The 124,279-nt window shown below is 48.5% G+C and overlaps 2 protein-coding genes across 7 annotated transcripts; one reads left to right on the forward strand and one right to left on the reverse strand.

Moving 5' to 3' along the window:
- Nucleotides 1-2,541: 2,541 nt before the first annotated feature.
- On the forward strand, nucleotides 2,542-103,321 carry LOC133354169 (uncharacterized). Of its 5 annotated transcripts, none has more exons than XM_061570798.1 (14): nucleotides 2,542-2,646; nucleotides 36,172-40,049; nucleotides 73,116-73,962; nucleotides 75,475-75,646; nucleotides 77,007-77,110; nucleotides 78,655-79,006; nucleotides 79,637-79,723; nucleotides 80,812-80,902; nucleotides 81,684-81,810; nucleotides 84,562-84,734; nucleotides 91,573-91,739; nucleotides 93,521-93,560; nucleotides 94,925-95,287; nucleotides 96,074-103,321. In XM_061570798.1, exons 2-14 carry the CDS (start codon nucleotides 36,548-36,550, stop codon nucleotides 96,145-96,147), a joined length of 6,099 nt encoding a protein of 2,032 aa, XP_061426782.1. In that variant the 5' UTR covers nucleotides 2,542-2,646; nucleotides 36,172-36,547; the 3' UTR covers nucleotides 96,148-103,321. The 5 variants fall into 5 exon arrangements, with proteins under 5 accessions (XP_061426782.1, XP_061426785.1, XP_061426781.1 ...); XM_061570801.1 differs by lacking the exon at nucleotides 2,542-2,646 and adding an exon at nucleotides 5,580-6,186 and having other exon boundaries at nucleotides 93,521-93,561; nucleotides 94,938-95,287; XM_061570797.1 differs by lacking the exon at nucleotides 2,542-2,646 and adding an exon at nucleotides 5,581-6,186.
- Nucleotides 103,322-103,500: 179 nt separating this feature from the next.
- LOC133354170 (uncharacterized) lies at nucleotides 103,501-118,745 on the reverse strand. Of its 2 annotated transcripts, XM_061570803.1 has the most exons (8): nucleotides 118,514-118,745; nucleotides 116,047-116,414; nucleotides 114,115-114,182; nucleotides 112,222-112,370; nucleotides 109,330-109,421; nucleotides 108,032-108,184; nucleotides 106,124-106,203; nucleotides 103,501-104,313 (listed from the first exon to the last, which is right to left on the reverse strand). In XM_061570803.1, exons 1-7 carry the CDS (start codon nucleotides 118,590-118,592, stop codon nucleotides 106,156-106,158), a joined length of 957 nt encoding a protein of 318 aa, XP_061426787.1. In that variant the 5' UTR covers nucleotides 118,593-118,745; the 3' UTR covers nucleotides 103,501-104,313; nucleotides 106,124-106,155. The 2 variants fall into 2 exon arrangements, with proteins under 2 accessions (XP_061426787.1, XP_061426786.1); XM_061570802.1 differs by having other exon boundaries at nucleotides 103,501-106,203.
- Nucleotides 118,746-124,279: the final 5,534 nt, after the last annotated feature.

Raw genomic sequence — 124,279 nt, forward strand, 5'->3', positions numbered from 1 at the left:
CAATCACAGTCAGTCTCCCCACCACCACCACCACCCAACTGAAGTACAATCACAGTCAGTCTCCCCACCACCACCATCACCCCACTAAAGTACAATCACAGTCAGTCTCACCACCACCACCCAACTAAAGTTCAATCACAGTCAGTCTCCCCACCACCACCATCACCCAACTAAAGTTCAATCACAGTCAGTCTCTCCCCACCACCACCACCCCACTGAAGTTCAATCACAGTCAGTCTCCCCACCACCACCACCACCCAACTGATGTACAATCACAGTCTCCCCACCACCACCCCAGAGTTTGTAAGCCTTGGTCCAGCAGTGGATCGACCATGGCTGATGCTTGCGGGCCACTGCAACGCCGGGTGGACCCCTAGACCACCCCGAAAACACCACGACGCGCAATTCCGTCGGCCCGAATTTCGAGACGGAACCCGCCCTGACTCCGCCTCGCCCTACCCAGTGCGGTGTGCTGTGTGTGTGTGTGCTGTGTGTGTGTGCTGTGTGTGTGCTGTGTGTGTGTGCTGTGTGTGTGTGTTCTGTGTTTGTGCTGTGTTTGTGCTGTGTGTGTGCTGTGTGTGTGTGCTGTGTGTGTGTGCTGTGTTTGTGCTGTGTGTGTGTGATGTGTGTGTGATTGTGTGTGTGCTGTGTGTGTGCTGTGTGTGTGTGCTGTGTGTACGCTGTGTGTGCGCTGTGTGTGTGTGCTGTGTGTGTGCTGTGTGTGTGCGGTGTGTGTGTGCTGTGTGTGCTGTGTGTGTGTGCTGTGTGTGTGTGCTGTGTTTGTGCTGTGCGTGTGCTGTGTGTGTGTACGCTGTGTGTGTGCTGTGTGTGTGCTGTGTTTGTGCTGTGTGTGTGCTGTGTGTGTGCTGTGTTTGTGCTGTGTGTGTGTGATGTGTGTGCTGTGTGTGTGTGCTGTGTGTGTGTGCGCTGTGTGCGCTGTGTGTGCTGGGTGTGTGCGTGTGCTGTGTGTGTGTGCGCTGTGTGCGCTGTGTTTGTGCTGTGTGTGTGTTCTATGTGTGTGTGCTGTGTGTGTGCTGTGTGTGGGCTGTGTGTGTGTGCTGTGTTTGTGCTGTGTGTGCTGTGTGTGTGCTGTGTGTGCTGTGTGTGTGCTGTGTCTGCTGTGTGTGTGTGCTGTGTGTGCGCTGTGTGTATGCTGTGTGTGTGCGTGTGCTGTGTGTGTGTGCGCTGTGTGCGCTGTGTGTGCGCTGTGTGTGTGTGTGCTGTGTGTGTGTGCTGTGTGTGTGCGCTGTGTGTGCTGTGTGTGTGTGTGCTGTGTGTGTGCTGTGTGTGTGTGTGCTGTGTGTGTGTGCTGTGTGTGTGCTGTGTGTGTGTGCTGTGTGTGTGTGCGCGTGCTGTGTGTGTGTGCTGTGTGTGCGCTGTGTGTGTGTGCTGTGTGTGTGCTGTGTGTACGATGTGTGTGTGCTGTGTGTGTGTGCTGTGTGTGTGCGCTGTGTGTGCTGTGTGTGTGTGCTGTGTGTGTGCTGTGTGTGCTGTGTGTGTGCGCTGTGTGTGTGCTGTGTGTGTGCTGTGTGTGCTGTGTGTGCGCGCGTGCTGTGTGTGTGCGCTGTGTGTGTGCTGTGTGTGTGCTGTGTGTGTGTTTGTGTGTGTGTGCTGTGTGTGTGCGCTGTGTGTGCTATGTGTGTGTGCGCTGTGTGTGCTGTGTGTGTGCGCGCGCTGTGTTTGCTGTGTGTGTGTTTGTGTGTGTGTGCTGTATGTGTGCTGTGTGTGTGCGCTGTGTGTGTGTGCGTCTGTGTGTGTGCGCGCTGTGTGTGCGTGTGACGATGATGTTGTTGTGTGTGCTGCGTGTCTAACAGCCTCCCACCACCACCACTGTCCTCTACAAGCCGGCGGTGTGATCCGAATGGCTGGCGAGACACAACAGAGACGACGACGCCGCGCACGGTCGAAGCCCAACAACAACAAGCAGCAGCAGCCGCTTACTGCTGCCGAGAGCAGCGAGAGAGGAGGCGGCGCCATCCCGCCTCGCCTCCTCCATCGACACGCGAACAGCAGCAGCAGCATCATCATCATCAGCAGCAGCATCATCATCAGCAGCAGCATCATCATCATCAGCAGCATCATCATCATCAGCAGCAGCAGCATCATCATCATCAGCGTCAGCAGCAGCATCATCATCAGCAGCAGCAGCAGCAGCATCATCAGCAGCATCATCATCAGCAGCATCATCATCATCAGCAGCAGCAGCAGCATCATCATCATCATCAGCAGCAGCAGCAACATCATCATCAGCAGCAGCAGCATCATCAGCAGCAGCATTATCATCATCAGCAGCAGCAGCATCATCATCAGCAGCAGCATCATCATCAGCAGCAGCATCATCAGCAGCATCATCATCAGCAGCAGCATCATCAGCAGCAGCAGCAGCATCATCATCATCAGCAGCAGCAGCATCATCAGCAGCAGCATCATCAGCAGCAGCAGCATCATCATCATCATCATCAGCAGCAGCAGCATCATCATCATCAGCAGCAGCATCATCAGCAGCATCAGCAGCAGCATCATCATCAGCAGCAGCAGCAGCAGCATCAGCAGCAGCAGCATCATCATCATCATCAGCAGCAGCATCATCAGCAGCAGCAGCATCATCATCAGCAGCAGAGCGCGCGTTGTCCACCGTCTGTGGGGGTGAGAGATGCAACACACGCACACACGTATATATAGACACATGCACACGTACGGACACGCACAACGTATAAACACACACGTATAGACACACGCACACGTATAGACACGTGTAAACATTAACACGTATAGGCACACCTATAAACACACGTATAGACACGTGTACACATTTCATCACACGTAGAGACACACACGTATAGGCACACACGTATAGACACACACGTATAGACACGTGTAAACATTCACACGTATGGACACACACACGTGTATCGATACATACGTGTGTAGCTGCACCGGTATTGACACGCATGCACAGCAAAGATAACAACTGTATAGACACAACATACACTAAGGGATAGACACATGCACACGTCCACGACACACACATATGCCGATTTTTAGACATACACGCAGGCACATGCACATTGTAGACACATTTAAATTCAATTGTATATTCTCATACACAGTGATGGTGTCGGCATGTATATAGACACATACGGTACACATTGATGCATGTCAACATTTACAGTACACGCACAGACACATGTTAGCATGCTAACACACTAATAGAGCTAGGCATGCATTGTATGCGCGCACGCATACACAGATGTAAACACATGCTAAGTGACACACACACAGTGACACACACACACAGAGGTAAACACACACACAGTGCCAGTGACACACACATAGAGGTAAACACACAGTGACACACACAGTGACACACAGAGAGAGAGAGGTAAACACACACAGTGACATTGACACACACATAGAGAGAGAGGTAAACACACACAGTGACATTGACACACACATAGAGGTAAACACACACACAGTGACACACACACAGAGGTAAACACACACACAGTGACACACACACACACAGTGACACACAGAGAGGTAAACACACACAGTGACACACACACACATTGACAGTGACACACACAGTGATACACACGTAGAGGTAAACACACACACAGAGGTAAACACACACAGTGACACACACACACAGAGGTAAACACACATACACAGTGACACACACAGTGACACACAGAGAGGTAAACACACACACAGTGACAGTGACACACACATAGTGACACACACACAGAGGTAAACACACACACAGTGACAGTGACACACACACAGTGACACACACAGTGACACACAAAGATCAAAGATCCCCCGTATAGCCTGAACAGACTGTAGGGGCAAGTGCTGTTAGCGAGCACCTATGAAGGCCGGAACGGTACACGAGGGGGTGGGTGGCCAGCACCACGCCCGACCGCCTTTGTCTCCCTAGTGGCGATGTTTACACACCGCACCAGGTACTCATTTAAGGCTGAGTCGACCTAGGGGAGGCCCAGGACCGGTTCAGATAATCGTCACTGGTGTTGGCCGTGAGCGGGAATCGAACCCGTGTCGCCAGGTTCATAGCGCAGCGCGCTAACCGCTACACTACCGCTCCCCACAGTGACACACACACACAGTGACACACACAGTGACACACACACAGAGGTAAACACACACACAGTGACAGTGACACACACACACAGTGACACACACACAGTGACAGTGACACACACACAGTGACACACACACAGAGGTAAACACACACACAGTGACAGTGACACACACACACAGTGACACACACACAAAGAGGTAAACACACACACACAGTGACACACAGAGAGGTAAACACACACACAGTGACAGTGACACACAGAGAGGTAAACACACACACACAGTGACAGTGACACACAGAGAGGTAAACACACACACACAGTGACAGTGACACACACACAGTGACACACAGAGAGGTAAACACACACACACAGTGACAGTGACACACACACAGTGACACACACACACAGTGACACACACACAGAGGTAAACACACACACACAGTGACACACACACAGAGGTAAACACACACACAGTGACAGTGACACACACACAGTGACAGTGTAACACACACAGTGACACACAGAGGTAAACACACACAGTGACACACACACAGAGGTAAACACACACACACAGTGACACACACACAGAGGTAAACACACGCACAGTGACAGTGACACACACACAGTGACACACACAGTGACACACACAGAGGTAAACACACACAGTGACAGTGACACACACACAGTGACACACACAGTGACACAAAGACAAAGATCCCCCGTATAGCCTGAACAGACTGTAGGGGCAAGTGCTGTTAGCGAGCACCTATGAAGGCCGGAATGGTACACGAGGGGGTGGGTGGCCAGCACCACGCCCGACCGCCTTTGTCTCCCCAGTGGCAATGTTTACACACCGCACCAGGTACTCATTTAAGGCTGAGTCGACCTAGGGGAGGCCCAGGACCGGTTCAGATAATCGTCACTGGTGTTAGCCGTGAGCGGGAATCGAACCCGGGTCGCCAGGTTCATAGCGCAGCGCGCTAACCGCTACACCACCGCTCCCCACAGTGACACACACACAGTGACACACACACACAGTGACACACAGAGAGGTAAACACACACACACAGTGACAGTGACACACAGTGACACACAGAGAGGTAAACACATACACACAGTGACACACACACAGAGGTAAACACACACACACAGTGACAGTGACACACACACACAGTGACACACACAGTGACACACACACACAGTGACAGTGACACAGAGAGGTAAACCCACACACACAGTGACAGTGACACACACACACAGTGACACACACAGTGACACACACACAGAGGTAAACACACACACACAGTGACAGTGACACACACATACACAGTGACACACACAGTGACACACACAGAAAGGTAAACACACACACACAGTGACAGTGACACACACATACACAGTGACACACACACAGTGACACACACACAGAGGTAAACACACACACACAGTGACACACACACAGTGACAGTGACACACACATACACAGTGACACACACACACAGTGACACACACACAGAGGTAAACACACACACACAGTGACACACACACACAGTGACACACACACAGTGACACACACAGAGAGGTAAACACACACAGTGACACATACACACAGTGACACACACACAGTGACACACACACACAGTGACACACAGTGACACAGAGAGGTAAACACACACACACACAGTGACACACACACACAGTGACACACAGTGACACACACACAGTGACAGTGACACACAGTGACACACACACACAGTGACACACACACACAGAGGTAAACACACACACAGTGACACACACACACAGAGGTAAACCCACGTGTGTGCTGGTGTGTAGACCCCCCCACCCCCCACCACCACCGCCCTCGTCACGGGCTCGAGGCGCCGGGGCGAGCGGCCTCAGTAGCAGCTCTGCCAGGCCACGGGGGGTGGGGGGGGAGACGCCGATCTTCGCTGGGAATCATTCCTGACAATCGACTCTTCTTATTCTTCATCATCATCATCATCCTCTTCTTCTTCGTCTCAAATCATGGGAGCCATCGTCATCATCTTCTTCTTCCCACCGGCTCTACATTCTGCATGGGGTACGTGCCAGTTGACAGCCTCCTACCCCATCAACTCAACGACTACTCATCTCTCAATCTGTTTCTCTTTCTCATCTTACATACGATTGTCTAATGCACTATCACTATAGTGTAGTAACGTGGGTTGTTTTTAACATCGTGTTATACGGCGTGTTGTTTTCGGTGCTAGAACGCGTTGATACATCTTCGAATGCCACAGTGTATGACGGTGCTTGTTTTACATTGCAAGTACACGCGATGTTGTAGGCTCTGCAATATAAAGGCAGTATAACTTGTACAATACATGCGGTATATAATTTGCAATGTATTTAGATGCGAAGCAAAATGCATAGCATTGTAATATAATTAATAAAAAAATTAAAAATTGTGCCATGTGTGTTTGTGTGGTACCGTAGCGATTTCTGAAGCGTTACTACAATTTCTATGTATTGTTTCTCGTTTATGGAAATGTATTTTAAATGTATTTATCTGGTTACAATGTATTTATATTGCAGTTGTAGTGTATATTTAATCACTATTGCTCTAGTTTATATAGTATTTACATGTGCAGCGGTGTGTGTGTGTTGACCAATCATTGTGAATTTGTGTGTATTCTTTACCCATCTCTTATTGTTACAAATGTTTAATTCGTTTAGGTGGTGCAATGTTTATTTATAGCTGCCGTGTTATTTTCATATTTATATTTTAAAGTCTCTATCGGTGGCTCATCGGTTGCTATGTTCAAAAGAATACAATCCGGTGTTTATCACTTACCCCAAAATAATATCTATCTTTTAATTATATCCGACACTGTATCTGTATTTACATTGTGTATTGAATTGTCATAGGATTATAACTAATTTGCTCATAATATGGCTGTATTTTGGTAGTACGTCACAGTAAGATTACTTACTATAACGGAATGGAATAGGTAGCTTAATTTATCTTCAATCTTTAAACATTATACAGGCAAGTTGCTTTTATTAGCTAATGCGATCATATATATATTTGATACATGTGTTCAGTTTTCCATCATTGTAAGTGTGTTGTCTTTTGCTATTTTTGCTCCTTACGTATGTACACATTGTATTTTATTCTATAATTATACAATATTTAGAGATATACCTCGTAATTGTACTCATAGTGTTTCATATTGCATCACGTCAAAGATTAGCGTTGTCATTTTATTTTTGCAGATGTTACAAATACATACCGAGGTGCAGTTTGATCTTGTTCCAAATATCTAACTACTTTATGTTTACTGTATTACAGTACAGTATTGTACTGATAATTGCAGTATTCCTGCACTTTATGACTTTATTCCATATTAAATAATTGCATGTTAATATATGTCCGAAGTACGCGTGTGTCTAAATAAGACTGCAATCTGTGTGATGTGCTGTCATGTACACCGTGGTCGAGGTGTCTTCTGACACCCAATTAATTGAGCCCTAACATTGTTGTTCCTTTGGTTTAAATCAATATTATATTTTAAAAAATACGTTTTAGAAAATTAAATGGGGGGGGGGGGGGGTCACAATACATCTGGACCATCCTGTCGACTCATTTGTAAATCCACTGCTGGATTAGAGCCTCTCCCACGTGATGTACTGTGTACATTAGTTCCATGATAATTAACATCCAGTTTACCCGAAGCGTTGTGCTCGCATTAACGTCGTAACAATGTAGCACAGAGTGGTGACATTCAAGTACACAGCAATGCATATCACGCTACAGCATTCGCCCCATTGGATTTAATCTGCAGTTAATATTTAATCTGGAAAACTCGGTCCGCTCCCAACAACTCTGGCGGGGGACGTGTCATTGAAAGAGGAGAGGCACACATTTCGTTTGCCCGAACCCGTGTAAGTAACCTCTTTTTCGGGGCACTTCCAGCATTTTGGGAAGGCAGCAAGGTAGAATGAGAGCAAAACTCCACTCCACTCCTTGTGCTGCTTGCTTGCTGCTGCTGCTGCTCATGATGACCAGTCACATGTGCTGGCCGTGGCAATGCAGGGCTGACGTCATTGGATAAGAATGAGCTCTTGTGTGTGTGTGTGGTGTGTTGTGTGTCTATGTGTACACATCTGCAGTTGAACCGTGCCAGTTGGGTTTCAATTTGTGGGACAAACACAATGTGCCGGCTTTGTGTATTGAGACAGAAAGTCTCCTTTGCAAGTGGAGATCTGTGGGAAGTAAGCAGTTGATGCAAGACCCTTGTTTATAATCAGGTGAGAGGGCCCCCTTGAGATGGTTTTATTTTGTAAAGGAGATCTGGGAAGCATCAACATTACATAGTATGGACTTTATAACCGTTTGAGAGCCCGTGGAGATGGGGAATCTTTTGTAATGTAGATCTGGCTCTTGTGCATCGTTGCCCTGGGCACACAGCGACGAGGTTAAAAGGTGCAGCCCTGCAATATCTCGCTCACGCCGCTGCTGCTGGAAGGGCATCAACTAGAGGGAGCTCTTTAGTGCACCTCTAGAGAGTACATCGAGAGAGCATTGTTCACTAATTTTCAGAGGGGGGCCATTGGGGTTTGACACCATGATGGGATGTCGCCACATTTGTGTATTGTCGGGGGGCCTCGCTAAAGGCCACTAGGGCCCGCAAGTTGCCCGTGGGCCTTGCAGTGAAGACCACTACTCTAGAGTCTAGAGGGTATTTTTGGACTACTCTTCCACACTGGCCCGAAGTCTTGCAAGAGGTGGGTATCCCCACAGTTTACCCCACCACACCCACCCTGATTATCCACTCACTGTGCCCCCCCCCCCCCCACCATTTACAAAACACAGTCCACACATATCTGCTCCTGTGTATATCATCATTATCAACATGAGCTGGATGAAGGCCTCCCCACACCGTCGCCGTCCCTCGAGAGTCCTGTGATGCCACAATTCGTCGTACTCTCTCTGTCTCGGCGATGGTCCCATTCCCATGCTCTCTTCTCACTCGCTCTTCATTTTAGCTGCCGCTCGGGTCAACGCAGCGCCGGCCGTCACGTCGTGACCTGTCGACGTTGCCGGGCCCATGAACCGCGGTCGCAGCCGTCGGTGTTGATGATGCACACGCGGATTCGTGTTTGTTCACCTCATCACAACACACGAATAGTAATTATAATTGGCCAAATGCAGCACCTGAAATAGTATTGAGACTCAGTGAGGTTATCGTACTACTGTATTATTTTTCGATTTAAAGCTTTCGTGACTGCAGGGATTCATCTTCTTGGTTCTTTCGGTAAAGTCACGTAGAATGGAAATAATAAAATAATAAAATATAAATAAAACATAATAAAATAATTCTCACGACGTTTCGGCCACAACGCAAGCAGCCGTCCTTTTCTCGACAGACCTGTTCTCCACCTGAGGACGGCGGCTTGCATTGTGGCCGAAACGTCGTGAGAATTATTTTATTATGTTTTATTTTTATTATTTTACTGTATTATTGTCACATGAGCTAATTCACTTATAGTATACAATACATTACTTATGGATTAGGTCATTGGCAATGCCTATCGTGTATTGCATTCGTTTGTGAATAAAGTATGCTTTCCTTATCAATAATAATTAATAGGCCTTTGGCAATCCACTGCTAGATGAATGCAGGGTAGGATAAGCAACGTGGAGGTTCAGCAGATAATTGTGGCAGAGAAGAGTTGTAGATGTGATCAGAAAGCGGAGGTTTGCGATGGGTCGAGACGCATGTGCAGGATGGAGGAGGGCAGGTTACCGAGACGGGCATTGGAATGGACACCCACAGGTCGCTGACGATCAAGAAGGGGAAGACCAAAAGCCTGGTGGTGTGGTGGTGATTATGATGAGACAGATCCACCCTTGACGGACTTTGTCAGTGTGTCACAAGGGACACGTCAATTGTTGAACACGACTCAAAGCCTGCTGATGGCGACACTGAAATAGGACCTTAAAGGATACATCGACTGTGTAAATATCTAAAGCCAGATAGTTGTTAGGATGAGACTAAGAGCAATCCGTTGGAGACTTGATGTTGATTGGCAGCTGACCTGGCAGAAGGGAGGAAGACAAGGCGAGGTGTGTTGGTTACTTGTTCATAATATAATGGCGGGATGAAGTACAGTAACATGATGTTGCTATGTAATGTACCTATGTTATGAATTGCAGCATGCTGTACAGTGCAAAGTAAATATTTTCCAGTAGAACACATGCTGGATCCTTAATGCCACGATATTTAAAAGGGAAGCGAAAGCAATTGCAGGAAGTTGCAGGAAAACATCAAGTGCGTAATGTGCCTGATTGATGGGATGGCTGGGTGATTGGGTGGGCCTATTGAAACATCACTCATTCCGTGGAGCCAGGGGCCAGGGGAGATTGTGGTGGTGGCGATGATGGTGGTGGTGGTAGTAGGAAGCTTTGGGATGTGACACAGGTTTTCCACAGCCCCGCATGGCATGCACAAGACGGGCGCAGCAATAATAACAACTTGGCAGGGTCTGCAGCCACAAAGGCCTCGTGCTGATAACGCCATTGCAGCACTGTAGCACACAAATACTATTACGGAACATACAAACAATAGACTGTTGGGGCAAGTGTTGTTAGTGAGCACCTAGTAAGGTCAATCGGGAGCAGGAGGGCGAGGCACGATCAGCAACCACGCCTTTCCACCTCGTCTCGCTCTCTCGGTGCCGATGTTTATCCAGCACACCAGGTACACATTTAAAACTCCCGTCGACCTGAGGGAGGCCCATAACCTGTTCATGATCACTTGCCACTGATGTGAGCTGTCACTGGGAATTGAATTCAGGTTTCGTAGCCTAGTGCACAAACCACTTTGTCTCTGTTGCTCTGTATCATGTGCGATCTCGGTTAAAACGTGTGTAGTTAATGAGGCACGACCTGGTTACTCATGTGCAATATTTTTTTTAACTCGAGATTTTGCCACTAGATGGCATATATATTCTGTAATCAAAGATGGCAGCACCCTTGCACATTTGCAAATAAGAAAAGCAGTGGCCTCCTGCATAGATATTGCAGCTGTGTTTTATAGCTCTCTCCGATGTGTTTTCAGGTCGTTCCCTTCCCAGGACATTAAGCCAAACTTCAGACACCATTATAGCACCTCCGATTAGCACGGTTGGCTACATACGGTGCGAAAGATGTTCAACGCACACACCTCAACAGCATGTACAACCCGGAAACTCATCGGTGTGCCAGAGCGCAATAGGCTCTTGTGACATATATAGTTGTTGTTTTTTTAACAGTGAAATGAAACAATGAAATGGCAATATGGTGGCAAATGTATGGATCGTGGCAACATTTTATAAGTGGGTGGAACAGCTGCAAACAGGATGTGAACAAGTTTGTGACAACAGATGGGTTTGGCCAGTTGATGTTTCAACCTCAGCCAGTGGTGGCTCTTGTTGATTTAAGATGGCAGGCAAGTAGGAATTAAGGACTTATCATCAGTCATATGGATATGTGTGGGAACAGTTCCTTCGGTAATCCACGTAAAGTGGAGTTTCTGTCGAGAACGTGACCGTGGCACGCCAACATTTTAAACTCGAGGCCATTAAGCAAACAGGAGTGCGTTTGTTGTAATCTGCTGGCCAGAGTCTTACACAGCAAAGACAAGGCTTTTTTTGTGTCAATCCACCCATTCCACCCATTTTTTTTATTTTGCCACTATTCATACAGCTGTCACCATATTGCAGCTGCAATTTTTTCTACATTTCGTTGTGTTTACACCATCCAAAGACGATTTTTTTTCAAACGTTTAGTAGCTTTTCTAATGTACAATTCATGATATTTTACGTATGCCATCTAGCAGCCATATGCGAGGAGAAATCTATTGTGTGCGAGTACCAAGATTATGATCCAATGATTACAACATTTTTATTGAAATTCCACGGCCATAGGTTACAGAACCACTCCACAGAATTAAATGTTAGTTTACTTACTGAAAACAGTGTCATGCAATGCACAATGCAGTATTTATAACTGTTGTACATGCGTACAAGAATGTTTACTCCAGAACATTAATGCGTGCAAAACATGCGGTGCTTCAAGCGTAAACGTACAAAAGACAAATTACAGTGCCGTACTACATTATTGTGATGAATACAGCAGTACAGAAGCATTCTTACGACAGTCTTCTGCAATGTATACAGCACATACACAATTACAGCACGTAACGTTTGGACAAGCGTATGCAAAATAATGAAGACCAACTTTCCTCGTTTTACTTTTGCAGGCTTTTGGGGCAAAGTGTTAATTCCAGATTTGAAGCTTTCGTGACTGCAAGGATTCATACTCTTAGTTTTTTCGGTAAAGTCACGTAGGTAAAAAATGAAATTAAAATTAATAAAAGTAATAATAGAAATAAAATAATAATACATCACGTTTCGGAGGCAACACAAGTCTCCGTCATCAGTTGGGACCGTCACAGCTAGATTTTCTGTATCAAGTGAGGCAGGGATTCCAAGATGCAAATTCTTAAATACAAGTTAAGGGGGAGGTGGGGGGGGGCTTATGATACAGCAAATCTAGCTGTGACGGTCCCACCTGATGACGGATACTTGTGTTGCCTCCGAAACGTGATTTTTATTTTTTTTATTTCTATTATTACTTTTATTAATTTTAATTTCATTTTTTACCTACGTGACTTTACCGAAAACACTAAGAATATGGGCAAAGTGTTGTCAGTGAGCAGCTATTAAGGCCAGGACCGCGCACTACAGGGTGGTGTGGCCAACAGCATGCCTTGCGAGCCACCTTTACCTCTGCAAGTCCTTGTGTTTAACTACGTAAAGCGACCAGGTAATCATTTAAGGCTGAGTCAACTTAGGGGGAGGTCCAGTACCGGTTCAGATACCACAACTACAGTACAGTACTACAGCAGAAATCCAAAAATCTGTGTTGATATGGGGGTAAGTTTTGATCGAATAATCGGCAACAACATATTAATATTCTTAGGTTTTTTCGGTAAAGTCACGGAGGTAAAACATTACAATTAATAAAAGTAAAATAAAATAAACAACATGTTGGTGCTGATGCGTTCCGGATAATGGGAGGAAAGAGCCGGGCAATTCCATTAAGCCACAACAACAAAAACAAATCTGCAGATTACAGGGTCAGTTCTAGTACGTGACGAGCGGTGCAATGAATAATCCGTGATACATTTGCGTATTGTAAGGTTATGATTTTTGCAACAACAAAAAACGACTTTATTCCATGAATATAGGCCCATGTTCAAGGATTTTGTTGCATTTTTTAGAAGACTTAATATCCAAGTCTTAAAAAAAAGCTACATAATTTTCTACAAAACAAGTCGCATCAACGCAGTGAGCTCATCTGTGCTAGTGTGATATACAAACACAGTTCTATAGAATAAAATCTTAACTCTGAGCTTCCCTTTCAGCTCTGCTTGCCGCAGCTCCGTGTTAGTTCCGCCCGCTTCTACGAATCGCGGTCCGCGATTGAAACCGCATTTCGCGAATTTGGGTAAAGATAGATTAGCTGTATATATACACACACGCGAAATGGCACTAACCGAGCCCACATAAAGCCAGGGAAAACCCATACAGCCACTGCTGCATGAAGACAATGTCAAGCTGTGCACAATTTCACGCACACCACTGCATGAATATTCAGTATATTGCATTCGGTAGATATGTCGTACGCATATACACGCACGCGTACGCAGTACTTCGACGTACTATTCTAACGCACGGTTTATATAGATACATGTGTACATACACATGTGTATACACATTAACACAGACAGGCAATAAATCTAGCTAATGCACACAGAGAGGCCATTGACTTAATCGTATTTTGCCCCTTTAACAGTGCAGCCTGGAGCGTTACTGTATGCAGCTTTGCACGCCACGCATGATGTCTTTACTGCCACATCCCGTGTACTATATATACACGCGTTTACAGTGGCTACATTCAACATAGCTAATCTCAGAGCCAGTCTCTTGTACATGCTGTTACACGCGTCGATAGGCAATGCCTCAACTTGGCTTTCGGTTGCAAAATTCGTTATTATTAAGGCTGTGATTCTTTTTAATTAAATATTTTTCGGGGTTATTTCCCCAGATTCATTCCCATTGTGCTATTGTGTCATGTCATGGGACCAACAATGAATTGTGAACTCTTGTAGAGCACAGCAGTGCATGTGTGTGTGTGTGTTCCAGAGCAGTCCGCAGAAGGAGATTTCATAGAACTGCTTCTGATAAAAGGGGCGGCTTTTCCCATGTTGAGGAAGTGGCAGAGACGCATTGACAATGTGTTAGCCGAAAATGGGATGGAAATGAAAATTTAACCAGTGCGTGATTTGGGCCGTAACTCACAAGATTGCGTGATTATGCAGTACAGAAAAGAGGAGCACATGGGTCGCGGAACAAACTCAAATCAGAGACATCACCTTGGCAAAATAAATTGAATTGGGTTTGAGCAGGACACACCGCTGGCAGGGATGATGACTGATGGATAAGTCTGGCGTTGGAATGGCTGCCAAAGGAGAGAACAACGCATCTGTGAGGACGACTGCTGTGGAGGTGAAGCGATGATAATGCGTTCATGTGTAGCAATGAGTAGGATGCAGGAGGTTGGTGTAGCACAGATGTGGGACCATAGACGTGCAGTATAACAATGGAATTATTCTGCACTGTCTGCAACGTATTCCCGCTGCCCTATGTTAGAATGCGTGTTTTTTATGGTGTTCATGCATAAAACACTGTCCAGGCTCAAACCGGCTTAGCTTACAATCTGATGGGATCAGGTGCATTCTGGGGAATTGGTTGTAGGCCATTCTTGAAATAAGTACATCTCCATATATATAAAAGGCAAAGTTGTGATTATGTGTCTGTTCAAAATGTTTAGGGTACTTCCCGACATGCAACAAACTTGAAATTTGCCATGTGGGTACTTTCCAGACGGTACACCATGCAAAAATTATAAAAATACACTTTTTTGGGGGGGGGGGGGGGGGGGTTCAATAATGCATTTATTATTTGCATGCCAAGTGAGCTGTGACGTCAAATCTGTCACGTGACCCGCTCACGTGGAAGCGTAACGCATTGTAGTGTAGCGGGTAGCGCGCTGCGCTACGAACCCGGCGACCCGAGTTCGATTCCCGTTCACGACCACCACCGGTGACGATTATTTCAACCAGTCCTGGGCCTCCCCTAGGTCGACTCAGCCTCAAACGAATAACTGGTGTGGTGTGTGAACATCGCCACTGGGGAGACAAAGGCGGTCGGGCGTGGTGAATCCAAGTCCCGGGCGAAGCCGGGTAGTAAAGCTAGTTTTTATATAATAGTGACTTTAATCGATGAGTGAATAGATTTAGTTTTATTGCGCCAGGTGGGATGACTTTGTCATATGGTTTGGTCCCTTTGCAAACAGACCTTGACACAGCAGATTACATTGGAACACTGTCAATTAAACAGGAGCAGATGGCGGTGATGAGGCTGTTACAGCAGGTCTTGGAGGGCAGTGTCAACCGTGCAGTTGCTGCGGGATTTTGCAGAAGGTAGGGAGCAGTGGACAGATGTAGTGACATCAGTGGCATTGGCTCTGATCAACTCTTTGAGTATAGTCCTAACAAAGGCCAAAGAAACCAATCAATTGTAATGTATTTACATTTGAATAATTATCTTCTTTGCAATGCTGCCATAGTGTAATGGTTAACGCACGGGACAGCGTTGACATTGTCTAGGATGGTTTGCACTACAATTCACACATTCGATGACCATTAGTTTAAGGGAGTAATGGTTATCACGCTGGACTTGCCATCCAGAGGTCTTTGATTCGATCTCCCTGGCACAGCAGTAGAAAGGGAAGGCAAGTTTCTTTAGTACAAATAGAAAGATCCCCCATATAGCCTGAACAGAATGTTGGGGCAAATGCTGTTAGCGAGCACCTGTGAAGGCCGGGCACGGCACTCGAAGGGGTGGGTGGCCAACACCACCTCTGGAGGGCCCAGGACCGGTTCATATAATCGTCACTGGTGTTGGCCGTGAGCGGGAATCGAACTCGGGTCGCCGCTGCACCACCCCCCACCACACACCTATTTCCACCTGGCAGGATAAAGGGGTTCCCCAACGAGTCGATCGGCAAGTTCCACATGTGGTCGGTCAGCGGTGGGTACTGGCACCTCTTCCAAGGCGTCTGGCCTGCATGGAAACTGTGGACCAAAACTACCTTATGGAGGGGGGTTTTCTAGAGATCACTCTGGCTGAGGTCATTTCAACAGCGTGTATGTTGTCTGTATGTTGAACTTCTTTCGCACCATACGTATCCAACCGTGCTGAAAAGCAGCGGCTTGAACAAATTGCAAGGCCCGAAGATTTTTGTTATAGCTTACATTTTTGTATATATCTTACGCGTTTGTCAATTTAAATTCTTATTTCCCCCTCAATTCGGTCGTGCACTACAGTAGTTTAAATCATAGGACTACATGCATACATTGTATACATTGAATCTTGATTTTCTCTCGGTTGCCATCGGAATGTCTGTGGGACATCAACTGAGAGGCCATTCTCTGATGGGGGCTTTGTGCAACAGATTGAAAGACTCCGCGGAGTTTGGTCGAGGTCATTATGCACTAGACTGACCATTTACTAATCATGTCCTTTATACAATATACAGTACTGTACTGACAGGCCGGTCTTTCTATACAATGGCTTTATACAGACCAGTGTCTGATGTCAACTGACAGTTCAGTTTCTGATTGGGTCTTTATGCAATGCGGTAGATTGGCAGGCAGACTGCTCTCTGATGAGGTCTTAAGACTGACTGACAAGACCGGTCTCTCCTCAACCTGTGTGTGTGTGTACCCGTAGGGTCACGGTAACAATGCGTTAAATGGCTAAAATCTTGCTTGCGCGTCAGTCAGCCGATCGTCGTTGGCAATTTTTTAAATCCTTTATATTAAGTTCGCATGCTTGCGTGCTTGCTTACGACCGTGCAAATCTTTCGGTCGTTTTTTAACCCACTTCCCGTGATCCAATCGAGCTGACATTTTCCACACAGACTCGTTGTGCCAGACAATTAATGTTCGTGAAAAAAAATTCCCAAAATTTTACACTTTTTAGACAAAAAAAAATATTTTACATATATTCAAATAGAACGCATTCATGGCTTTGGCTGAACGTCACAGTGTAAGAGCCCAGAGCGTAACCCCTCCGCAGGCCGTGGCGGAGTAGCGCAGTTGGTAGCGCCCTCGCTTCCCATGCCAAAGGTCGCGGGATCGATCCCCGCGTCCTCCACAGGCGAATATATTTTTAAATCCTTTATATTAAGTTCGCTGCCACGCATATAAAGGATTTATAGTGAAAAACTTTGTTTTTACGGGTTATACTTATTACAAATTTTCACCGGTTGCACGAGACAGTCCGCCGCCATTGCAAGCCGCTTTCACGCGTTGCCACAAAGGGTCGTTCATTACGAGCTGACGGGAGAGAAAACGCCGCGGTTCTAGGAATTGCACCTTAACTATCCGAACACCCGTGAACATTTCACGAGAAAATGGTTCAATGAAGGCAGCTTGGCCCAATTACTCCTCCAGCAACCCTCACGTCACCCTCCTCCATTCTTCCTCGACAAGCATGCCGTCTGTATCTTTGCTCACTCGCTCACCCACCACCTCCTTCCCTCCCCACTTCCCTGGCAAATCTCGTCCTCCTCCCACGCCACCGCCGCCACATTACACTACTGTATTATACAGTGTCCGTTCTTCGTCCTTATCCTTGCATATCGGATCTTCCTGTCATTGCGAATAAGTGGAGTCATCTCGCAGTGATTGCAAATTCATCATAGTATTCGTGATCAGCAGCAGACATGATCGATCATCTGCTGGATGAAGGGCACTCCAAGCCATCCGTACCCATCTCTCACGATACAGCGATGTACCCCAATCCATCATGCATCTGCACGCGAGCTGATTTCATCACTTAATCTTTGCTGTCGACATAATCTTGGGTGGGGATTTGTTTGACCATACCTCACCACGCCGGTCAGTGTGGTGATTTTTGCGACGTTGAGCCAATGTTAGCAAGTGGTTTGGAACTGTTGGACCAATGTTGGCCAAAAACTGTCCCATAATGTCCTCATGTGTACTGGGGAGAATGCCCAGGGCTGGTTGAGACACTACTCCCCAACGATGTAATTCATGGCTGGGAATCAAATTCGAGGTGGCTGGGTTAATAGTGCAGGGTGGAAACCGCAGCATCACTGCTTCCCCCCAGATAAAAGGGGTTAGTTCTGCAGAAAAAAAACACCACGGATAATTGGATCTGTTCACAGTGCCCCTCGAGTTACAGGTAAAGGGACTTCTCTACTTACGAACATTCGACTCACACATTTTCAGAGATACGAACAAACCTGTCCATATGTCCAGTTGCCTGTTTGGACCGAGAGTGGTGGTGGTATCTACATATGCAGAACATGAAGAACTAGTGGTATCTACATATACAGGAGATTACACAACTTTTAAAATCATTTCACGTGTTTAGTGTACATGCCATACGACATGTTTGTAATCGACACGAGTAAAGTTGGACTTGCGAACGAATCGACTTACGAACAGACCTGGATCCCAACTTGTTCGTAAGTAAATGAGCCCCTGTATACTGCCATAGCGCCCTCTAGTGACTACATATTTATACAGGGGGGGTGGGGGTCATAGGGGCTGCTGCTTGAGTACATTACGGGAGCTGCTCCATGCTTGTTCATGAAGCCCAGCACACGCAGAGAGATTTCAAACATACAATGGGCCAACCTTGGCGTAACGTGTTGGCCCAACGTTTGCGCGTTTTTCCTGGGGTATGTGCTGACATTTACAGATGTGGTTTTTAATTGCCCCTTTGCCGTGGATAAATATTGTTTGGGTAATACAAGAATAAAAAGCACCCATATCTAATGCTTGCTTGCGTTTCGTCTTCCGTGAATAATGGATGCCTGTCATTAATGTCCCGTACCATGCACATTCATTGGGCATTCCTACCCGTTCACAGCAACTTCCACTGGTCAGTGTGGTGAAGTATGGTCAAAAACAATCAATGTGATTGATGCGGCGACATGCCTTTATCCAGCGGTGGATTGACAAAGAGCTACAGTTTATATTATTGTTACTGTTATAGTGAAAAATAATGTGCATTTCTGACCTATACGTGGTATTCGTAAAGGTGTTGCCCATTATTAAATAATGAAAAGCAAACAACGGTTTTAGCTAGGTTGATAAAATAGCAAACGCATTAAACAGCGTGAAGATTTTAATCATGAATGTAATTCCTCTAAATCTGCACGTGTTATGCGTTTGACTGCAGTGTGATGTTCATGCGCGTACTGCCTTGGCTGTCCTGTACATGTTCTTGACGCTGTATGAATGTGTTTGACATTGTAGAATTGTATGCTACTAGCTTTACTACCCGGCTTTGCCCGGGACTTGGATTCTTGTCTTGGATTAATTGAATATTCCCTTATATTTCAGTGGAAAACCCTGAAAAAAAATGATGATTGCAAGTAAGAAAAAATCCTAAACAAATCAATTTAACTAAATCGGTTGTTTTTCACTCAAGGAAATTGAACCTTAAGCTTGCAACTCGGTAAGGGAATGACGTGGCGAGCTGAAAACAGTCGCGTTCCCTTAGAAATTCCAGACAGCAGCATAAGATGTGCAAATTTCATGACTTCAGAGCTCAGCGTTCGAGAGTTTTTGCTGCTTCACACAAACAGATGTATCTTCTGCTTTATATTGAAGAGCGAGCTGAAATCAGTCGCGTTGACTTAGAAAATCGAGACAGCACATTTGTGCGGGATACACGGCCTACGCGGAGGGTTGGGGGGTGGGGGTGCGTGACGTCAGCAGGCACACTGCGTGACGTTTCCGCATGCGGGTGACATCACAGCTGTGACGTCACCGCTCACTTGCCGTGCAAAATATATTCATTATTGTGCCCTCCCCACCCCCCAAAATACAAAAGTAATTTTTTTATACTTTTTGCATTGTGTACAGTCTGGAAACTACCCACATGCCAAATTGCATGTTGCATGTCGGGAAGTATGCTAAACATTTCGAACAGACACACATTTACAAATTTTCCTTTTTTATATATATAGATAACTCATAGATTTTAATATGTGTGGATATGTCTCTCGTCACGTGTTTGCTTCGTACCTGCAACTTGACACGCTGGGCATCCTTGTAAACTAGATGTTCCATCTCGAGGGATAATCCAGTATAAGATATATAAATAAACAGAATCCAGTCAATTAAAAACACGTCCGTCATGGTAACCACATCATATTGAGATTTAAGAGAGTTCCCAGGTGTCTGCCGACATATCTGGTTTGGTGGTTTTGGCAAACACTTGATTTTTTCTTACATAATCCCAACATTTCAACTATGCAGCTCAAACCGTACTCTTCAATTACAATACAAAATATCAGATGGCACCTTTTTATGGGCACGGTGTATTCTGCAAACTCATTCATATATATACGTGCTCAAGAAGAACAGCATTGCTTGTGATTAAAACTGGGTCGATTGGTCAATGAATCGACTGAAAATCGTAATCCAATTTTCTTGTGGCCCAAAAAGTTGGGCCCCTTTTTAAAACTGTGACCGCCCCGACATCCCTGTACACGAGAAGTGTGATGCATCTGATGAGGCCGATGATGTCACCAAACCCTACCCGTTCACCTCCTGTCCAGCGGCACACCTGGGAACAGAAGCGGGACTTTTTATCCAACTGTTTTGCGTTTTCCTGACGTGTTGAGTGATTCGAACCGATACTCGGTAGAGTAATCGATTACTGTGAAGTATTCATAATCAAATAGCCAAACTCTGCTTATGAATCATCATCAGCCACTGCCTCTCCGTTGTTGGACGAAGGCCTACCTCAATGATGCCACAATCCATCTTGTTCCTCCGCAGTGAAGCACGTGAGCTGGTCTCATCGATGCATCTCCACGGTGGTCGACCTTGTTTTGGGTGTTTTCATCTCATGATGATTAGACCTAATTTGCAACGGTACATCCAAATGTGGTGTCTATCACGTTGTGGTCACGTCACTTCTAACGTACAAACAAGCAAACATCCGTATGGGCAATATTTTTTCAAATGTAGTGCTCTAATGAAGTCTAGGTCAAACAGGGGTCGCCTGATCTCATGCGCTGCAGTATACTCTGTAGTACTGCACATATAAGAGTAATTGGGATTTATGAAGCGTCTCAATGCAATTGTATGTTGAGAGGTGTGCGCGCTAGCGAGAGAAACGCGGAGGCCGAGGGGAATGTCATCATGGGAGGTAGAATGAAGAGAATTACCATATGAGAGAATATATTTTTGTGTGATACCGCATCGGCGGTGGTGCGCGAGCAATAAAGCACAACATTTTCAACGCTTTCTTTAGCAGCATTGCCTCCAAAAGAAAAACAATCGACAACGTTTCGGACAGTGGCCTCTTCTTCATTGCAGATTTCTTTCTCGACTATAAAGAAGGGCCCTTACATGTATGTGTGTGTTACACGGACGTATATTTAATTATTTTTCTTATTTGGATAGTGTTATTGACAAACGTGTTGAGTTTGAATTATTTTCCGGGTGTGAATGTCAGCTCAGTATGGGCAATGATTTGCACGATCAAAAGTCCAGTGCTCTGCTCCTACAGTACAAAATCTCCATGTGCTCCTTTTGCCAAGATTAATGTGGGCACGATGAATGGCTTCATAGTGTCTGTGGAGTGCTTCTCTTGCCCTTAGCATCGGGCAACCCAGCAGTGTTTATTTAATGAGCCATGTCCTCCCTTCTGCATGATACTCGTAGAAGTCAAAACTGGTCCAGGGGTTTCCTTCCTTAAATGTTGCTGGAAACTGCTTCTGTATTCCAGAAGGCCCCGTTGGTTTTTGGATTTAAATGTTTAGTTTTTTTTGGCAATGAAGCATACCCTTCTCCACCCTTCTGTGTCCATTTATACAGTACTGCATAGCAGAGGTGTGGACTCGAGTCATGTGACTTGGACTCGAGTCAGACTCGAGTCATGAATTTGATGACTTCAGACTCGACTTGGACTTGCATAACAATGACTTTGTCCCACCTCTGAGGTGTGGACTCGAGTCATGTGACTTGGACTCGAGTCAGACTCGAGTCATGAATTTGATGACTTCAGACTCGACTTGGACTTGCATAACAATGACTTTGTCCCACCTCTGCTGCATAGTAAGATTTTTCTACAATACTGCATATTAAAACAAATCACAGCTTTTTTCCATTCTCAGCCGGGCGGTCTCAATCTCTGTTGGTGGTATGGATGTGGCAGACATTCCACATTACTATGGCGGGGGATATTATAATAAGCATTCTTCCCCACAAAGTAGTACATGTTCTGTCCACCCTCTAGAGATGATGGGCTGAGTCAACCTTCATTTGAGATTGAGCTTTTGCAACTTTGTTTGTTTGTTTGTTTTTATCAGGGTTGCACAGCAGAGGCGCTAGTGCCCTTAAATGGCAAGCGGCCTGCAACACACGGTACGACTGAAAGTGTAATGGATAATAGATATTGCGTTTCTTGGATTGAGCAAGGTTATAAGGCCTTGGGGTAATGAAACGTTGTGGTGGGGGGGGGGGATTCCAAAAGGCGAGCATTTCGCGAGCAAAGAAGCGGAAAGATAAATGTTTTTGATCTGCAGGAGGGTGATTGAACAATATTGCCCGGTGTGTCTCTTGGGTCGGGAAGATGTGTTTCTGAGTGTCTCGGTCCAAATCAAAGTATCTCAGTTTACTCAGTTGATGATGGGGGGGGAGGCTGGTGATACGCCATTCGCCATCCTGAGCTTTGGTGGTATAATTCCACGCTTCTGCAGCGGGTGTGATCAATATCTATGTCGCATGTAGATTGCAGCCTTCAATTTTGGCAGCCGGGGAAGTGTTTGGGTACCCACTTGTCTCAATAAAATTGAACCCATGTCCATCTGGTATTGTCCTCTTTCAAGTGAAATTGGGGTTCACGTGGCCTTCGGTGTACGTAAAAAAACGCTCTGTTCAGAAGCCCAGAGCTTTTAAAAAAAACTGGAGCACGGCTATTGGCCGGGCTTTGCTTTAGTGGCCGGAGGTTGCTGGTTTAAATTCCTGCCGTCAATGAAACGTTGTAATTGTGCCAAAGCGCATAAATTCTCCAATAACCTAAATGTACTGTACAGGGTTATTTATTCCACGTGGGGTTTCTTGTTAACTACGCGTCTTACCAAAGCCATTCTTTTTGCATGAATGCAGAGAGAAGCCATCCATCTGCGTTAATGCCAGGGCCCCCTTGGAAAATCCTGTTCTATACGAGGATGGTGGTGCTTTTTTATTATCGTATATAGGTTGAAGGTTAAGAGAAAGACTAGTGCTGCGCATAATAGGAGTTTCACGGACCCACAGCTCCCGCTGCTAATAGGAGTTGAGGGTAGTCGGGTTATGGACACTATTAAGTCTCCATGTTTAAACAAGCATCGTGTAGTTCTCATCTCTCTTGGCATTCCTGAGCCAGTGGTGGGATTCATTCTATATATTGCAAAAACACTGAGCAGTCTTTCCAAAGGCCAGTCACTAATGACTTCCCACAAAGGAGTAATTCGTTCTATTGACCTCGTACCGGGATTTGAACTCGCAAACCTTACGTTTGCGAGTTGGGCACATCGCCACAGTGCCACATTATTTATTTTGTTGCTGTTTTGAATCTCAGCGCAGTCACCCTGCCTTTGCCGAAACGCGTTGGCATTTTGACGCGCTAAGAATCCAAATCGATGGCACAGCAGCAAGCGGGGGCCCTGCCTTGCGATGTGCCACGGCCGTGGAAGCGGAGCGGGCGGGCGGGGATGGCTCTTCCCTGGCAGTGCCGGCGCTGTGGTGCAGTGGGTCATATCGGGTCGCCGTCGTCTTGGGGAAGGAAGGCGGGAAAGGGGGCGGCGGAATAAAGAAACGAAGCGCTGCGGCAGTGTGCAGCCTGGGGTGGAGGCGTGCAGCAGCGAGCCCACCGCTGCGCTCCCTGCATTGAGGCACACGCAAGTGTAACCACGCTTCACTAATCCTTTCTCTGCCCCCCATCGGAGAGGGCACTTGGCGAAGACGAGCGGGTGTACAGTGTGCGGCTTTGGTGGTGAATGATTCTTTTTTTTTGGGGAGGGGGGGGGCAGGGACCGGCGGGGGGGGGGGATTTGCCATCCAGCTTTGGAATTTACATCGACAGAGATGCGTTGGGGAAGGATACGGCGCAATCGCACTTTGCTCTTCTCAAGAGAAGCGCGCACCGCACGGATGCACCCGGTGGGTACTGTAGCCTCGGAGGCGCGGGCCAGAGAACACGAGGTATTGTAACTCGAGGTGGAGAACCAGAGGTGTTGTAACTCGAGGTAATTCGAGGTGGAGAAGTAGAAGTGTCGTAACTCGAGGTGGAGAAGTAGAGGTGTTGTAACTCGAGGTGGAGAAGTAGAGGTGTCGTAACTCGAGGTGGAGAAGTAGAGGTGTCGTAACTCGAAGTGGAGAAGTAGAGGTGTTGTAACTCGAGGTGGAGAAGTAGAGGTGTTGTAACTCGAGGTGGAGAAGTAGAGGTGTTGTAACTCGAGGTGGAGAAGTAGAGGTGTTGTAACTCGAAGTGGAGAAGTAGAGGTGTTGTAACTCGAGGTGGAGAAGTAGAAGTGTTGTAACTCGAGGTGGAGAAGTAGAGGTGTCGTAACTCGAGGTGGAGAAGTAGAGGTGTTGTAACTCGAGGTGGAGAAGTAGAGGTGTTGTAACTCGAGGTGGATAAGTAGAGGTGTCGTAACTCGAGGTAACTCGAGGTGGAGGACTAGAGGTGTTGTAACTCGAGGTGGATAAGTAGAGGTGTTGTAACTCGAGGTGGATAAGTAGAGGTGTCGTAACTCGAGGTAGAGAAGTAGAGGTGTTGTAACTCGAGGTGGAGAAGTAGCGGTGTTGTAACTCGAGGTGGATAAGTAGAGGTGTTGTAACTCGAGGTGGATAAGTAGAGGTGTCGTAACTCGAGGTAGAGAAGTAGAGGTGTTGTAACTCGAGGTGGAGAAGTAGCGGTGTTGTAACTCGAGGTAACTCGAGGTGGAGAACTCGAGGTGGGGTACACGAGGGGGGAGCTTTTGCAGATGCGGGACCCGAGCGGGCAGCTTTGCCGAACGAGGTGCTCGCAAAACTTGAGATATTTTATCGCATGTTTTGCGACAGTGCAGTTTATTTGCTTGAAAAGCCTTTACGCGGTGAGGATAATCGAAGAGGCCGCTTTATAGACAAGCGTAGTAAAAAAAGGAATGGACCTCTGTATAGTTTGGTTGCGACGGAGAATAAAAACAATCAAGCGGGGAAAATTGTAAAATGTAATTGAATTGCAAAAGCAACCAAATCTAAATGTTATGGTTGGCTGTCTTAGGGCAAGTAGATTTCTGCATTCAGAGCAGAGCACACGATTGCTCCTCTATTGCAGTTGCATCTTTTGAGAGTAAAACGTATTATTAACTTAGTTGCAAAATATCATCGCATTTTAATATTTTGTCATGTTTTTATTGAACAATTTCTTTTGCCGCCTCTTAGAATTTTTTCTTTTTAATATCCCATTTGTAATTTTTGTTCTTGATGCTGTAATTGAATTTGCAGTTTTAGTTAAGAGTTTCATCACATTCGGGACGAGGATAAATCCGTTTTTTACACTTGTAATTTGACCTATATTTGCAATAATAATTTAAGTTACATTTGCTCAATGTATTTTAATCACATTTGCAATCGTAATTTCATTTACATGTACAATATTACATTCAATTATGTTTGCAAAATTAATTTTATTTACATTTGCAACAGTGGTTTCAGTTTTGCAATAGTAGCTTCAGTTACAATTGCAAGTATTTGCACTTGTAAGTTTAGCTAGTTTTCAGTTCTAACTTTGGTTACATTTTAATGGTTGTTTCAGTTATCTGTGCAATAATCCCAGTGACATTCGCAATATAGAAGCGATGTATTGTAATTTCCGTAAAATTAGCAATTGTAATTTTAGAATAATTTTAGTGACATTTGCAGTCATATGTTCAGTTACATTTGCAATGGTAATTTGAGTTACATTTGCAAAAGTAATTTCGGTTACATTTGCAGTAGTAATTTTCAGTTTCGGTTGCAATAGTAAGCTCCGTTAGTTTTGAATGAAGTTACTTTCATGTTATTTGTGATAAATAATTGCACAGTTATTTATACATGCATTGTCAGTTTTATTTGTAACTACATTACCACGCAATTGTTATTATATCCACAATAGGCTTAAACTAACATTGGATTCGTGGTTTTTTACATAGTATTTGTAATCTAAATGTATTATCGCAGCTGGGTGATAATAATAAATGAACATTACAATCACAATTGTATTTTACATTTCAAGTAAAATTGCATTACATTGTATTGTTGTTGCAAAATGTAATCTCTGTTTCAACACTGTTCCAATGTGACATTTCCAACAATTGAATGTTAATTGTCTTTGGGGTCACAATTATAATTGGAATCACCATACTCTTGTAATTGCAGTTGCAAATATAGTCACGTTTGCCATGGCAACTTCTGTATAGCATAGCATTGCGATGTTACATTACTTTATTGAGCATTGGAAATGTTTGCCATACACGGCTGCAATGGTAAATATCTGTCGTGGGTTTCCGGACTATTGTTGCAAATGCATTTGCGAATGGTGACCAATTTGCAATTGTAATTTAACTTGTGAGCGATGAAAACTGAGACGGAAATTGCAAGCAATTTGCACGTTTCAACAAAGCAAATACAAATCCACCACCTCGTATATTGATGTCAAGTTCACACTCCCAGTCTAAATCAACATAATACTGTGCTGCAGATTAAAAGCAGAGATTGGCTTATGTCATAGAGAACGCTGTTTGTCCGCACCATGTCTATCCTGTGCCAACACCTATTATATCTATTCACTTTTGTTAACACGAACAGACAACACAAGCCATTTTCTCCTGTTACGGCCGCTGTTTGCCTGCCTCTTTGGACCTATCGCAGGCCTTACTCAACGTCAAAGGATATGAGAGGAGACGAGTATTCGTAAACCCGCCGAAGGCAGTTCCAATTTGTAAGTTGCTGTCATTTCAAACAGAGTAGACTGTTTCATTGACGTACAATGGTAATTGCGTATGCAATGCTGTGACTCAGTACTCGCTGTGTGGATAAAATGTTGCTATGAAGATATCCATATACTTTGCAGCAAAAAGTGTACTTAACGTTTTGACGAGAATTGCAGCTGTATGTTTACATGTGCTGTGGTTTGAACTTAGCGAAGCTGAATTACTACTGTAATTTGGGAATTTTGGCAGGACGAGAAGCAACTTAATTCAAGTAAGACGAAATCCAAAATAGGAAATGCAATTGCAATGCTGGCCCTAATAATGCAATTTTGAATGTCACATGTGAGTTAATCTCACTAGTGTCACGCGTAAAGGTTATTCTGTATCTCTTACAAGTGTTCCATTGTAAAATCGTTGCGGTATGTTTATTATTTTGTGATTATTATGTATGAGTCACATTCATTACATTTCCCAGCCCTTGTTCTACGATCCACCCTATGAAACCCCTCCTTCCCGTGTGTCACGCTTGTCGTTTTGGCTGCGATGCCATCGAAGGGAGCTTCTTGAGACAGAGGGGGCCTTGCGCGAAATAAAATGACTGACATCCATCCCAAAAATGCACTGCCCAAGCATTTCTGCCTTTTGTAAAGAGGAACGCGCACGTGTACTCTACGGATTCGCGTGTTTTTTTATTGTTACAGCGGGCTGGCGTATTAGCTGACGCATTAGCTGACGCTTCGGCCTCACAGCAACAAGGTGCCTGGGTTCGACTCCTGAATCGGGTGTCCTTTCTGTGTGGAGTTTGTATCTTCACCTCTCTGTGCTGCATCGGTTTCCTACGCGTTCTCTGGTTTCCCTTCATAGTTAATAAACCCGCCCCTGCCCTCGCCCGTATGTAATTGGGATTGGCCAAACATCCCAATTGTGGAAAAATTGCCCACAAATGACTCAAGAGGGATTTTACACAGAGCAGCCACATTGACTCTCACTGCTGCAAAAACCTGGCAGGACCCTCCTGCAAAAGAGCTTTTGAGACTCAATGAGGCTCTCCTGAATCAACAAGTGGAGTGATTGTAGTAGTAATCATACTATCGTCCTGTATGCAACAGCACAAGTGTGTTTTGAAATTGTGTAATGATATTTCGATTTAAAGCTTTCGTGACTGCAGGGATTCATCTTCGTGGTTCTTTCGGTAAAGTCACGTAGAAGGGAGATAATAAAATAATAAAAAAAAAAAATTTGTATTATTTTATTATTTTAATGTTTTATTTTTATTGTTTTATTATCTCCCTTCTACGTGACTTTACCGAAATAACCGAGAAGATGTGTAATGATAGTTGATAATAATTTCTCTTACTGCACAGTAATTTGTAATTCAGATAGAGTACTACAAACGGAGGGAAAACCCTTCAGGTGTTTTTGTGCAACCTTTTTCAACCGGCTTCCCTTTCCCTGCTCTGAATAAGGATAATTGCTTGAAACGTCAGATTTGTTATACTTGTAACATTTCAACATTATAATAATGTGTGCTTTTTATCGTCTCTTTTGTTTTCGCCTGTTAGCTTTGTCCCTGTTGTTTACTCCACTGTACGTTTTGTGAAAAGTGCCTTTATGAATGCAATGTATTATGATTATAACAGGCAAGGCATAATTTACATAGTTTGCATAAATCGTATCCTGTATGTTGTAGAAGTCCTATTTATGGGACCCTTTTGCTAGGCTAAAAATATTGAGTTATAAAAAATGCCTTACTCTCAACACCTGTGTTTATACCAGGAAGGATAAAGCCTTTTTTGTTTAATAATTCAGTAGAAATCCTATTATCTGGGATCATATTACCTCCCCCTTATAAACATGGACCGTTGGAGCAATATTGGTTTATGTTGGGCCATCGTTTGCATGTTTACTGGGCCGTGACTCCTATTATCATCGGTGGTTAGCTGTAGGATCTGCAACAAAGCTCCTTATCCATATTTTCCTATTATTGGCGATTATCTACATTCTTGCATATGGATACATGTAGAAAATTGTTTTATGGACTTCATGGGAAATAGGATACGAGACGTTGGTACCCCCGTGAGCCTCACGAATAAGAAGAGCTCCACTGTAATTAATTCTAATGCGCAAGATTCAATCCATTCATTTTCAATCCATTTCTGTGTGTAAAAATAGATTTTCATCGCTGATCCGATGCATCGTGATCTGCCTAATGCACAGTATGGGCCCTATTTAATATTTTGATGTGCGTTCCTTTTTTATTTATTTTGGGCGAAAACTTGCAGGTGTCTCCATCACAAACAATGGAGTATTTCGCCAAGAGGATGAGTTTTGGACACGTTCGTCAACAATTGAATCCGGCCCTATATGTTTTAGTTTGCAGGTAGTGTTAATGTTGAAGATGGTTTGTGCTGTTATTCACACACATGACGAACCTCATGGTGTAATGGGCACCGCACTGGACTTGAAATCTAGAGGTTGTTGGTTAAACCTCCAGGTGCAGCAGTTGAAAAAATTGGTGCAAGTTTCTTAAACTAAAACTCAACTATTTGTTTTATCTTGACTTAAAGCTTTCGCGACTGCAGGAATTCATATTCTTTGGGTCTTCCGGTAAAGTCACGTAGATAGGTAAAAAAAAAACTACGACGTTTCGATTGCAACACAAGCGGTCGTCATCAGATAAAGGGGGTTGTGTTGCGATCAAAAGATTTTTTGTAATTCTTTTCTTAACCTATCTATGTGACTTTACTAAAACACCCCAACGAATATTTGTTTTATTTTACCAGGTAAGGCCCACTGAGTTATTAGCTTCTTTTTCAGAAGCGACTTGGCCACAATTGATAGCTCAACGAAGTGGCTTATCGCGTGGAGATTTACGGCAGCCAAATACCCTGAACGCGTGTTGATTCTAAATGTGGAGGGAACAATCAGGCGACCTGGAGAAAAATCCACGTGACCACCGAAGAGAGAACATGCAAACTCCATATATACAGGTGTTAAGGCTGGAATCGAACCGGCGACCTCCTGTATACCAGGCGAGGTAGTTAACATCTCTGCAGGGACATGATCTAACCCACGACCTCCTGTATACCAGGCGAGGTAGTTAACATCTCTACAGGGACATGATCTAACCCACAACCTCCTGTATACCAGGCGAGGTAGTTAACATCTCTACAGGGACATGATCTAACCCACGACCTCCTGTTTACCAGGCGAGGTAGTTAACATCTCTACAGGGACATGATCTAACCCACGACCTCTTATATACCAGGCGAGGTAGTTAACATCTCTACAGGGACATGATCTAACCCACGACCTCCTGTATACCAGGCGAGGTAGTTAGCATCTCTACAGGGACATGATCTAACCCACGACCTCCTGTATACCAGGCGAGGTAGTTAACATCTCTACAGGGACATGATCTAACCCACGACCTCCTGTATACCAGGCGAGGTAGTTAACATCTCTTCAGGGACATGATCTAACCCACGACCTCCTGTATACCAGGCGAGGTAGTTAACATCTCGCCACCGCGGCATCCATCCTCTGTCCACCCAGCGGTATCAATGGGTAGCACCACAGCTCATCAATCACCGGGTCACGTCGGGTAAAGTGTGGGTCTTTCCACCGATTCAAAGACATTTGTCCCAAATACCCTCTTCTTGGAGGAGCTCTGCAGAGCTCCTTCTAGTGGACGTCCCTTCTGCTGGCAGTGGTGGGATCGAGCAATTGCAGGGCTGCACCTTTGCCTTTACTGCAGTACCCCCCGAAGTTAAGGCAAAGGCAATGGTACAGGACTGTCTTGCAAACATTGTACAGGAAGCGGATGTCGATTCTGATTTCATTGCACAGTGCAAGTGATGAATGTCAGTGCTTGAAAAGCCGCTCGTGCTGACGACTACCATGGCAACCATTTAAGTACAGTGTGCAATATTCTGCTGTACTTTCGCTTGACTGCGCTATAGCGTACGTTTGCATTTTAAATTTCGTCACAGTTCCATGTATCGTGTATGCGTTTATAGGTTTTGCACTCGGGGTAAAGTTTCGAATCTTTACGTTGTTAAAATATTTAGATTTAAAGCTTTCGTGACTGCAGGGATTCATCTTCTTGGTTCTTTCGGTAAAGTCACGTAGAAGGGAAATAATAAAATAATAAATAATAGTCTTTCCGACAGACCTGTTCTTCACCTGAGGACGGCTGCTTGCGTCGTGAGAATTCTTTTAATATGTTTTATCTTTATTATTTTATTGTTAAAATATATCACTATCTCAAACTCTATTCGCTTGAGAGCCCCATTAAAATCACGGGTAACTGTCAAAATTAGAACCAGGATCTCGGTGGTGCCAGCTGACCTTTGACCCACTGTGGCCACCTTGGGATAATGTATTTCTTATTTAAGTTTTGATGGAAGAGAGTCCATGGTGTAACCCAGAGTAGTTGTTCAATGAGGACGGAGCACTGCAATTAGCGCATTCTGTTAAAAACCAAAGTGATTGGCTACTCATACGAGCGTGGAGCCATGCTCATTGCCCGTTTACATCCTCGAGTCCATGGTGGAATGCCACATTTTTGTGGCAGGTGTACGCATCGGACGGACACTGTTGACTCCACAGAAAGTGGCACTTTTTTACGGACGACGTGTCTTGTTGACCCTTAACTTGACTGTGAACCTGCGAGCCAGCCACTCTTGACCCCAGTAGATGATTACGTGCAGTAGCCGTGAATGTGATTATTATTATGGTGGTAAATTGGCCAGTGCCATTCCCTCTTCTTCTTCTTTAGTGCTGCCTAACGGCATGTGCGACTTCACGATGATATTGGTCCCGGTCTAGCACGGCGTGTAGAGTTTGTGCTGTTGTTAATTGTAGCCATGTTTTGATGTTACTGAGCCATGTCGTTTTTGGCCGTCCTGGTCGTTTTTTTCCTTCGATTTTTCCTTACAGGATTTGCTTTAATAGCTGGTATTTGTGGTCGTTTCGGGCAATGTGGCCTAGGTAGTAACACTTCCTGCTAATGATGGTCTTCAGCAGTTGCCTGTCAGTGCCCATATCTTGCAGAACTTGTGTATTGGTGGTTTTGGCTGTCCATGGGATTTTCAGCATCCTTCGATACAGCCACATTTCGAAAGCTTCGAGCCTTTCCCTAGTTGTGTGTTTCTCATCGGGCAGTGCAGAGTTGTATATGGGGGTTATAAGAGAGCAATCTTTCTTCTTTGTATGGCCGGGGAAGCAGTTTTAGTTGGCATCGGTGATATGGTGGCATCACAACCATAAGAGACCAATATACTTTGATTGTAGGTGCAGGCCAATGTAATTGCAATCGTAAATTATCTACAGGCACTGTAATAGTGTAATACTGCGCTGTCATGTGTTATAAACTGACAATCGAGTGGCTGTATACCACACCGCAATATGGCAATGCGTAGGTGGCTGGCTGGCTGGTTCAGAGGTCATACTCTTAGGTTTTTCGGTAAAGTCACGTAGGTAAAAAATAAAATAATAATAAATGAAAATAACTAAATTAAATCACGACGTTTCGGAGGCAACACAAGTCTCCGTCTTCTTGTGCTGCCTCCGAAACGTCGTGATTTAATTGAGTTATTTTCATTTATGTTATTTGATTATTATTCTTTTTTACCTATGTGACGTTACTGAAAAACCTAAGAGTATGAATCCTTGCAGTCACGAAAGCTTCAAATCTAGAATGGTTCAGAGGTCGCTGAGATTCTGTGTTCCAGCATGGGTGGCCGCCTGTGATTTAAAAAGCACTTACTCAAAGTGTTTATGAGTTGAGAAGTCTTAGGCCGGTATGGCAATGGTCAATCATTGCAATGCAGGACCGTTCGTGAAAAATAGACCATTGAAGTCCCCCTCCCCGTCCCCTCCTCTGGTTAAATAATTGGTATTGGTTAGTTTAAATTACACGTAATTGTGGATCAGCATTTAGAAATGTAAATAAATAAGGTTGAGTCTGTCTTTTACTCTGGCAGTAGCGTAATGTAGGTCTAATGGTTTTGCAATAGGAAATTACTATTTGGTGGAATGATTGTACGGTTTACTGATTAAGTGTTATTCTTATTGTAAGCGATCCTGTAGTAGGGATTTGTTCCACAGTAGCCGTGTTATTAGGCACTTGGGGCTAACTTCTGATGATAATTCCTAATATGGGTTAAACCCTTGATTTGAAACTTTCGTGACTGCAGGAATCCATACTCTTTGGTTCTTTCGGTAAAGTCACGTAGGTAGAAAATAAAATAAATCACGACGTTTCGGGCGCAACACAAGCGTCCGTCATCAGGTGGGAAATTATGGTCTGCTGCTGAGGCAAACTGTTTTAAAAAGTTTGAAATGGCTGTAGCCCAAACTTTTAAAAATATTTGGGCTACAGCCATTTCAAACTTTTTAAAACAGTCTGCCTCTGCAGCAGACCATGCTTTCCCACCTGATGACGGACGCTTATGTTGTGCCCGAAACGTCGTGATCTATTTTATTTTATACCTACGTGACTTTACCGAAAGAACTAAAGATTATGGGTTAAACCCGGTTCAAGACACCCAGCTGCTAAGCAATGCGAAGCCAGCACAGCAAGTAGGTTTTTGCCGTGTTATTTTTACAGCAACATTTGCATTATTTCTATTTGTGTGGATTTTTCCTGGGAACTCCAATCTCCGCTCAAGCACAACCAAACAGGGATGACAGCCAGACCCTCCATATTAGGTAAATTTATGACTCACTTCTTTAGAACTGCTCTATGTGTTTAGTTTGTCAAGAAGTTCAACATACGTACGTAAACGTGCAGCCCGCTGGAAGGACTCCCTCCTCTAGAGTGTATTTGGCCTACTTTTCCACTTTGGCCAGACATTGGAATCGGTGAGAGTGCCCAAACTTTACCCCACGACGTGCGACTTGCAGATGCACGAACTGCGGTGTAATCATTCACACTATGAGACACCTCCTTTACCAGTGGCAAAATATAGTAATGGGTTTTTACCCTTTCAACTGGTACAAAAAACTGACACCTTTATACAAGGCATCATGTTTGCAATAACCACAACACAAGCAGTCAAAATGCAAACAAAAAGAAACAACTCTGATGATGATAATGATATGCACTGTCCTGCATATCAAACAACTCTGATGATGATAATTATATGCACTGTCCTGCATATCATTATCATCATCAGAGTTGTTTCTTTTTGTTTGTATTTTGACTGCTTGTGTTGTGGTTATTGCAAACATGATGCCTTGTATAAAGGTGTCAGTTTTTGTACCAGTTGAAAGGGTAAAAACCTATTACTACTGCGGTGTATTCATTCACACTGCTGGGGGAACATTGGCAAGTGGGATTGGGGGGGGGGCGCATTTAAGACTCGCTAGGAGATCGAAGCGGCGACCTCTGGGTTGCAAGTCCACTGTGCTCACTGTTACACCGTGGCAGGATCACATCCATTTTCGTACCCTTCTAATAATGAGTATTGAGAAAATGTACGCTTTGTTTTGGGAGGGGGGTTGTGTGTATATATATTTTTTACTGAATAAGTCATGAGAAATTGTATTTCGTATGACATTCAAAACAAGTGACATTCCACAGACTCGTGTTTCCAACACTTGACACTATGGATTATCCACAAATGGTATTACGGTATCCACAAACGTCTCGGATTTCTGATGCATTAAAGCTACAGAAGAGTTAAACATGTTTTGATTAAATACAGCCGTTTTAACCAAAACCATTCCACTATGACGTTGATAATGCATTGGTGGGGCCCCGATAGAATTATGCTCGCTGATGCGTGTCCGCGTGGCATTTTTAATCAGAAGACATCCACAGCTGTTCATATTGATCTTGGCTATGCTCTCTGCCAACATCAACACTGAATGATGTTTGTAGTTGAGTTCTGCGATGACGGGGATGATAAACCCCACCGCAATCGCAGCTCACATTGTCCACGGGGTGATGGGGCACCGGCGGTGGCGAGATGTTAACTACCTCTACTGGTATATAGGAGGTCGTGGGATATATATCCCGACCCTGACGCCTGTATATTTGGAGTTGGCATGTTCTCCCCGTGGTCGCGTGGATTTTTCTCAGGGTTTTCCCCTCCACTTAGAGTATTTGGCCGCTATAAATTTCCACACGATAAGCCACGTGATTGACTTATCATTTGTGGTCAATTTATTAAAGGGATTGTGTGACGGGTTTGCCGGTTCCATCTCCCGGCATGGCAATTGAAACAATAGAGCAAGTTTCTTAAATTTCTCCCCCCGGCTACCGTCTACCCAGCAGTATGAATGGATACACTACAGCCAGCCAATCAGCAGGTCACGTCTACTACGTGTGGGCACTTCCAAGACGCCTGGTCAGCATGGAAAAGTAGGCCAAATACTCTCTCTCGAGGGGGGTGGGGGCTTTCTAGAGCTGCCTCCAGCGAAGGCCCTTTGGCCAGCGGTGACGTGAGCCAGCTACTTTCGTGGCTGCGTCTTTGCCTGTTGGTGAGCGTGCCGACTACTTGACCATCTGCGCCAAATGTTTTTGTGAGGGTATTATCAAGGTTGTCAAGGTCAGCAGCAATAGTGAGTGCTGTGTTTCACTAATAGCAGCATATGTTGATTTACTGTGTACTTATAAACAATATCCCGGCTCCTATAAGTGTATTTTAATGCCTTGGAAGTTAACTTTTATTAACACGGAATTATCTCTTGTGTTTTATGACTTCGGATAATTACTGTATGACAGCTGGCAGCTGATTTTGTAGTTTGTGTGTAATGACATTTTTCGTTTATTTATTGCAAACGCAAATGAGAACGGAGGGTGCAATTGTCGGGGATGCGCGACGGTTTCGAGATGCTTTTTTGCGTGCCGCCGAGAGCAGCGCTTTGCCTTCCCAAACTGAAACTCCCTCCCGTCTCCTTCCACAGGACCGTCCGACTCGTCTTTCTCTTCATACGCGGGGGCGATGCCCTGCAGCGACGCAGATGGCCGCGCCAGCAGCAAACGCCCGTCGCTGCGCAGCTTGAACCCCGAGTAAAAACTCTTTGACTCGCCGCCCCTGCGACCGTCCGCCGTTAGGAGCACACGAACATGGTTCCCGACAGGCACGTTCGCCCAAGAAATGCGCTTGCAACCGCAAGCCCGTCGCTGAAGTTTCTGTGGCTGCCCTTCACTAATCGCCGTCAAATTGGGAAATTACAAAAGTGAAAAAAATATACATTACCCCCCCTCCCTCTCCCTCCTCCCAAAAACAACAACAATAGTAGTAGTTGTTATTCTAGAAAGCGAGAACTGGCAGACGCGATGGATTTTCCTGCGTGCGAAGAGACGGAGGCCGCGCTCGATATGAGCCTCGGTGGGTTCCGCCGCGAGGCTGCCCTGCGTGCCGCCGAATTGGGCGCCGTCGCGGATGCCACCAACGGTGGCGGAGGAGGAGGCGGCGGTGGTGGCGGCGGCGGCAGCAACGGCACCGGCGGCGGCGGCGCATTCCACGGGCGCGCGTACATGCACATGATGTCCGAGTGCGCCGACGAGGAGTGCGCCGAGGCCGCCGTGCCGCACGTAAAGCCGAGGGCCGAAGGGCCCGCGAAGCAGATGAGAGCCGGCTTGGGCACCAGGTGCGAATGCGAGCACGGCGATCGCAGCAGGAGGCAGGAGGAGGGCAGGCCGTCGCGCGAAGCCGCCGGTGGCTCCGACCCGAGGGACGCTTCGCCCTCGTCTGTCCTGCGCGTCAAAAACTGCGGTGCCGGCGAGACGCCCAACAGCCTCGTGTACTTGGAGCCGGGCAGCGCCCGCGAGGCGAGAGACGCTACCTTCGAGGCGCCGTCTCGGAGCAAGCATGGCGGCGCGCCCTGCGGCAAGCGCACGTCGAGGAAAGGATCCCCGCAGAAGCACCGGGCCGGCCTCCTCAAGGTTGCCGGATCGCGGAGGGAGTTTGCGTCGGTCCTGCCGCTGCCGCCACCACAGGACCCGTGCCCGGCATTACCGGCCATCGAGGCGATGCCTTCGTCCCGAGAGACCGGTTCGCTTCCCGGCACGGACAGCCCCGCCATCGGCTCGTCGCCATCTTGGGGCGGCGGCTGCTGTTTGGCGGACGTGCAGCCGCTGGCCTCCAGGACACAGCAGGATGGCGATGGCTGCTTCGATGAAGAAGGCAGCGCCCTGCGCTCTGCCAAGAAGAAGGGCCGCCCACCCAAGCTGACCGCGATCGAGAGCGAGGCGTGCGGCGGCGGCGGCGGTGACGACGAAAGCGGTGGTCCTGACGATAACTCTTGGTCGGAGCCACCTGTGCTCACGCCCATAGGCGGCGGCGGATGCGGCGGCAGCGGTGAAGGTGACGGAGGGAGGCTCGGCCGTGCCGCCAAGCGCTCGCTGCCGCGGCGGGAACGCAGCGGACGTTCGGAGCGGCTGCCCAGGACCTCGGGGGCCGGTGCCAAGAAGAAGCGCAGGAGGTCGGAGACGCGGTCGCCGTGCCGGACAAAAGTGAGCGACCCGTGCAGGAAGAGCGGCCTGGGCAGGGCGTACTTCAGTAACAGGAAAGTGAAGTGTCTGCTGAAGGAGTCGTACGTCATGGGAAACGATGCATTTGAGAAGACGAGGCGCGGGCGTCCGACTAAGATGCACGTGGAGCCGGTGGAGCACAGGGCCCTGGGAGAGAGAAGCGTGCAGCTCAGGTATGTGTCGCAAATGAAGAGCGCGTCGGAGAGGCATGTGACGCTCGGCTCGTGTAACCCCTCGGTTCTCAGTAGCCCACTGCACACCACCGCTTTGGGACTGACGGTTCGAGTGCCTTTAAAGAGGGGCCCTGGTCGGCCCAGAAAACTGCTCCATTTAAAAGCTCACGCTGGACTTCCAGTTAAAATGGACGCCAATTTGAAATGGAGGAAAGGCGACCAGCGGAGCAGACAAAAGCTGGGCCTAGACCCTTGTCGAATGATCTGCCAAGATGTGAATGTTCAGAGGAAGGGATTCACTTTAATGGGCGACGTCGGGCAGGGAAAACACATCGACAAACTAAAAGCGTGCGAGAGCGCTGCGGCAAACGTCAAGAAAATGAAAATGCTGAAAAGGAAGAAGATACTCAATCAAATTTTGAGCAGCTCAACGGTGGTGCGCAAGTGCCGGGGCCGCGACAGTCTGCACCGTAAGGCGAGCACCGCGTCGACAGCCGACGGGTCGGACGACCAGGGTTTCCAAATCAACGTGAGCAAGAGGGGCACCATCTACATCGGCAAGAAGCGTGGCAGGAAGCCCAAGGTGGATGGGCGCTCCTCGTCCACGTGCGACTCCATCCCCGCGTGCGACGTCTCTCCCCATCGTCCGCTGGGGCCTTCCGACCCCACGATGCCGCTCTGCTCTCAGTTCTCACTGGCACAGAGGCGGCCGATCGCCACCAAAGCGATGCTGAAACAGGGCGCCTGCCCTTCGGGACCTGCGGGTTCCAATGCCCGCTCCACGCCGCCGCTGCTTCCGCAGTGCGGTGGCGCGGCATTCCTCTCTTCAGCGGAGGCGCACAGCGACGGGGCCCCCAGCCCCAGCGACAGTGGAATCGTCGTCGACAACCTGAGCGGCTCGGAGCGGGCGGACAGCTGCGCGCTGCGCTACGGCAGGAGGCCGTCCTTCGGGAGTTCGGCGGCGTCGCCGGTGCGTGTGCGGCGCTTGCGCTGCGACGACCGTGCCCTGGAGGGGCCGCGTGAGAAGCAGAGGCTGCGTAAGAAGCAGCAGCGGCTGGCGTACGCGAAGAAGAGCTGCGGTGGCGGAGGAGATCGGAGCGCGGGATTTGTCACGGACATGGACGAGGTGATCGCGATGCTGGAGGAGTGCTGCATCGACCAGAAGAAGCTGCGATGCCAGTCCGGGGAGCTGCTGCCCAGCATTTTCCGAGTGAACTTCAGCAGCGAATGCAGTCGGCTGCCCTTTGAGTGCAGGGCCCTGCACGGTGTACAGGACGCGGACATTGTGAAGGCCAAAGGGACCACCCGCAGAAGGGTTTCCAGCTTCGCGGACAGACAAGCCGCTGCGGCCTACCTGCCCAGCACGGCCGGTTACCTCCTGGACAGCAGCTACTACGCCGCGTACGGAATGCACTACGTGCCCTCCTTCCTCCCGGCGAGCACCCTGAACTGCTGCTACTACAGCCAGTACCCACTGCAGTCCTACCAGGCCTGGTCCATGCTGCACCTGCCCATGTGCTACACGAGCGGACGCGCGGAGGCGGGGGGCGGTGGCGCTGCCGACGTCCGACCGTCGGCCATCGCCAGGGCCCGCTGCTCACTGGGGTCCCCGCCCTCACCCATCGGCGCCCCAGCCTGGACAATGACGGCGGCCACCGCGCGCAGCAAGGCCCGGGGCAAGGCTGAAGACTTGCGGCACGCGCGCTCCATTGCCGCTGCCGCCGCCGCCGCGGATAGCGACGACTCGGATGGTTGCTCGTGCGTGGACGGCGGGCGGGCTGGGTCCTGCTCCGACAAGGAGGGCCTCTCGTACCGCGATGAGCTGCAGCACCGGCAGGCCGAGGTCACGTCAAATGGACCGCGGAGGCCCCGGGACACCGGACGCTTTTCCGCCGCCGCAGCCAAGATGTCCGAATCAACGACGCAGAGACACGGAGAGACGCGAGGGGGAGCGGCGGTGTCGGCTACGGCGCAGAGGCACCGGAACCTGTTTGCGAGCGCCCTGTGGTGTAGTGCTCCTCCCGAAGGCCACGGATTCCGGTTCGTGGCCGCGGCGGACTTCAGGGAGGGAGTAGCGACGGACGGAGCGAGGGAGATCGGCGATGGCTTGTCGCCAGCGCACAACAAGGCCGGTAAGAGTATCTTAACTCGGTTCTTAAATTCAGATGTCACTTTTGCCGTGCTGGGAGATCGGATTGAACTGGCAACTGCTGAATTTTAAGTACGGTTTGCCAACCGTTACTTTACAGCAGTGTCGCCCGCATGAATTGCTGTGGTAGGTCTCCTTGCTTAGGTGGTGAAAGCTCTCTGCCCATAGAGACTGCGGGGATCAAACAAATGCAGACCTATGTGAGGCATGTCTCACACTGCAAACAGAATTCTCAAGTGGTTGTGCAAGTTTTGGCTCTTTCACTCTTGGGCATTTGGACTCATACTTAAGGATGCTGAATACAGTCCGTACTTCATTTTGGCATAGCCAGCTTGTGAAAACGCATGGGCCTTTAAGCCAAGATTCAATCCAAAATAAGCAGCTCTTATCTTATAGATGAGATATCCATGCTGTGATCTATCCAACATGACTATTACAGCAGCATTCCCAGGTGTAGGGATTCAAATTAAATGCCTAAAAAGGTTGAGTCCCACCACGGTAGATTAAGACTGTCGTGAATTCTTACACAAACGTTTCCGTAAAAAATCTGCAACGCGAGCATAATGATGTGTAAAATGGCCAAATCGCTGTTCGTGTAACCCCATAGCCACCTCTCCATTTAAGCCGCGCGCCGTGAAGCGCGGCTGAAGGAGCGTTCCGTTTTGCCCAAGTTGGTTCTGCCAGCCGGCTGGCCGGCGCTCTTAATGGAACGATTTATGACTTCCCCATGCCTCCTTACATTACCGCTGTTGGCCGAGGCTAAGCGGGAGCTCTCCGTATAGACCGCCACGACTCGTTTAACACGATGCTGTGGCTTTTTAATTGAGCCCGCCGTGCGACCTGCGAACGGCCGCTAAACTAGGAAAGTCTTCTCGCACTCGCGAGGTTTCACCGTTCTCGCTGAATGTTCGCTGAATGTTTTGATCCAGTCCCCCTTCCGGGCAATGAAACAAATGTTTGTTCAATAGCGGGGATTCTGCGCATGCGATGCATTAGTCCCGAGGCGTGCTGCCTTGGCGACGCATTACAGATGTTCCCTGACTCTGCAAGTGGGTGTAATGGTTAGCGCGCTGGACTTTAAAGCCAGATGTCGCCGGTTAATCATCCTTTCGGAACAACGCGCAGGGCAACATGAAAGCACATCGCTTAGCCTAATAGTACAACCGTAGTTGCATTTTCTTGTTTATTCGTGAGCTGAGCTGTACGGCGACAGAAAAAGTGTTTGAATTGCTAAAGGTGCTACAGAGTTCAACGGTTCGATCTCCTGGTGGGGCGGTTGAAACAATGAGCAAGTTTATTAAATCTCCCGATTAGCATGGTTGGCTACGCATGGTGCGAAAGGGGTTCAATGTACAATGGGTACATTGCATTCGAAGGGCAGGTCGTGCGTGTTGGAGTATAGTGTGGATACCCCCGCATCTTCAAAGACATCTGGCCCGTGTGAAATAGTCCAAATACCCACTATAGGGGTTCTTCAGAGCTGTCTATAATCGAGGAACTTCTGCCTGGAGTATTGTACTGTTATGTTATGGGGTGGACCTTCATCCTTTGGTGGATTTGAGAATGGGTGGCATTTTTATTTTAAGGCAGCGTTAATGATGACGGTCGTGTGGGTATTTTCACTTAGTACATCGAGTAATGTCAGCAGTTTTTATATTCAGAGAAAAGATGAAAGGTTGGCATCGTTGCATCAATGCCCTCTTTTAAAGATTAAAATGGTTTCTCCGGTCGCTAAATCACTCCTCGTGCAGTAAGCCTGCAACGTTGGGTCCAACGTCGATTATCAAAAACTATTTTATATTTTACCAGGCTAGGCCCCACTGAGCTATGTAGCTTTTTGCCAAAGCGACCTGGCCACAAATGATAGCTCAACGAAGTGGTTTATCACATGGAAATTAAGAGCAGCCAATACCCGAAATGCGTGATGTTGATTCTAAATGTGGAGGGAAAAACTGGAGGACCTGGAGAAAAATCTGCCCGACCACGGAGAGAACACGCAAACTCCAAATATACAAGCGTCAGCGTCTGGATTGATCGCACGATCTCCTGTATACCAGGCGAGGTAGTTCACATCTCGCCACTGTGACAATGTCCCCAACGTTGCACGTTCACTCGGTTTCTTCTGCGTCTCTCGCGGCCGCGCCTCAGCGCTCCGGTCGGTCGCCATTTCCCACCTTGCATCTTGACAACTATAACCGCGTCCTCTTCCTCCCCACCTTGCCACGCTCGCTCGCTCAAATTTACAGCCTTTTTTTTTGTACGGCCAGGCATGCCGCTCGCCGTGCTGCAAAAAAACCACGGCCAAATAAGCGACTCTCGATCCACCAGGGCAGAGCCAGCCGCGGTACCCACTGCAATATCGCCGTGATGGATAGCGCGGCGGCTTTGTGAGGTTTGTTTGAAAATGCGTCCTTTTGAAAACGTAGCCCTGTGCAGCACACGCAGTTGCTTTGCCACCGTGTAAGGTTTTTTTTTGCGGTTCTGCCTGCGGTTCTCCGATGTGCTTTTTCTGGGGTTGTTCCGTGTGTTGTTGCGCACCGTGTCCGTTGTTGTGTCACTCGCTGTGCTGGAGATTCTTGTTGTGTCACTCTCTGTGCTGGAGATTCTTGTTGTGTCACTGCCTGTGCTGGAGATTCTTGTTGTGTCACTCGCTGTGCTGGAGATTCTTGTTGTGTCACTGCCTGTGCTGGAGATTCTTGTTGTGTCACTCGCTGTGCTGGAGATTCTTGTTGTGTCACTGCCTGTGCTGGAGATTCTTGTTGTGTCACGCTCTGTGCTGGAGATTATTGTTGTGTCACTCTCTGTGCTGGAGATTCTTGTTGTGTCACTCGCTGTGCTGGAGATTCTTGTTGTGTCACTCTCTGTGCTGGAGATTCTTGTTGTGTCACTGCCTGTGCTGGAGATTCTTGTTGTGTCACTGCCTGTGCTGGAGATTCTTGTTGTGTCACTGCCTGTGCTGGAGATTCTTGTTGTGTCACTCGCTGTGCTGGAGATTCTTGTTGTGTCACTGCCTGTGCTGGAGATTCTTGTTGTGTCACTCGCTGTGCTGGAGATTCTTGTTGTGTCACTGCCTGTGCTGGAGATTCTTGTTGTGTCACTTCCTGTGCTGGAGATTCTTGTTGTGTCACTCGCTGTGCTGGAGATTCTTGTTGTGTCACTGCCTGTGCTGGAGATTCTTGTTGTGTCACTGCCTGTGCTGGAGATTCTTGTTGTCTCACTTCCTGTGCTGGAGATTCTTGTTGTGTCACTCTCTGTGCTGGAGATTCTTGTTGTGTCACTCTCTGTGCTGGAGATTCTTGTTGTGTCACTCGTTGTGCTGGAGATTCTTGTTGTGTCACTGCCTGTGCTGGAGATTATTGTTGTGTCACTCGTTGTGCTGGAGATTCTTGTTGTGTCACTCTCTGTGCTGGAGATTCTTGTTGTGTCACTCTCTGTGCTGGAGATTCTTGTTGTGTCACTCGTTGTGCTGGAGATTCTTGTTGTGTCACTCTCTGTGCTGGAGATTCTTGTTGTGTCACTCGCTGTGCTGGAGATTCTTGTTGTGTCACTCTCTGTGCTGGAGATTCTTGTTGTGTCACTCGTTGTGCTGGAGATTCTTGTTGTGTCACTGCCTGTGCTGGAGATTCTTGTTGTGTCACTCTCTGTGCTGGAGATTCTTGTTGTGTCACTCGTTGTGCTGGAGATTCTTGTTGTGTCACTCTCTGTGCTGGAGATTCTTGTTGTGTCACTCGCTGTGCTGGAGATTCTTGTTGTGTCACTCTCTGTGCTGGAGATTCTTGTTGTGTCACTCTCTGTGCTGGAGATTCTTGTTGTGTCACTCGTTGTGCTGGAGATTCTTGTTGTGTCACTCGCTGTGCTGGAGATTCTTGTTGTGTCACTGCCTGTGCTGGAGATTCTTGTTGTGTCACTCTCTGTGCTGGAGATTCTTGTTGTGTCACTGCCTGTGCTGGAGATTCTTGTTGTGTCACTTGCTGTGCTGGAGATTCTTGTTGTGTCACTGCCTGTGCTGGAGATTCTTGTTGTGTCACTCTCTGTGCTGGAGATTCTTGTTGTGTCACTGCCTGTGCTGGAGATTCTTGTTGTGTCACTGCCTGTGCTGGAGATTCTTGTTGTGTCACTCGTTGTGCTGGAGATTCTTGTTGTGTCACTGCCTGTGCTGGAGATTATTGCTGTGTCACTCGTTGTGCTGGAGATTCTTGTTGTGTCACTCTCTGTGCTGGAGATTCTTGTTGTGTCACTCTCTGTGCTGGAGATTATTGTTGTGTCACTCGTTGTGCTGGAGATTCTTGTTGTGTTACTCTCTGTGCTGGAGATTCTTGTTGTGTCACTCGCTGTGCTGGAGATTCTTGTTGTGTCACTCTCTGTGCTGGAGATTCTTGTTGTGTCACTCGTTGTGCTGGAGATTCTTGTTGTGTCACTGCCTGTGCTGGAGATTCTTGTTGTGTCACTGCCTGTGCTGGAGATTCTTGTTGTGTCACTCGCTGTGCTGGAGATTCTTGTTGTGTCACTGCCTGTGCTGTAGATTCTTGTTGTGTCACTCGCTGTGCTGGAGATTCTTGTTGTGTCACTGCCTGTGCTGGAGATTCTTGTTGTGTCACTGCCTGTGCTGGAGATTCTTGTTGTGTCACTCTCTGTGCTGGAGATTCTTGTTGTGTCACTGCCTGTGCTGGAGATTCTTGTTGTGTCACTGCCTGTGCTGGAGATTCTTGTTGTGTCACTGCCTGTGCTGGAGATTCTTGTTGTGTCACTGCCTGTGCTGGAGATTATTGTTGTGTCACTGCCTGTGCTGGAGATTCTTGTTGTGTCACTCTCTGTGCTGGAGATTCTTGTTGTGTCACTGCCTGTGCTGGAGATTCTTGTTGTGTCACTCTCTGTGCTGGAGATTCTTGTTGTGTCACTCTCTGTGCTGGAGATTCTTGTTGTGTCACTCTCTGTGCTGGAGATTCTTGTTGTGTCACTGCCTGTGCTGGAGATTCTTGTTGTGTCACTGCCTGTGCTGGAGATTCTTGTTGTGTCACTGCCTGTGCTGGAGATTCTTGTTGTGTCACTCTCTGTGCTGGAGATTCTTGTTGTGTCACTGCCTGTGCTGGAGATTCTTGTTGTGTCACTCTCTGTACTGGAGATTCTTGTTGTGTGACTGCCTGTGCTGGAGATTCTTGTTGTGTCACTCTCTGTGCTGTAGATTCTTGTTGTGTCACTGCCTGTGCTGGAGATTCTTGTTGTGTCACTCGTTGTGCTGGAGATTCTTGTTGTGTCACTGCCTGTGCTGGAGATTCTTGTTGTGTCACTGCCTGTGCTGGAGATTCTTGTTGTGTCACTGCCTGTGCTGGAGATTCTTGTTGTGTCACTCTCTGTGCTGGAGATTCTTGTTGTGTCACTGCCTGTGCTGGAGATTATTGTTGTGTCACTCGCTGTGCTGGAGATTATTGTTGTGTCACTCGCTGTGCTGGAGATTCTTGTTGTGTCACTGCCTGTGCTGGAGATTCTTGTTGTGTCACTGCCTGTGCTGGAGATTCTTGTTGTGTCACTGCCTGTGCTGGAGATTCTTGTTGTGTCACTGCCTGTGCTGGAGATTCTTGTTGTGTCACTCTCTGTGCTGGAGATTCTTGTTGTGTCACTGCCTGTGCTGGAGATTCTTGTTGTGTCACTCGTTGTGCTGGAGATTCTTGTTGTGTCACTCGCTGTGCTGGAGATTCTTGTTGTGTCACTCGCTGTGCTGGAGATTCTTGTTGTGTCACTCTCTGTGCTGGAGATTCTTGTTGTGTCACTCGCTGTGCTGGAGATTCTTGTTGTGTCACTCGCTGTGCTGGAGATTCTTGTTGTGTCACTCTCTGTGCTGGAGATTCTTGTTGTGTCACTCGCTGTGCTGGAGATTCTTGTTGTGTCACTCTCTGTGCTGGAGATTCTTGTTGTGTCACTCTCTGTGCTGGAGATTTTTGTTGTGTCACTCTCTGTGCTGGAGATTCTTGTTGTGTCACTGCCTGTGCTGGAGATTCTTGTTGTGTCACTGCCTGTGCTGGAGATTCTTGTTGTGTCACTGCCTGTGCTGGAGATTCTTGTTGTGTCACTGCCTGTGCTGGAGATTCTTGTTGTGTCACTCTCTGTGCTGGAGATTCTTGTTGTGTCACTCGTTGTGCTGGAGATTCTTGTTGTGTCACTCTCTGTGCTGGAGATTCTTGTTGTGTCACTCGCTGTGCTGGAGATTCTTGTTGTGTCACTCTCTGTGCTGGAGATTCTTGTTGTGTCACTCTCTGTGCTGGAGATTCTTGTTGTGTCACTCGTTGTGCTGGAGATTCTTGTTGTGTCACTCGCTGTGCTGGAGATTCTTGTTGTGTCACTGCCTGTGCTGGAGATTCTTGTTGTGTCACTCTCTGTGCTGGAGATTCTTGTTGTGTCACTGCCTGTGCTGGAGATTCTTGTTGTGTCACTTGCTGTGCTGGAGATTCTTGTTGTGTCACTGCCTGTGCTGGAGATTCTTGTTGTGTCACTCTCTGTGCTGGAGATTCTTGTTGTGTCACTGCCTGTGCTGGAGATTCTTGTTGTGTCACTGCCTGTGCTGGAGATTCTTGTTGTGTCACTCGTTGTGCTGGAGATTCTTGTTGTGTCACTGCCTGTGCTGGAGATTATTGCTGTGTCACTCGTTGTGCTGGAGATTCTTGTTGTGTCACTCTCTGTGCTGGAGATTCTTGTTGTGTCACTCTCTGTGCTGGAGATTATTGTTGTGTCACTCGTTGTGCTGGAGATTCTTGTTGTGTTACTCTCTGTGCTGGAGATTCTTGTTGTGTCACTCGCTGTGCTGGAGATTCTTGTTGTGTCACTCTCTGTGCTGGAGATTCTTGTTGTGTCACTCGTTGTGCTGGAGATTCTTGTTGTGTCACTGCCTGTGCTGGAGATTCTTGTTGTGTCACTGCCTGTGCTGGAGATTCTTGTTGTGTCACTCGCTGTGCTGGAGATTCTTGTTGTGTCACTGCCTGTGCTGTAGATTCTTGTTGTGTCACTCGCTGTGCTGGAGATTCTTGTTGTGTCACTGCCTGTGCTGGAGATTCTTGTTGTGTCACTGCCTGTGCTGGAGATTCTTGTTGTGTCACTCTCTGTGCTGGAGATTCTTGTTGTGTCACTGCCTGTGCTGGAGATTCTTGTTGTGTCACTGCCTGTGCTGGAGATTCTTGTTGTGTCACTGCCTGTGCTGGAGATTCTTGTTGTGTCACTGCCTGTGCTGGAGATTATTGTTGTGTCACTGCCTGTGCTGGAGATTCTTGTTGTGTCACTCTCTGTGCTGGAGATTCTTGTTGTGTCACTGCCTGTGCTGGAGATTCTTGTTGTGTCACTCTCTGTGCTGGAGATTCTTGTTGTGTCACTCTCTGTGCTGGAGATTCTTGTTGTGTCACTCTCTGTGCTGGAGATTCTTGTTGTGTCACTGCCTGTGCTGGAGATTCTTGTTGTGTCACTGCCTGTGCTGGAGATTCTTGTTGTGTCACTGCCTGTGCTGGAGATTCTTGTTGTGTCACTCTCTGTGCTGGAGATTCTTGTTGTGTCACTGCCTGTGCTGGAGATTCTTGTTGTGTCACTCTCTGTACTGGAGATTCTTGTTGTGTGACTGCCTGTGCTGGAGATTCTTGTTGTGTCACTCTCTGTGCTGTAGATTCTTGTTGTGTCACTGCCTGTGCTGGAGATTCTTGTTGTGTCACTCGTTGTGCTGGAGATTCTTGTTGTGTCACTGCCTGTGCTGGAGATTCTTGTTGTGTCACTGCCTGTGCTGGAGATTCTTGTTGTGTCACTGCCTGTGCTGGAGATTCTTGTTGTGTCACTCTCTGTGCTGGAGATTCTTGTTGTGTCACTGCCTGTGCTGGAGATTATTGTTGTGTCACTCGCTGTGCTGGAGATTATTGTTGTGTCACTCGCTGTGCTGGAGATTCTTGTTGTGTCACTGCCTGTGCTGGAGATTCTTGTTGTGTCACTGCCTGTGCTGGAGATTCTTGTTGTGTCACTGCCTGTGCTGGAGATTCTTGTTGTGTCACTGCCTGTGCTGGAGATTCTTGTTGTGTCACTCTCTGTGCTGGAGATTCTTGTTGTGTCACTGCCTGTGCTGGAGATTCTTGTTGTGTCACTCGTTGTGCTGGAGATTCTTGTTGTGTCACTCGCTGTGCTGGAGATTCTTGTTGTGTCACTCGCTGTGCTGGAGATTCTTGTTGTGTCACTCTCTGTGCTGGAGATTCTTGTTGTGTCACTCGCTGTGCTGGAGATTCTTGTTGTGTCACTCGCTGTGCTGGAGATTCTTGTTGTGTCACTCTCTGTGCTGGAGATTCTTGTTGTGTCACTCGCTGTGCTGGAGATTCTTGTTGTGTCACTCTCTGTGCTGGAGATTCTTGTTGTGTCACTCTCTGTGCTGGAGATTTTTGTTGTGTCACTCTCTGTGCTGGAGATTCTTGTTGTGTCACTGCCTGTGCTGGAGATTCTTGTTGTGTCACTGCCTGTGCTGGAGATTCTTGTTGTGTCACTGCCTGTGCTGGAGATTCTTGTTGTGTCACTGCCTGTGCTGGGAGTCCAAGTGAGATGACAGAAAATATTTCGACACGAGTTGGAGATGTAGTGTGGAAGGAGTAGCTGTTACCGTGCAGTGGAGTGGTGGTGCGGGGATGATTCGCAGACTGTCCTACGATTTGGGCAACCTCAGTTAGAATCCCAGCCAAGTACAATATATGTGAAAAGTGGTACTAGATTCAAACCTATTCTGTGCCCCCCCTAGGTAGACTCAACCCTGAATGAGCACACTGCCTGGTATGATGCGCTAACATTAGAAAGTTGGGCCTGTGTGGTGCTGGACCTCCCCTCTCTTGCCTACAATAGTGGCCGTAATTGACACTCGCTAAGACAACTTGCCCAATATGTCCATCAAGCTAAATCGGGTTGTTTCTGTGTGGGTAAAATGCAATATTTTCGTTTGCTAAAATGTACAGTTGAAAAGCAAAGGTGCAGTAGCCGCGCGACTATTTGCTCACGGCACTGCCGGCACAAGGGCATCCACGAGAGGGAACTCGATAGAGAGCCACTCCAGGTGTTTGGCCTACTCGTCCACATGCTCTTAGGTTTTTCGGTAAAGTCACGTAGGTAAAAAATAAATAATAAAAATATAATTGAAATAATAATAGAAATAAAATAATAATTCGCAACGTTTCGGAGGCAACACAAGTCTCCGTCATCAGGTGGGACCGTCACAGCTAGATTTACTGTCTCAAGTGAGGCAAAATGCCAAGAGTCAAGCTCTTAAATACAAGTTTAAGGGGGGAGGGAAGGGGGAGGGGGTTATCTGAATGTGAAAGCCAATGAGTGGAACGTGTTGGGGGGGGGGGACGGGGCTAAAAGAGAACAGTTGGTGCATCTTGTTGATGTTTTACCCCATGTTGGTTGACAATCCAAATACAAAAAAGAAGAGGAGAGTTGTTGGTTGGCAATCCAAATACAACAAAGGAGAGGAGAGTGCTGTGTTTACCTACGTGACTTTACCGAAAAACCTAAGAGTATGAATCCTTGCAGTCACGAAAGCTTCAAATCTAGAACTACTCGTCCACGCGCGCCAGAAGTCTTGGAGGCAGTACGAGTACCCGCGCTTGACCCCATCACACGCGACCTCCCGGTTGTCTCAACTGCGGTGCCGCCCATTTATTCTGCCGGACGGACGGAGGCGGGCAGGGGGAATGAAGAAGTTTTTGCCGATGTTTCAACTGCCGCTCCGGGAAATCGAACGGAACCGGCGACCTCTGGTTTCCAAGTCCCCGTGTGCTGCCACCGTTGCGAACACTGTGGCAGCATCCTTGATATTTGCAGTCCACTCGTAAATTATTTGTATTTATTTTTTGGTAAGTTGACCAACGCACCAAATTGCACTAAAAAAAAAGAAGACTCCACACTTACTGTGCTCATTTTACAGTTCACGGATTACATGAAGCAGCTGCCTTTTCTAATTCCAAACTGCAGCAAAGGGGACATTTTCCAGCCGTGGTAATTGCATTGTCATGCAAGGCTCATCCATCATTTAAACCGCGGTTTACAAAGTGGCCTTTGTTAGGAAGCACACACATACACGCGCGAGCGCTAGCAAGCGCGCAAGCGCACGCGCGAAGACAAAGGCTGTCGGGGTGAGCGCTGTTCGCGAGCATCCATGATAGGGTTTTTAAGACTGCCGTGACACATGAAGGGGGTGGTGTAATGACCAGAACCAAGCTCGGTTACCTTTGCCTTCCCAGAGATGGTGTTCACACACCACATCAGGTCGTCGTTGAAGGCCGAGTTGACTTTGTGGAGGCCTGGAACATTTAACGACGGCCTCTTGTCACTTGTGGACAGGGATCAAACTCAGGTTTGCAGTGTGGCGTGCGAACGATTGCGCGCGCCACTCCTGACCGTGCATGTAAACAAAGACAAAGGGGGGGGGGTCCCCCTTGCAACCTTTAACAGACCGTCTAGGCAGTGCTCTTAGCACCATTGAAGGCTGGCAACAATACTCAAGGGGCGTGGGTGGGGGGCTCTGGTCAGCACCACGCCCGGCCGCCTTTGTGTCCCCAGTGCTGATGTTTACACAGCGCAACATTGAAGGCTGATTCGACCTCTGGCGAAGGCCCAGGCACTGGTTCAGATATCACTCGCCGCTGATGTTAGCCGTCGCCGGGAATTTAAATCGGGTCACGGGGTTCAACGCCCAGTTGTCTAACCACAACACCACCGCTCCCCATCGCACAAAGAGAGAGATCCCCCACATAGCCTTCTGAGATTATTGTGGCAAGTGCTGTCGGCTTGCCCTTACGAAGGCAATCGCGGTTGTTCGAGAGTGGTGCTGTGAGCACCACGCCAGTGCCGACGTTTACCCGTCTTTGTCTCCCCATCGCGCACACGTGACACGCACACATGCACACACACACACAAACAGTAAGTTCGTTGCATGATGCTTGCGAAGCGTGGCAGGGAATGAACAACGAGACCCGGTCGCAGTTTTTGGACCGCGGGAGGAGCGACATTCCGCGGAAAAAATCTCCCGGCAAGATTTACGAGCGAGGTGCGGGGCTCGACGAATCCGCCATCTTTTCGCGAGCCGCACTCACACGACGCCTCTGCAGTCCGAGGGAGCCCCATTTGTAATCTCGTACGCGCTGCCCCCCAACCCCTTGCCTGGCGACGGCCGTTTGTCAAGCACCGTAGCTCGTAACGAGCGTGGTAATTAGAGTTGGTCTCTCATTCTGACGCTAACGAATGCTCTTCTGCCGGGTTTTGGTATCGCTGCGCTGACCTTCATTTCCACTGTGAAGGCTCTGGCACTGCCTGACACGCAGCTGATTAAATATTGAAGGCTTGGTTTTTTTTTATTTTGTCGAAAGCTGGGTAATGCAGCCCGCGACGCCCATGGTGGTTACCTATAGTCCAGCACAGTTTCAGTGCCCCAGCCTGGAGGAGTTACGTCCTTTAGTATCCCGTAGATTGCGGTACAGAAATGAGTTTGCTGACCTGTCAGCAGAAAGTATTTTTGCTGTGCATGGGATTCCTCCGTGTACTCCACTTCGCTTCAAACCTTCACAAAAAAAAACCAATGTGGAATTGACCAAACATCTCAATACCGAGACTCATCTGACAAAGATGCTCGACTCTTTTATTTTTTTTCTGTTGCCCTCCCCCAATTGTGAAAATCTTCCATGAAGGGATCATTATTTACATCGATTGAAGTCACGCAAGCCCTTTCGGATCCATGCGCTTAACCTTCAACAATGCGAGTGCAACCCCCGACGAAGACTGGAGAGCTGAATGGAGTTCAAAAGAACTCGCAAACACCGCCTCGTTGTGAAAGACCCAACGCAGAAGATGCCCTGGGTTTGATCTTCCACGAAGCTCACGGTCCACCCTAAGCCGCATCATCCACTACACAGACCATGGCAGTAGATGCGGATACCTGATGATGCACAAATGGAGAATTAGAAACCCTCCAGCAGTGTGCGACTGTGGCCATCCAGAACAGACCGTAGTAGAACATGTAACGCGTTACGCAATGCCCGATGCACAAATACGACGGAGACGTCACAGCGATGATGCACTCCGCTACTGCTCCTGCTGACGCGGTTGTCTGGCTTGACCACCTGAATGAGAAATTGTAAGTTGTTGCTGTGCGTCTACATTCGGCAGCCGTACGACAAGAAGAAGACTGCAGACTACGACCGATTCACTCGGAACCGACCCCCTCTCATCAGATCTCAGAAGCTAAGTAGGTTTGAGCCTGGATAATAGCGCTTCCACGGGTGACTACCACCATGCATGTTCAGTTGTTATCGGCAGTGTGGCGATGTGGCGCGCAGCAGAGGGCAGTGCATAAAAATCCGTTGTACACTTTCTTCCCACTATAGCCAACCCGCACTCACCAGCGTGGTGAAGTATGGTCAAATAATCTCCACGACCTACACGGCGTGGTAAGGCCCTCGTTCAGCAGCGGATTGACAAAAGGGTTATACTTATACATGAATCCATGAACTCTTTTGATTTGAAGCTTTCGTGACTGCAGGAATCCATACTCGTTAGTTCTTTCGGTAAAGTTCACGTAGATAGAAAAAATTATAATATAAATCACGAGGTTTCGGTCGCAACACAAGCATCCGTCATCAGGTGATCTGCTGTTGTGGCTTTATATAGGCACAGAGCGGCCATAACAGCAGATCATTATTTCTCACCTGATGACGGACGCTTGTGTTGCGACCGAAACGTCGTGTGCTTTTATTATTTTTTTCTATCTACTTGACTTTACCGAAAGAACCAGAGAGTATGAACTCTTTTTATTAGGACTTTTTGTTAATACAGACACTGGATTTAATTGCCAATATGTGGTCTTAATTCGGCCACAACTTCTGTATTTTGAAACCACAACATTCCACACATCATACAGTGCTGCACATGCTATTACCCTGCAGTCACTTTGTGTGAGGCAGTGGTTGGTGTGAGGAGTGGTGGCTGAGTGGTTAGCACATTGCGCTACGGCATCAATGACCTGAGTTTGATTTCAGCTGTGGTTAACATCGGTGACGAGCAGTATCGAAACTTGTCTGGGGCCTCCTCCAGGTCAACTCAACCTTAAATTAAATCTGATGTGATGTGAAAACCATGAGTACTTGTGGAGAAAAAGGTGGCCAGGCATACATCTGACCGGTGATTCCCATGTGTGCCGTGCTGGCCTTAATAGTTGCACGCTAACAATTCTCTCCCCAACAATCTACGTGGTTAAATGAGGGATCTTTGTCTGTGTAGCAGTGATATGGTGGTTTACACACTGTGCTGTGCTCCGAGTGACCCGAGTTTGATTCCTGACCATGAATAACATCAGTGACCAGTGGTTTCAGAACCTGTCCTGGGTCTCCCATAGATCAGCTCAGCCTTAAGAACATGTTGCAGTATTAAAACAAGGTGGCTGAGCATGGCGCTTATCATACACTGTCCAGGTCGTCTCTGCACCTCTTACCTTTTTCATTGAAGTCACCTCCTACAGTGCTGTAAATGCCCTTTGCTCTCATGCAGTATTTCGGTAATTATTACTTCATGATAACAGAATCGTAGGAGATCACGGTGGCTTGGGGAGTTTTTCATCTTGCAGTGGATTGACAAAGGCTGATGATGATTACGATGAACAGCACTCAGAATCAACAGTCTGGAGGCTAATGTAGTGTGTTTGCGTGCAATATCCAGTCCCAAACATTTATATCTAGAAAAAAACAGCTAAGATGAAAACAAGAGTTTCATCAAATAGAGCATGTGATGTCAAACATTGCCAAGTTAAACATGCCAAATGTGGGGCTTGTTGGCACACAGCAAGTGAACTCACAGCCGGTGCTTACTTAATCATCACTGTTTTGTTCTGCCTCCTTATCAAAGTTTAAGCTGCGACGGCGAGTTTCAATGTGCTGGTTAACAGTGAGCGAAGCGTTGGCAAGTGTGGCCATTGAGTAAAGAACATGGGAGTATTTCTGTCCCTACGTTGTCTGTGAGGGCTGGTTGGCTGAGGTGCCAAGGGACCATCCGAAGTCTGAGACCAGGAAAAGTGCCGGGCTAAGACAATCTCCCAAGCGAAGTGAAGAGGGAGGGTGGCATCTGTGTGCAGACTGCCCTACATGACATCATCACAACGGTCTGGACAACAAGGACGGGTTCCACAAGATTGGAAGGATGCCCTGGTGATCCCCCTGTTTAAGAAGGGGGATGCACAGATTGTAACAACTATAGGGGCATCTCTCTTCTCAGTGCCGGGAAGGTCCTGACAAGGATTATTAAAAATCACCTTGCCAGGCACACTGAGGAGAGGCTTGTGGAGCCCCAATGTGGTTTCAGACCAGGGCGGTCCTGCGCGAATGCCTAATTCTCTGCTATAGATTTCCACGTGATAAGCCACTTGGTTGAGCTATCATTTGTGTCCAGGTCGCTTTTCAAAAATGTCCTAGTAGCTCAGTGGGCTTTGCCTGGTAAGATAAAAGAAATAGTATTTTTTTGTGATTTGCTTACCTTTCCTATACTTTGCACTCCTATCGTGTTTTTGTATTATTTGTTGTCGTCTTTCTGACCCGCCCCCTACTGGAGATCTACGAAAAAGAGCTTTATAGCTCATCAGATTTCTCCAGTCGAAATTAAGATTCTGATGATTTTGATAACTGGATGGGGGGGGGGGGGGCACAATGGGCCCTGCACACCAGATGCCCCGTGGAGCCCATAACCCCGCAAACATTTGCCCCTCCAATTGCTTTCACTAAATCACTCTTTATAAGCAGATGGGCGTAGCTCGGGCGATGGGAGCACTTGACCCCCCGTACACCCTGACGCTCACTCCCCTCTGCATCCAAATTCACCGAGCAATGCGCAAAGGATCCGCGACTTCACCGCAAAACGTCAGAGGCTGAGCGATTGCAGGTGCCCTCTCCTGTCAATGTTGCGGGCGCCGCTCTTTACGTCCTGTGATACCCCTCACAAGCCTCGCGTTTACGAGTACGTACGTACTCTGGCAAAGGGGTTGCAGGGCACGGTGGGAGATTTGTTTTCAAGACGTGCATCTCTCCGCAGCTCGGGCAGGATCCTTTGCAACGTTAAATTGGCTTCCGTTTCAGAATGTTGTTCCGAGAGCGGGTCTTTCCCCTTGCAGCCAACAGAATGGCAGTTCGGTCTCTTATAGAATAACCAGACAGCAGACTTAACGCTCCAGTCTCGGATGGGGTCTGTAGATGATGAAACAAGGTGAGCCGCACTTTCATTTGGATAAATCCCCACAATCTGCTTTCAATTACCGTTGAGCCACACATCACAGATAAATAAAATGCACAAAATTATCAAATTTTTTGAGCTGGCAAAGCCTCGTGCCCTGTTTGGTAATAGCCCTGGAAGATGAAATTGCAAAACTACCTATTAAATCACTTCAGTGGCCATCTCTCGCCCAACATTCGATGGCACCTCATCCACAATTTTATCACGATTCTGGCATTGTTGTCGTGTCCTCAGATGAAGAATCAATGCGGATCTCGTACGAAGCAGTGCAACTACCACATTTAAAATTGCGGTCACGTTTGTTGGATTTCCTATGTTTGGTTTCTAATGTTGTGGTGTAATTGGAGTCAGCGGTGCTGGCTTACTAGATAACCAGGATGCGCGCGCGTGCAATGGCGGAGCCTGGATTTTCAGGTAGGGGGAGGCAACCCCTCCAGCAATGAAAAATGATAGGAGTTGTTTGTAAGTAAGGACTTGTCCCTTGCTTTTTATTCGACGCGTGTGCGGCGATGGCGCAGCCATCGATCGAGGGTCGAATTCGAACCGAGTGTGATCGGCATCGCGCTCGCTGAAGGTGAATGCCTTCAGGGAAGTCGTGTACTGTATACGCAACTGCGCACAATTCTGAGTCACTTATAACTGCTTTGCCGTTACTTATTTCCAATTATGGACTCAGACTATTGTCCTGTCATCTCATAGAGTCCCTGGCACATAATATGCTGTACAGTGGCAGTGGGGGTGGCAAAATGCCGATTTATTACTAATAAACCCCAATGATCCGATCAAAATTAGGGATTTCGATCGGATCATTGGGGGGGCACGTGCCACCCCACCCCCCCACTGGCTCCGCCAGTGCGCGCGTGTGTGTAGCGACCCAAGTTCGATTCCCGCTCACGGCCAACACCAGTGACGATTATTTAAACCGGTGCTGGGCCTCCCGTAGGTCGACTCCACCTAAAATGAGTACCTGGTGCGATGTGTAAAAATCGCCACTGGGGAGACAAAGGCGGCCGGGCGTGGTGCTGGCCACACACCCTCTCGTGTGCTGTGCCGGCCTTCATAGGTGCTCGCGAACAGCACTTGCCCCGACAGTCTGTTAAAGCTATACGGGGGATCTTTGTTTTTGTGTGTCTTAATAACATGTTATGGGGAGCGGGAGAACAGTGGTTAGTGCACTGTGCTATGAACCCGGCGACCCACGTTCTATTCCTGCTCACGGCCAACATCAGTGATGAATATCTGAACCGGTCCTTCTCTCCTGGGTCAAGTCAGCCTTGTATTTGTAACGAGTGCCGAGTGTAAGCATCAACCGCAAAGGCGGCTGGCCATGTGGTGCCGGACACACCGCCCCCCTCGTGTGCCATTCACGAAATGTCATCGGTGGTTTATGGCCTTAGTAGTTGCTCGCCAAAATCACTTTCCCAACAGTAGTTCGCACACTGTGCTAGAGCAATTCTGGTGACCTGAGTTCGATTCGATGGATAACAAGATTGCTGGCCAATGGTATCTGCACCAGTTGGTAGCTGACCCTTGGTAGCATCGCTTGATCCCAACCGCTGATGTCGGCAACACGGAGGGAGATTCCTCGGTCTCCGTGTGTTTGTCTCGATAACAACTAAGCGGACGGGCGGTGGAGATGGATGGCCGTTCGTCTGGCAGTCGGACACGCGGACATGCGAGCCCTAGATAAATAAAACCCTTGGTAGGGGGGGGGGGGGAGCTGGGGAAGCCATTAGAGCGCGACTAATTTTAGGGAGAACCCAGCCGCCCTGTGCCGCAGCGATAAACTAACGGCGCGCTGGAAAAGCTGCACGCAGCTGCGGAGAAGGCGGGAGTGAGGAGACTTTGTATGGAAGGCGTGAGTGCTGGGTCTGCGTACCACTTCACTCACGACATCATCTACCCCCCGTGCCCCCCTCCCCCTGTGTATTTTTAACCGACCAGGTGGCTCAACGGTAGAGCGAGCGGCTCACGACTTGAAGGTTGTGGGTTGTGTGCGTTCACATCCTGGTTGGGGCGCGGAGGTGGAAGGCAGGTGATTCGGCTCATCATCTCTCCAGGGTCTTTAAAATTAGTACCGCTTTGTAAGGAAGGCAACGATAGGTTGTCCTATGGATCGACTTGTCCCTACCATAGGACTGTGGAGTTTACAGAATCGCTGGATGGTAGGGATGCATCTCTACATCACTGTTATTCATCCAGGGCTGATAAATATATACCACTTATGGAAAATCAATAGTGGTCATCTTATGGATGTACTGGCTCTCCACCATGGGAATGTGGAATTTACACCACTGAAATAGGACTGTAAATGGAGATGAGCAACCACCCCATGCTCATTTGAGAAGAAAGACTCGGTGACTTGGAATTGGTAGTGAGGAATATTTTCCGTGGCGATGCTAGGCACACACAAACCAAGAAAAGGCTGAGGGATCCCTAGGAGCTCTCGGGTCCCTGGATTAATGAAAAGCGTATTGATCCCACTAACCATTGAAATCCTAATAAATACAACAAGCTAATTAACATGAAATTCCAGTTAATCTCTTTCATCTATATCTGGCCTGCATCTCTTCATCTCACCGCATCTCTACTTTTGTCCACATTGCTCTCATCTATTACAATAGATGTTTACGTCTCTTCTTTTGTCATCTCACGAGCATTCGCATACACGAAAAAGGAAAATCATGGGCCAGCGCAACCGATGAAAAAACCTCGCCCACGTTGAAACTGAAACGCGTTGCAGCCAGCGAAGTGCAGAGCGCGCGGGGGAAAATCTGCTCGCGTGTAACGGCTCCTGTCTCTGTGCCGAACGCCCCTAAAATGTCTGCCCGTTCTGGTCAAGCCGTGTCAGCTATTTCTGGCGGCCGTGCTCCGTGCCAATCGCATCAAAGGCGCGGCGCGGGGAGATGTGAGCGAGAGCGAGAGCTCCCCGCTATCGCCGCCTCCCTCTCGCGGGGCATCCGCCTCCCCCCGTAACGCCGATACCACCTTGCCCCTGCAGCAAAGATGACAAAGCTCCCCCCTATAGCCTGAACGGACTGTCGGGGCAAGTGCTGTTAGCGAGCACCTATTAAGGGTGGCACGGCACACGAGGGGGTGGGTGGCCATCAACCACGCTCGGTCGCCTTTGTCTCCCCAGTGGCGATGTTTACACACCGCACCAGGTACTCATTTGAGGCTGAGTCGACCTCCGGGAGGCCCTTGGCCCGGTTCAGATAACCGTCACTGGTGTTGGCCGTGAGCGGGAATCGAACTCGGTTCCGCCGGCTTCGTAGTGCAGCGTAGCGCTCCTGGCGACGCCACCGCTCACCACCACCACCATCAGCTGCCAGGTGGCTGGGTGGTAGAGCGCCAGCGGTCTCTCGCAATCGGAACGTGACCAGTTTCGAATCCTGGTTTGGGGTTAGGGGTTGGCTCGCCCCCATCGCCTCTCCGAGGTCGGTAAAATGTGTACCACTTTGGTGGGGAAGTCAACAGTGGTGGTCTTATGGATGGACTCATCTCTGTGATAGTTATGGGTAGGGGGGGGGTGGGAGGTTGCCACTGGTTCAGGGCTGTAAACATGAGACGAGCACTGTCTCAATGCTCATTTGATCAGGGAATAAACGCGCCGACGTTTGACTCCCACTACCCGCGGTACCCCGCAGGCTTGCGATTGCTCGGTGGGGTTGGTGGATCACGATGAGATCTTTGCCTTCGTCATCGCAGACTTCTTCGTCGTTATGCAGAGGCAACAAAATGGAAAGTCTCGTGCTGGACTTGGAACGGGAGCTGAGCGTCGACGGAACGGACGGCAGCCGAGGAGAAGGAGCAAACTATCAGCTCTCGAAACCCCCCACACCTTCGAGGTGGCCAGTAGGTAGCAGTGGAGCCAGGGTCGGCCCGTCCATATAGGCAGTAGGCGGTCACCTAGGGCACCAAGTGAAGTCAGGTGCCAAATTCGAGAGAAAAAATACAAATGAGAAAAATGCAAGAATCACCATGATCTCCAACATCGTGTGCGCACTGCACATCCTACAACATCGGCAGCAAGGTGCCCAGTAGGTAGCAGTGGAGCAAGTAGGCTGTGCTCACCTGCCTGTCTTTGTGTGCTACCAGTGAAATCCCCTCTTTTGCGTGGGTATTCCAGGTTAGAGCCGAACACCCCAAGATCAATATCATCCAAACAGCCCGTCCTGAAGAAATATTATTTGGTGATGCTTCTGCTGCGGCGTTGGCAGCGGTGCACAAGCACACACAACATACAAAAAAACTCCCACACACTCGTCAATAACACCGTGGGCCCTACAAGGGAAAATATCTAATATGCGAAGGTGAATTTTTTGGGCACAATGGCCCTTCTTCATAGCACGTGTGAAGTGCCCCAACACTGTTGAGGCTTCTTGGTTCTTTCGGTAAAGTGACGTAGAAGGGAAATAATAAAATAATAAAAATACAACATAATAAAATAATTCTCACGACGTTTCGGCCACCACGCAAGCTGCTTGCATTGTGGCCGAAACGTCGTGAGAATTATTTTATTATGTGAAATTTTTATTATTTTATTTTTTTCCCTTCTATGTGACTTTACCGAAAGAACCAAGAAGATGAGACCCTGCAGTCACGAAAGCTTTAAATCGAAATTTAAACTGTTGAGGCTTTTCTTGGTAAATAGTGGGCAATACTACAGCTACGTACAGTGTGTAACAGGGTTATTTAACACGTAGATGGTAATGTTTTGTGATAAGGCCCATTAGAATGCAATGTTACAAAACATCCTCTTCTTGATCTAATGAAATAGACTGAGCGACGATTCTCTGATGGGATCTCTAAGACAATTATACGAACAAATCCTTCTTCGATGTGGGTCTGCTAGACAATCGAAAAAACAGTGATGTTTTGTCTGATAACAAAAAACAAATAAGGGGACGATGTCTCCTTCATATATCCATCTCTTCACGTGAGAAATCAAGTATTCTATTGTGCAACCCATCAGCCGCGTGGCTTTGTGAGAGCAATGAGATTTCAGCGGCATTCTTTCAAGACGAGCAAACTCTACCAGTTTCGACATTCATCTTCTCATCAGCAGAGTCATACTTGCATGAATCAATGCTGGTGAACTGCCAATCGCCCAGGCAAGGGCCATCCCGTTATGTTATGAGGTCCTGGCTGTATCTGGTATTGTAACCGGACAATAGACTGACAAATTGCTCTTTGATGATGTCTATAGCCAATAGACGCCACCACAGACCAGTCTATCAGCAAGCGCTACTTAATTATAATACAGATAAGAGAGACAAATCCACTGGTCATCCATTCTTCTTCCTTCTGCCGGAATCAAAGCGAGCGATTGCGGGCTGCGGGCTGCTTTGTGCGGTTTCCAAGCTTTCCACGTGGAGCTTGCGTGAATAATAAAGCAACAAAGTTAAAATCAGTGGAGGCATCGGACAAAAGAACCTCCGTGTGTCCCATAGTTATTTATAGCGGGACCAGGTGGCCAACTACCCAAGTGGTCAGCACCAAAGTCTGATAGCCTCCAGTCAGTGGCTCCCTTGGCCGCCCAGTCATTTGTATCGGTCAATGGTCAACTCTGTTTTGGATGTTAAAAATTATTCTATAATAATAATAATATTTAGTTATCCAGGGAAGCCAGTACTCTTTATCAGGAGGGTCCTGCATTTTTTTTATTTTAAGACGTTTTCAGCCAATGATTGATGAGCATTTATTGTATAGGTAGGAGCAAATTGGAGCACCCGGAAAAAAATCCCACGTGCGCGATGGGGCAACACCTTATCCCCATACAGATGGAAACAGATGGCGATTAGTCCACTTTCGATTCTGCCTTGTGACGAGCGAGCCAGGGTTACGGCAACCTTTTGACGCCCACAGGAAGGGAGCCATGCATAGTCAGACCAACCCAGCTCATCGCCGCAATGAAACCAAGGCCTTTAATTATAGCGGGTTGAGCTGATGATCGAGCCTAACTCAGGAACCATAGAAGGGGAACCCCGCTTCTGTGTCGCGGCTCCAGTCAGGAATGGAACCCCCTCCTTTACTGTGCACTTCGGCATCTGTGCCGTGAGGACCTGGTGCGGTGTGTCACATATCAGCACTGGGGAGATAAAGGTGGCTGGGCATGGTGCTGTCCATACCACCCCTCCGTGCGCTGTGCCGGCCTTTGCAGGTGCCAAGCCCGACAGCACTTGCCCCAACAAAGACGGTCACGGCATCGCGTGCTTTCGGATGCGCTTCCGTGGCCACCTGGAACGCTCTTCCTTCTGATATTAGAAAGCCATTGGAGCTATGCACTCTTTAATCGAGATTGAAAACGAATGTCTTTAAAACTGCCTTTTTTGTTGAGTTTGCTGTCCTTCTCTCGCACCTCTGATGAGTATGTTCGGCTACATACGGTGTGAAATAATTTTTCGATTTGAAGCTTTCGTGACTGCAGGGATTCATCTTCTTGGTTCTTTCGGTAAAGTCACGTAGAAGGGAAATAATAAAATAAAAAATAATGGAAATTAATTTTATTATATTATTATAATAAATGTTTTATTATATTAATATATTATCATAGTATTTTGTTATATTATTTTATTATATTGTTTTATATTATTTTATTATGGTTTATTTATTTTATTTTATTATTTCCCTTCTACGTGACTTTACCGAAAGAATCAAGAAGGTGCGAAAGAAGTTCAACATACATCCTTGAAGACTCTCCCCTTTCCTCAGCCCCCCCCCCCCACCGTGCTTTTTAATGTCCTCTTTACATTTATTCCTCTTTGAAAGAATGCTGTCAACTTGGTCACAATGACTGCACAAAAGCATAACATTAATCGTAGATTTTTCACCTTCTTTGGATGAATTATAGCTCAGAGAATTGTCAATTCAATAACGGGGCATGTGGGAATGTGGAAGTGACCCCTGATGTGGTCGCTTGTCGAGATCTCAAAGAAGCTCCATGATTTCCCCTTCCTCGAGCCGTTTTCTGACACGGGGTTGTTGCATTTTTCTTACTTGGATATTTCTGAATAGGCATTTCGCTCGAATCACGTGACTGGAATTGAAGCTTTCGTGACTGCAAAGATTCATATTCTTAGGTTTTTTCGGTAAAGTCACGTAGGTAAAAAATTAAAATTAATAAAAGTAAAATAAAAATAAAATAAAAATCACGACGTTTCGGAGGCAACACAAGCTTCCGTCTTCAGGTGGGACCGGAAAAAACCTAAGAACGTGACTGTAAATCTAAAATTGGGGGAAAAGCCAACTTCCTTATTTTCTGAACTATCCTCTTGCTGAATGCGGTGGTGACACGCTTTACATTCCAGCACTTTGAAGGGTGGGCACGTTTCTTAAATCCTCCTCCCTCTTTCTGCTCGGATGCCCCACAGTTAGTCGATCAGCAGGTCGCGTGCGGTGTGGTAAAGTGTGGGTGCTCGCAACTTTTTATCTGACCAGCGTGGAAGATTAGGCCAAGATACCCTCTGTTGGGCCTCTCTAGAACACTCTCCGTCGTGGAGGCGCTTCCGTCAGCAGAGTGGAGCGAGCGAGCAATTTTCGGGGCTGCAACTTGACCTTAAAACTTTCGTGACCGTAGGAATTCATATTCTTGGTTCTTTCGGCAAAGTCACGTAGATAGAAAACTAAAAAATATACGTAATAAAATAAAATACATTTAAATAAAAAATGTAAAAAAAATGAACTGTTATTTTCAATTTATTCTTTTTATTCATTTTTATTTAAATTGTATTATTTTCTTTTTTTAATCTACGTGACTTTACCGAAAGAACCAAGAATATGCAACTTTACCGTTTTATATATATATTTTAATCGCGTCTCCGTGTCTCCATTTCTCATGCACACTTTGCCTGACTGCAGTCGGAGTGCTGTGTGATTTATGAAGCAGCGGGACAGGATCCGAGGGCAGGGGGACAGACTCAACAAAGCTCTTTATTACCCATCTTTGAGCCGTGGAGATGATGCAACGCTCGCGCCTACCCCACTGCGCATCCATCTCGTGCCCGGAATCGCGCAGCGCTTCATGAAACGTCGGAGGAAGTCTGGCGGAGAAATTCTGCGGCTCGGGTTCCCCTTTTGTAGAGAGAAACACCGCTAACCCGCCGCCATCCTCCGCCGCCATCCTCGGCCACACACATGGCGATTTATCAAAACGTAGCGCGTTTGTGGGGAAGTTTGCTGTCTAGCTTCGGGGCCAGAGAGACATTTGACAACGCTGGTGCACATTGCAGGGCGGTTTCCCAGGACCGAATACGGCAAGATTGTTGCGCTGTGACCTCATCATTATTTTGCGAGCCGTGCCGTGCCGTGCAAGTCCCCTTTGGACGTAGCGTCTCCCATAAAAGGTTATTACCGCACCGAGTTTTTTTTTGACCATGACCAAATCGTCTACCGTGCGCCCAACTTCAGCAAATCTCAGAATCTAAGCGGGGTTGAACCTCGGTAGTGCTCGGATGGGTGATCGCCATGCATATTAAAAATAACGCAACTTTAAGCAGGTGCTGTAGGCTGCTGTGACTACGTGGTGGGCAGCAGAGGTCAATGTAACAAAATCCATTGTACCGTACTGTCTAATGTCTATACTGCCCACTTTCACCAACCTGCACCGGCCAGTGTGGTGTCGTATGGCCACATAATCCCGCATGACCTGGCGCAGCAGCAGCGGGGAGGCGAGTGGACACCAAAGGAGCGGGGAGCATACCCTCATTTAGCAGTGGATTGACAAAAGGGCCGTACGTGGCACACGGTATGGCATTGTGATCCACGGTGAGTCGTGGCTTTGTTTGGAGGCATGGGGCTCCTTCAGCGACATTCAACACGGCCGTAGGTAATGTCAAACTGTGAGGGTCATGGAGGTTTTTGTTCCATTAAGCAGTCATTTCCATTATAGAGGGGGTTTGCGAAAACGAGGTGAAGAGATTTTTTGTTATTGCCTCCATGGCACAGTATTTTCATGTGAAAGAGTAGAGTTGCCTACTTGAGTATTCAGAGGCGGGTGTTTGAGGCACGACTAATTATTTCTCGGGTCAGATAGCTGGACTTGAACAAAGCGGCGAGGAAGTAAACTTCTGCCCTTTGAGTCCATGGCCCATGTGGCGGATGGCAGAAATTTCATGCAGGATAGAATGGGATAAGCGAGTTGTCGGTTGAGAAGAGTACGTGTCAAAAGTGGTGATGTGATCCGGAAGAAAAGCTTTCGTAGAGTGGGACATGTGCGAGCAGGGTGGAGGAGGGGGACGGCAGGTGACCGAGACGGGCAGTGGATTGGCTCCCAGAGGCTTGCTGATCAAGGGGAAGGCCGAAAGCCAGATGGTTGCGATGAGACGACACTAAGAGCGGTCCACGAAGGATATGTCAACGTGCGTATCAACAGAGAGACTTAACCTGGAAGTCAGATGTTAATGCGGAAAGAAAGGGGGAGCCCATGACGAGACGTAGCGGTGGTGGCATCTTCGGCGTTGGCCGTGATGACCTCTCGACCTCGAAGCGTTCGTCACGTGGCGTGGTCCTAAAGGTCGAGAGTTCAAATGGAATGTGGCCACCGATGCCGTGCACGAGGCCACGGGCTGAAACCCACGGCTAGCCACGCATGAATCACGAACTCAACACTCCTGGCCACTCTCCATAGGCAGACAAAAATAAACATTTCCTGTAACCTTTGCAGAGCTCAGGAGTAAAGTACTTTTCTTTCATAGCCATTAAAATCCCACCGCAGGGCAAGGGCTTCTCCCCCCCCCCCCCCCCCACTGACGTCTTCCACTCTCTTCGCGATCTCTTTCCAATGAACGTGCAAAATATTGGGCCAACTTTGGCACGTCGTTGGAACGTCGTTGGAACGTATGGACCAACGTTGTGCCACAACGTTGCACTATTACAGCGTTGCTACTACCTCTATAAAGTATGCTCCTCAAAATCGTCTAATCTCATCCCACGAACTAATTTTCTGTCTGCCTCTCTTTTTCTTTTCCTCCACCGGCCTCCTGTTCTGTTGTTAATCTAGCCCGTCTGTTATCTGATGTTTCGAGCGAAATTTCACGCCAAACTCACTTCTTTACTTTGTTATTCACATCTATGCTGGGTTTTTTTAATTCTCCAAAGCTTATTTTATCGATATGTCCCCTCCTCATTATGTGCAATACAACTTGTGACTTTCTTACTTTTAGCTCGGGAACAGTTTTGTGGCCTGTAGGTTTTTATTCACAAGCCACATACCGAGACGAACACTACACACCACACTAGGTCCTCATTTGAGGCGGAGTCGACCAAGGGGAGACCCAGGACCGGTTCAGATAATAGTCACTGGTGAGCAGGAATCGAACCCTGGTCTCACTGGGTTCGTAGCGTAGCACGCTCGCCACTACACCACTGCTCCCCACACTACACTGCAACAACAACCGCCATTCGCTACTAAGTGGCGGTGACGTCACCACGACGCTTGTGCCAGGCCATGTGCACCTTGAGGCCACGTGAAGTGTCGAACGCCTGCTGGCAGGAGGTCACGGGGCAGACCCAGCAGGTGCCACGGGTCGACTGACTGAGATGACCGAGATGACTGGCTGATGCACCACCTGTGCCCCCTACTGTACCAACTTGCTGTGCTTTAGCCCCCCGGCGCTCCGCTCGTTGTTGTGAGCGTCGCTCCTCCGCTCTCCGTTGTTGTTGGAGGGCGACTGCCTCCAACTGCCCAGTAGCCTCAAGGTGCACCTAGCCTGGCACTGCCCAGTAGTAGCGTCCTTCACGAGCCTCCTCCACAGAGGCCGATCTTGACACCGCTGGTACCAGTCATCCTAAAGGTCGCGAGTTCAAATGGAATGTGGCCATCGATGCGGTGCGCACACACAAAGACAAAGATCCCCCGTATAGCCTTAACAGACTGTAGGGGCAAGTGCTGTTAGCGAGCACCTATGAAGGCCGCAACGGTACACAAGGGGGTGGGTGGCCAGCACCACGCCCGACCGCCTTTGTCTACCTAGTGGTGATGTTTACACACCGCACCAGGTACTCATTTGAGGCTGAGTCGACCTAGGGGAGGCCCGGGACCGGTTCAGATAATCGTCACTGGTGTTGGCCGTGAGTGGGAATGGAACTCGGGTCGCCGGGTTCATAGCGCAGCGCGCTAACCGCTACACCACCGCTCCCCGCACACACACACACACACTTGATGGAGCGTAAACGCCTGTCTGGAAAGGGTGCGTGGTTACAGCTTTCCCTTGTCTGCCCCCGGGCCTCTTTCCCGTAAGTAGCTCGAACTCCGCGCTGCACTCGCTACAGGGAAGAGGGGGAGAAAAAAAGCCACGGACGCTAGCGAGCGGTGTGAGCGTGGGAACAAAATGGCACCAGACTTGCACATGGAGGCAAGGAGAGAGAGAGGGAGTCTGTGTAGGACTGTGGCAACAAAAAAAATAGTAGGAACGATTTCTAGAAGGAATTAGTGTAAAATAAACGAGCCATTTTGCTTTTTTGCATTGAATCAAGTCCCATATTTTGCTTGTATTTTTTTTTTATAATCGAGTGCTCTTGCCAATAACATCTGGTAATCGTGCAGCTTTTGTTTAACAAGCCCGACTGCCGATGATGAGACCCAGAAGGTCAAAACCCGTACGGGGTTTTCTCGCTTAAACAAACGCAGCTGCATAACATTGGTCTGATAAGCCGATGGACTAATTTTTTTATTTATTTTATGAGAGCGAGATTTTTAAACGTAAAAGAGAGCTTTTTACCGCACGCAGTCACATGTGTAAAAGCGGTCTGTTTCTCATTACCGTGCTGACATGCATGCCACAGCTGTGGATAGATCACGGCTCGCGACGGTGATGATGGTGATGCGTGCCATGCCACGTTGGTGCCAATCGGCTTTAAAATTCCAAAGCCGGCGGCAGAAACACTTATTACGGAGTATGGCTCATCGCACAATGCTGCTTAGAGGGGGTGGCGGGCACTGGATAGGGGTTAGATAAACGTCCCTTTCCTGAGTTTGTACAGACCCACCGATGACACACCTTTTAAATTCCATAAGCTGTGCAGAGTGGGTTTCGGTTACGGTCTGCGCTGCCGGCTGATCGCAAACAAGATTTCTCTTTGTCGTTTATGAGCCCTCTTAGTTATGGACGGATTGTTTACGTCGCGGGGGCCGTGAGAGATGGAAACGGCTTACGGGGGGAGGCCTTCATTTCAGCAGTGGATTGATCATTGGCTAATGATGATGATGAGCTCTTATTACACCTGGCAGGCAAAGTTATGTCGAAAAATGATTTCTATTGGAATTCCCTGAGCCTGTCGTGGAAATTCCATGTTCGCATGGCAGGAAACAAGTGTCTTTGTGTGATGAACATTCTTGACTTTATTAACCCCTGAAGGATGATGGGCTGAGTGAACTCGTGACCTTTCCGTCGGGAGTCAAGCATTCAAACCCGAGTGCCCAAGAAGGTTTCTATCGTAATGAATAGTTTACACCCTCTGTTTTTGTTTGAATCTACAGCTGGATGAAGGCCACCCCCACACCATGTCGTTCATGGGGTATTATTTACCATACTTCACTCCGTCCTGGTCCGTGCAGGTTTGTGATTGGTGGTGACGTGGTTGGTCAGGGGTCGGGGGTCGGAGGGTTTGTCACTCAGGACCGACTCGATATCGCTCACCCCTGATGTTAGCCGTGACCGGCGAACGAACTCGGCTTGCCGGGTTCACCGTGCGGTGTCGAGATCACGGACTTGACTGACCAGCCTCTGACGGCGTCTCTGGATGGTAGATTGACGGACCTTTACGAGGCGAGGGTCTTTGGTCGATATATTGACGGAGCCCCGTCTCTTTCGTAACATTACCTTAGTGGAACGTACCGCTTGTTTGCAAAGTGGTCCATTCCGCGTTACCGTATCGTACTTCTTTGTGACGAGTGGTTATGTTGAGCTACAAGGACCTCCCAACAGCTGACGTTCTCTTCGGTTAAGAACGAAACAAAACAAGCTTAGAGACCCACCTGCTATATCCCCTTACCCTCTCGGTCAAACACACTCACCGCCAAAGGCTGTTCGCTGTTCAGTGACTAACGCATTTGCCTGTTAGCGTGTTTCTCATAATAGACCAACAATGTAAATTCTTCCCATGGGATTGTTCAAACAAATGCCTGCGCTGATCCCATTAGGCTTGGGAGAGTTGCAGCGGCTGGACCTGTGGCTGTCTTGGCCACCCATCGATTTTCTCGCGTGCGTGCCAGCTGGCCTGGACATGGGCCCTTCTCTCTCGCTCTGGCATTCTGGCCCTTGGTTGGGATCATTCGAAGGATTCGCGATGAAATGCCCAGAGGATTAAAGTCTCAGATTAAAGTTCGTAAGCATGGGCACTTGAGTACAGTACAAACGGTTGGAAAAGGGCAACCTGCCTGGCATGTGTAGGGGAGACGTGCCTTTCGCCAAGACTCAAAAGAGCCAACGCGATTTCTCGCCCAAATGAACATTGAGGTGGTGCCTATCTGCTGTTTAGAGCCCTGAGCCAGGAGTGTGAGTTCCTCATTGCTATGGTGGGGGCAAGTCTAGCCACAGGGCAACCACTGTTCCCCGCGAAATGGTGTTCACTTTATCGACCCCCCCCCCCTTCCCAATGGGATTATGATAGGATGAGACCAATCCCCCAATGGGGATTCGGACTCGTAGCTTTCTGACATTGCAAACCGCTCGTCATCTCCCATTTTTCCTGTCTCGCAATGGGAACGGATTTGCCAGTCCAACTGTTTTGGCCGTGAACTCTCGAGTGGTATTTTTGAGCGTGGCATTTTAAAGCGTCCATCTGCTGGAGGTGGCTGCATGGTGTAGGTAATCACCGCTAAGAACCTGGGTTGGGTTCTCAGCGCTCCCCCGTGATTAAACCGGTCACATGGGTGTAGCCAGTTAATGCTCCCAGCCCGGTCACAATGACTGCACAAAACACGTATAATCTTTTGTTTATGAATTTATTTTGACTCATTTTAACTATGGGAATGTTAAACAGCGGTTGCTTTAACATACCCACACTCTTTGCAGGGCACATATATAGAGAGTGTGCCCCGAGTGAGGATAAAGCAGTCTTTCAAAGTGACTACAGACATAGTTACATGACATCAGGGTGGTGCACTGCTGGCTGCAGATATTTTGAATGGCAAATTTATTACATCACGGAATATAATTAGCAGAATTTTCTCGACCCGCCGCTAGGTGAAGGCCCTTCCCCAAGCCGTGTCGTTCATCGGAGGTTGTTTGACCGTACCGGTCGGTGTGGGTTAGTAAAGGGAGATTCTTAAAGGCATTTGGTCGCAGGACCATGTCAGATGTGACTTGAGACTGAGGTTAGCCATGGCACGGAATCCAACGGAGGTGGCGGGCGACAACCGAACTGACTTGGTGTAATGATTTGGCTGGCTAGCGCTGTGGCACAGCGCACGACTCGCCAGTCGCACGACCGTGACTCCCCAATGGCCGTCAGGGGTTGACTCATCCTGACATCATCATCATGATCATCAGCCCATCATCTATCCACTGCTGGATGAAGGCCTCCCCAAGCGATCACCCTCTCTCATGTTTGCGATGTAACTATCTACCAGTCAGCACGAGATGGTTTCATCGCTCCTTCTCCCCTGTCGACGTCCGCTCGGACGCATTCCATTCCACGGCGGCAACTCTGTCATTATTCTTCACCATCGCCCTCATCACTGTGACTGATTTTCCTGCCCAAACCTGCTGACATTTCTTAACAGTTTGAATTAAATCTCTCACTTCGATGTTCAATAATCCGTGTGTTCCTCCTTCTTGTCTCTTCAGCATAATGGCAAGCATACTTCTCGCCAAGCTTCCATATTTCATAACAGGTCGTGCACATTCCTACGGATTTGGAAGTAAACCTGTGGGGTTATCCTAACGGAAGACCGATATCTGTCATATGAATGTGGAATTGGCACCACTGGCATGGTCCTGCCAATGAAGATGGGCACCATCACCCCTGGCTCGATTTGGGCATGTGACATGAAAGTGTGCCATCTAGCGGACATACATTGTAAAGAGACCATCTTCGCCATTAAGATCGGCAGTGCCTTCAGCATTGTTTCAAGGAAGCCTGACACTGCTGATGAGAAACTGTCAAAACCATTCCGGAGTTTGCGTGCCCTTTAATCAATGCTGCTGAAGTTATACACTCCCAGAGGGTCCTGCGGCTGATGGGTTTTGCAAGATTTCCCCTTTTATCCGGAGAGACGGATATGTGAAGGAGACGTCGCTTATTTATTTTTTCCATCGAGTGGTGGGTGACAGTGCCGTTAAAAGCGACCTCGGAAGTGATGTTATCCTCCAGGGTTGTCTTCTTACACGGTACATTACACTGGCCATTGTATATGTACACGAACGGCCGCTTTGTCAATCCACTGCTGGATGAGTGCCTCTTTCCACGGCATTCGGGTCGTGACTGTTATTTGATGATACTCCACCACACCGGTCACCGTGGGTTGGTGGCGGAGTGTAGATGCAGGGAAGCGTGTGAGTACAGTACGACAACACGGTACTTTGAGCTTACCCTTAGCCGATCGTGTAATTATCCAAGAACCCTTCCCGTAGAGCCAGATAAATGGGACCCCCAAGGGCCAATTGCCACTGACGGCGAGAGATGTTCGGGCAAGCCGCGTAGCATCGCGGGAGAATTGCGCGGTAAGCCTTGGCGCGGACGCTTGCGGGGGACCTCGCTGGCGAGATGTTTGCACGGCTCGCAAAGCCGCAAGGGTCGTGCTTCGCTTTTTAATCTTGCGACTTCCAATTGTGTGTTCTTCAGCCGTCGCCCCGTCGATAGCGTCTGCGCCCAGAGTCTTTGAAAATCGCCGGGAAGCGGAGCGCACAGTCACAACAAGGAGCTAAATGTAGCACGCGGCTGCCATTTCAGCTGCTAAATGTCACCGAGAAGCAGTTAGAATTAAGACGCCGCTCAATTATTCATGGGCCTTGTTGATGTTATCGCGGCGAAAATATACAGATAGGGATGGCGGGCTTGATCTATAGACGAGGCATTGTGCCTCTGTGTAGTGTGGGTGTTGTGCACGCTATTTTGGAAGCTGTGTATTGGTCCTGTGTGTTGCAGCGTTATAAATATTGTCCGTAATGCAGCATCCATGATTAAATAATATTTTTTATTTTATTTGTAACTTTTAATTTTTTCTATCGTGGCCCAACTTTATCCCAAGCGCTCTTTCGGTGTCACGGAAAGGAATGGAGTATTTATTCGGAATTTGCGTAGCTGTTAAAGCCCCTGCGTTAGAGATCAAATGACCTCCGGAAACGGATATCACAGAGCTACCCCTCGATTTCTCATTTAATGACATGAAAAATAAGCTGGTTTTGCCCATTTTCAAAGCGAGTTTCCTCCTTGTATGTGTGGATGCCATATTGTTACCGTCTCACTAAATGCGTGGCGATATTACTCCTTGGAGTGCGTATGTGCGTGCACAGAATGTTTGGAATTTACTCGCGGGGGGCGGGGGGGGGAAGGGTAAGCATCTTGGAAGTTGGGAACAGAATGTTACAGAATACCATTGGAGCTGCAATCAGGAATAGAAGCTTGCGATGTGTGGGATACGTTTGCAGGGTGGAGTAGACAGGCATTGAAGTGGCATCAGAAGTCGGTGACCAAGGTGGAAGACTTGAAGCCAAATGACGATGGTGGTGATGGCGGTGGTGAACTTATAACTTTGTTCGCACCGTACGTAGGCAACCGTGCTAATCGGTGGTGGTGAGACTTCGAGCAAATCCGAAAGGTCGAGTGTTGACGGTGCAGCGGAAGGAAGGCCGTGATGCCGTGGTGTGGTTGTCTCGCTGGGCACTGGCCGTGATGAACTGTTGATGTCGTGCCTGGTGTAGCCAAGCGTTGGCAGTGCTGTGGACGTAGGCCTCGTCTCTCGGTGGAGTGAAATTCCCAATCTCAGGTTGTCTCAGCCGATTGTGTCACCGGTGTCTATAAATAAGTACCCCTGTGTGGTGCAATACAACAGTGGTGGCCTAAAAGAGAATGTGGCCCCTGTGTTGCGAATCGCAACACTGCCTCATGGCCACTAAATGTAGAGAAGAGATAATGATGGTTTGTGACAAAACACTACACATTTTGGTTCCATGACAATGGTCATCATCATGATGGTGATGATCATTATTCTGCTGATGCTTATACAGCTAATGATGGTGATGGTAAATTATGATAATGATGGTGATGTTAAATTATTATGATGATTATTACTGTTGATGCTTATACAGATAATGATGGTGATGGTAAAGTATGATAATGATGGTGATGTTAAATTATTATGATGATTATTTCTGTTGATGCTTATACAGATAATGATGGTGACGATTATGAGTTAAGGTTGCTGATAATGTGGATATGGATCATAAAAATAGAAACTAAACAATTTTTTTATTTTACCAGGCAAGGCCCATTAAGCTCTCTCGTGTTTTTTTCGGAAGTAACCTGGCTACCACAAATGATAGCTCAACAAAGTGGCTTATTAGGTGGAAATCTATAGCAGGTGAATATTCTAAATGCACGTTGATTCTAAATGCAGAGGGAAAAACTTGAGGACCCAGAGAAAAATCCACACGATCATGGGGAGAGAGACACCGCAAACTCCAAATATACAGCAGGCATCAGGGTCGGGATTGAACTCACGACCTCCTGTATACCAGGCGAGGTAGTTAACATCTCAACACCGTGTCACCTCATAACGATGACGACGATGAAGCCGATGAACGTTGCTGATTTGCGTCGTGTCATTGCTCTCAAGGCTCGGACCGCGCGACCTCCGCCAGGGCGAACAGCCGCCACGGCTCTCGGGGCTGGCGTGGCAGAACCGCCCGGAGCCGACGTCGTCACCGCGAGGCCCCGTCCCCCCGGAGACGGAGCCGACGGCGCGCCCAGCGCCGCTCCGGCGCCGCCGGGCCCACGCCGGCGAGCGCCGACTCCGAGGCGATGCCCGACAAAAACGCCGCCGACGCCGCCGCAGGGGGAGAATGCGAGGAGGACGCGTCGCGCGAACCCGACAGAGTCGGCGGCGGCGGCGGAAGAAGCGAGCGATCGAGGAGCAGGCGGAGCAGTAGGGCGGAACCGCGCGACGAAACGGTCGTGGGGGGCGGCACCGGCTGCGGCGGTGGCGGCGGCGGTTGCGCCGAGCAACCCGAAGCTTCGTCCAGGCGGCCGCTCGTCGGTTTGGGGAGGGAGGCGCCCAAACGGAGGAGCCACGTGGAGGTGCGCCGGGAAGAGGGCGGCGACGGCGGCCGTGGAGCCGTGGACGAGGAGAGCGGGGCGGAGAAGACTAGCAGCGGCGGAGACGGTGGCGGCGGCGGAGGAGGAGGCGGCGGCGGCGGAGGCGGCGGAGGCGGCGGCGGCGGCGGAGGGAAACCGGAGAGCCGGTCGAGCAGTGGCGCCGGGGAGGCCGGCGGCGGGGGCGGCTGCGGCAGCGCGGGCGGCGGGGCCGGCGGCGGCGTCGGCGGGGGCACCGGGGGGAGCCCCGGCGGAGGGGGCGGGGAAGGGGGGCGCAGGAGGGGGTACCCCGGTGGGGGCCGCAGCTCGCGCAGCTCGGGGCGGAGGGGCCGGAGGGGGAAGAGGAAGTCGGCCGGCGGTGCCCACGGCAGGTTGCGATCATGAACGACCCCGGCCCCACTGCTGCCCACACAACAACGTTCACAACCACAGCACTCACACAGCCAGAGCCGCAGGTAAAGGTAAAGGGGCGGTGCTGCAATTGCTCGCTCGCGCCACTGCTAGCGGAAAGGGCCTCCACCAGAGGGAACTCTAGAGAGGCGCTCGAGAGGGCGTATTGGTCGATCTTTCCACGCTGGCGTCTCGGAAGAGGTGGGAATATGCACACTTTACCCCACCCTCATTCGATCTACCGATCGACTAACTGTGGAGTTACCCATTATTACTGGTGGGTGGAGAGAGAGGCTAAGGAGGATTTAAGAAACTTGCACCGTTGTTGGAAGAGTAGCAAGTTTATTTACGTATTAATCATCTGGATAATCCCTTGAGATGGAGCATCTAATTTGCAACGGTGTCCACGTTGTCGATTGACACGCACTTAGCAAACGTGCAGTGACGCACATATAAACATCTCGCGCATGCGTTAAAAGCACGCTTGTGCGATGTACACAGTGCGTACAATTACGCCGAGCCAAGAACAGGAAGAGGACAGCCAGGGCAGAGCGCTTGAACATTACCACCGCCATCACACGCGCGTAAATATGTGGAGCACCGCCACGTCATAGAGAATACGCTCGCGCTGTGTAACAGTTGAAGTAGCAACCTTCCGATTGCGAGCCGAACCATCTGCCGTGGTATCACCTGGCTAAGACTATTGGTAATATGTAGTGACTGAATCAATTATCTGAATATGTCATTGTCATGTAGTGTATATAATTGCATCGTTGTGGCATATATATTGTATATCAGGGTTCTAAAATGGCACAGCGCTAGCGCGTGCACGCCTTTATTTCAGTATTTCGCAGTTCGAATCTGGCAGGCCGCCTTGGGTAATACTGCAGGTGTATTAACCATTGGACGTTAAAGATCCCGTCACTTCATTACAAAAGAGTAGGCCATTGAAGCTTTGTTTCATCGATGTCCAGTTGGGGTGGGTCAGCAAGTTATCACAACAGACAGTACAGAAAACGATAGTGCAAAAAGACAGAAAAGGTAAGCAAGTCACTGAAGTAAATAAATGAAAATATATAAACTATATAAGTACAAATTGCATAAGTACATAAATTCCTGTCGATTTTTTAAAATGCTAAATGCAAGCTTGGGCAAGGCAGCAAAACAACAACAAAAACAGTCCCAGACCACATCAAGACAACACGCAGACCCTCATAAAATTGCATGGGTCGTCCAATGGACAATTTTGACTTCTCGGTACTTATGAATCTCGAAAGGATAATGCAGAAGCTGCCAGAGCATGGAGTAAAACGTTGGACATCGCTCCAAACAACACTCGACACAACCTGAAAAACAACACAATACTACTTAAGCAGTAGTATTGTGCTTGTGAGTTTTTGCGTGTAAAATATGATATTAAAGATTTTAATATCAGCGTATGATAAAACACAGTAAACACATTCTTCCTGCTGCTCTGTCTCCTGTCATTGTAGAATGAGCCCTGGCTCCCACGACGATCTGGATGACAAATGTGGAGATACTGCGGAGGCCTCTGGGAGTTCCCAGAATGCATCAGCAGAGGGCAGCACCAGCAATGCGCCAGGAAGTCTGGAGGGGAATCAGAGAGCACTGAAGCGAAAGCCGCCAAGACCCCTTAAAACTCAGGTACCCCATGCGCAAAACTCGCCATCGTGTCGATCTGAAGGTTTTCTTATTTGATTCCTTTTTATCCTTTTCCCCAATTTTAAGATGAAGTATCCATTTAGAACTCCCCGCAGCAGAACGACTCGCAACCTCCTCTTCCCTACACCAAGGACCATGATGAACATGGGCACTGGCGGGCATTGTTTCTCCGTCGCAACCCCCACCATCTAGAATGTGGCCATAATCGTCGTTCCACTGCTACTGCACGTTGCCAGTAGCAGCGTTAAATCCACACCGACTTAATAGACACTTAAAGGCCCCCAGCTCTTTCGCCCGCCTTTTGAGTGACACTGAAATTGGCTCCGCGAGTCACGGTCATTTACGTCCGTGAAATATTGTGTGCGTTACAAATCGCATATTTATCATTATTAAACGGGTATCACAACTATTTCTGACATCCTTTCCCGTGACCTCAGGTCCACGGACTAGAAGGCAGCATTTTCCCATCTGCCTGGCCAAGGAGCTATATTCGCCACTTAATAGTCAACATTAATATTTTAATTAATAATATCTGGAATTTAGCCAAATGAAGTGGAGGGGAAAATTTAGTACAGTTATTTTTTTGTGTGTGCAGTCATTGGTGACCAGTGCAGAGAGCATCAACTCACTACGCTTGAGAACGTAATTTAATCACAGCTGGCTGCCTCTGGGTTTGAAGCCAGAATCTCAGCAGTGCCAGCTCAAAGCTCTGACCGCTGAGTCACGCGGTCACCTCTACTGGGCTTCAGATTTGTTTTACAACGGCCGCTTTATCGCAGGAAGGTTCATAACTTTTGTTTCAGGGTCACAGGGCCAGCACCGCTGACATCCTGTGTTCAGATTGAGGCATTGGCTACTTGTGAGTAAACTGGGTTCTCAAGTGTAGCAAATTGATGGGTGTTGCGGGTTACCAATGGCTGCACAAAAACCCTTCGCATAATATTTGTTTTCATTTAACAGGCAAAAAATTCAGTTTTAAGAATTTTAAAAAATAATTCAAGTTTGACAGACTGGCTGCCATGCAAGCATCAGATGTCGTCAGAAGGTATTTGAGGCAGTTCTGTAATATCAGCTTCTGCGGGGCCCGTCTCTAAAATGGGGTGATGTATTGCTATGTGAGAGTTCCAAATGGACACTTCATCTCATAACATGACTCAATCGTAATACAACTGTGGGGGGGGGTGGTGAGTAAATATGAATATTTGTTTAAAGTAATGGATTAAAAGCAGGGATACGAACGACAAAATATAATTTCAGTGTAACGACGAGGCTCGTAGTGCTACTGCCCTGGATAGATGGAGGACTGTGGATTGAATGGGAATGCCATTCCCTCTGATGTCAGATCAGGCCTAGTCCTGAAGAGAGACTTCGGAAACAGAGGCCGCAACGGAGACCCAAACCCATCGCCTGCTCCTTCCGGCTCAAGCCTCTCACCGAGAAGGAGAGGTGAGTGCCAGGGTTGTATGTGCGTACCCCCCGACTTATGACGGTCTGACTTTCGACCCTCCGCTTTAACGACCTCTCTTATAGTAAGACCCCCACAGTCACGACCAAAACTCGACCCCCTTGACGACTCTTACCGACGCCGAGTCGATTGGTGACGAATCCGCACATTTTCATGTGCAGACTCGGCGCCATCAGGCGATGAGTCTGCTGCGTTTGTCACGCACAGACAGTCTGTAGCTGCGCCAAGAGCGGACGTGTCTTTTTCGCAGTGCTCTTCACTTTTTCGTAAATTTCGAAAAATGTTCGCCTTTCGCTACGTCTGAGAAGAGGAAATGTGATGCACACGCAGAAAAGTACTTAAGGATTTTCCAATGTAAGTGTTTTTTTAAATTTCGATTTGAAGCTTTCGTGACTGCAGGGATTCATCTTCTTGGTTCTTTCGGTCAAGTCACGTAGAAGGGAAGTAGTAAAATAATAAAAATAAAACATAATAAAATATAATAAAATATAATTTCATTCAGACGCTGTCTCCCCGACAGACCTGGTCTTCACCTCAGGACGGCTGCTTGCGTTGTGGCCGAAACGTCGTGAGAATAATTTTATTTTTATTATTTTATTATTTCCCTTCTACATGACTTTACCGAAAGAACCAAGAAGGTGTTTTTTTTCATTTAATAAATGTTTGGAAAAGTTATAAAGTTATAATTAATGTTTGTTCGGGTTATTTTTCATTTATTTTCGAGGTAAAATTTGTTATTTTTATGGTACGTAACGGGTTTCCAGGAAGGGGTTCGACTTATAACGGCTCGACTTGCGACTTGTCGTCCAGGAATCAATTAGGTCGTGGGTGCGGGGGGCGCCTGTATATATGTTGAACTTCTTTCGCACCGCACTTAGCCAGCCGCGCTAATCAGAGGTTTCGGGGGAAGGACAACAAACTAAACACACACAAAAAAGGTTGTGTGTGACCAGAGGCTAGGCCTAATACTACCTAAGGTCTGAGGCGGGATGATTAATGTGTGCAATTACGAAAAACTATTAATACATAATTGATGAGATCTGGTTATAGCTGTGTATCTGAGATGAAGTTCTATAATGGGATTGGCGAGGGTGGTGGTGATACATGTGGGAAATAACATTTTCTTTTTTTACAAACGTCGGTGCTAGAAACACCACTAATTGCAATCTGTCATGGCAGTACTTTCGTCGTCCTGCAGCCTGGTGCAGGAATTAAGCAGTGCATATGTACTTGTTGAATTTAAAGCACTGGCTTTCAGCTGCTGCATTGACGTAATTCTTTTATAATAAAAAAATGGAATGACCAATTTGGTGGGTGGTGGAATGGCCCAGCGGGGGGAGCACATGTTCAAATCCAGCAGCCAACCCGGATGATCGCTGCGGGTGTTGCGGACGTTAAAGACCCCCCCCCCCCCCGCGTGACGTAATTCGCAAGAGTGCTTGCGAAAATTTATTATACATTTTCTTTTTAAAGAATAAAACATTCAAACGAGGTACCCCCCCCCCCCCTCGCCGCCGTGCCACAGGATCTTCCTGCAGAGCAACCGCGTGTTCCTGCTGAGGAACCGGCGCCGGGCGTTCGGGCAGTGGGCGGCCCACAAGACGAGCTCGGACCCGGCTCCCCGGGGGGGCGACGCATCCGCAGCGGCGGCGCCGCAGCTGGCGGCGGTGACGACGGCGGCGGAGGCGGCGGCGGCTGCCGCGGCGGCCGCGGCGGCCGCTGCGAACGCGTTGGTGGGAGGGGGGTCGACGCGGCTCAAGGAGCGACGGGCGGCGCGGAGCCGACGCGCCACGCGGGGAACGGAGGACGACATCATCCGCTGCATCTGCGGCATCTTCCGCGAGGAGGGGCTCATGATCCAGTGCGAGAAGTGCGAGGTGCGTGCCTTGCGTGCGTTCGTGTCTTGGTGTGCGCGCGTGCGTTCCCGTGTTTGTATGCTAGTGTGGGGAGCGGTAGTGTAGCGGTTAGCGCGTTGTGCTTCGTACCTGGCGACCCGATTTCGATTCCCGCTCACGGCCAACGTCATTGACAATTATCTGAACTGGTGCGAGGTAGACTCAGCCTAAAATTAATACCTGGTGTAAACATCATCACTGGGGAAACAAAGGCGGCCGGGCGTGGTGTTGGCCACCCACCACCTCGTGTGCCGTGCCGGCACACGAGGAGCGATTCTCACAACAACGAGTGGAGCGCCGGGCAGCTAAAATGAAGAAAATTGGCCCAGTCGGGAGGACATTTGATCCATCTGCCAGTCATCTCAGTCAACCCATGGCACTTGGGTCTCTCCTGCCAACGAGCCTTTGACACTTCGAAGATGCGCTCGAACATTTGCATTTCGTAGTCACGAGTGCGTGTGTGTGCGTTTGTATGTGCGTGCGTGTGTGCATGCGTGTGTGTGCGCATGTGTGCGTGTGTGTGTGCGCATGTGTGCGTGTGTGTGTGCGCGTGTGTGCGTGTGTATGTACGCATGTGCGTGTACCATGCCACCCTGCCGTCACCGCCCCCAGGTATGGCAGCACAGCGACTGCATGCGCGTGGCTGGGGACGTGGAGCGGTATCTGTGCGAGGAGTGTGATCCTCGATCCATCGACAGGGTAAGACCCCCAACCACATGCGGAGATGGAGGCCAAAATCCCCCATCGTGGCTGTGGGTGAGCGTCGTGGTTGTGGGTGAACTTCGTGGTTGTGGGTGAGCGTGGTGGTTGTGGGTGAGCGTCGTGGTTGTGGGTGAGCGTCGTGGTTGTGGGTGAGGGTCGTGGTTGTGGGTGAGCGTCGTGGTTGTGGGTGAGCGTGGTGTTTGTGGGTGAGCGTGGTGGTTTTGGGTGAGCGTGGTGGTTGTGGGTGAGCGTCGTGGTTGTGGGTGAGCGTCGTGGTTGTGGGTGAGGGTCGTGGTTGTGGGTGAGCGTGGTGGTTGTGGGTGAGCGTGGTGGTTGTGGGTGAGCGTGGTGGTTGTGGGTGAGCGTGGTGGTTGTGGGTGAGCGTGGTGGCTGTGGGTGAGCGTCGTGGTTGTGGGTGAGCGTCGTGGTTGTGGGTGAGCGTGGTGGTTGTGGGTGAGCGTGGTGGTTGTGGGTAAGCATCGTGGTTGTGGGTGAGCGTGGTCGTTGTGGGTGAGCGTGGTGGTTGTGGGTGAGCGTCGTGGTTGTGGGTGAGCGTGGTGGCTGTGGGTGAGCGTGGTGGCTGTGGGTGAGCGTGGTGGTTGTGGGTGAGCGTCGTGGTTGTGGGTGAGCGTGCTGGTTGTGGGTGAGCGTGGTGGCTGTGGGTGAGCATGGTGGTTGTGGGTGAGCGTGGTGGTTGTGGGTGAGCGTCGTGGTTGTGGGTGAGCGTGGTGGCTGTGGGTGAGCGTGCTGGTTGTGGGTGAGCATCGTGGTTGTGGGTGAGGGTCGTAGTTGTGGGTCAGCGTTGAGGCTGTGGGTCCTTGAGTTGGGAGAGATTTAAGAAACTTGCATGTCTCAACTGCCGCACGGGGAGATCTATTCAAACTAGTAACTTCTGTATCACACGTCGAGTTGTTGCGGTAAACCTTACACCATGGCAGCATCTATCACACACTGACTCAGGACGAACTCCAGGGGTCTGCAAAACCGCGTCGATGCAAATGCCACAACTATGGTCAACCTTTGCGTCTTCGTGTTTTTACGCAACGATGACTCCTCATCGTTGTCCCGCCAATGTCTTCGTGCAGGAGGTGCCCATGGTTCCTCAGCCCCCGTTCGCTGAGCCAGGCAGAACTTACTTCATGTGTCTGGAGCTCGACGAGCTGCTCATCAAAGTGGGTGAGTGCGGATGCAACCCGCCACTGCGGTCGACCGCCAGGTTCTCCATCCACATCGCTCGTTATCGGCATTCAAAGGAAAGTATATTTCCCCCAAGTTTTTTTAGCAAAATTGTCATATCGGCGTCATTTCACGAGACCGAAGTATCCCATCGGATCTCTCACAGAGCATTGTGATCCCTTCCTGTTAAAGAATGACCCGTCTAAGAAAATACCGACAGAGCGACCTCTGACATCCCTTCAAGTGACCCAGGCCCACACAGTAAGGGACAGCACTGTTCCCATGCACCGTGACACAAGAGAGATAACGTCCGTTGCTCGACGGCCATATGAATGTTTTATTTGATAAGCTGTAATCACAGCGATGTGATGATCATGACTCTACCGGTGCTACTTTACTAGGAGCTGCACATATGTTTTTTTTAGAGTAGACGTTCCGGCCACGTAAGGTCAAGTTAACAGACAGATGTGCACACACACACACATGCACATACAAAGACAAAGATTCCCTGTATAAATTTCGATTTAAAGCTTTCATGACTGCAGGGATTCGAAACGTCATGAGAATTTTATTGTTTTATTTTTATTATTTTATTATTTCCCTTCTACGTGACTTTACCAAAAGAACCAAGAATATGAATCCCCCGTTATAGCCTTAACAGACTGTTGGGGAAGGTGCTGTTTGCACCTTTAAAGGTCGGCACATGTGACATCTATGTGTGTCTCTGTATGCTGTGACATCTCTATGTGCTGTGACATCTCCCCGTGTGTCTGTGCTGTAGGCGACTGCACGTATGCGTCCCGGGAGCTCCCTCCTCGCCGGTTCCCCCCTCGCCGTGCCGGGCAGTCGCCCTCCGACCCCAAATCCCTGGACATCATGCGCATCGAGAAGCTGTGGAAGGACGACAGGTGACATTTGCATCACCGCACAAACATTATAGTTGAGGTAAGGGCGGTAAAGGTGCAGCCCTGCATGAGGCTGCGGATGTCTCACGTGATGCAAAGGGCATTGCTGATCTCTGCTTGAAACATACACAAGCCGAGCTCCCTTCTCTGCCTCCACATACAAATATACTTTAGTATATATATGAGTATATATTTGTATTGCTTAAGCAAGCAAACTCTGGACAGGTTTTGACATTCTCTCTCGTCAGCAGAGTCACCCTTGTTAAACAAATGCCGCTGTGCGATCACATGTTATTAGAAACATCACTCCATGTAAACATCGGTCTGGAAAGCCAATAGACCGCACTTCCTATGTCCTGCCACCACAGTCCAGTATCGGATGTGTGGTGAGGCTCTCCCAAAGTGCACGGCTGCTCCGAGGAGACGACAGACCTCACAGATGCTGCAGTCTTGTGTTTCACCGTGGTCACACGTGTCGGGGTGGCTACAGTAAACCCAAATGTGTCAGGGTCGCTAGATTAGCCCCACTTCCACATATTAACCTTTGACACGGCTGACTCGTTCGAAAATGACTACGGTATATCCAGGCCGACCCGTCTTTGTCTGCACCATCGACGAGGCATTCTGCAACGTCGATGTGCATTTACAGTCCATTTACTTATTTTGCGGCTAGAAACCTTTTTCTGTGGTTTCAGACGGCCAAAGTTTATTTTTGTTCAACAGTATTAGAATTCGAGAGACCCAGGCTAGCCTCGTTTGCAAGAGTTACCTGGGGCATTGGTCTACCAGAAGGGGGCGATGATTGCTGTGCATTATCCCAATTGAGTAGCATGGCCATGCGGTGGATGTCTGGCAGAGGTCGCAATCGGGTACCCGATACCCGTACCTTACCCGATACACGGCTACCCGTACCCAGCCGGGTACGGGTACCCGTTTGCGACCCTGGTGCGGCCAAGTACGGGTACGGGTAGGCCGTGTGTCACTGGTGAGTAATCGTTTGTCACTCATTTCCCAACGTCTTGTCTCTTCTCACAATTCAAGTTCCTAGAATCAACCCACCCGCGCCTGCAACATGGCTTCATCCCAGAGGTCGCAATCGGGTACCCGTACCCTACCCAATACCCGGCCGGGTACGGGTAGCCGGGTATCGGGTAGGGTACGAGTACCCGTTTGCGACCCTGGTGCGGCCGGGTACGGGTACGGGTAAGGAATCAAAACGCGTTTGCGACCTCTGATGTCTGGCGACAATTCAACACGTCTTGATCGTTCCATTTTGCTCGCGACCGACCGCTCCGCTGGTGTCCCGGTGTTTGGCGCGAATCCTGCGATCACGCACAGGCGGTTAACACCCTGTTGCTTTTTGTTGGCTTCCGATAATGCATCGGCAGCCATAGTTCGGCACCCGACGGGCGACTAAAGTCACGCTTTGTTTATGTGTAGAGACGCTGCTCGCGGAGGCCTGTTTAGACACGTTTACTGTCCGTGATGCTGCCCAGCTTGAAACTATCAAAATGCGGGGGGACTCGGCAGGGTTGAGCGGGGCGCGCAGCCGTGAGAAGCGCCGCTAAGTGCCCTCGAGTGGAGTTCACTCAACGCTCCGAACCGGTTACGCCTGTGAAACGCGACGGAATGTGACGGAGTCTCGGGTGTATTTTTTTCTAAGTAAAAAAAAAATCTCACTTTTCAGGAGCTGTTTGTTTTCTCAACCTAATGCGTAGGTCTCTCGCTCTGCCAGAAAACGGCCTGTCATTATAAATTTTAATATGATGTATATTGAATATATTGCAGATTAATATATTTATTTTCGATGAAGCAACAGTCGTATGCCAGACACCTGCAAAAACGAGACCTTCCATCTCAAAGGGAATATCCAGATTGTAATAAAGACATAAAAAATATTATAATTGTCAGATACCATTTCAATTAAATTTTTTGCTCGTTTAAAATGTATTTTAAATAATGATTCCTGGATAGAGCCACTTTAGATGTTGAGTTTTCAATTTTTATTCAGCTCCTGCAACGAGGTTTTTAATTTGTTGACGATAGGTCCCGGAAGAAGATGATGCCACGGACCCAGTCCTGTAGGAGTCGGTCCAATAGGAGGCACTTCATTAGGACTCACTCACCCTACATCAGCACTCACCCCAACAGTCTGTGTAGGCTGTTAAGGGTGTATTTGTTGTTGTGTGAATATATCTGTCTGTGTCTGTTTATGGGGAGTGGTAGTTTAGCGGGCTAGAACACTGTGCCGTGAAGCCGGCGACCCGAGTTTGATTCCCGCTACGGCCATGACCAGTGACGAACATCTGGACCGATGCTGGGCCTCCTCTAGGTCGACTCAGCCTCAAATGAGTACCTGGTGCGATATTTAAACATCGCCACTGGGGAGGCATAGGCGGTCGGGCTTGGTGCTGGCCACCCACTGTCTCGTATGCCATGCTGACCTTAACAGGTGCTCGCTAACAGCGCTTGCTCCACTAGTCTGTTAAAGGCTATACGGGGGCTGCGCTGTTATTTGTCCTATGTATATGCGGGTCTATGTATATGCGTGTATATGTATATGCGCGTCTATGTATATACGCGTATATGTATATGCGTGTCTATGTATATGCGTGTCTATGTATATGCATGTCTATGTATATGCGTGTGTATGTATATGCATGTCTACGTATATGCGTGTCTACGTATATGCGTGTCTATGTATATGCGTGTCTATGTATATGCGTGTCTCTGCCTCTGTGACTGCGCGAGCAGCGGAGAGCGCTTTGCCTACGGCTACCACTACCTGCGCCCGGAGCAGACGCACCACACGCCGTCGCGTCGCTTCTTCCCCAACGAGCTGTTCCGCGTGCCGGTGTACGAGACGATGCCGCTGCATGCCGTGGAGGCACACTGCTGGGTGCTCGACCAGTCCACGTACTGCAAGGGTGGGCCCTGCCTCCCACTCACGCACGCACGCATGCACGCAAGCTCGGCGGCACCCCCCGACGCACACGCACCGGCACTGGCACCTGCACTCGCGTGCGATTCGAAACGCCATCGTCGCGACGAGCACCATCGCCGCACTGCTAGCGCGCCGCTGGTCACTACTGCCATTAGGCTTTGTAATCGATACCGCGCTCATCGACACTAACGTTGTTACTACCAAGGACAAAGATCCCCGGTGTGACCTTAACAGGCTGTTGGGGCAAGTGCTGTTAGCGAGCACCTACGGGTGCTGGCACGGCACACGAGTGGGTGGGTGGCCAGCAGCACGCCAGTGTGGTCACCCGTTTTCGTCGGCGCTGCCAATTTGGGCTTCAGCACCTATGCTAAACGCCCGTGGCAGAACCATCGCCACTGCAAGCACCATCACTATTTTAATTCGGGTGAATACCACTGGAATCGCAACCAGTCGCCACTGTTACCGCAATCATCACCATCGGTACCCGCCATTGGATACTAAGTGACAGTGACATCACCACGGCGCCTGTGCCAGGCCAGGTGCACTTTGAGGCAAGGCTCGCTGACAGGAGGTCTCGAGACAGACCCAGGTGCCATGGGTTGGCTGATTGAGATGACTGCTAGATGTACCAGATGTACCCCTGCACCCCCTACTGTGCCACCACCTTCATCATCAACACTTGCACTGTCACCTCCACCATCATCACTACCAGCACTGTCACCTCCACCATCATCACTACCAACACAATCAGCACTCATAGTAAAGATTTTTGGGTTAGATTGCATTATTTATAAATGTGTTGCAACCCTCCACCACCCGACATGGCCAATCAGTAAAAAAATGTGTCACGTTGACAAAAGACAAATAGTTCACTATGTTGAAGAGTGAATCCACACCATTTATAATTTGAGTATGACGTTTCGCTTGAAATTAAATCCAGCACCTTCGGGAGATTTGCCAGAATAGTGAAGCCATCCACCTGCTTCTGGTCTTAAATAGTGCCGAATAACGTCATCAATGTTGAACCCCATCAGGTTTCGAGATCAGAGGCGGGCATGGGGGTGTATACAATTATGTAATAGATCAGTAATCAGCCACTTAGCATGTGACTCACCTAAAGTAGTGAACAATTTGTCTTTTGTCAACGTAGCACATTTTTTACTGATTGGCCGTGTGGGTGGTGGAGGGTCGCGACACATTTATAAATAATGCGATCTAAGCCAAAAACTTTTATTATGAAAAATATAATACTGGTCGCGAAAGCTTACGTGTTAAACAATCACCACTGCCATCACCACTATTATCACCACTACCATCATTACGAGAAGTGAGATGTCATTATGAAGGCTACACCAGGCCATATAATCTTAACGTGGAATTTACACCACAACCGATGTGAACATTTTAGCCACCGGATAACAATTCTAAGATGATTGTTTGACTTTGACTTGTGGCAGAGAATGAATGCCAAGGTCAAAGGCAATGGGAGGAACATTGCCCATGAGGCCTCTGGAGTCATTTGTGATTTTCATTATTTATTTGGTTGTTTCCGCATAATTAATTCTTAATAATGTTTAACCATGATCCGGTCAGAGTTCAGGCCATCCGTTAGTCATTGGCGTCACGTTTCATCATTGTCAGCGGTAATATATTAAAAAATATTGATTCGGTTGCATCAATTTTACCCTCAATGAATGGCGACTGCAAACACACATATCCATTTCCTCTGTGTGTGTGTGTGTGTCTGTCTCTTTTCTTGTTTAATAGTTGCACAGTGAGTGAATGTTGCAGTTATCAATGCACTCACTAATCAGCTGGTTTGCTTGCAAAGTTGACAATTTGATTCCCACTGCAGCCTCCTTAAAATGTATTTGGGTGAAATTGTCAGAACGTCCGCTGGAGAGCAGCGTGCGTTATAGACCCTTTTCGAGATTGTTCGCAAGAGCACGTGCTTTCTAAGTCGTTGTCGCAGACAAACTAAAAACGTTTAGAAATTCAGCAAATTCAATTGAAGCTGGTTGTGGTAGGACGCGCGCCTATTCAAGGGTTGATGGATCATGCGGAACCGTTGACACTCTCAAACCTGCTGGGCGGTGAGGTGGCCAGGCAGCACAGCAAGTGGGTTTCGCAAGCCTGTGTTTACAGACTTTTCAGTGTTATTCCTTCACGTGGGTTTGATCTCTCCGGTTTCTATGATTTCTTCCCACGTGCCAAGCAATATGCAAAATGGAGTTTTGTAAAAACACAATCCAATTCACCACTCTTTAAAAAAGATAGTTTACAGACACCTGGATGCCTGTTTGTCATTATTATAGTTTCCAAATTTCCCTTGGAATACATGCTCTCATTACTCAATGTATATGTTAATGTGGAAGCTCATGTAGATAAATAGCACCCGTTTCCTATATTCATGCAGGAAAGCCTCACTGAATCTCAAGGATATATATATTTTAGGAGAGGCCCTACATTGTGAACAGCTAGTTGATCGGCAGGTGGAATGTGGGTGCGGTAAAGTGTGGGCACTCTCACTGCTTCTCAGACGTCTGCCCTGCGTCGAAGGATGATGCCAATTACCGTGTAGAGAGGCTCTCTTGAACCTCCCTCTGTGAAGGTGCTTCCTGCCAGCAAGTGGCATGAGCCAGTAATTTCAGGGCTGTACCTTTACTGACATTGTGATGTTTCTTCTTCCTCTTCTCCTTGCAATTCCTTAATGAGTTTGTTGCGTGTGGGAGGAAATCGGAGCACCCGGAGAAAATCCAATATCTCCGCGTGTGCGATATTAATGCATCGGAGCGGAGCGTCACAACTCAGCTCTACGGGGCCCTGCCAGCTTCTGCCCCCCCCCCGCCCCCCATCAGACAGCTCGCGCAATTAACATCACGGGGCTGCCACCGGCACGCCGCATGGCCGGCCTCTAAATCACTACCACCACCGCCCCCCCCTCCTCTCCCCCTGATGCAGAACACGCCTGTGGCTGATGTGTCGTGGATTCTGCAGTTTGCATTCAGTTGGCGTGACCTGACTGACAGCACACGCACGCCTTCTGGCTCAGATTCTGCGTTTGAACCCAGAGTGGTCTGCAGTGATTAAATTGGGTCATCAGGCTTACCAGCACGAGCACAGCCCTCTCTGTCAATCCCGCTGCAGGATGAGGGCCTCCTCCACCCATGCACGTGCGGTGTCGTGGGAGCTATTTGACCTTCTGCTCACCGCGGCTGACCAGTGCTGGGTTGGTGAAAGAGTTTGAAGGCAGGGAACAAGGACGTGGGAGCATAGCAGTAGGGTGCAACAATACGTTTTGCTGCACCGCCGTCTCTGCTGCCCCCGCAGCCTGCAAACACCAGTTACGCACACAGTGGCCGCACACATCCGAGCACGAGCCGGGCTCCAACCTGCTTGAGTTCCAAGATCCAATGCAATCGGGCACATTATGGCTGATTTGCTCAGAGGCCCTATATATGTAGAAATGTTTTAAACCACACCATTGTAAAAGGATGGCTCTGTGGCTGACGTGGTTAACGTAGTCCAAGAGAGCAAGGAGCCAGCATCTGCACGAGGACGTTGTGTGACAGTCTGGGCAGCCAGGTTTCTTTATAGATTTCAGCTGACAGCAGCAGCAGCAGCAGCTAAAGCAGTTGGCCGAGGTGAGCGGTTGGCTCGGGGGACGTATAATGACTGTTAGAGACAAGCGACAGCACTACTGGGGTCCTGGGTTTAAGTGAATTTAGTTTCTGGTCTCAGCCCAGTCACTAACGACTGCACAAAACAACCCTATTTTTATAAATGTTTTTATTAAATCTCTCATCTGGGGTGGAGCGGTGTTGCAGTGGCTAGTGCATTGCCTTCTGAACCTGGCGACCCGAGTGCGATTCCCGGCCCAGGCTAACATTAACGGCGAGTGATATGAAACACCGGAGCAAATTTTGTGATGTTACGGTTTGTTTATTTGCTTTGCAGTAATTGGTGGCCGTGGATGAGACAATCTCACATGTACACGTGTGGTACAGGGAGTGGAGCAGTGGCACAGTAGTTGGCACTGCACCGCACCATGAACACGGCCTCGGCTAACATCGGTGGCGACGAGGGGGAGGTGGGGGAGGTGGGGGAGGCGGGGGAGATATCGGAACCGGTCTTGGGCTCCCACCCACCACCAGTTACACTGCCCAGCGGCGGCGAAGTGTGGAAAAAATAATCCCCTATAACCATCGTCCAGCAGTGGATTGGCAAAAGGGCTGTATATGCACGTAGGCGTAAGTGGGGAGATGCGTGTCTCCTCCTACATGTCGGAGGCAGTGGTGAATCCGTTAGCTCGTCTCTGGACCTCATTTGTTGTAAGAAAAAAATATATAATCTCGGTGATGAGTCATCACTATAAATCTTGTGTCCCTTCACCTCCTTCAGCAGCAAGTCCCAGTGGCACACGCAGCGTTTAATGAGCACCCAATCAATAACTGTGAAATTGGAAGTCAGCTCCGACGATACATTATTTCTCCGTTTACCCCAGACATCCTCGCTGAGTCTGAATGCTTTGTCAGGAGCGCTTGCCTGCGGCGCCCTGCATGTGTGCGCAGTTGCAGTTTGAGTACAGTGTTCTCTGAAATGCGTGGGTTTTCCCTGTGCGTTCAAGTGTTCTTTGCTCCCACATGCTTGTGCAAATCCGAAAGAAATTTGGCAGACATGCTAAGGAGGATCTGACTGATGATGAGTCTTGAGACCCGGTGAGGCTCTCCTGGTGAAGTTATCTTTTTATTATTAACGCTTTCCAACTAAGCGTTAATGCATTGGCTCATGAGGGACTTTGAGCGACTTAAAAATATGCAAATGTATTTTACGGATTTACCTAGAACTTGGCAATAAAAAAAATGAGAATTGTTGTAAGCCTTTTTGGCCAAAATGATGGCATCATAAGCCATCAGAAGGTAACGCTCTTTATGGCTAATTAAATACTGTATTTCAGTAGACAAGCATGTGTGATAAATGTTACTAAATTTTTGCAACATTTTGAAATACATTGTCAACTTATCATTCCCATCTCATGTTATCCACAATCTGAATGAGCTCAAAATTTTAAATTACTATTTAACCAATATATATACGTTAATAATTATGCTTCAGAATGATTTGCAACCCTTGGTCAATTCATTGCTGGATGAAGGCGAGCGATACCATTTGAGTCACGAGGGTCGTTTGACCATACTTCACCACGCTGGTCAGTGTGGGTTTGTAAGTGGGGGGGGGGGGGGGGGAGCCCAGGACCGATTTAAATATCACTCGCCTATGATGTTATTCGTGGCTGGGAATCTAACTCTGGTTGCCAGGTTGATAGCGCAGTGTGGTAACCACTGCACCACCACTGCGCAACCATTAGTTTACATGGAGAGTAAATGCTTTTTTTGCTTTTAAAGTTTCAATTGTGCAACAGTGCCACCTGGCTGTTACAGTATGCATGTGTGTGTGCGTGTATATCTTCGGCTCTAGAGCTGGTTTACAAGTGACATTTATAACTTTAGGACATTTCCCAAGGAATTTCACGGTGGAAATTTGGATGTTCGGAACAGCATCTGACTAAGAGGCTGTGTCGTAATTTTGTAGAGGGAGGCTGTAATGGTTGGACGCACGTATGTGTACGTTTGTAGGGTGGAAGGAGGGCATGTGTCAGTAGCACCCAGAGGTCAATTACAGCTGGGATTTATATCGCGTCTAAATGCAACCGCATCTGAAGAGGCCAAAGCAATCGGTGGGACACCCTGAGGAAAGTAGACTCGTTCAGTCGTTTGAAAAAGATAAACACATTTGACTACAGGCGGAAAAGAGGCCTCGGTCCTGGACTAAAACAAGTCGAGGAGTCGACAGCGCGGACTGCCGGGGGGAGGAAGTCGGCACGAAGGGCAGCAGATGAGATGGAATGACCGCCCACTGAGTGGAGGATGACTTGGGGCTTTGACAGAAAGCCTTTAGTTGCCGGAGCAAAAGAGTGTATGGAGAGGTGGGAGAAGTGTGCGTGGGGGGGGGAGGAGAGTAACATGAGGTGGGGGAGAAGTAGGCAAGAGCAACTTTATGACCAAAGGAGAGAAGATAATGAGCCAAAGTAGGTGGTGATGATGAGACTGTAAGTGTGGCCCAGTATCAACTGAGCCACAGCTGCGAGCTGTGGCAGAAAGAATGAAGCGGCACGAGGCATTGACTGCGATGACCTATTCACCCTGACCTGTTTATTTTGTCTTCTTGGTTCTTTAATAATTTTAAATAAAACATAATAAAATAATTTTATCATATTTCATTTTTATTATTTTATTATTTCCATTCTACATGACTTTACCGAAAGAACCAAGAAGATGAATCCCTGCAGTCACGAAAGCTTTAAATCGAAACTTTGTTTTGTCTTCTTGGTTCTTTCAGTAAAGTCTACGTGACTTTACCGAAAGAACAAAGAAGATGAATCCCTGCAGTCACGAAAGCTTTAAATCGAAACTTTGTTTTGTCTTCTTGGTTCTTTCAGTAAAGTCTACGTGACTTTACCGAAAGAACAAAGAAGATGAATCCCTGCAGTCACGAAAGCTTTAAATCGAAACTTTGTTTTGTCTTCTTGGTTCTTTCAGTAAAGTCTACGTGACTTTACCGAAAGAACCAAGAAGATGAATCCCTGCAGTCACGAAAGCTTTAAATCGAAACTTTGTTTTGTCTTCTTGGTTCTTTCAGTAAAGTCTACGTGACTTTACCGAAAGAACCAAGAAGATGAATCCCTGCAGTCACGAAAGCTTTAAATTGAAACTGTTTGTTTTGCTAACACCGACGGGACACTCGCCCCCTCCCGCCGGCAGGACGTCCCGCGGGCGCGCAGGAGAAGGACGTGTACATCTGCGACTTCCGCCTGGACAGGTCGGCGCACCTCTTCTTCAAGATTCAGCGCAACCCGTACCCCGTGTGCACGCAGCCGCACGCCTTCCAGGCCTTTCAGCAGCGTCTGCAGCCCAAGCGAAACTACACGGTCAGTAGCCCCCACGCTCACCTGGCGCACGGAAACAACAGTTCAGTTAGTGTTGTCTTTAGGCAAGTGCCAGTGGGGGAGGTCCCCATAGTGTAGAGGTCAGCCCTCTACATATGTGAGCTCCCAGAGGCATATGACAGCAGTGAAAATTGATAACTGTGCTGTACTGATGAATCAAAATGAGTATGATACCATAATTGATTCTTTACCCTTCTATCTGGCAACAAAACTGACACCTTTTTGCAAGGAGTCATGTTTGCATAGACCGCAATACCTGCAGTCATAATACAAACAAAAGAACATAACTCTGATAATGTGCACTGTCCTTGAAGTTGATTGGTCCACACCCGAGACAGCTTTCCTTCGAGCCTAGTCTCATATGGGTTGGACCAGATGACGCCTTTTGACGCCTTTTGGCGTCATCTGGTCCAACCCATATGAGACTAGGCTCGAAGGAAAGCTGTCTCGGGTGTGGACCAATCAACTTCAAGGACAGTGCACATTATCAGAGTTATGTTCTTTTGTTTGTATTATGACTGCAGGTATTGCGGTCTATGCAAACATGACTCCTTGCAAAAAGGTGTCAGTTTTGTTGCCAGATAGAAGGGTAAAGAATCAATTATCATATTTTTACTGGCAAATGAGGTCCCCATAGTGAGTATGATACCAGTCAACCCGTGTATTTTTATTTCTTTCACTGTTGCCTCTTGGGATGGCTGTGATGTCAACTCTTGTTGGCCTAATCAACGAAATTGGCCACACATTCAGCTCTTGTTAAAGTGGTCTGGGCAAGGCTGAGCGATTTCTAAATAGATTATGGTGGTCACATGGAAAGAATAATGGGAGTACAGTACTCCCTCGTTATTCGTGAGAGATACGTTCTGGACATGCTCGTGAATAGCAAATTTCGCAGATAATGATATTGACCTTTTTAATGATTGACCTTAAATAAAATAAAAACTATTAAATACATGAAAATTATAATAACACAATAAGCAAAATTGGTTATAATAAACAAAGTAAAAAAAAATGAACATTAAAATATTAAATCATAGTTTGTAAATGAACTTACCTTAAATTATGATCATTCTGTGCAGTGCAAGGATGCAGGAATGATGGTGCTGACGACGATGACGGTGGTGGTAATGATGATGATGACGAACATTGTGATGTCGTTACTGCTCCCACATAGACACATCCGGATAGACTGGGGGGGGGGGGGTCATCCGGATCGTCCGTAGATGAGCAAGGGCTGGCAGGCGAGGCAGCGGTGGCGGACGCGGGGGTGGAAGGGAGAAGAGAGCGAGGCTGACTCTCTCTCTCTCGATGCAGTTGTCGTGTAGAGTTACAGATGCAAGTGGCGGATAGCCAAAATTTCGGATAGCAAGTTCGCCGATTTCGTGAGCACACGTAAGTGCGTTATTCCATCCGATTGTTTCCAGCCTGCACGCATTTTCTGTTCGTGATGGGTTTTCTCATCGTTCACAGAAACCGTTGAGTTTGAACAAATGGGGGAAACGTTGGACATTGTGCTGAACAACGCGCAGCACAACCCGCGAAAAACCAACACGGTGGAACTATTGTTTTTGTTTTATATTCATCGGTTCCTGGTAGGGACAGCACAGTTAGTTTGACCATGGGGAATATGATAATAGCCTACCAACTATTCATCCTGCAAATAAATACTCTGTCCCTTATGCATATTGTGACTGGGTGCCCTGTGCATGTCAGCGTCTGAAGAGGTGAGAGATAATGTATTTGTCTTTGTTGTGTTTCAACAGCCGCACGAGGTACCAGATTGCTACAAGCGCAACGGAGGAAGGTAATAAACGCTGCGTTTTGCCAGGGCTAAGTGTGGGGCTGACCGGGCAGCAGGGCTGCTTGAACAGCCTCTGATGTTTCCCCGTGACCACGATGAAACAAGGCAGCCGTGCAGGGCTGCCTTTGATGGTTCTCCTGTGGAATTCTTGATAGGTTGGCCTTCATTACCGTCTGTGCTGCACTAATCGTGGGACGCGGTGGCGTAGCGGGTAGCGCGCTGCACTGCGAACCCAGCCACCCGAGTTCAATTCCCTCTCGCGGCCAACACCAGTGATGAACATCTGAGCCGGTCTTGGGCGTCCCCTGCGTCGACTCAGCCTCAAATATATATATTTTTAATTAAATATCAAATCCGTTTATATTGCAATATATCCGCTGAAATAAACAGCACCTTAAGACATTTTTGAAAACATAATATTTCTGTGTATGAGGCAAAAATATATTCAAATTTAAACCAAATGGCCTTATACTCTTGGGTTTTTTTCGGTAAAGTCACGAAGGTAAAAAAATAATAAAATTTTAATTAATTAAAGTAATAATAAAAATAAAATAATAAATCACGACGTTTCGGAGGCAACACAAGTCTCCGTCATCAGGTGGGACCGTCACAGCTAGATTTACTGTATCAAGTGAGGCAAAACATTTCAAGATACAAGTTAAATAAAATCTGTTTAGAGTTCGGTGAGGACACAGCAGCAGATGTGAGTGTGAAAGCGATGGGTATTACCGTGTTAATTTTTTTACCTACGTGACTTTACCGAAAAAACCTAAGAGTATGAATCCTTGCAGTCACGAAAGCTTCAAATCTAGAACCAAATGGTCTTGTTATTGTGAAAGAGTTTGTGTAAACATGGTCGCTCAGGAGACAACGGTGGCCGGGAATGGTGCCGTGCCAACTTTAGTAGGTGCTCATTGACAGCACTTGGCCTAACAGTTTGTTAAAGGCTATAGTAAAAAAGATTTAAAAATGCTCATGCCACACTGTTGGTTGAATAGGCTCCACTAAAAAAAATAATAGCTTATATTTGAGATGTTTCACTTGAAAATTACGATTTTTTGAATCAAACTCATTTATAATGCAATGTATATCCGCTGAAATAAACAGCAGTTTAAGACATTAAAATAACATGATATTTCTGTGTACGAGGCTAAAAGATATATTCACATCTAAACCAAATGGCCTTGTTATTGTTATTGCTGAAGAATGCCAATCGATCCAAACGTTGACAAAAACCCCACGCTGCATTTCTACGCGGCCCGCCATTGATTTCGCAAAAGGTCAATGACGCACCAGCAGTTCACTGCTGCGTCACGAATACAGCAATGCCGATTAACGCAAAACATCAATTTGTTTCACTCCAAACGATTGCTTCCAAGGTCGACGTGGAAAAACGACAAGTACAGGCGTGGCAGCGTGGACAGGCAGCACACCTTCCGACGGGCAGAAGAGAGGCCGCACCTGGCTGCCAAGGACCCGGGCCAGGGTCCTGCGGTTGCCGGGCTAGACGGGGGCCGTGACTGCGAGGTGGTGGCAGCGACGACGACGGAAGAGGCCGTGCAGCCTCTGCGCGAGGAGGCGAAGGAGGAGGCGAAGGAGGAGGAGGAGGCGATGGATGCTCGCGAACTGGATGGCGGGGGGCAGTCTGGGGAAGAGATGGATCGCAGCGGGACCGAGCGGTTGGATTCCCTGCTGCTGAGGCTGCTGGACAAGCTTCCCGCACGCAGCGGTGAGAGAGTCTCGGACGCAGGACGACGGGGGACTCAGAGGTCAGGGCGCTGAGGCCCCAGGCTTCTTCAGGAGGGTCATTCGCATCACGGCGTAGTCGGAGAAGGACCGTTTGTGCCGAACTTGCGACTTTTGCGACGGCGTTCGCATAAACCGCTCTTGGCCGGCGTACGCCGCCGGTGTGTCTCCAGTGATTTGATCCACGGATCACGGGGGGGGGGGCGACCACGGGGAGGGTGGCGCTATTTTTATTCGAGGGTCGCCGTCCACTTTGAACTTTGAGCGCCAACTGAAGTGCGCAATTTAACGGAGCTTGCGCATCAAGACGGGGTGACGTGCAGGACCCTTTTAAGGAGGGTCCTGCATTCGGACGTATGGCCAATATCAACGAAATCCTGTCACGTCTGATGTGTTCAGTTCCTTTTTTATATTGTTGTTGTTTAGAATGTGATGAATTGTATGTTTTGCTTGTGTGCATCTTGGTTACATTATGATTGCCCTGCCATATAAACTCAGTCACTGTTATACATCTTGTAGCTCTACCTTGGTGCTCCCAATGTTTAACATGCTCTTAATATTTATCTTTGTGTTGTGTGTGTCACTGTCTCATGTACGTGTCTACGCGTGCATATGGGTTTGCGTGTACCTGCATGTGTGTGCGCGCGTGTATCTGTGTGCGCGTGCGCTTGAGCGTACACGTGCCGTCTTTGCGTGCCCCATTCGCCCGCCCCCCCCCCCCCCCCCCGCATTTACCCTCTGTCCGCCGTCCCCTCTTTCCACCCTCTAGCAATCAACGCCTCCTACCTTTTGGGAGAAGGCAGCGGGAAAAAGCTACGCAAACGGCCAAAGGTCTCGGAGTGATGCGAATGTAGAAACGCGAGGGGGTGGGGGAGAGTGCGGCGGCGGAGGAACGCAGCCGCGTGAGTGCCTTGATTGGTGGAACCGTGGCTCCTACCGCGGCGCTGAAACCACCGACGCCCGGGGCTCCTGCAGCCAAGAACGCCACTGGAGTTCGGAGGGGGAAGGCTACGTTTGGTGGGGGGGGGGGGGGGAGAGAAAAATAAATCGTCGACGAGACGCAACCGGATCGTGGCAGAGACTCTTGCGTGGTCCAACGGCTTCGTGGTGGAAGACGTGGCTGGGTGGCGGTTCACGGGGGGGGGGGGGGGGGGGGACGCTGTAGCCAGTGCTGTTGTTGCCGTTGTCAGCGCACCGAAGCCAGCACTTGCCGAGGCGTCCGTGGGGAGCCGGGACCAAGCGGGGTGGGAGGCTCTCGAGTGTTGCATGCTCTTTGACGGTCTCAGCCCGTTCACCGCACGACAAAACTCGGCGCAGGATTTTTTTTTTTGCACTTTGATCCGTCCGAGTGCGGCTCTGCCGGGGGGGGGGGGGGGTGGGTGGGGTGTATCGGGGGGGCTCATTCGAGGTGTCGCGGCGACGGAGCTCGATCCGCACGGCTTGCGAGAGTGTAACGGAGTTTCCGTGGTAAGGTAGACCCTTGAAGGATGGGGAAGATCTTGCAGTGGTTGCTTTTGCGTCATTTTACATTCATCACGTGTGGCGGGGGAGGGGGTGACCTGTAACACAGTGTGTATTAAAATAGTGCGCATTCAAGGTCTTAAGCATATGCGGTAAAAAAAAACGTGTTTTCCCATACGTACACATTGCCAGTTTCTAGTTACATTATGCAGCCTGGAGCCAGAACCCGGGGCACCCGATTCATGTAGAGGTTTCAAGCTTTTACTCGATCCCAGCATCGTCCGGTGGAAACTCCGCAACAAAATTATTCCGCTAAAATTGTAGATTTGTGGCTCGATTCGCCGTTACGGAAAATTGGTTGAAGCCCCCCTCCCGCCCCCCCTCCCACTCTCTGCACGTAAACTGTCGGTAGCTGGTGGAGTGCCGACAGGAGCCACCGCTGTCTTTACATGCGAGAACAACTTACCCCCGCCAGCGGACTGAGCCGACCACTCGAGGCCCCACACGTGCTCACGTACGCGTGAGAGTGACGCCCTCTGCCGAGGCGTGGAATTGTGGTGTTAAGCCAAAAACAGTTAAAGCTACTTAGAAACAACGACGATGATGATGATGATTACTATGGTGAAGATGATGGACGAGGATTATAATTTTGTAATGATGAGGATAAAGGATAATAATGAATAAAATAATAGCGATTATAATTATGGTGGAAACAATCATTGTGATCATGAAGATGCCAATAATTATGGTGATAAATGAAAACGATGATAATGATGCTGCTGTGGTAGTTGATGATGGTGATTATCCACCAACCACAACATCCACCTCCCCACGATGAGCCATTTACACTACCCAGAATTAATTGCGGTTGAATTGGTGCATGCTTGTAAGGCATGGACCCCCTCACATGAATTAAAATGGCTACATGAATCGGTCCCCTGGCCTCTTGATAATCTTTATTGCATTGCCTCGTTTGTAACGGGAGGACGATGTATCATTTACTCATGGCCTTGACATCTGAATACATCAAGATGGCCTCTTGTTTATAAACCAATTGTTATAATTGTCTTTCATCAATTTTTTTACTGATGTTAGTAATGCTGTGCTGTTTTTAAGTATTTTTTTAACAATAAAATTGTAGTTGTTGATCATCACACATTTATATTTTTCCCATTATAAAATAACTTGTGTTGGCAAAGAGAGACTCACTTTACTACAAGGCATTCGTCGAGATTTATTTTGCCCATGGCCACTTTCAGGGGTTGCAGAGAGAGCTAGGCGAGCATCCTGTCTGCAGTAGGCCTCAATCATGGGCCTCATTTGAAATGTCTATTGACCACATTCGACGCGACATTTTCTCTACAGAATGTTAGTCTCGGACACAGATGCATCGGCAAGCTGTGAGACCTCAAAACCTCAGAACATTAGGATGCATGCTGGCTGCAGTTGATGCCTAAGCCATGTTTCCAATTCTACATATGAGGACAGTTCAATCAGAAATTCAACGTGTGCCTAAATGGACTGGAACAGCAGGTGACAACACAGGCAGGAGGGAGAGTATTTGAATCCTATTTAAATTAAGTTGTAAACTGAGCTTATCAGACTGCAAAGCTTAAATCGCAAGCTTTCATCAGCCTCTCTATGTGTTCCTTATGACCAAGAGCAGCCATTCCTGAGGATGTGACCAGTCTCCAAATACAAACACAGATCCCTGGATGCTAACGGTGACTTAATAGCCAGGGAAGTTGGAGGTAGCCAGATGCCTCTGAGGTCAGAACGCTGAGCTGATACTGCTGAGATTCGGGGTTTGAATCCATGCAGCTCCCGATGATTATACTAAATTCTAAATTATAGCACGTTCATGGTCTTCGCCTGATCAGTAGTGACTGTACAAAGAAACTAATATTCATTTTGGTTCAGCATTTTGGCTAAATCCCGAGTTTTGAGAATTAAGAAATTGTTCATTGCCATGTGAGTAATATCACTGTCAGCAGGTTAGCACCGCTGTGCGAGAGGCCTGCAATGCGTTCTTCCTCTCATGACGTAACACTACCAAAGTAGCACAATTGGGATTAAATTATAGGGAATTTTTTTTTTTCAAAAGCCAAGAGACCTTCACTGTTGTCCAGGAAACACAATTCCTCCTGCAAGTGCAGATCGAATCCTCTTCTTCTGAGGCTTTAAGGAAGTTTAGTTTTCCCCCAGCTCCTGTGTACATATACTGTGTTATGCCGCATGTATCTGTGCATATCGGTACTGTGTACATATACATACTTATGTGTGCCTAGTACGTATACCGTGTGTATACACGAGAATGCATGGGGGCAGTCAAAACGTGATGAGTGTGAGATGGTAAACTTCTCACATGTGGCTTTGATTATTTGAATTCCATAATCATATTATTTATCTGCCTGCGTGGTGTGCAGTGGTTCAGAGCTTGTGACTCGCAATCAGGATGTTTACCACGTAGGCTTTCGCGACCAATATTCATGAAAAGGGTTTTTGGGTTTGATCTCGTAAGTGTAAATGTATCGTAACCCTCCCAGCGAAACATCGTACTACTCAAATTGTAAATGTTGTGGATTTACTCTCCAACACACCGGTGGGCTGAAGTAGTAAACGAATTGGCGCGTTTTGTTTGTGACAAACCTTGCTGGCTGTGTCGGGTGGTGGAGGGTTACGACACATTTATGCTTACGCGATCTAATCCAAAAACCTTTATTATGAATTAGAAGGTTGCAAATTCAAAATCTTAGTCCTTTTCCCGAGTCAACAAAAGATGAGTTGCGACTGCAAAGTTAACAATGGTCATGCTATAGATACTCTTGCCACTGTCATAGGAATGTGGAATTTCCACCAGTGGTTCAGCGATGTAATGAAGGAGAGAAGCACTGCCGTACGCTTTGTTTGAGCAGGAATCCGTTTTTATTTTCACAGTAAATTGGCAGCCACAGGAAGAAAAAAAACATTGCTTTTGAGATGTTCCCATTTAAAATAATTAATTTTGCTGGATGGGTTTTGATTAGGGCTGCCCCACCCATCCGAGTTTGACTCGGACAGTCTGGGAATTTGCATCTGTGTGCGGAGTGGCATTAATTGATTTATACTTAGACTTGGTACAGGAATTGTGCTGACTTTTATTTCAGGAGAGTGCACGGTTTTGATAGACCGAGGCTGACCGAGAAATAGTCCCCGGGTTTGGTCTGGAAAGAGGTGGAGACCCAACTGAGGAGGCCGGCACGGTGCCAGAGTAAGCTGACACGGCTGAGATTCTGGGTTTAATTCCAGGATTCACGAAGATCGATCTCAGTCTAATGACCGAAGAAGCCTGGTTACTAAAGACTGCGCAAATGACAAATATCCCGTGATGGTGTATAAATCCACTTTCTGTGGCCGAGCTCGGCTCTCATGGACACCGATTACGAGATGATCAACATACCGGATGAGAGAGAGGTTCGTTGAAGTTGCGCCAGAAGTATTTCTGCGGTATGATATTTCAAGGCGTTTTTGACACGGTGAGCGCATTGATAGCCGTGAGAGTTCCATCGTATCGAAGCTTCGTTTGCTGCCGTGAAATGATGCCGCTACGCAATAGAATGTATTCGCAGGGGAGTTGTATTTGGAATGAAACTACACTCATGGGTTTGTGCGATTCAATCTGAAGACATTTTGACTGCTACTCATTTGAACAGTATTCGTACACTGCTGATGCTCTACCGGGATGTCACGATTCAGGGCATCCGCTCATCGGGCTGGGGTCACGAGTTGGGGGTCAAAATTCAATTTAGCAAATACTTACATTTTTTTTTAGCTTCCGATATATATTTGTGGGTTTTACCCAGTGTTGTTTGGCACGATGCCCAACGTTTCGCTTCAGTTCATCAAGAAGCTCACAGCTTTGCGTTGGACATGACACCAAACAATGCTCTGCACAAATTGAACACGCCGGAGAGCTTTGCAGCACAACGGCAATATCCAACTCGGTCGCATAACTTATCCTGCCATGGTGGTGGCAATGGCTATTGGTTTTTACGTACCAATCGCATGGAAAACATGTATTCATTGGAAATGATAGATTCTAATAGGGACAATTAAAATCATGTATTATGAGCAGAGGAATCGACTTTCATTTTAAGGACAAATTCATCGTCACATCCCGAATTATGTGGGGTACGGGGCCCGATTCGTGTGTTGGCGAACGTTCATTCCCGTCCCGATTTTTTGGCGAAACTGCGCCATCTCCGGCGCCGGTGACCCAGCGCGGCTTCACCCCTTTTTTCGCCGGCGTGGGAAATCTGGCCCACGGGGGGTGGCTCGGGGTGGCCGAGTCGCCCTGGCGCTCACCCCGCTGATGAGCCCAGATTGTGCGGAAACTCGACGGTTTGATTCCCCCGCAGCTGCTTGGTTTAAAAAATAATAATTCCCGGGATTGGAAATCACCAAAGCACGTTGCCGTACGGCTGGGAGCGTCAAGCGATGCCATGGGCACCCGTGCCACCGCGCGAAGGCGTCGGCATGGCCCGGTTCAACAAATCCAAACACTTCTCATCGCTCGCAAAAGATATACCCCCTGTCCACGCGTAGTGATAATTGTCGTGCACCCAGGTCTTGCTGGAGACGTAACGAGGTTTTTTCGGGGCTCTCGCCTGGTTCGGACGCAGCAGTGGACGTTGACTTCCCGTGTGCGCGTGCGCTCCAGCAGGTTTTTGTACACTTAAGACGTGCTGGCAAATGCGTTGTGGAATTGCAACACTGAGTTTACTCTCGCTCTGTCTTCTACTCTCTCTGTCTCTCTGAAGTGTCTGGTTTGCTGTGATCAGAGAGTTTGGCCTGTTCGGAGAATGAACTGTTCTTGTTTTAGGAATGTAGAGTTTCTAATACTTATCTCATCGTGACTTTGGGGCGGTCAGTAAAATAAGTACAACTTTGTGTACAGTCAACAGTGTTGTCATCCTGCAGAGAAAGTGGCACTGATGGCACAAATTCCACGTAGTGGTTGATGTGGAATTTCCCCACACTGGTTCATAGCTGATAAACGCTTTGTTGATTAAACCAATGGAGATTAACATTTTAAATGTGTAAAGTCCTTTCTGTAATAGTATATATCAAGAGGAAGATTCCCCATATTGCCTACATTGGCTGTTGCGGCATGTGCTGTTAGCGAGCACCTTTATGATACAAAAACAAACATCACCCTTATAGCCGTGAACAGAGTGTTGGGGAAAGTGCTCTTACCATGCACCTTTTTAAGAATGGCATGAGCAAGTGGTGTTACTAGCACCACGCTCAGCCACGTGTCTCCCCAGTGCTGATTTAACACACCGCACCAGGTACTAATTTAAGGCTGAGTCGACCCAGGGGAGGTCCAGGAGCAGTTCACATATGAGCCACTGATGTTGGCCGTGGCCGGGAACCGAACTCGGGTCGCCAGATTCGTAGCGCAGTGCACGAACCACTACAATACCGCTTCCCACCTGTCAAACAAGCACACACACACACGCGTGTGCAGGGCCACGCAGCCATGGCCTCATTCATTGCCTCTGCACTGCAGGTAGTGGGGTCGTCCGTGCCTATGCCGCTGCATGGAGCATAACCAAAGCTTGAAGGTTGTTGCTGCAGCGTCGTATGTATGATGAACCTCTCGCACCGTGCGTAGCCAACCGCGCTAATCAGAGGAGTGGTCGAAGGACAACAAACTAAACACAAAAAGCAGTTCTAAAGAAATGGGTTGTCAATCTAGATGATTCAAAAGTGCATAGCTCCAGTGGCTTCCTCGTATCGGAAGGAAGAGCGTTCCAGACGGCCGCAGAAGTGTATACCGCAGAGAGAGAGAAGTACTCGGGACCCGGTGGTTACTATTTGTTTATTCTGTCGCTTTGTGAATAACTTTCTCGGAAACGTAAAGTGAAGCTTCGTGAACGCCGGGTTTGAACGTTGCCGTTGTCCGTGCGTGTTACCATGAATGTAAATTGACTCGCTCGTGTCTCCCCCCCCCTCCTCCCCCCCAACAACGCAACTAATGCACTTTCGGACGTGTTTGGACCTTCCCAGGGTGGTAACATCCCCTTTGGGATACGCATGCTTCCTACCTTCCTTTTTGTTTTTGTACATAGAAATTTTACCAAACAAACAACAACAATAACCCCCCTTGCCCAACTGATCCATTCCCCACGCCACCTTCCACCAACCACACACACGCCGAACCCATAACCGTAGCTGTTTGTTGTGTCTTTGACTCTCTTTTTTTTGTAAATGAAATACAAAACGAGGGGTGAGGGACACACACACACAAAAAAGCATCGATGGATTTGTGTACAATGAAAAAAATTGGGGCATCATATCGCATATTTTGCTATTTTTAAGGTGAGATAGTCTGTGTACAGTGGTGACGTTGATGGGTATGTAATACTCAATGTGGTGTATCTTCTGTTTGCTGTTATAGGAATTCTCGTCTGTAAAAGTGTTTGGTGTCAAACACTAATTATCTGCTGTTCTGGCAAAAAAAAGCTATATATTTTTGTTCTTTTTGAGAAGCAAGTAAACGTCATACCAAGTCGCGGGGTTTTGTGGTGTTTATTGCGTTTGCTAGAACACAATTGCAAAGACATGTTAAAAATAAAGAAGTACGGTATGGTATGGTATATAAGTACGGTATATTAAAACGTTTAAACGAAAACGTCACCGATCCCCATTATTTTTTCCTGAAACGTGGAGCAACAAAAGACCAAGAAGTCTCTTTGCAAGCCAAACTAATTTACTACGACGACTACATTTTATTGCAAATTGTGGGGGGGGGGGGGGGGGGGGGGCGAAAGGTTGTAGCATTTCAGCTGCTCTACAATGGCCAAGTTGAAAATCGAAACGGAAAGTACAAGTTCATTATGTTCAGGTTCGCGTGTGAACCTGCAAAAGCAACGAACTGCTACGTTTTCATTCAATTCCAGCGGTTAAAATGCAAAAAACAGAAGTCTCTTTAAAAAATATTTTATAATGTAAACTGCATATTAAAACGTTAACTATATCTCATCCATTGTAATATCACAGATACTAGATATTTTTTTAAATTGTTATCTGGTTATTAGTTTTTTTAATATGTATACAATTATAAATGTGGTGTTTTTTTATTATGTTGGAAAAAAAATGTCCTAGCCCCCCAAAAAGCAACGCGTGCATTGTGTTAATCCAAAAGGCCTTTCGAAGAAAATTGCGAAAAGCGCAGCCCCCTGCAATTGCTTTGCTCACCCCACTACCGGCAGAAGGGCCCCCTCAAGAGAGACCCCCTCTAGAAATCTTTGCCATGATGGTGGGGAGAACCTTGGGAGGTTGGCCACAGAGTAACCCCCACCGCTCTACCCCGTCACACACCACGACCCAGCCGCTCGACCTCGCTCAGGTTGAAGACGATGTTCAGCCACGCCGTTGGCAACTCCTCGAGGCGTGCGAGCTACCGGGCGGGCGCTCCAACGTCACGGAGAAGAGGGGCGCTCGGAAGAGTGGACACGCGCGACGAAGTGGCACCTCCGTTTTGAACTCGACGCTGGTGAAGTTCTATTTATTTCGCGTTAATGGAAAAAAAAATTGTTTAATTTAACGTCAAATAAAATCAAATGATTTGGTATTCGTGCCATTCTTATGACGCCACGGCTATCACAAAGACGCCATGGCTCTTCACAAATGATGACAGTCTGTAGTAGTTTCACAATAGGGGGGGGGGTGGGCGGGGGAGGTGACATTACTTATGCAATTAAGAAATTTGTGATGAGGTTCGAAATGTAATTTGGACCGCGACGACAGCACCACGTGGCCTGCTCTTTTGCCCAATAGCGTCACGACATTATGAACGTCCACCGCGAGGCCGTGCGTCTATTGTTTGTACACCGCCCACTTGCAGCAATTAATCAGGGAGGCCCGCTGGTCTTCAACTGCAAACCTTTGCAACGAGCGGAAAACGAGCTGCAGCTTAGTTGCCATCACCGCCCCCTCCCCGAGAGCGCGGTACGTGTTTAGTTTTCAAGATTAACATTTCTCATGGTGGCTGGCTGGTTCGTGGTGTTCGTAATGACCGTGTCGGCCAGCACTCAGCCAGCACTGCTGAGATGCTGGGTTCAGGTCTGGGTTATTTTTTGGTCTTTCGTGATGTAAACCAGGCTCGTAAGTGCGATGATACAAGCTGATACACTCAGCCTGGTCACCAATGACTCTACACAGACACCATATAAAAATTTGGTATACCACTATATTCATACTGCTGCATTTTAAGAGAGCAAAACAATACGGGCATAGTATGTTTAATATTAAAGGCGTATTGTTACATAACGCGTGGCATGTGTTCCTGATCAACAGCGTGCAAGTCGAATCATGCTGTTTTGAAGTTTGTTTCCCATAGACTGATGGGGGGGGGGGGGGGCGTTACCAAAGAAAATTTAAGTATTTTATTTAATTATTCTTGCCCTGGATTTACAAAATACGTATAAATGTAATGCTAAATTATATCACCGTTACAAAAAATACTTTAAAAAGGAGTTTAATAACAAATGATGAGATGAAAAAGATTACTACTTGCAATGATTAGTTAATAAGGAGTCTTTTCAGGGCTTCTTGAACGCTTGAGTGGGCGGCTGCTTCTACTCAGCTCCATCTGTGGTGGGCGCCGTGATGCCATCGGGATTTATTTTTGTTATAATTGAAAAAAAAAAATTAATTAGAAAACCGTAGTTTTACAATTTTGGGTTTTTTTTCTCTTCTCTCCAGTATATGTGCCCCTAAAAGATTAACCGCAAAACTGCAGATTCGCACGTTATACGAGGGATGCCTTGCTGTTATTGCTTCAGCAGAATAGACAACGTTGGAAGAATGTGGTGTAAATGCATCTGTTACATCATTCATTGGTGGGGCTGTTCATTGGGGGAACTCTTAAGCAAAAGTAAAAAAAAATTAAAAGCCCCCTCGCCTTTCCATTTTAAAACTTCTAGCGAGATGATGGAAGAGATGTAGACATGAAAAAATGTCGAGATGAAAGACCATAGATACAGGCAAGTTTAAAGATGAGATCTTAATTGACTTTATAGAAATTGGCGTGTTATGTTAAGGTTTGAATTTGAGCCGATATATTTCAAGCACCCATATCAAAAAATTTATGAATCCGGGGCCCTAAGCGTTGCCTATGTCGATTTTTTTATGTTTTGCCTCGCAGCGCTGCTGGTCACATTCGCTTGGTAACCGGGCTTTAATTTGTGCTTCATGTTAACGGAGATGGCTGCGGCGTTGAGGATTTCTGCGACGCATGTGGTGAGGCTTGTGAGCCTCCTGCTGGCGGGAGCTGTGACGAAGGGAACGGGAGCCGAACGCCCGAATTTACCAGCGGAATCAGCAGGCATCCCGGATCCAGAATCACATCGGCGATTCCATTCCTTTGTTGGTGAATGTCATTCCCGAATTCTGTAGAGATGCACACACACACAATCAGTTGTTAATGCAATCAAATGCGGCTTAAAATGATTGATTACAGCTCACCTCTTCTCTATCGCCCATTCTCTTTCTCTTCCCTCGCCTCGTCAGCCCTTCCCATCCCTCCCCTCGCCTTTCATGATCCATAAGCACCTCTCTATCGCTGTCACCCATTCCTCAATACCTTGTAGCACTGCCCCTGCCATCTAAATCATTCTATTCTGTCGGCGTTTCGTAAACTGTGTCCAGCACCTTGAGTGAAGGCGCTCTGTAAATGGGCTGTCTGGTAGGGTGGGGATGGTTGAGTTTGTATTTGTCTGTGTTTGGGTGATTTATGTACCTTTCTTGTACTTTGCACTTCTGGCATGTTGTTGTACTGTTTGTTGTTGTAACGTTCTAACCCCGTGCCTAGACTGGACATCTGTGAAAAAGAGCTTTATAGCTCATCGGATTCCTCATGCAGTACAAATAATTATTCTCCAAAAATATTCCAAAATATGAATTAGATGAGATTACATTCGAAGTCTGGTCAAAGTGTGTCTTTGAGGGGGTGGGGGGGAATTGCGTGTCTCTCACACCAATAATTTATAATTAAGGAGCGTTCATAATCAAGGTTTTTGGCTTAGATTGTGCAAGTATAAATGTGTCGTAACCCTCCACCACCCGACAGCCAGTAAGGTTTGTCACGTAAACAACGCGCCAATTAGTTACTACTTCAGCCCACCGGTGTGTCGGAGAGTAAATCCACAACATTTACAATTTGACTACGGCGTTTCGCTGGTAATTACATCCAGCATCATCGGGCGATTTGGCGCGTTGTTTACGTGACAAACCTTACCGGCTGTGTTAAGTGGTGGAGGGTTACGACAGATTTATACAGGTAGGAACAACAGTTCCACACTGCTGCGTGACACGGATCGCACGAATGCGCTGTCTAACCAAGTTCCTACCTGCCCACTCCGAAGGTACGTGTTATTCTTGGTTCTTTCGGTAAAGTCATGTAGAAGGGAAATAATGAAAATCAAACAATATTTATGATTTCCCTTCTACGTGACTTTACCGAAAGAACCAAGAATATGAATCCCTGCAGTCACGAAAGCTTTAAAACGAGACAGATTATACTTACGCGATCTAACCCAAAACACTTTATTACGAATAATATTGGTCGCAAAAGCCTACGTGTTAAACCAAATTAAGTAGCGTGTGACAAAACATTTCACTGCTTTAGTCAACCAGACGATGAGAGCGACTCCATGGAATCCACAGACACGAGGCATTGACTACAACTCCACAGGATGACTGATAAAAAAGAATGTTGACGATGTGAACACTGACCGACACTGCATTGAGGGTATGGGCATCATCCAGCAGTGGATTAACCAAGAGGCACTAAATTATAATCGCTCAATCTTTATTTTACTCGCCAATATCGCCCTACAATAAAGTAGGCATCGGTGCACCGTACAACAGAACGGCAACGCTACAGGAGTACGGAACAAGAAGAATGAAAAAAACCCGCCAGGAACACAACTGTGAACATTGCCTGAGCGAAACTCGGTTCTGTGGGATGTACTAAGGTGGCGGAGTGCAACCGCGCACAGTGAATATCTATATGTACGTGGTGAGTAAAATTAAAGAACAAATGAAGCTTTCGTTTTTTTCGAGAAGGAAAGTCGGAACCGATGTGTCTTGCACGGAATTGAGCGACGCTCGGCGCGTTTGGGACGTCCGGTCATGTGAAGACATCCCCGCCGTCGCACCGCGTTGTGGGCGAGCGCTAGGGGCGGCGAGGGGGCGCGGTGGTGGCGAGTGGTGGCACCTCGACGTAGGGGCTGAGCACGGCCTTGGACTGGTTGAGCGTGCCGTGCGTGTCGTACAGCGGGTAGGAGGACGCCGTCTCGCCGGTGTAGTACAGCTCCGTGCCGCCGTCGCCGTACGGGGCCGCACAGCCTCTACGGCAGCACCACACCGCCTGCAGGGAGGGTAGCGCCGGCTCGTCACACCGGCTAGCCGTACCGGCTCATCACACCGGCTCATCACACCGGCTAGCCGTACCGGCTAGTCGCACCACCTAGTCGCACCGGCTAGTTGCACTGACTCATCACACCGACTAGTCACACCGGCTCGTCGCACCGGCTAGTCACACTGGCTCATCACACTGGCTCATCACACCGGCTCATCACACCGGCTCATCACACTGGCTCATCACACCGGCTCGTCACACCGGCTCATCACACCAGCTAGTCACACCGGCTAGTCACACCGGCTAGTCACACCGGCTAGTCACACCGGCGAGTTCGATTCAACCTCCCGGTCGCGGCGGTTTAAACAACCACGGCGCAAGCGGGCAAAACGGGTACGCCACAGTTGTGCGATCGGCAGGGTGGCGTCGTGCGGTGGGGCAAAGCGTGGGTGCCCCCTCTCCCACTCCTCTTCCAAGACGTTCCGCCCAGTGTGGGGAAAACCGAGGCCACAAAAGGCCCTCGAGAATGCTCTCTCCTGAGCCAGCGCTTGCAGTGCCGCACCTGCGCCCCCCTCTCGGTGTGTTATTGCGTAACGCGGATCTGCCAGCCGAGGACTGCGTTCGAGTCGAAATATTCCCACGCCAAGTCTGCCAGCGTCGTGGCCACCACAGTCGCGTGTCCCGACACGGCTGCGACTTTGTTTACTGGTCTGCGGGCCCACGGGTGAAACGGTGGAATTCCAAAACGGTCCAGAAATTCAACCGCGAATCGGTGCCTTCGTACGTCTACGACACGTGAATGTGCGTGTTATTGTTGTTGTTAATACTGAATTGGTGTTATTACGATGTCTTTTAGTTATCCAGAAAAAGCCTCACTGGGTGTCAAGATTCTGTTTGTAGGAGGATCCGGCTACATTGGGCTCACCGATAGTCAGCAGTTTGTTTCGCAGTCGGGGAGCGTTGTCGCCATTCGCTCTTTTTTCCCCAACTCAGTAATTCGTGGGTAAAATTTCACCTTTGGTAAAAATTGGACCGAAACGCCGGCACACGCACGCGTGCGCTGTCGCTCACTCTTTAATCACATAACGTCACGAGGTATTTAACGTCCACGGCGCGTCCGCATTGCATGCTGGGCTTCCGACAGTTGTACTCACACACGCCAGCAGGATGATGACGTTGAGCAGGAGGATGGTGCTGGTTAGGGCCAGGAGGGCGATGGACCAGGAGGGGAACTCGTTCGTGACTCCTGTGGGAGGGGGAGAGGCGGCGGTTCAATTCGTGGCCGTCTCGACCGTTTAGAAACCGAGCGACGGCCCATTGGCAACTCCGATTAGCGCGGTTGGGTCTACGGACGTGTGCGAGATAAGTTCAACATGCATGTGTGCGTACGTTGAGACAGTAGACCTGATTCCTGTGTTTGATGTGGTGTGTTGAATCAAGGGTTGTCATTCATGGCGAGAGAATTCTACCACGGAACCCAAACAATATTTGGTCCTGTCAGCTGTTTCCCACTGATTTGGCCACTTCGATTCGCTGGATTAAGACGGCAGCTTCCGTCAACACACAAACTACTCAACTGTTGTTTGCTGATGTCGTTGTTTTTGCTGAAGGCAAATCAAAATCATCATGCACTGCAATAAATATAAAATGCTGTCAGAGTCAACGAATTAAAAGTTATTCCCATACAGGTTATGTACGGTTGGGAATGTATCCTCTGAAGTAAGTTAAACGTCCCAAGTTAGAATTTTGCAATAAAATAGCAGCTGTTAAATGTTCAGAAGAATCAGAATCTTTACGCTGGAGGAATCCGATGAGCTTATGAAGCTCTTCTGCACAGGCGTATTTTGCGAGTGAGAAAACCGGCAGATGCCGAAGATAATTACCGGCGGCACGAGCGTGGTGAACGCAAAGCAAAAAGCGCTCGGAATGCCCCAAGATGGGTAGTGGTGCGAACGGTGGCACTGTAATGGGGTTATTGTCATATTGATTTGGCAGCACATTAATCATTGATACCGAATTGCCTCAATGAGGGATGAGTGGGGTAATTATCAAAAAGGCGGGTAATAAAAAAAACACAAGGATAGCTTATAAATAATTAGAATTGCGCATGCAAAATTCATAGCGCGTTTGAAAAAAAAAAATAGCATGTTAAAACTTCAAAGAAGAATCGTAAATTTGTGCTCTCTGATCCAGTGACCAGTGCCGAATCTCAAAACCCCCAGTCAACATCAAGCCAAAGGGATGTGGCTGCTGGATGATCGCTCCCCCAGTCTTCTGTGCCATTGACAGACTGCCGCTGTTGAGATCCATGCTCCAGACCTCCTGCTCCTCCTCTGCTTGCGGATCAATCTCCAGATCTCAACCCACTGTCCGTGCTCACCGTTCACTGTGTGCGGAAGGCCGAAAGGATGCTTTGACGGCTTAAACAACTTAATTTGTGCGCCTTTTGGCGTCATCTGGTCCAACACCATGTGAGACTAGGCTCTAAGGAAAGCTGTCTCGGGTGTGGACCAATCAACTTCAAGGACAGTGCATATATTATCAGAGTTATGTTTTTTGTTTGCATTATGGCTGCAGGTATTGTGGTCTATGCAAACATGACTCCTTGTAAAAAAGGTGTCAGTTTTGTTGCCAGATAGAAGGGTAAAAAAAACAATTATCAACTTAATTTAGTCAAGTCAATGTGAGAGTTTCGATTTAAAGCTTTCGTGACTGCAGGGATTCATCTTCTTGGTTCTTTCGGTAAAGTCACGTAGAAGGGAAGTAATAAAATAATAAAAACAAAACATAATAAAATAATTCTCACGACGTTTCGGCCACAACGCAAGCAGCCGTCCTCAGGTTCTTCACCTGTTTTTATTATTTTATTACTTCCCTTCTACGTGACTTTACCGAAAGAACCAAGAAGATGAATGTGAGAGGCAGAGCACATGGATGAGCATGGCTTCCAAGGTAAATGATTCGCCGAATTCCATACATCAGGTAGACACATCGCATTATGATTGCTAGTGTACAAATTCATGTCAAAATTGCATCACTGCAACGGTCCAGGCACGGTGTTTTACACTCCCGACTGTTGATTCCCACACCTACGTATGAACGTTGAACTTCTTTCGCACCATACGTAGCCAACCGTGCCAATCGGAGGTGCGGGGGGGGGGGGGAGGACAACAAGACTGAACACAAAAAGCAGTTTCAAAGAAATTAGTTTTCAATTTAGATTTAAAAGTGAATAGCTCCAGTAGCTTCTTCATATCGGAGTGATATTATATTAGAATGGGATTGTGGGTGTTTTCTTGTCGCCGTAGCGTCATGAGCGCACGAACGGCGGTCCGGCTCGGATTCTTTCGTTGTCGTGTGTTTAAGGCGAACGTCTTTGCCGTATTACCCAGAATTCTGCCTCTTACTCAAGTTTGTCTTCGTGTGGTATTTTTTTTACCAGCACCAAATGCCTTCGCTCACACCAAGTCATCTTCACAAGTGTTGTCGTGCCCCCCAGCCCAGTTACAGGCACACGGACGACGGTCAGCCAGATGGACAGAGATCACGCAAGGACGCTTCCAACCTTAGGGGCCGTCCATAAATGACGTCACGCGATTTTTGAAGATTTTTGACCCCCCCCCCCCCGACTCGTCACACAGCGTCACAAAAAGTCAGACCCCCCCTCAAATATGACGTCCCAGAGCTCTGCCCCCCCCCCAAATATATAAAAATGCTTAAAATCGCTTTAAACTATTGTTATTGTAGTGCGTATTTAATGAGGCGCTGCACTCTGATGTTGTAGGAGAAAACATTTATAAAAAAGTTAATTTAATTAAGTAAAACGTGTTGTCTATATTGATTCAAAGTTGCGCTTTTTGATGTGAAGTCACATTTCTCAACCCCCCCTCCCTCTTCGTCACACATCGTCACAAATGTCTGACCCCCCCCCCCCCAGGTGCGTGACGTCATTTATGGACTGCCCCTAACGAACGAACGAATCCTGGGTTCGTCCGTCGGCCTTCGTCGTCGTTCGCACGGTGACGGGCGCCTCGCCGGGGACCCACCGGGCACGATGGGGCCGCTCACTCTGAGCTCGCCGAGCCGCGTGCCCCCGTGGGTGCCGCGCAGGAACACGGCCGACACGGAGTCCGGGTGGGGGGCCCCGAGCAGAGTGTCGAACAGCAGGTCGGACGTCACCCCCACGGAGCCGCGCCTGGGGTGCAGGGTGGACAGCAGAGTGGAAGTGGGGGGGGTGAGCAGGGGAGGGAACGGCGGAAAAACGCTAACCGGGTGTACACGGTCCACTCTTTGATGGTGATTGAAAGGGTGCCGCGGTGGCTAGGAGATGTTGACTATCTTCTTGGTTCTTTCGGTAAAGTCACGTAGAAGGGAAGTAATAAAATAATAAAAATAAAACATAATAAAATAATTCTCACGACGTTTCGGCCACAACGCAAGCAGCCGTCCTACGTGACTTTACCGAAAGAACCAAGAAGACGAATTCCTGCAGTCACGAAAGCTTTAAATCGAGATGTTGACTACTTCGCCTGGTATGCAGGAGGTCGTGGGTTCGATCTCGACCCTGACGCCTGCTGTTGCTGTATATTTGGAGTTTGCGTCTCTCTCTCATCATCATCACGGTGGCTAGGAGATGTTGACTACTTCGCCTGGTACACAGGAGGTCGTGGGTTTGATCCTGACCCTGACGCCTGCTGCTGTATATTTGGAGTTTGCGTCTCTCTCTCATCATCATCACAGTGGCTAGGAGATGTTGACTACCTCGCCTGGTATGCAGGAGGTCGTGGGTTTGATCCTGACCCTGACGCCTGCTGCTGTATATTTGGAGTTTGCGTCTCTCTCTCATCATCATCACAGTGGCTAGGAGATGTTAACTACCTCGCCTGTTATACAGGAGGTCGTGGGTTTGATCCTGACCTGACGCCTGCTGTATATTTGGAGTTTGCGTGTCTCTCTCTTTCTCATCATCATCACGGTGGCTAGGATATGTTAACTCCCTCGCCTGGTATACAGGAGGTCGTGGGTTTGATCCCGACCCTGACGCCTGCTGTATACTTGGAGTTTGCGTGTCTCTCTCTCTCTCTCTCATCATCATCACGGTGGCTAGGAGATGTTAACTACCTCGCCTGGTATGGAGGAGGTCGTGGATTCGATCTCGACCCTGACGATGTCTGCTGCTGTATATTTGTAGTTTGCGTGTCTCTCTCCCTCTCTCATCATCATCAACGGTGGCTAGGAGATGTTAACTACCTCGCCTGGTACGCAGGATGTTGTGGGTTCGACCTCGACCCTGACGCCTGCTGCTGTATATTTGGAGTTTGCGTGTCTCTCTCATCATCATCACAGTAGCTAGGAGATGTTAACCCTCGCCTGGTACGCAGGAGGTCGTGGGTTCGACCTCGACCCTGACGCCTGCTGCTGTATATTTGGAGTTTGCGTGTCTCTCTCATCATCATCACAGTAGCTAGGAGATGTTAACTACCTCGCCTGGTACGCAGGAGGTCGTGGGTTCGATCTTGACCCTGACGCCTGCTGCTGTATATTTGGAGTGTCTCTCTCTCTCCGTGGTCGCGTGGATTTGTCTCCGGGTCCTCCGATTTTTCCATCCACATTTAGAATCAACGTCCGTTAATAGAGCATTAGAGCATTTGGGCTGCTATACATTTCCACGTGATAAGCCACTTCGTTGAGCTATCATTTGTGTTACCCATGTCGCTTCTGAAAAAAAGAGTTATATATCTCAGTGGGCCTTATCTGGTAAATAAATAGTTTACAAATAGTTTACTAAAATAGTAATAGAATGAATCCCGTGCGGCGGTAAAGGTGGTTATGCTGCATGTGGCTGCTCATGCGGGGTGGTGACTCGTGTACGTGGCGACTCGTGTGGGTGGTGACTCGTATATGTGGTGACTTGTGTAGATGCAAGATGTAAACTTTACCAGAACCGGCGCACCACGCTGGTGATGTACGAATCTTTCAACGTCGAATTTTTGAAAACTTGGTCCAGCTGAAAAAGCAAAATAAAAGAAACATCACGACTAATTACAGTATCGTTGCTCCATGCCAGACAACACCGGATATATTCTGTATCGGCAAATAATAGTTTGATGGTCATGATGATGATGTGGAGTTTTTTGTTTGTTTGTTACGTGCATTACCTGTTCCAAACTGACTGACTTATAAATAAATACTCAACTTCACATCATCATCATCGTGCGCAGTCACACCATTACGTGCAAATAAATACGTGGCATTATCCCAAGCGGAGCACTAGGCAGAGGTAGTTAGCTCGCTGTGCTAGGCGGACCCGAGTTTGATTTTCATCGATGGCTAACATCGGTGTCTGAACCGTGCCCGAGCTCACCCCCATTCACGGGTCTGGCCGAGTCAGCATCGTCGCAAGAAACCACCCCGTCTTGATCGTCACCAGCAGTCCGTCAAACGCATCGGTGGACCGACACGGCCGGAATGTATTTATTCGAACGCGTATCTTTTGATGATTCACGCGTGGGAAGTTGCTTCGAAGCAAAAAGAAACTGGCCACTTGCCACGGGTTCGCTTAGTCCGTCGGCCAGAGCAGAACTAGGCAAAATCTACGGTTGCAAACAAAAAACCCTGCAGTAATCCGGTTGATTTACACGGCGAACGAGAGTGTATTATTTGATTATTTGATAACCCCCGCGCATTCAAAGTGGTTGCACACACAATGCGCTGTTAATGTCCACACACAAACAAAGACAAAGATCCCCCGTATAGCCTTAGCAGACTATTGGGGCAAGTGCTGTTAGCGAGCACCTTTGAAGGCTGGAACGATACACGAGGGGGTGGGTGGCCAGCTCCACACCCGAACGCCTTTGTCTCCCCAGTGGCGATGTTTACACACCGCACCAGGTACTCATTTGAGGCTGAGTTGACCTAGGGGGAGCCCAGGACCGGTTCTAACAATCGTCACCGGTGAGCGGGAATCGAACTCGGGTGGCCAGGTTCGTAGCGCAGCGCGCTAACCACTAGACTACCGTTGTCCACACACACAGACACACAGACAGACAGACACCCAGACACACACCCAGACACACACCCAGACAGACACACAGAGAAATTGTAACCACGAAAGTAACGCCACCTTAGGTTGGTACCGACAAGCGAGATATCTGCTCTGGGCTCATCGGGCAAACTGCTGTGTTTTCCTGGCCTCAATAGCTGCTCGCTGACACAGCGGAACGCACCTTCCGCTCGCCTCGGCCGAGACCACAATTTCACTCGCTACGCTTGAGAACCCAGCGGCTTAAAAGCCCGGGTCCACGCTCGCGACCTTAGCGGTGAGCTCTGACCACCGAAGTAGCCCAAGCCACCACGCTCGCTACACAGCGCGCTGAGGCAAGGGCGGGCGCGGCCCTTGAACACTCAGGGGGCCTTCGGCGGCGCTGGGTCAGCACCCCGGCAATGGGACGCAACCGACGCCCCCGAGTTCAGAGCGAGCGCTCGTGTCTGGGGCCACTCTCACCCCACGCCTAACCGAGCTCCACTTTGACCGCGTTTCCACAGCAGCTGCAAGGCGTGCTGGCTCCGTGGCCTCCACCGGGCTGGGTCCGTGGGTCGGTCACGTGTCTCGCTGGCAACCAGGCACGGCAGAATCCGTAAAATCTAACAAATGTCCTGGTTTCAGCTGAGACAGGCCCCAGTTATAAATATCTATAAATATAAATGCATGTATCCAGGTGTCCCAAAGCGTTTGGGAAAATCAGGAGTTTGTGCCGGGTTAGACATGTTCTGGGCTCGTGCTTGACAGAGAAACCAAGGGGGGTTGGGGGGAGGGGTCGGGTGTGTAGTTCGGGGGGGGGGTGTCTGGGGGAAATTGCCCACGAGCTCACCTGGAACGTCACGATTCTCTCCAGCGACCGAAAGGCATCGGACATCGGGTTGTCGAGCTCTGCCGTGAAGTTGCGGTTCTCGATGACGAAGGAGAGAGAGACGGCCACTCTGCTCCGCTTCTCCGCGGCGGGCGGCGCTGGCGGAGTAGACGCGCTCTCCGGCGTCGCGCTATCGCTGGAGCCGCTGCCGCCACCGCCGCTTGGCTTCGCCCCGTCGCTCGGACTCTGCGGCCCTGCCGTTGCCACCGCTGCCACCGTCTCGTCTGCTCCGCCCGCCGTGGATTTTTCTCCGCCCGCCGTGGAGTTTTCGGCACCTGGGGTTCGCCCGGTCGTGGTCGTGGTGGTGGCGTTGGCCGCGCAGACGACACCTGCCAGGGACCGGCACCAGAACCGCACGAGCGGGTGAACCGAACGTCGAACGAGCACCGATTGCCAAGTCGACAACGCGCGCACGTGGAACTTCTTTCGCGCTGTACGTAGCCAGCCGTGCTAACCGGAGGTGGGGGACACGTCCGGACCATGTGCCCACGACCTAATGACCCCCCGAATGACCCCGCCCCCCCGAATACCACCACGGCTCATGGCGCACTGTGGAGGCAGCAGCGAGGGTTGATGGATCACAGCGCAAATGTTGGGAAACTTCCCTTCACGTGGGCGTCGAGGAGGAAGCCCGTACCCTGGCTCTGCCCGGAGATGGCGGTACGGTCAAAACGAATCTGTTCCGTCTGTGTGGGGATAGAGCGTTTCCCCCTCACACGTGTGAATGTTCTCCAGGCTTTCCTGTCACATGTAAGAACTCATCAATTGGCCGGTAACACCTTCATAATTAAGAGGACTGCAGAACTTGGGCAATTGTGGTTGCCGGCTCGCCACGTGGCTGCCTTCCCCACTCGTTGTCTGTGGTTCCTCCTCGCGCCTCCGAGTTTCTCTCTCCCTCGACGAGAGTGAGCGGATGCTGCGCGGCGCACGTTACAAGTTAAGATTGTTATCTTAAGATTTTAAAATAAATATATGGAATCACATGTTGCTGCAGACAACTAAACCCCTCTCGAAACTGCACAGCTATGCGACACACACGAGTAAAATAACACATAAAACTCGATGTTCTACTCAACTCATTCAATATTACTTAATATATCTCACCGTTTCAAACGACCCGAGTTCAATTCCCAGCCAGGGCTCACATCAGCAGTCGGTGGTGACATCTCGGCCGGGCCTGGCCCCACGTCTCAACTTTCAAGGGTGAGCATCGAGGTGGTGTTATCTCCTGTTTACAGCCATGAGCCAGTGGTGGAAATTCCACATTCCCATGGCCGAGGGGGGTGGGCGAGTCAATGCAAAGGACAACCGCTGTCTGTTGCCTTCCCCCACATGGAGGGATGATTGTGCCGAAGGGAGTTATGGCAAAGATCCAACCGTCATTGGATTAAAGGGTGGCTGCTGCTGTATTTGGCTTCATTATCGCGAGTCAATACGTAGTCTCCAATGCAGTGGCGGCACTGGCTGTGTGCAGAGCCACGTGGTGACCGAACCAACACTGACCACGTGACGACAGACAAACAAGTACGCGGAGGGGCCTTCATCCAGCAGTGGATTGACATATGGGTCCGCAAATTTACACAAACAGTAGCTTATGCAAATGTGAAAAGATGTGGCCCTGAAATCCTACGGGGTGTATTGGCCTACTCGTCCACGCTGGCCACAGTGGGTGAAACCCATTCACGTCTGCTGGGTGGGTAGAAGCACGAGGGGGGCTTTGAAGGGAAGGTCCCCGATCCTTGCGCCTGCCGCGCCGGGAGATACAATTGAACCGGCGGCATCTGGACTGCAAGCCCGGTACGTGCACGATGCTCAAGTGTCATTTAAGCCATCAAATTGTCTCTCTGCGGTGTTGTACGATTTGTTGGTGAAATTATAAATACCCCACTGCTCGTACTGGTGTGTGGGTGGTGACGAATGGGACACACAAGAATATCAGCCTCCGTTCGCCACTAAGTGGACTTAGAACTAAAAAAACAACTCCTATATTATTTATTTTACCAGCTAAGGCTCACTGAGCTGCTACATAGCTTTTTTGCAGAAGCGACTTGGCGATCGCAAATGACAGCACGACAAAGTGGCTTATCATGCGCGAAATGTACAGCGGTATCCACATCATTTAAACGTCTGATGTCGTTTATTATAATTGTGGAGGTGAAAACCGGAGGACCCGGAGAAAAATCCACGCGACCACGGAGAGATCGAGCACCAAAACCCCAAATATACAGCAGCAGGCGTCAGGGAAGGGCTCGAACCCGCGACCCGCGACTTCCTGCATACCAGGCGAGGGAGCTAACAGCTCGGCACCGCGGCTTAGACGTCAACCACGGCGTTTGTGCCAGGCTAGGTGCACCTCGAGGCCACGTGACGTTTCGAAGGCTCGCCCAACGGGTGTCACACACGCACGCACGCAGACGAGGCGGGGTACCTGTGTGCAGCAGAGCCGTCAGGAGGCACGAGAAACACGTGAGGGTCACTACTACCCTGAGCCCCGTGCTCTGGGTCATGGTGTGGGTGAGAGCGGTGGCGATGGGTGCTGCTGTCGTCCAGGGAGGCAGCCAAAGCCGCTTGCTGTCACGGAGCCGCTGCAAAGGAAACGGACCTCGACAAAAGCCAGACCCAGACTATTTGCGGCACGTCCCTCGAGCAGACGCACACACACAGACACACGCACAGACGCACAAAGACACACGCACACACACACGCACGCACTCCTGCAAACCACACAGCCACACCCACCAAACGCAACCCCTGCCCGAGCATGTTCAAGACGACTTGAGCACGGGGCACTGCAGAGAACAAACTCAGGATTATTTTTAAGCTTTTTCAGTGTGTGTTGGCGAGCGCCTATTAAGGCCTGGTATGATACATTCGCCGGGATGGGTTATGGCCAGCGCAGTGAAAACCCTGCCGCCTTTGTCTCCCCAATGCTGATGGTTAACACACTGCGCAAACGAGTCAACTTCAGTTTCAGTTTTCAGTTTCATTTATTAGGTAAGACCCTGTGAGCCATGCGGCTCTTGACTCGGGTGCAATGGCAACAAAACATGAACAAGAAACATCTTAAAGTGACTACACGCAACAGAAAAATCCTGGAAAAAACAGCAAAGTCTTCCAGACAAAACACCGCATTTCAACGCTGTGTGCAAAAATCCCAGTGGGATGCAAGTCAAACAATAACAACCATAAGACAATGTAGATTCAAGTTATCAGGCCAACTCTGTACTACAACAAACAAACATGGCTAGACCAAACCGTTTTCAAAATCACCAAAATAAAGCTATAAAAACAATGTAACAGTGATCATAGGAACTGTGATTCAAATGTAACAATAAACGATATACATAACATGTACGACCAAACTTTGCAGCCAGAATTGGCTGCATGAGTCACTCCATAACAACAGGAGTATCAGTAGCAGAATACAAAAATGTAAATACACCTTTAAAGATCTAAGGGGTGGCCCAAGTCAGATTTAGTTTCAATTAATGATTAATAATCCATGGCCTCGAGTCGAACCCAGGTCGCTGCCTTATTTGCACAGAGTTCACTGCCGATGGATAACGAAGCTCTTAAGTAAAACTCGTGTTTATAAATAAAGAAAAAGTCAAACTCAGTTCTGTCTATATATAGCGCCCTTCAGACAAGGCCTCAGCGATTTCCAACACAATCGCAGAATTAAAAAAACAAACCCGTTCACATTAAAAAGGAGGTGAACAACCCCCATACGCAGATGGATACGCTAGGAAAAAATAAATGTGGTTTCAGACGAGAACATACATTTTTTAAATATATAAATAAAATAAAAACTAATAAAAATCCATAATAAATGTAACGAAATATTGAGACAATTTTTACAAAATAATAAATATAAATAAAATATATAAAAATAAATGTGGTTTCAGACGAGACCCTAAAAACCTCGACTGACGGAGGCGTCGTTCCACAGACGGCGCTCGTCGACTGAAAGTTGAACACAGATTTTCCTTCACGCCACAGTGAGTCGTGAGGGGTCATTTGACCATACTTCATCACTCTGGTCAGTGCTGCTTGATGAGGGCGCAGGGGGGGGGGGAGACCCAGGACCGGTTCTTATGTCACACCGCCACTCACAAGAGACGTGAACGGGAATCTAACTCAGATAAACGGATTAATAGCGCAGTGCGCTAACCACTATGCCACATCTCCCTCCACCGCAGTGGCTTGAGTTTATAATAAAAAAAAACAATGTTTACTGGTATAAAGGTAACATGTGGGTAATTACCATACTCGCTGTTTATGCCAAACAATCAGGATTCACAAAGGTTTGGTTTAGAACAAAGACAAAGACCCCCCGTATAGCCTGTCAACAGACTGTTGGGGCAAGTGCAGCCCGCGAGCATCTTTGAAGGCCGGCACGGCGCGCGAGGGGCTGGGGGGCCAGCACCACGCCCGGCCGTCTTTGTCTTCCCGGCGCTGATGCTTACACCAGGTACTCCTTTAAGGCCGAGTAGTCCTAGCGGGTGTCGAACTCGGGGTCGCAGTGCGCTAACCACTGCACTATCGCACCCCAGCAACAACGCGCATGACCTACCAAGACAAAGATCCCCCGTATAGCTTTAACAGACTGTCGGGGCAAGTGCTGTTAGCGAGCACCTATAAAGGCCGGCACTGCACACGAAGGGGTGGTGGCGAATACCGCGCCCGACCGCCTTTGTCTCCCCCGCGGCGATGTTTACACATCGCACCAGGTACTCATTTGAGGCTGAGTCGACTTAGGGGAGGCCCAGGACCGGTTCAGATAATCGTCACTGGGTGTTTGCCGTGAGCGGAAATCGAACCCGGGTCGCCAGGTTCGTAGCGCAGCGTAGCGCTAACCGCTACACCACCGCTCCCCACCACCACACACAAACACACACACACACGCGAACTATCAAGCGAAGTCGTGCAACCCAGGATGATGGGGCTGGATTTTCAATTGATGGAGGATTCAGTTGGCTCAACATGAACCCAGCGCACTGTCTGAGATGACTTTAGTTACTCCAGCAATCAAATCGTCTCATGTATTTTGTGGACGCGGTGATCGGTGCGGTCATCGACGCCGGAGGGTTTTTTTTTGCGCGCACTTCAAACGTCACCGAGGCTAATTCGAGGCTGCGCTACCCCTTTGCGCCTGTGAGCATTGCAGTGAATAGAAACCAAAGCGCATGGACTCGGCGTGGTGAAGTATGGTCAAATCAACTTTCCTGCGTAAACACGGCCGTGGGGGGTGGGGGGGGGGGGGGCCCAGATCCACTGGTCCAGCAGCAGTGAAATTGAGAACCTGGCCCACTGCGGTCAATTGGGGTGCTGTCAGTGGCGAGATGTTAACTACCTCGCCGGGTCTACAGGAGGTCGTGGGTTCAACCCCGACCCTGACGACCCCTACTGCTGCTGTATATTTTTAGTTTGCGTGTTTCTCTCTCCCCGTGGTCGCGATTATTTTTCTCCGGGACCTCCGGTTTTTTTCCTCCACATTTAGAATCAACATCACGCGTTTAGAGGAAATGGCTGTTGCACAATTTCCACACGACGATGAGCCGCTTCGCCCTGAGCTATCAATTTGTGGCCAGGCCGCTTCTGAAAAAAGAGCTACACAGCTCAAGTGAGCCGTACCTGGTGAAATGAAAAAAAACGAGTTTATAGTTTAAAAGTGACAAGAAGAGGTGGTCACCATCCATCACGGCCATCATCAGCCACCGCGTTTAACGTTTGCCGTGCAACTCGATGCCCTGCGGGCGTTCTGCTCGTATTGTTGCCCCTGGGGAACTGACACCGCTTCTTGTTGTTGTTCAGGCGAGCGTGGACAAAGACAAAGATCCCCCGTGTTAGCCCGAACACACTTTTTTCGGGCTGTTAACGAGCACCTATGAAGACCGGCACGGCACACGAGGGGGTTGGGTGGCCAGTACCACGCACGACCGCCTTTGTCTCCCCAGTGGCGTTGTTTTGAGGCTGAGTCGACCTAGGGGAGACCCAGCACCGGTTCAGATAATCGTCCCCGGTGTTGGCCGTGAGCGAGAATCGAACTCGGGTCGCCGGGTTCGAAGCGCAGCGTAGCGCCAATTTCAATTTGGTACTCCCTAGACGCCCCGCTCCAGATCACACCCCTCTTGATGTCGCCTCCCTTACCCGTCCACGAGTTACCCCTACCAGTTATCCCTTCCCGGTGTCTGCAAGTTGAAACAATGGGGCAAGTTTCGTACCCAAAGCCCCTCCACACCCCGTCTCCGTCCACCGAAGCACGACGAGTCGGTAGGTGGAGCGCCGATAGTTAACCGGCGGCAAGGCGCGCGTGGTGGGGTAAAACGTGGGTAACACCGCCTCTTCCGAGACGTCTGGCCGGCGTGGAAGAGTAGGCCAAATGCCCTCTTGTGTTGCCGAACTTCTTTCGCACCGTACGTGGCCAACCGTTCTAATCGGAGGTGCGGCGGACGGACAACAAACTGGACACAAGAAGCGGCCCTAAACAAATGAGTTCGTCGATCTCGACGCTTTAAAAGTGCACTGCTCCCCTGGCTTCCTCGTTAGCGGAAGCGAGAGCGTTCCAGACGGCCAGAAGAAGCGCATCCGAAAGCGCGCGATGCCACCGACCGTCTTTGTTCGATGGCCAGCGAGTGGAGGCCCTTCCGCCAGCAGTGGAGCGAGCAAGGCATGACCGCAGCGTTTGCGCCAGGTGTTGCGCGTGCATCAACACACACTGTGCTGATGCACGAGGAGCCTGCGGTTGCCGTTCATCTCCGGGTGACTTGAGGCTAAGTGGCCGGAACGGGACAAGTCGGCACTCGCGATGGGAGTTTGCCATGCGCACTGCAGGGCTCACCGGGACGTGTTTGTATAAGAGCGGTGGTGGTAGATGCCTGCCTTTGTTCAAGTCACGTTGAAAGCTGACTTTGTCATGCCTCTCAATTCCTCAAGGAGCCCGGCCTCCTCACCCCCCCCCCCCCCCAGCACGCGGCGCGAAACGTCGGACATCGTGCCGAACAGCACGCGGAGAGATTATCAACGCGTGTGTGCTAGCTGGTGGCGCTCATCTCTACGGCAGGCCATGCATGGGCCAGTGGTGGAAATTCCACGTTATCATGTCCGGGGCCATGAAATGGTTTCATAGGATAACCGGATTGATTGGCCACAAATGAACACGTTTACTCGTAGCAAAACCGAAAGGAGAATGGACTGAGATAAGCCCTGAACGATGGTTTAAACGGTACAGTAAATGATGTCAGTATAATCATCAGGCTCCAATGTTCGTCAGAGCAGTAACCGTGGTGAAGATGAGGGCAGAATTATTTAAGATGAAAAAAAAACTATTTGCCACATCGTGCACTTAAATGCATGTCACAAACCTTGCATGCTGAGTAATACAGTAGTTATAAGTATCACCTGCACATTACTATATATGTAGGGCGCCACGGTGGAGAAATAATAACTAACTCGCGTGGTATACAGGAGGTCGTGGGTTCGATCCCGATCCCGACCCTGACGACGCCTGCTGTATATTTTGAGTTTGCGTGTCTCTCTCGCTCCCTGTATTCGTGTGGATTTTTCTCTGGCTCCCCCTCCGGGTTTTCCCTCGACATTTAGAAACACGCGTTTAGAGCATTTTGCCTGCTCTACATTTTCACGCGATGAGCCACTTCGTTGAGATATCATTTGTGGGCAGATCGCTTCTAAAAAAGAACTACACAGCTCAGTGGGCCTTACCTAGTAACATGTACATAGTTTAGTTTTTAGTTTATTATCCTGTATATGCCTCTCCTTATCACCCAGTCTCAAGATTTGCGTTCAGGCGGGTCCTGCTAAGTTGTTTTTTTTTCACTCAACAGATGACGACGATTGCTGAGTACATTACAGTAATTCCAGATTAAGTAATTTGCGGATGTAAAAAAAATCAAATCTGGAGGACCTAGACGAACCTGAGATCGTTTCGCTGGTGCGGGAACAAGCGCCCTGAGTGTACGGACCCGCTTCGTCTAGGGCCACGAAAACATCCTCTCTGATTGCGCGTCTAGAGTGCAATTGAAGGCGTGTGAAAGCAGACGTCTCCTGATTACACGAGTCTCCAACCACGTGTAAGTGAACAGCAGGAGGCTTTACTAATGTCTCAGGCGCGCCCTCGTGGCGGCGTTCACAACCGCGATAGGGGAGTCCCCCGTGAGACGCCTTCACTGCGCCA

Source organism: Lethenteron reissneri, chromosome 46 (assembly GCF_015708825.2).
Source record: "Lethenteron reissneri isolate LAM-NWPU_2019-01 chromosome 46, ASM1570882v1, whole genome shotgun sequence".
NCBI lineage: Eukaryota > Metazoa > Chordata > Hyperoartia > Petromyzontiformes > Petromyzontidae > Lethenteron > Lethenteron reissneri.

What these genes read in the sequence shown, in the direction of transcription:
- LOC133354169 (XM_061570798.1), top strand. Translation starts at nt 36,548, where the DNA reads ATGGATTTTCCTGCGTGCGAAGAGACGGAGGCCGCGCTCGATATGAGC. An exon ending in TCCAGTGCGAGAAGTGCGAG is followed by an intron (nt 79,007 to 79,636) that starts GTGCGTGCCTTG and finishes CACCGCCCCCAG; the next exon opens with GTATGGCAGCACAGCGACTG. An exon ending in ATCCTCGATCCATCGACAGG is followed by an intron (nt 79,724 to 80,811) that starts GTAAGACCCCCA and finishes GTCTTCGTGCAG; the next exon opens with GAGGTGCCCATGGTTCCTCA.
- LOC133354170 (XM_061570803.1), bottom strand. Translation starts at nt 118,592, where the DNA reads ATGACCCAGAGCACGGGGCTCAGGGTAGTAGTGACCCTCACGTGTTTC. An exon ending in GACGGCTCTGCTGCACACAG is followed by an intron (nt 116,415 to 118,513) that starts GTACCCCGCCTC and finishes GGTCCCTGGCAG; the next exon opens with GTGTCGTCTGCGCGGCCAAC. An exon ending in GAGCGGCCCCATCGTGCCCG is followed by an intron (nt 109,422 to 112,221) that starts GTGGGTCCCCGG and finishes CCCCTCCCACAG; the next exon opens with GAGTCACGAACGAGTTCCCC.